Source organism: Rhamphochromis longiceps, linkage group LG23 (genome assembly GCF_057381845.1).
Source record: "Rhamphochromis longiceps isolate RC_006_pf linkage group LG23, R_longiceps_female_GT1.1, whole genome shotgun sequence".
Classification (NCBI taxonomy): domain Eukaryota; kingdom Metazoa; phylum Chordata; class Actinopteri; order Cichliformes; family Cichlidae; genus Rhamphochromis; species Rhamphochromis longiceps.
This window is the reverse complement of record NC_140578.1, coordinates 25,389,466-25,499,222: the sequence shown is the minus strand read 5'-3', so window position 1 is coordinate 25,499,222 and position 109,757 is coordinate 25,389,466. Positions and strand designations below refer to the sequence as shown.

The 109,757-nt window shown below is 40.9% G+C and overlaps 2 protein-coding genes across 3 annotated transcripts in view; both read left to right on the top strand.

Moving 5' to 3' along the window:
* ahr2 (aryl hydrocarbon receptor 2) overlaps positions 1 to 21,019 on the top strand; it is a 96,723-nt gene extending 75,704 nt beyond the window's left edge. The window contains exons 3-12 of one of the 2 annotated variants that reach the window (XM_085397527.1): positions 4,644 to 4,775; positions 6,033 to 6,223; positions 6,304 to 6,393; positions 12,301 to 12,415; positions 12,618 to 12,757; positions 12,858 to 13,060; positions 13,152 to 13,261; positions 13,427 to 13,568; positions 14,983 to 16,534; positions 18,001 to 21,019. In XM_085397527.1, coding sequence (XP_085253653.1) covers positions 4,644 to 4,775; positions 6,033 to 6,223; positions 6,304 to 6,393; positions 12,301 to 12,415; positions 12,618 to 12,757; positions 12,858 to 13,060; positions 13,152 to 13,261; positions 13,427 to 13,568; positions 14,983 to 16,534; positions 18,001 to 18,087 — 2,762 coding nt within the window. In that variant the 3' untranslated portion in view covers positions 18,088 to 21,019. The remainder of the gene's footprint in view (positions 1 to 4,643; positions 4,776 to 6,032; positions 6,224 to 6,303; positions 6,394 to 12,300; positions 12,416 to 12,617; positions 12,758 to 12,857; positions 13,061 to 13,151; positions 13,262 to 13,426; positions 13,569 to 14,982; positions 16,535 to 18,000) is intronic. The other variant, XM_085397528.1, reaches the window with a different exon arrangement.
* Positions 21,020 to 22,441: 1,422 nt separating this feature from the next.
* Positions 22,442 to 91,987, top strand: ahr1b (aryl hydrocarbon receptor 1b). The gene is made up of 12 exons (XM_085398132.1): positions 22,442 to 22,879; positions 24,590 to 24,777; positions 41,921 to 42,036; positions 54,034 to 54,123; positions 57,030 to 57,153; positions 63,744 to 63,880; positions 66,551 to 66,756; positions 66,839 to 66,948; positions 71,241 to 71,382; positions 71,470 to 72,739; positions 77,724 to 82,487; positions 90,544 to 91,987. The coding sequence occupies exons 1-11, from the start codon at positions 22,839 to 22,841 to the stop codon at positions 77,880 to 77,882; spliced, it is 2,583 nt and encodes an 860-aa protein (XP_085254258.1). The 5' UTR covers positions 22,442 to 22,838; the 3' UTR covers positions 77,883 to 82,487; positions 90,544 to 91,987.
* Positions 91,988 to 109,757: the final 17,770 nt, after the last annotated feature.

Below are 109,757 nucleotides of genomic sequence, written 5' to 3'. Positions count from 1 at the left end.
CCACCAAGTACCTGCAGAGGGTCAGGCAAGTCCTGAGGAGTCAGCTGAATGGTAAGAACAAGATCCGGGCCATCAACACCTACCCGTGATCAGGTACCCTGCTGGGGTAATAGGCTGGCCAAAGGAGGAGATAGAAGCCACTGACATAAAGACAAGAAAGCTCCTTACCATGCATGGAGGGTTTCACCCCAAGTCCAGCACCCTGAGGCTGTACGCTAAGCGGAAGGAAGGGGGCCGGGGACTGGTGAGTGTCAGCACCACAGTCCAGGATGAGACAACGAACATCCAAGAATACATTGGGAAGATGGCCCCAACTGACCGAGTGCTCAGTGAATACCTCAGGCAGCAGAAACCCAAGAAAGAGGAGGGAGACGAGGAACCATCATGGAAAGACAGGCCCCTGCACGGTATGTACCACCGGCAGGTAGAGGAGGTGGCTGATATCCAGAAATCCTACCAGTGGCTGGACAAAGCTGGACTGAAAGACAGCACAGAGGCACTAATCATGGCAGCACAAGAACAAGCTCTGAGTACAAGATCTATAGAGGCTGGGGTCTATCACACCAGGCAAGACCCCAGGTGCAGGCTGTGTAAAGATGCCCCAGAGACAATCCAGCACATAACAGCAGGGTGCAAGATGCTAGCAGGCAAGGCATACATGGAACGCCATAACCATATATATATATATATATATATATATATATATATATATATATATATATACGTATATGTGTGTATATATATATATATACGTATATGTGTGTGTGTATATATATATATATATATATATATACGTATACATACGTATACATACATATATATGTATGTGTATATATGTATAGATAGATAGATAGATAGATAGATAGATAGATATATAGATATATAGATAGATAGATATATTCGCTGTCAAAATAAAAGACCCGCAACAGATAAGAAGTTGCAACACGCGTTTGCATACATATAAAAGACACTGGTTTTGTCTGCTAGAGTGGGATTTTCACGGCATATTCTGCACCACATCTCTGTGCGTTCATCATTTGTTTGAAGCCAGCTCACGTTCTGCAACCACTTTTCCGAGAATATGTGCTTCTTTTGTGGTTCGGACTCCTTCTGACATTTCTTTGGAGGTGGAGGAACACCAAAGTAATTGCTTAAAGGAGCTTGCTTCTTCGACATCTTTAAGAGTTCTAAACAAATGTCTGTCCTCCTCCAGAAAATTTTATGTACGCAAACGCACGTTTGCATCTTCTTATCTGGTGCATGTCTTTTATTTTGACAGCAAATGCGCACCTGCGGACCACTTATGTGCACCCCTGCATATATACATATACATATATATATATATTAGTGCTGTCAGCGTTAATCTCATTAAAATGAGATTAACGCCATAACCGCATTAACACGGCAAATCTCTGTCAACGAGTTAGAGCGGTTAGCACGTTAGTGCACTTAGCTCGTTAGTGCGGTTAGCTTGTTAACGCGTTGACGCATTGATATATATTCCCTGCTCCCTGCTGACAAATAAGCTACTTTGGCTACAATAATCCTGTAGCCACAGACTGTAGATGAGGCTTGTGTGGTGTCTGGTGATCGACTGGGTTTTGCTCATTTCAGTTGATTCCCTGAGACAAATGACTTCACAGTCATTTTACAGAGCTGTGGTTTCTTTGCATTTTTCCAGTGTCTCTTTTTGTCTCTGTTTTTACTTCTTGTCTTGTTTTGGTAGTTGGCTTTCTGTGGCACCTTTTGTTGTATTACTTCCTGTCTTTGTCTTTTCCCCCTCCTTAGAAGCTCTATGCATTTTTATAATCCCTGTTTGTCACCAAGCACTCCCCATACTTCCCAACACATTTTGATTCCTGATTTGAATCTTTTTGTTGTTGACTTTAGCTTCTGCGATTGTGTGGCAAACACTTTTTGGAGAGATCTTACGTTTTTAAATCTCCTATCAGTGTAGTGATGTTATGGAAGCGTACAATGCAGTTATTTAAAAGAATTCCATGTTAAACATCAAATGGGTACATGAAATGTGGCATTAAAAATGAAGGAAAAATAATCTATTCTCTATTAAGCCTATGTAACCAAAATATCAAAAACAAATGGAAGAACTTATTTTCTCTTCTTCTTTAAAATAAAATACTGGTGAAATATCTTTGGTGATGGGAACTGATGATGAGATATAGCAGACAACGTCAAATTGGACTCCTGGGAATGTGGCTAATCAGCATTTTTTCACTGCTGAATGACTGAAATCAGCCATGTCAGAAGTTCTTGTACAGTTTTTATTAGCATTACCTATAGCTGTCAACAACTGCCCTCATAGAGTTGCTAAATACCCCAACCTAAATGCCTATGGTTGTGCCGGGACGCTTCCCTGTGGGAATCTAAACCCATTAAGCAGGTAAATATTTCCTAGCTCGATAAACACAGTCAAAATAAAATCATGTCTGTACATAACTCCTCAGACTGATCCTGTAAATGCTGCTGTAGGCCTGCGAGAAAAAAGGATTCAGTATTCAAATTCATGACTTGCGAGAAGGCGTGAAATCGATTGGTGCTGTTATGTTTTCCCATAAATCATGCTAAATGCTGTGCAAAGCGTGCTGTGGGAGCAGTAAAACATTTGGCATGGTACCGGGGGGAAAACTTCCTGAGATGGGGGAGAAAGCAAAGAAGCATGGGATTAAAAATGAGTCTGTTATTGAAGTATGCATGTTGACACACCCACAGTGCTCGATGGGAACTTACTAAAAGAAGCCAATATGCTACCCACAGGTAAACAGTAATCATCTTTGAGCTGAGCTTTAAGCTTCATCCTGCATTTCATCATGCTATCATATAAAAAAAACAAAAACGGAGCATTGTAATGCAACTTTTCGTAATGTGGTTTAGCATGTTGTTATTTGTGCTCTGTGGATTTATACAATGAAGCTTTGTATGGTGAAAATCACACAGAATCAAATGGTCACTGTAAATTTTCCATGAACAGTCTCCAGACTGTTAACTTAGAGATCCTTTTGTTGTTATTTAGAGTCCAGCCATTATCTTATTGTTGTTTGTGCATTTGTTAGTACAGTTGCTTATATAATCTTGTGCTATGTATGAGCAGGTTTGGGCGTGAATTTTGCTGTTAATGTTTGCTTCTTCACCAAAGGTGGTATTTAAATTAAAATCAATGTCATGCTGTATCGTATCTTAACTTATTGTATTGTAAAATATCGTATGATATCACTGTATCATCCAGTATTGTGTCATTATCCTGTTTTCTCTTACCGTGTCAAGATGACTTACCCTTTTATAGCTTATCGTATTTTACGATATCATATCTCACATATCGTACAATATTCTGTCATAATGTATCATGACGTAGCTTGACATATGCGTTATCCACTTGTAGTGACTTTCACATATAAACTCTTTTTGATGTCATTTTTATAGTTTTTTTTAATTAATTACTTTTGTCCCAATTAAATAATACCATATCAGAGCTTGGAAGCACCCCAGCATTTTGTACATTCCAGTGTTAAGTCCATGCAGTACCATTAATTACAACATTTAAAGAAGAAACTGATTTCTATCTTTTACCAAGCTAAAGATGTAGCCGTCTCTGCAGGGTATGTTTCTTTGGCTTTTTGGTGTATTTTAATATTTGTACCAAGCGTTCCATACCTCAGATTATTATGTGTACCAGATCGTTTGTGTGGTCAAGAATGTGTCTTTTGATATAAACTCTGAAATGTAATGCTGCCTCTCTCTCTCAGGAAACTCACGCACTGACGCTGATGTGCCCAGTTTAGCCCACACTGGTACATTTCCTTTCCGTGTGCTTCAGTGTGTTTAACCAACCCATCTGGTTTGCTTTTCCTCCGGCATGTTCCTGTCTTTGTACCAGGCAAATATCAGATTATCTGGCTCTGGTGGTATTTTTATGGCTCCAAGCAAACTGAAGTCTTTCCCTTGGAAGATCCCAGTAGTTGGGAAAATGTTCCTGATATTCTCCGTGCTTGTTTTATTTAACCACATATTTGACTTTAAAGCAACTTAAACCAAACAGAGCATATCAAAACTGAATTATTTAACTTTGTGTCAAAAATTCAATAAAAGATCATCGAGTCGTTCGAATTCTGGCTTGAGTGCTCAAATCTGGTACTTTTGTTGCTTTTTCTGGCCATAGAGCATCACTAATATACCTGTACGTGTTACAGTGAGTTGATAAATTAGGGAGCTGTGTGTCTCCAATGACTATAATCAGAGATATTCACTCTCTATGACATCATTAAGATCCAAGAGTAGAAAAAACCCACCTCTTAAGGACTTCTTGTACTTAAACTGACTTTATTATTCAAAACTTTTCCCATGTTTAATCCACATTGGAGTTGCATTTTTTCCACAGCCTCTAGTTTTGTGCCTTTAATCATTTAGAAGACTTTGCTGAAGGCCCCATTTCAGAGCAAAGTTTGAGCTTGTCAAACATAATCATTGCAGGGAAGAGTTTCTTTCCTAAAAAAGCTCTGTGTGATTTTTGTTTTCAGGCAGTTATAATCCGAGGGTTTTTATCCAGTATCTCTAAATTATACACGAAATGCCTTTATGATTGTTTTGTTGGAGAAGAGGCTGCAACGCAACTCCTCTTGTGCTCTTAGAAAACCAGATCGATCCAAGCCTCTCCGGCAGCTCCCAGGGCCTCCGTCAACCACTTCACATGAGCTCTGTCGTCCAAAATGGCTGCCTCCCCGCTGTGTTTGGTCCATGGGGGGAAACGCCGAGGCCAACGGGTAATTTTGTGGCTCCGTCTGTTATCCTCATTCAGCCTGGACTTTTAACAAGGACGGGGGCTGAGCAAGCCTCCAGGAATTGAATTTCAAAACCCAGCGCTTGGGCTGGGACAGAAGCATTGCCAGTACTCTAAACCAGCAGTCTGCACAGAGTGAAGGCCGCCACTATTATTTTCTGGATTAATCGACTCATTTTTCATCTTTAAATCTGTTTCCCCTCCCCCTAAAACCAAAACAATTTCAATTTGCTATATAAAACTTGAAGAATAACAACAAATCAAGAAGCTGAACCTGTGAGATATTAGTAATTTTTGATGTTTAGAGTAGACATGTTGGAGCTAAGGATGTTTTTATAGTTTCAAGATTTAGTATTTTGGAGTTTTAAAGGCGTTCCAATGCTTGATTCTGTCAAATCACTGTGCTTTTTTAGTGTTGCTCTATATAAAAGCAAATTTGCACAGACCTTTTATGCCCTGTGAGAAAAAAAAAACACAAGAGCATCCTAAAAAAACTTTACAACGAGCTCTACAAGACAAGGAAAAGCAAAATACTGTGACGGTAAAAGACCAAGGCCGAAGAAAAGAAAAAATATCCAGAAGTGTAAAATGCATCTCTCAATATCAGTGCGAGACAAACAGTAAAAACCAACAAACCAACCGAGTGTAGTAAAAACACTCCAGACTCCTTCAGTCCTTCTTTCGCCCTTTAAGACCGGCTTCCATCTTCGAAAACCACCTGCTTCCTCCCTGAGGGGCTGTGCTAAGCTGCTTTGGGGCAGTTATTTTTTTCTCTTGTTTTTCTTTTGGATAATAGCTGATCGATAAGTGCCAGAAAGGGAAGAGGAAGAGAAGGGAGAGCAGAGTTACGGTGTTGTAAGATGACAGGAAGCAGGAGGCAGCTCCACCCTGATGGAAAGAGACAGTGATGTTCCGCTTTTGGTGTTTTTCTCACTTCATATTTCATCAGAGATTCTTGAGAAATTTGACAGTTTTGTAATAAGACAGCCAGCTGTTTCAAGATGAGGTCAGAGTCATGTTTGCATCACTTTTTATTTGTTTAGCACGTCTCAAACTGCATTCGGTTTGGCCCTGTGGGGTCTTCTGTGTTAAAACAAAATCAAAAGTGGAAAATAAATCCAACAACAAAGAAAAATAGTCTTTTTTTTTTACCCCCCCCAAGCAATCCTCGTTGGTGTTTTAAATGTCATACACGTTTTAAAGCTTCAGCAAATTAACTGTTCATCTTCATCACCTGCAGCCACCATGAAGATGGGCCAGAACAACAACTCCAGCTACTCCAGCGAGCGGAGCATCATGTTTGGAGGAAACAGCGCGAGCTCGGCGCTGCAGCCATCCTCCGCAACCTCCACTGCCCCCTCCTCCTTCACGACTTCCACAGTGACCTCCATCGATGGGGTGAACTTCTCTGAGGGAGACCTGCTGCTTCAGGTAACGCCTTTCACATGCTTGTGGCTTATTTCAGACATTCTGATAGAACGAAGATGGTAAAGCTTGTTTTCGATCTCCAGGCGTTGAGCGGCTTCGTGTTGGTGGTGACAGCTGAAGGCTACGTCTTCTACACGTCCCCCACCATTCAGGACTTCCTCGGCTTCCATCAGGTATAAGAGAAACATTATGACCAGTACTTCAGATCCTTGCACCACGTAAAAAGTGGGATAAAAATGTCAAAAATGTTCATTGTTATAGTAATATTTGATTTTTTTTTTGCATGTGAAAAGTGGTAGGATCTATCATGAAGAATTCAAATTATTTCCACCTAGCAGCATTGGAAGAAAAAAGCTTTGAAACAGTCTGAAAAGTGGCAGCAAACCAACAAAACGACCGTTTGGACTAATCTAGCTTGAAATTTTACCTTCCATGACCCATCATCCAAGAATTCAGGTGGAAAAAACACATGATGAACAGATGGTCAGTAACAGTTTAGTAACATAAAACTGTTTATACACAGAGCTCCTCATCAGGAAGTCAAGAATAGAAATCATAGCAGAAGAAAATAGATACCAAGTAAGAACTCCTTTAACCCTCTCAACCCTATCCCTACCCAACGCTGTATGTTGTTGCTGTTCCCTCATTGCCAAAATTTAACAACAACAAACACAAATTTCATGTTCCGATTGCCTAAGATTAGGTTTGGTATCAACCTCAAAGGTTTAATAAACATCTTTAAAAACTCATGCACACAATAATGATAAGAATTTTTAATAAAATGGAATTCTTGCAGTAGATTTTTCACTAGATCTCTCACAATGGCGTCTAATCTGTTTTTTTATTTGAGTAATAACCTGAAATTTTATGTTTTGGATAAACTTCCAGCAACCTTTTTGTCATTTATGGTCCAGTTTCTGATCATCTCGTCAGGCAACACTCAAAATCACAGAACAAAGGAAAAATCAAATATGTTTAATAATTAATCCCCAGCGAAGAAACCATCAACAACAACCAAGTTGCAGCTGGAGAAGCTGTGTAGTCTTGCTTGCTTGAGGCTGGTGGCTGATAAAGGGGAGATCATAGGTACTGTTGTATGACAAACCAAGAAATAAACACGGGCTTTGTTTATTCAAAGAATCGAAGCTAAAATGTGTGTAACTTCAACCAGGAGAGTAAGAAAGGAGCTAACAGGAAGTGGTAGTCTCTCCTATGCCAACCCTAGGCATGCCTCTGTGCACACTTGAGGTGTAGGCAGTTAGCATGCACAGCCCAAAGATTCTTAAATCAATACCACAAAGCCAGTAATGATTGCCAAGAGTATAACGCTGATGTGCCAAGCTAAAATCAAACCGTAGCCCAGGGGTGTCTCGCTCATTTTAGCAGCCTGGGGCACATACGCTCCAATTTGGTCTCAGCTGGCCTCAACCTGTGTAACCCTTCACTGTGCAGGTTTGATTTATTTTTACAAGACAAACATGGAAAAAAAATCAAGCTTTAGAATAAAAAGCTGCACTTTTAAAACTTTAAAGAGACTTTATTTTGAGTTTATTTTGAAATTAAATCTTATTCTAGCAAGAAGAACAAATACATTTGTATTAATGTCTTGATGAATTGATTCTCATCGAGGTAATGAAATCCCAGAAAGGGATATTTGAATTAAATAACAAGTGATATCGAGATGCTCAGGATTGTCCAGTTGTTCTAGTCGTCTCTGTTGAAAGTGTAACTTTTAAACGTTGCCACCTATGTGTTGTTTGCTCGTCCAGCAACAGTTAGTTTAGTGATTACTTAATGGGTCGTTACCTATACAGTGCTCAAGATCAAGGACCTATTTGTCATTTTACAGGCACATTTCCCTTTTCACAAGAATTACCGTTCCTTCCAAAGTATTTCAGTGAAATGAGATCAAATCATCCTTAATATGACAGTTTGCAAGTCTCCTTGGGATTCTCATTGTACTTAAACTGGTCCACCCGAGACCCAAGGAAAAACAGTATCTTTCAATGGGCTGGGGCTCAGGAGGATATAGCCAACCAGTAACCTGTGAACTGCGACTGATTCTGATTCTGAAATTGAAGGTTTTTTTAAACGACCTAAAGGCCTGACAGTGAGGCTATGCCTTTGCACATAACTTGTCTTTGTATTTTAGAGTAAGGATGTACTAAATCCGAAGGCGGGCCGTGTTTTTCCTTTTATGGAGCAACAATGGTCAGTTTCCAGAAATTATCAAATCAGCTGGTAAAAAGAGAAGCCTGCATGCAGAAATAAGTTTTTACTGCACAAGAACCTGTTTCCACTTCAGTGACCTCCTGAACTCTGATGTTCCTCTTAAAAACCTCCTTTAACAGTACACCGCCGCATTTTTTCAGCCTTTCATCTAACAAGCAGTGGGTTTCAGTTCACATTTGTTGTCCATGAAAGTCAGGTCACACAGATTTCAATCTATTGCCTTCTTTTTTTCCTCACAAACACGGACTGCTTGTAAATCTTTTGACTTTTAATAGCTGATCAAAAACACAAAAAAATCTAACAAGGAGTATTTGACTTAGAATTCAAAATCAATCATGGACTCACATTTAGAGATGTTGAAATGTTTCACTTCTACATGACCAATTGATGTAACAGGATCAAAAATAGTATTTTTCCAATTTTCAAAGTAAATCAAACAATTTTGCATTTTGTTCACAGTCACTTGTGATGCTTTGACTTGAATAAATACCTGCAGCCCCACATGGCATGCATGGATTGGTCCAATTCAGTATCAGGACCAGCCAGAGTCTGGCTGTGAATCATGTTTTCTGCTGTTCTTCTACACGTCCTGCAGTTCAGTCGTTGACACAGATCTTAGGCGTAGCGTATACGTTGGACTCGGTTAAATCCTTTTGAATCCATTCAAAGATTACAGCTACTTCAACCTCCATGATCCCACACAGCCTTGACCAGTTTATAATAGATGACTCCACCTTCATAAGTCGGTCTCAAGTCAGTCTTTTTCTCATTTTGACATTTAGGTTGTTTTTGTACTTTGCTTGTTCAGCGAGTGAAATTCAGTTGCGTTAACATCAGCAGCAGCCAGTAAAGACATATTACTGGTGGGTACACCACACTTCTTTAAATAAAGCAGGAGAAATCATGCACTCCACCTAAGATTTGGCCATAAAATCCAGTGACAAGGCTTCAGTGAGTCTTTTTCTCAGCTATAGGTTCCGATTAAATAAAAACATTTACCATTATACGTTTTTTGTCTTTGCTCATATAGATAGTGCGTTTCAATCACACAAACGCTTAATCTAAATTGGGATTTTGGAGAAACCCACAGCTGGTTGTGATTCAGATTCTTTCCTTTGACTTTAATAAATACCTGCAGCTCAATCAAGGTCTCCAAGTTGTAATGTTTTGTGCTCCTTTTCTGCACACCCTACAGGTCAGCTGATATATATGGATTTCATGAGTCTAAAGTGGACTTTTTTTGTAATGAAGCAGCTTTTGTCTGACTAAACCCTGTACTCCACCTAAGCTCTCAGATTTAGAACGGCTCAGGACGGTCAGGCAGGGTATAGTTAGTTAATGTGTGTAAACTGGCCCTATGGTTACCAAGCCTTAGAAACAAGCCACGACTCAGCAGTAGGGACATGACATTGTTGTAGTTAGACAAACAGCACTACAGGTTTTTACCCGAATTGTTTCAGTACATCCTAAAAGTTACATCAGAAGCATTAACATTTAAAATGTGACTTTTGAAAAATAAAAAAGCTGCTTCATCACTTCATAAGAAAGATTTATTTTTTAAAGTTTCGGTATTTCGAATGACTAAGTAGTGGAGTTGTGTGGGACTCATGTGTCTGCGTTTGTTTCTGTGAGTATGTGTGCGTGCATGACAAATGCTTTGTGAGCGGTGAACTCTTGACTTATAAACAAATCCGTTTGACCCGGGTTAAAGATGTAGTCTGTAGTCTGGGAAGAAAAAGCACAAGCAAAAGAAAAAAAAACCCTAAAAAAATGTTGCCCGGAGAGAGTGCACGTGGTAAACAGCCCTCACACACACACACACACACACACATTTGAACACTCGTTCACATGCATAACATGGTCTGAAGTGGGGCTGCAGATCAGGGCAGGAAACGTTTTGTTTTGGAGGCTGCAGTGACTTTTAAAGCCCCAACTCACCAGCTGCTTCAACTGTTTATGACTTTATAAAGTGTATTTATAGAGCAGCTCTGAGCACAGTCATGGAGGAGACAAAAGAGGAAACAGACGTGAAGAAAACGTGGAGATTACTGTAAAAATCAAGGGCCTCAGTATTTCTCTAGAAAAAGCCACAAATCCTCACTTTAGGACTGCTTTGTGCCCAGTGAATCCTCATGAGAAGTTCGAGGCCATTTTTCAGCGTCGCTCACAAAGGAGGGTTTTGTGTTGAGCTTTGTTTGCTGAGGTGTGGCTCTCTCAGCACCTTGCTCCTTTAGCAACAACAACAGCGCCTCTGTTTCCAGCCCCGTCCATCAGCTCTGACTGCTGGGAGCATTATTCGCTCCATGTGTGTTTACACCTGCATCATCGCTCTTGAACGCACCTCGGCAGGACAAACACTGGAAAGGTGGGAAGGCGTAGGACCGAGTCTGTGGAACCATTATTTAATATTTGTCGTTCTCAGAAAGAAAGTGACGTCCTTTACACCTTTTGTTAGTGCAGTTTGTGAGCCTGATGCTCACGAAAACCAGGATGGAGGTCAACATTGTTTACGTTTACTCAAAAAGCTTTAAAATAAAGGCAAGCCCACCTCTGCTTTCTGTCTCACAGTAGCCACAATGGTAATGTAATAAGTCACACTGTACAAAAAGTACAGCATTTGTTTAGTTATGGGAATAAAATGTCAATATCACTATATATAAATTCAAATTAGGTGTATGCATTTAATTTAAAAAGGTTTTAACAAGTTTCAAACTAGCTTTGGGTGTATTTAGTCAGATAAACATGCAAACACATTTACACAGAAGAAGGGTCTAAATTTCCTCCACACTACTGGAGGTACTTTTACGATCTTTTCATAAGTTAATTTTAATGTTATTGTGGTTTTGCATCGCTTGTTATTTCACACCTTTATTTAAGACATGTGAGGGTCATTTTCCTGTGTTGTATTAACAAAACGGGGTTGGGGACTTTTTTTTTTTTTAGGTAACTTTAACTTATGATAACTTCATTCTATGGGAGAAATATTTTCAGTCAAATGTAAATATGTACTGTGCAAAAATATTGCACCACCCTTCGTTTCTTTCTGTTTTGCTTCCAAGGAGCCAGACTGTTTTTTAAGGTGGCCTTGAGCAATAGTTTATTCAGACTTCCTGAAAGCAGAAGTCAGAACAAAAGGCAAAAAACATCCAAATGAAATTCCATCAAGAAGCCTGGAGAACTATTCCTGAAGACTTAAAGAAATTAAGAGTTTTTGATTACCTTTCTGGTGTTTTTTTCCATGGTGATTTTCCCTGCGTTGCATTTGCAATTTAACATATCATAATATTATAGTTTTTGGGTTTTTGTTTTTACAATTTTTTGTTTGTTGTTTAATGAGAGAACAGAAAAACATAAAAATGAACATAAATTCATGCAAAAGAGATAAACAGTTAAAAGACACAAACCAACTACAAAACCAACCAAAGAAGAAGAAAAGAGACTGCAAAGAGATAAAAAAGTAGTAAAACTGTTCTCACAGTGATGTGAAATCATAAAGGAAATGGGTGAAACTAGTAAAGAAGACACAAAGCAACTACAAAAATATCATGAAGCGATGTAAAGTGAGTGGAAAAAATAAACAAAACAAACAAAGTGAAAAAATCAAAGACATAAAAGCACTGTAGGAAAACTAGATGGAACAAGCAAAGGAGAAATAGGACATTGAACCAAGAAGAAAGATGATGGGTTGTAAGTGCAATTGATAAAATGAAGAAATAAGCTTAACTGAAAATATTTTAAAAGGTTAAAAAAGACAAAGCACTAGACGTGAAGAGCAACCGCTTGTGTCAGAGGAAAGTTTTGAGGTTGATTCGTGTCGTTAAAAATATGTTTCTGCTTCCTGCTTCCAGTCGGACGTCGTCCATCAGAGCGTGTTTGAGCTGATCCACACAGACGACCGAGCTTTCTTCAGACAGCAGCTCCACTTCTCTTTCAACCCAAACACAGAGGGCGCCGACAGCCCCAGTAAGTCTGCCCACACTGCACAGTGATCACACCTGTCCAGGTGACCTGCAGAGGAGGAGCCAGAAACATGGTCACGTCTCTTTGCTGCTGCAGTCTACATTTTCCAGTGTGATTTTGTGTATCTGCGGTGCTCGTTTTAATTCTTTTGCATCGTATTGCTTCATGTAATAATCTAAAGATGAATGTTTCCTCATCGCTCCAGGTGACCAGAGCAACCCTGAGATCAGCAGAAACATAGTGAGCTACGACCCGCATGCCGTCCCTCCAGAGAACTCGTCCTTCCTGGAGAGGAACTTCTGCTGCCGCCTGCGCTGCCTACTCGACAACTCGTCTGGCTTCCTGGTAAACACACACACCAACACGCCTCACTGCACCGGGATCCACAAGATGTTCCTGGCCTAAAGGGAGGTCTTTATTCTTAAAACTGTGTGCTTGTCTTTAGGCTTTGAACTTCCACGGCCGCCTCAAGTTTCTCCACAATCAGAACCACGTGTTGGAGGATGGGTCACTGGTTCCTCCGCAGCTTGCTCTGTTTGCCATCGCAACGCCGATGCAGCAGCCGTCCATCCTGGAGATCCGCACCAAGACTCTCATGTTCCAGACCAAACACAAGATGGACTTCACACCCATAGGCGTCGACGCAAGGTAAGGCACAGACAGCTGTTTGAATCTCTCACTGAACGTCTGAATGAAGCTGTGGCGCTCAAGTGAAGTCTGGCGTGTGTTTCGTCCACAGAGCGAAGCTGGTTCTGGGCTACTCCGAGATAGAGATCAGTAGGAAAGGCTCGGGCTACAACTTTATCCATGCTGCCGACATGTTGTACTGCGCAGAAAACCATGTCAGAAGTAAGTCGGAAGCTCTGCTCGGTTTACAAAAGGCGAAAAATGCCAAAATAGGCACGGCCGGTTTTAAATTCTGTGTGCATCACTTGGGTTCCATAACTCAAGAAATCTGTTGCTATCTGCCAGCTGCTGTGCAGCAAAATCTAAAAATGACACGTCTTCTTGCAGTGATGAAAACCGGAGAGAGTGGCATAACCATCTTCAGGCTGCTGACCAAGGCCGGCCGGTGGGTCTGGGTCCAGGCTAACGCCCGGCTCATCATAAAAAACGGGAAACCCGAGTTCATCGTGGCCCAGCAGAGAGCTTTGACGTAAGTCTGCAGACTTGTTTCCTCCAGCAGGAACATGACGAAGAAAAGCCGCAGTCAGATGTTTATCTGCTGCTGCTCAATCAGTTTGCTTTGCTTTCTTTCTTTTCTTTTAGTTCACTTTTATTTTTTGGTTCAACTCTTCCTGTTGGTTCCTTTCCCTTGTTCCTTGTTTCCTTTCCTCTCTGCGTTTTTTCACTTCTCGTTTCATCCCCTCATCGTATACTTTATGCTTTCGCTACTTGGTTCCTTTATTGTTTCCTCCCTTTCCTCTGTTTCTGACCTTTTCTCTTTATTTCTTCCCTTTTTCTTGTGTCCTTAATCTTTCCTCCCCTTGTTTTCTTCATCATTTCTTCTCCTCTTCTTGTTCCCTTAGTTATTTGCTCTCTTGTCCTCGTTTCCAACTTTGTTTCCTCTCCTCTTGTTACTTTCCTAATTTCTCCCACTCCTCTCCTCGTTTCCTTTGTTTTTTCCTATATTTTCTTGTTTGTTCTCCTTGTTTACTGTCTTTGCTTCCCTTGCTTCCTGTCATTTAATCTTTTTTCTAGTGTTTGATTTTCTCTTGTTTCATCTCCTTGTTGCGTACTTCATTTTCTCTCCTCTTCTTAACTCTTAAACTGTTTCCACTCCTTTCCTCATTTCCTTTGTTTTTTCTCCCATTTGCTTGTTACTTATCTTTGTTTACATATTTTTTCCTCTCCTTGTTTACTTTGTTTTCTCTTCTCCATTCTTGTATCTACTGTTTGTTTTTTTTCTTGTTTCATCTTGTGGTTTCTTTCATTGTTTCCTTCCCTCTCTTGGTTTTTCCTCTTATTTCCTGTCATTATGTCTTTTTGACTCCTGCTTCCTGTTTTGTTTCTTTTCCTCTTCCTATTTCCTTCACTGCTTCCACTCCTCTCTTCATTCCCTTTCTTTGCTTTTTTTCCTCACATTTCCTTGTTTCTCATCTTTGTTTACATTGTTTGTTTCCTCTCAATATTTCCTGTCCTTCTTTCCTTGCTACCCCTACTCCTCTCTGGTCTCAACTGTTTTTTTTTCTCTTGTTTCATCTTGTGGTTTCTTTCATTATTTCCTTTGCTCTTTTTGTTTCCTTTTTTATTTATTTTCCTGTACTTGTTACTTTCATTATTTCCTCTCCTTTGTTTCCTCCCCTCTCATCTGATCTCATTTCCCTGTGTCCTTGGTATGTCATTTCTTCTCTTATTTCCTCTCTATGTATTCCCTTTGTTATCTCTCCTCCTTTCCTTAAATTTTCCTCTCCTCTCCTCAGTTTCTCTTCTTCCCTGAGTCCTTCATGTTTCCTCTCCTTATTTCCTGTGCTGTTTCCTCACTCTCATAAAGACAGAGGTGTTTGGCTCAGTAAATGGAAAGCTTGTTTTGGACCCAGTGGAAAACTCACTCATGTGTTCACCTGCAGAAATGAAGAAGGAGAAGAGCAGCTTCACCTCAGACGTCTGCAGGTGCCATTTAACTATGCCACCGGAGAGGCGCTGCTGTATGATGTCACCCCCAACATTGAGCCCCGTGACCCGTGCTCCGCCCCCAAGCAGGGGAAGTTTGACAGTGACGCCATCAGTCGCGACTCCTTGCTGGGCTGCATGCTGAATCAGGACCATACGCTCTATTGCGATCAGAACAGCGCCAACACCCTCAGCAACCTCAACGACATGGTCTTCAAGGATACCAACGCCACACTCAACGTTCCCGGAGACACGGAGCCCAGCCCGGCAGTGGGAAACGTAGTGAAAGCAGAAACCACGGTTCAGGAAATCATGGAGTCCCTGCAGCAGATCTTTGGGGACGGTGAGCTCATCGAAAGCCTGCACGTTGAGCCTGATGAGCTCAAGAGCTGGGAGAGCACGCTGTTGCAGATGAGCTGCCACGGTGGGTTCGGCGACGACCTCAGCGACATTCTCAACAATGACATCCTGTCTTACGTGGAGGAGCAGCTGCAGAAGGATGTCGGACTCAACCTGCCGCAACAGATTGACGGCATCCCAGCCTGCCTCTCTGGTTTGGACCCACTTCAAAACCAGGATCCAGATCAAGGCGGGGAGCTGGACTTTGACTGGGCTCTCGAGACACAGACCCAGCTGATACCCAACGGAGTGCAGATGACAGCGGCCCAGGAGACGATGAAACTGAGCCACATGGACTTTCCTCAGCCTAATTCTTCTGGTCCCAATGGACTGACCTTTAACAACGTCCTGCCAAACAGCTTTCCTCAAACGCAAAGTCAGCTAAAGGCCAGCAGCATGGACAACAACCTCGGAGCCTTCCCGCTCAGGCAGCCTTCAACCAACCCAGTGCTTCTTCAAATGATCCCAGCCAACCAAACATTTGGCCTCCAGGACCAAAACAAGGAAGGACAGTTAAATAATGTCTTTACCTTCCAGGGCACCAAGTGCAGCAAATCAGTGACACACCAAGCAGACAGCTGTGGAGAAACATTTGCCTCCAATATTTCAAACAAGGCTGTTTTCTCTTCATCACTCAGCTGCATGCAGAGCCACTTTCCTGTACAGACCCCAAACGGCAACAGTCAGAGGCAGGCGTGGCCTCAGCAGCAGCAGCTGATCACGGGTCAGCAGATGGGCTCTTTCCAGAGGAACCCCACAGACATCGGCTCTCTCAACAAGTTCATGACTCCAGAGACTTCTAATCCACTTCCTGTTCAGCAGCTCTTGGAGCGGTCGCCGGCTTCTACAAGCTGTATGTACAGAAATGCCGCCCCAGGACTGCCTGTGAACGGCGTGCACCACAGTCAGCCGAGGTTGAACCCGGCCCCCAGTCAGATTCCCTCCAATCCCTCCTGCTTTTACCAGGTTGGAGGAAGAGCCATATCAGGAATGGCTTCGATCCCAAATTTGGATGAGGCCTCACTGTCCTGCCAGATGCCCACTGGTCTGAAACCGAACGGCCTGCTGGGGCAGCAGAAGCAATATCTGAACTTCAGTGAGCAGACGCAGGTAAAGAGCCAGTTCAGCAACATTAATCTTTGTAGAGATGTGAAGTTGAATGGTTTGAGGTTTTAATACAGACACTGATGCCGATATTTGGTTATTAATCTGGCAGTATCTTTTTTGTCTTTTAGACACACGAAACACAAACAGACTTCCCTAACATTTGTTGTGGGGCATTATTTCTGAGTCCTTACTAAGATAATAATTCAGTTTAAATCCATTTAATTCAATTTTATTTATATAGCACCAAATCACATCAACATCATCACTCAGTTGAAGGGTGTTTCTCCCGTCTCTTCTTTAGTCTCTTCTTTGGAACTTTGACAGCTAGTTTTTGGTTTATCTCTGCGTTTTCAGGGTTATGAAGGGGGTTGAGTTCCAGTTAACATGTGCCACCTACTAATCAGTCAACAGATGTGCAGTTCATAGTTGTTTACTGGTGGATCTCATGGCGCGTCCACACCAAGTTCTACCTCATGATACTCGTGTACATGAAGACCTGTAAATATTCACCCCTGGCAACCGACTGATAAGGACATTATAGATTGTATTTTTGCAGTTTACCGTGAAGTCATATCAGTCAGCTCACTTTGCTCCAAATAAAACTTGAAGCATTTAGCTCCAGGAGCCCTCACACAGTGTCAGTGAGCTTAGGCTTCAGGTCTGATTGCCGGTGGTCTCGGGCGAATGTCAGCTGATGGATTTTTGTGAGTCAGAAGTTGAATTATTTTAACTCACGTGAATGTGGTTTCGCCGCTGTTCACATCACCTGGTGTTAGTTTGTGTCAGTTTGTCTTTATCACAAACTCATTGTATGTAATTGCAGCACGAGATGACCTTTCAAACTGTTTTTTAACAACTTAGCCAGTCCCAGCTGTCACAGGGCGGGAGGTGAGGGGCACCAGCTCAGAAAGACACACACAGCTGTTCACACTCATGTTCACACTTACGACCAATTTAAAGTCATCACTTAACTCAGCAAGCACGTCTTTGTGGTGTGTTTCTCAACACAGGGGCAACTACAGTAACACTTTCTGGTAAAACACTGCCCCCTCGTGGGGAAAGCTTTGCAGCCTCTAATTACAATGTCCTATATACTTTTCTCCTTTAGAATCTATAACTGTTGTCTTATGTGATGTATTTTTATACACATGACTTTGGTGTATCTGCTATAGCTTATAATTGCTCACAGAGGGGTCGATCAGATGTGTTCTTGACACAGCTAGAAATTTAATGTCAGTGTTTTTCATCCGCATACAGTGGCACTCCAAGTCCTTTCATGTCTGGGTGATTTTGGTCTAGAAACAGTTGTTTTTTTATGTTTAAAAAACTAAATTCAGCTGAATTTTAAACATGAAAGTCCACTATTAGTCGAACTGTCGGATCAGTTAGTGTTGGTAGGTTGTATTTGCATCCTTTCTGTGGTGTCTGAAGAAATTAGTCCTTCTAACTTGTCGTTTGTCGTCACACAGATGAACAACCGTCCAGTTGTCGGGAACGGAGTTTTCCCCTTCCCTTCCCTGCCCAATGGGAACATGTGCTACTCAGAGAACAAATAGGAATCAGTCGCTGTGACTTCTGGACGGCAGAGGATCTCAACTTGAACTGAAAGGAAAAGACTGAAGAATAAGAAAGTGCCAGAAAATGGACGAGAAGACAATCAAAGACACCCCTCCCTCCCTCCCTCCCTCCCTCTTTTTATTTGTTTTCTTTTCTTTCTCTTATGACGAAACAGTGATGAAAGCTGTTAGAGTTCATGTTTGGTTCAGGGTGGCTCAACAGGACGAAAAATCAGGATAAAAGCTTGGATTCCTCTTTCAGATGTGGTTGGATTGTACCAATGCAAAACGACTGCTTGGCGAGAATATTTGGATGTATGGGAACCAAAATGAGTCCAGTCTGACTGAGTTGATCCCTCTGATGGAAACAAGTTAAAGGGCGCTGCTTTTTATCAGAGGTAGGTGAAGCTGACATGACCAACCAATCAAACCTCAGCCACCAAAACCCAGTTAACCAACTCAAATTGTTTTAATATATTTGAAATGAGTTTTTAAACCAAAAAAAATGCCCCAAATTTTGAAAACAGGTTTTCCAACAGCTGGCAGAAACTCAGCAAAAAAGGAAGAAGGCTCCACCTGGTGGTGCTATCCAGCAATTGCACCTTAAAAACCAATTAATTAAGAGGAAGATCACTATATTAGTAAGGTCATGTATATATTCCGCCACAGATGAGGACTGGCTGGTTGGGTTAGCTTCCCCCTGTTGTAATAAAAAGCAGATGATTTCCCTTCTCCTTTATTTTTTATTCTTTTTAAAAATCCCCTTACTGTGTGGATGGGACGTTTCTGGGTGGGACAGATGGACCTGGAAGTTAAAGGAAACATCACTGAGGCAACTGCCTGTCAATCCTCTGCCGTCTGCAATGTACACAATTTCAACACCTTTGCTAATTTGAACGCTCAGAAGGATAGCATATACCAACTTTTTTTTTAAACATTGCTGTTTTATGTCCCTTTGAACAGGCATCCTGATTCAGTTCATTTCAAGTCTTTACTGTCCCAGTGAGGGAGATTTGCTTTGCAGACAGGGTAGAAAATTATTGTAGTTTAAAACGAAAAGAAATGCACAACCAGACATCGGCATCATCCTACTAACAGACCATACGTAAGATTTAATTCAGTGAAAACAGCTGCTTGTTGATATATTTTAAGAGCTTTGTCACTGAGCCAGTTTTCTTTCCTTCCTTTTCCTTTTGTGTTGTTGCTTTATTTTTATTGTACCAGGAAAAAAATTGCAGATCGTGCCTTAAACTGACAGGAACTTTAAAGGGACAGTCAGTAGAGATTAATTAGAAGACCAAAGTTGCCCTTGCCTTAACTAAGTCACGCAGGCCCAAATAACCTCCAGCCACTAGGGAGAAGCATGCATTCTGCAAACAAGCGGTGCTCGAGGTTGCAATCAATCACAAAAAACTTCTTTGTGGTTGTTTAGATCGTTACCAGATTGCTGCAGTCACCTATTGTTTCCATGAATGACAACTTTTTTTTTACAGTTTCACTACCACTAAAATACTTTGCAGACAAGTGAGCATCAAATGCTTCAATCTGCTAGCAACCAACGCACTTGCAAGGAGATTTTCGGCACAAATGATTCACCCAGCAACTGCAAGCAACCATTGTTTGCCTGTGTGACTGAAGCTTTAGCCATTATTTGAGATTTTTTTTTTGCACTACTCCTTTAAATTGTTTGACTTGCCAAAGCACAGTGAGAAGTCCGAGACTTACTATTGCTAGACAAAAAACTGAGAACAATTTAGACAACTTTAGTACTTAGTTGTTGTTTTTTAATTATGTCATTTAAAGGTTATATCGAAATGTTTTAATGATAAAATCAAACAAATTAAAATAAAACTTAAACTGAGTCAAAGTTCAGATTTTTTAAAAAACTTTTATTGTTATCTTTTTGTAAATCCAAACAACTAAATCTTAAAAAAAAAACTGAAGCTGAGGATTTTTTACAAAACCAGATTTCTTGTTACCCACAACAAACCTCCATCCTTTGTGTCTTTTCTTCTTCTTTTACTCATTTCTTGCTATCGGAGTAACATTGAAACACAGAAGTAAAACACTCAGAGGCAGCTATTGTATATTTTAAATGAGAGAAAAATGGAAAAAAAAAAAAGAATTCACACTTTATAGTGTCTTTTAAATTGACCTCTTTTTGACTGTCTGTTTAAAACAGTTTAGGAAACAAAGCAACCTGTTCTGAGCTGTGAATTTTTGTTCACATGACTAAATCAGTGGCATCAAGGTTAGAAACTAGTGCTGTCAGGGTTAATCTCATTAAAATGGCGTTAACACCATAACCCGCAAATCTCCGTTAGCGAGTTAACGCGGATCGCCCCGCATTAGAGCGTTAACACATTAGCGCCGTCCAGCCCCACGCACTACAATACATGTGTGGAACCCCACAAAACAACAGTTGGTCAGAGAATAAGTGAATAACTACACATAATAATGTTAGGAAAATCTCTTGACGTTTCATGTGTCTGAAAGAAAAAAATCTGCCAGTATATCACAATATTGGATTTTTAGATTACCAATATCGGTATTGGTATCGTTCTTCAAAACCCTATATCGCTCAGGCGCTAGTTATCTGAAAGTGTTTTTTAGTTTTTTACAGCTTGCTCTAAAGCACCAGAATTTGACCTCATGCAGCTCCAAGTTTATGCCTGTGTAAACGTCGTTGTGAACTTTTGCAGCAGTTTCACCAAAAGCCATGAAAGCAAAACTAAATATCAGCACTCACGGGTGGAGATGGAGATTCAGTACAGAAATAGTTCTTCACAGCACTTATGCTTCTCCTCCTCTTCTTTTAATCAGAGCTTTTCTTCATAAAGTATTCTCTAAGTGGAAATATAAATATCTCCTGTTGCTTTATCTACATTATACTGACTTTGTACTTTTACTCTACTTTCATTTTCAATCCGTCGGAGGCCAAGACTCCAAATGCAGTATCTTTGTGTAACTGTATATAAATATATATATTTGTCCTTTTATGCTTTTTTTTTCTCCAAAGTATGTATTGTCATATATTGTGTATTTTAATATTGTATTGCCTTAACATGACCCACACTTATCATTTTTTTGTACATTTTCTGCACATTGCATATGTATGTAACCTCCTGTTATGATGTTTTTTTATTATAGCTTGTGGCTTTGCCGTCAATATTTGGCTTTAATTGTGTATGAGTGTTTGACTCTTTACATGCTCACCATATAAATTAAATGTGATCTGATCACACAATTGCTATATTTTATTTTATTTTTTTGTGAAAACAAAGTTTTTCTAAACCTCCTTTAGGAAAATTTGGGATTAAAAATAAAACAGTGGATTGAAATTCATAAATACATATTAACTAATAATTAATAACGAATAAAGTGATTAATAATACAATATAATATAATATTACTGGTTTGGATTGTTGTGATGGTTTCCACAGTGGCCACTAGATGACAGTGTAACTATTTTGGTAAGTTTGACTTTTTCCTTGAAGTTAAACTTTAAGTTGATGATTTCTGCAAATAGGGCTAGAAAATATATTTATAAAAAAAATAAATACATACGTAGTTGTATGCTTCATGGACAGATAGATGTTTTGACTGTGATATAAAATTAAAATTGTGACAACAAATGTATTTAAAATTGCTCAAAAAGCTAAAGCTTTTCCAGTATATATGCTAACATGAGGCAATCGACCTTTAATGCAGCAATAGCACAAAATAAGTTGCTGGTAAATACATTTTTTTTAAACTTGACATCTTAGAAGCCTAATTTAAGAGTGAATCCTTCTAAAATTGAAGACATTTTTCTGATTTTGAAACATTTAAGATTGCCCTTGAAACACAATTAAAGAACTCATATAGAGTTCGCTGTACAAATCCTTAAGCAAAATAAATTGCAGCTTGCAAGCTTTAAAAAAGTGCTGGTTGGAATTCCGATTAAAACACTGCTATTTTAAATTCAACTGATCGTTATTGTTTTTCTTACAAACAAACAAAACCTTTACTGCAATTTTTAAACATACAAAAAATGTATAAAAATGTATTTAAACAATGTATAATAATAATAATAATAATAATAATAATAATCCAGAAAAACTTTGTGGTTCATACTTTGTTATATTTTGTAAAACAAAAAAACATAAACAAGGAAATGAATTTTAACATCAGAAAACAACAACATGTACATTTATGATGTTGAAAAACGTTGTTTTTTACATTTTAAATGAAAACTCGGCGACGTTTTTTTTTTTCTTCTCTTACGTCACCTCTGACCCGAAGCGCGCTCTCGGCTTCAAATCAGTGCCCAGAAAGGTGCCCGGGAAGCGCGCGCCGGTCAGAGAGCAGAGTAGAGAGAGACAGCAAACAGGGAGGAGCGCTTTGAGTACGACAACTGAAATTTATCGACGATTCTTACAGTTTTTTGATGTGTCAGGATGTGAAGCTCAAACTGTTTGTTTTTAATGCTGGATTTGAGCCGCCATGGACGGGATAAACCGGTGACGGTACCGTTACTACTTTGACATTCCTCACCGGGAGCCTCGGTGCCTCAGCTTCACTGTGAGTTTATCTATGGCGTCTGTTTCAGCCCTTTGAATTAGCGCTGTAGTTGTCGTTATCACGGCTCTGGCTAACGGTGATGGCCCGGGATGTTGCACATTAGTCGGTGAGAACAGGTGTTGGTGATCCGCGGTTTCTGGACCAGTTTGATGGATTTCCTCCAGCTTCACTGTGAATAAATCAGCGAGATGTATGCCGCGCGGAAAAGAAGAAAACCGGCCCAGAAAGGGTACGTTATATTTGTTATCGTGAACGCCATGTAAGTAGTAATGAAATGGGTCTGTTGTAAGCTTTATTTTTATACACAAATATTATATCATTATTTAAATATGAAATATATATTATATTGGTCGTATTTATTGTAATGTTATGAAGACAGGCACAAAAAAAATCTTTTTTAAATGTTTATTTAAAACACTACAAATTTATAGTGTCACTGGCATGTTACAGATCGATGGATACAAATAAAAAGGCAACAATTGTTTAGTAGTAACCAATATTAGCTTTTGATACTGACAGCAATGTTCCATGTTATTTTTGTTATCATTATTATTATTATTATTGTTATTATTTGTAGTAGTAGTAGTAAAAGTGCACTTTTACTAGTGGTGGTCTGTTAATTGCTGTAATAAAAAATGTATTTCTTAGATTATGAGATGACCTGAAAGACTTCCCTTTTTCCTGTATTTGGGAAACTCTTTTTTGCTACAGCAGTTACTATATTAATATTATTGCTAACAGGGGATGGATAATAATAATAATAATAATAATAATAATAATAATAATAATAATAATAATGTTATTATTTTTATTATTATTAAATAACAATTATAATGGATGGATGAATTACTATGCTGATGCCCAAATAGAGGTGTGGTAATACCCCCGTGTCTTGCCCTAAGATAGCTGGGACAGACTCTCATAGGACACCAGTGCCCGGCTCCCTCGACCCTGAATTACAGAAGCAAAAGAAAATAATATCTGACATATGCCTCTCATCCGGACAGATGTATTGTATTTCACATGTGGCTTTGAGCCCCACACCAAAACAAAATCAGTGAAAAATGCAGTGAGTGCCATCTGTAGAATTCACAGATGTCCTTAAGTGCACAACTATATAGGATTTTGGATTTTTAAGACTGATACCAATACCGATATTTGGCCGTTTAAAATTCTGATATGAAAGTTGATATTTTTTTGTCTTTCAAAATCAAAACACAAATAGATTTCTCTTAGTATTTGCTACATGTAGGAATTTATGACTCCTTACTATGATAATGTTAGATGTTAGTTGTTGCAAACAGGGAAGTTGCAGAGCACCCTCTGGTGGACAAACTATGCAACGAAATTCTCGAATCTCTTCTTCGCTTTTTTACTTTTCAGTTATCAGCCGTTATAAATGTTGATACCAATATAGTGGCAAACAACTAATATATATATGATTTTATTTATATATTGGCAATCAGAATTATGATCTGAATGCATTGTTGTGCCAAACACATTTTGCTTTTCCAACGTCAGCTCTATAATTTATCTTGTTCAGGGTTTGTCGGTTCATTGCTTCATTTCTCTTCATGTTATTTAAAGTTGTTACATTATATGTGGTATACAGGGACTAGGGTAAGATGTAATAAAAGGACAGAACAAAATAGAAATGTGTAATGTGTCACCAACTGCCGCACCTGTAAGAAAAACAAACATACAACACCTGTAACTCAAACATTTGAAAATGCACAGGTATATAAATCAGCAATCTTCTTGTGGGATGTGTGTCTGTGTGTGTGAGAGCGAAAGAGAGAGAGTGTAGAGTGTGTGTGTGTGTGTCTATGTTACGAAATGTAAAATGAAAAAGAGCGTGGGAAGCCTCAATAATGCTCCCATAAGCCAGAGAGAGACAGAGATGGATCCAGGAAAACTGTAAAAATGTCTTGATTTCCAGAGTCAAACCGCCCCCCATCGAAGGCGCCAAATCCAACCCATCCAAACGCCACCGTGACCGCCTGAACTCGGAGTTGGACCAGCTCGCCAGCCTCTTGCCCTTCCCCGAAGATGTTATATCGAGCCTGGACAAGCTGTCCATCCTGAGGCTCAGCGTCAGCTACCTGCGCACCAAGAGCTTCTTCTCAGGTAGGAAACACTGCACACCTTTAGGAACACTGAGCTTTACTTTTACCCGTTGACCAAGGGCTGTCTTTAAGTTACCTTTGCTCAAGGTGGACTAAACGGCGGAACATGAACACTGTAAAAGCAAGGGGTGTGCATGATTTATAAGTCCAGAAAGTCAGCTGTGGGATTTCTTTGTGGTCCAAGACATCATCTAGTTTAGGCCTAAGTCCTGTTTCCTTCACAACCACCTCTTTTTCCAATTTTATTTGTTCATTTATTTATTGTTTCTATTATATTTTAAGTTCAAGGAAGTCCAAAACCATACTTTTTAAAGAATTCAATCACTGTGTGGTGTTTGTCAGGTTATTGAATAATCATGTTGAATACATGTGCTTACACTTATTATGGTTTTTGCCATAAAAGAGCATCTCTGCTGTAGCTGCCAGTAGCTCCTCACAGGAAGTTGACTGCATCTTTGCAGGGTGAAGTGATCTCGACTTAAAAAAGTACAAAAGATGCATCTTGAACTTGAGATAGATGCAGAAAGAAAGAGAAGGTGGCAAGTGTCAGCTTTGCCCTTTTCCTTCCTCGCCTCCTGAAGTAGCTTTTCACACCTCACAAAGAACCTGCAGACACTGAGGCAGAAAGCATGCAGACAGAGATGGAGCCGAGAGGGTTTTAAGTACACAGAAAGGAGGTCAGAGAGGCGGTCTGCGGGCCAGCAGATGGGAGAGTCAGGAAGGTTTTTACTGTTGTAAGGCAAAGAAATGATTCATCAGATGGGAGATCAGTCACTTTAACACAGCTGTTTGTGATGGAGCTGAACCAGATTTTATATAAGTGAGGCTCTGATGCAAGGTAGCTGGGACTAAGTTGGGTGATTACAGTTCCTCCTGTGGCCTCCTCTCTCCTTTGTCCTTCAGTTGCATTTTAGGAATTGAAACCTTCAGTGTGTTGTAGTAAGACTAATGTCTAGGTCACAGGTAGGAGGACAGAGGAGACGAGGGGTTTTTTTTGGGGGGGGGGGGTTCCCATGTAGTTTCCATGTTTTGAGTGCAGACTTTGCTGCTTGCCTTTCTGTCCTCTTTGGGACTCTGTCATTGGTTAAATAAAATCCTGCTTCCTCCATTACAACCCACACCTTGCTAAACAGTGCAGACTAGATCTGACCAGATGCAATATATACACTCACCAGACACTTTTTTCAGTCCACCTGTTCAGCTACTCGTTAATCAGCCAATCACATGGCAGCAACTTAGTGGATTTAGCAACGTGATCAAGACCACCTGCTGAAGTTCAAACCGAATATCAGAATAATAAAGAAAGGTGATTTAAGCAAATTTTAACATGCTGTTGTTGTTGTTGGTCTGAGTATTTCACAAACTGCTGATGTAGTGGAATTTTCCCACACAACCATCTCTAGAGTGTACAGCGAATGGTGTGAAAAAGAGCCACAGTTCTCTGGTTGAAAATGCCTCGGTGATGTCAGAGGTCAAAGGAGAATGGTCAGACTGCTGTGAGCTGATAGGAAGGAAACTTAATCAACACTTGTCAAAACCAAGGTATACAGAAGAGCATCTCAACAGTAGCAGAAGACCGCGTCGGTTGCCACTCGTGTCAGCTAAGAACAGGAAACTGAGGCTACAGTTCACACAGGTTCACCAAAACTGAACAAAACACACGTTGGGTCCCTTAGTACTAACTGACGTCATTTAAACACCACAGCCTACCTGAGTATTGTACCACAGTGTACCATCTTCTGATGGCTACTTCCAGCAAGATAACACACCATGTCACAAAGCTCAGATCATCTCAAACTGGTTTCTTTAACATGACAATGAGTTCACTGTACTCAAATGGGCTCCACAGTCACCAGATCTGAGTCCAGATAGCACCTTTGTGATGTGAAGCCAACAAATCTGCAACAACTGTGTGATGCTATCATGTCTATATAGACCAGACTGAGGAATGTTTCCAGCACCTTGTTGAAGTGATTTTCAAAAATGTAATTTGGCTTCTCTGGCAGCTTAAAACAATACAGCTAAGTTCTAACTTTTAGCTATTACCTTTAAAATTGTGACTTAAAAGCATCACTTTTGCCGTTTTAACCTCCCAGGACCTGGCATCCACATATGTGGCCATCACATTTTGGATTGACTAGATCAAAATACTAAATTTTGCTCCACAAGGGTCTGATATCCATTTACGAGGACATTATACAGCCTCTGTTTTATCAAAATTTAAAACAAATGTACAAATCGGGTTAAAAAAAATCTGGTGATTCCTTGTTTTTACATTCATCGGGTCCCAATATGCCCAAATATCAAAGAGAAATTTAAAATGCATGCCATGGAAGAGTTCAGGTCTTAGGAGGTTAAAGCTGTGCAGGAACTCTGTAGCAAGGACACAGAAACATATCCTGTTCTTGTTTAAGGAGTTTATATTTGGGTCCTCACAGAGAGTAACTTAGGAGCTGCCTGCAGTTAATAATTCAACCACGTTGAGCCTGAAGAGTTTATACAACAGAGCGAGGCTCAATGCTTGATTATGAAGGCAATGGTGTTTGTAAGGGTGTCAGTGATTGTGGTTGGTGGTGCTCTTTTTAACTTCAGTGGATATTATACATGGTTATGCTCAGGATATGTCAGCCCATTTCTACTGGAAATGCCTTTTGGTTAAACCTTCAGCAAGGAATTTGCATTTGCACTGTTACGTTTTTATATCACTGTAATGCACATAAAAAAAACCAGCTGCTTGTTTAAGTGAAAATAAATGGATGGGGTTTTTTTGCGCTAGTAATGTTGTGGAGTTGTATTTTGTCTCGCATCAATTATATCGTCAGTTATATCGTTATCGCAAATTTTCAAATATATATCGTGATAAATATTTTTGGCCATATCGCTCTGCTCTAGAAGTAACTATATAATTAATTGCCCAACATTGGTCATTATATACTGTATTTTGCAGACAGAGAGCTACAGACTCTCTCCCAGACCACAGACTCATACTCATAATACAAGTCAGAGCTCTATTTTTTTTTTAAAAGAAAGTTGCGTTTTAAAAATTGGAGTTCATGTTATTTTTACTTCCAATAGTGTTAACATACTACACAAGTCATGAACAAGATTTTTTAAAATTTTAATTGTAAGTGGGCTAAAGCACTTAATTAAAAGTAGTCTAACATAAATGTAAATGCTGTAATTTGATTATTTTAATAAACCATGTAACTTGGATGGATTCGATGCTGGCGTGTCCTCACACGTCTAAAGGACCGCTCAGGGAGTTTGTGTGTTTGCTCAGACACATGAAAACTTAGAGGGAACATTGGTGGTGACCCTTGCGTCTGTGATTCAGACTCTGTTTAAGAAGTGCAAAAGTGCAGAAGGATCAGCTTTGTCGAGGAGTTAGCGGGCTTACAGGCATAGCAGATGGATTTTACTCTGTGTGTGTGTGCGTGCGCGCGTGGGTGTGTGTGTGTGAGGCAGCGCTGAATGTTTTCACAGATTATCCATTAAAAGCAGATTGTACATCTGTCCAAAAACAACAAACAGCCCTCAGAAATCTGCTCAGCCTGAAAAATCCTCCAGCGTCAGTCAGTGTGAGGGAGAACGCGACTTTGCCAGTTTATGCAAGATTATTTTGTGTGTTCATATAAACTGATATAAACTTAATCTAAGTAATGAGACTAACCAAAAAGGATTTACATATGGCCATCAGAGTACACAGACGTAGCTCCTAAAAATAATAACCTTTATTGCTTTATGCTTTATTTTCTGATTTAATTTCATTATTCATTCAACATATTGAGGATGCATTAAATCGTGTGTTGAACCATTAATAGTGGCTTTTTGTTTTCTCACAAATCTGTGTGTTGTAGACTTATTTTGGTTTTTAAAACCTGCATTTTTGTCCATTTTAGAGATATTTAGAGCAACATTTTAAAAGAGTAACGGCCACAAATGAGAAATATAAAGCCACAAAGTGCTTGGATATCCTGGATAATTCTCTTTTCTCACACTTAGAATGAGCCAAATTTACAAAATAATCTTTGAGTTTTTTAGAGCATGACCCAAAATAGAGCGACTGACTGTAAAACAAGGAGTCTGTGTCCATAATTACTTTTAACTGTGAAGGAACCACTCGTCCCAAACTGCGCTGCAAATCTCAGATAACACAGGGAATGACTTGCAGCCTTCTTTAATTTCATCCTTTTTCATTATCACAGTGTTGCATAACAATAGTTTGATGATATGTTGTAGTTTGTGAGTTGTGTGTGTGTGTAGTTATTAGGGACGTGCATTATGACAAAAAAGACACAAAAGTGCTGTTTCAGCGTTTCATACATTCACACATTTCATCGTGGTCTTGCAAAACACACTGTTCACAGCAGGAGTATTCAATTAAAATTTAGGGAGGTCTAGTAAGAGAACATTTCCTCAAACAAAGCTCCAGAATGACGTAAATTTTACCTGCATTATGATTCAGTGCATATATATATTTTGAAGTAGCAGTTGTAAGTTGTAAATATAACAAATACAGATACAATTCAACAGTATTTCAGCCATTTTTGTTTATTACTAACTTTCACAGTGATCTGGGGGATATTCTGAATATAAAATAATAATAAAATTTTCTTTTCTTGTTTCAAGTAAAATGCATTTTTATTCACAGATGAGAACCCCCCCCCCCCCAGCCCTGACTGAAACATTACTTTCACCATTAGATGAGTTACCTGGATTTACTTTGGTAACCTGAAAAGGACTCTGTCTGTGACCTCTGACCTCTGTGCTGGAGTTCTGGATCTGTCTGGGTTACTTACTTCCTTCTCTCTTCGTTTCTTTTGCTCCGTGTTCTGGGACAAAGCTTATGGCCCCCAACCCTGACCTCACAGCCCATTGTTCATTCAGCGGGCTGGTTTCAGTTTCTGTGCAAATGTACTGTTTATAAGGTTGGGGAATCCTGCAGTCGGCTGAGACTGAAGAAGTCACTTGGATGAGTGACGAAACGTTTCTCCCACTGAAAACGTTATGTCCAGATGAACAGAATCAACCTTTTGGGATTTACTTACCTGGATCATTGAGTATGCATCAAAACATTGGTTTGTAGTGTTAGCTAGTTATCAGATAAGTATGAGTTTGGATGATTTAGCTCACCTGATCCACTCTACACAGTGTATTGCTATGCCACTGTCTCCTGGGGAACTTACTGAGTTATTAACTCTTCCACTCAAATCCTCTGTAGAGCTAAAAATGCACAACAGAAGCTTCAAAAACAGCCTGCAGAAGCATCTCCATACAAGTGCGTGAACCCTGAGTGACCCCCCTATCCTCATGCTGTAGCACAGCACAAACGTATTGTAGGTCAGCTCCCCGTGCCTGTGGTCATGAGATGACCCTAACACCTGGGTTTCAGCCACACAATAATGTACGTCTAAGCAAACTGAGCACTACAGTTAACAGAGATGAGATGAAAGCCCCAGAGAATGAAAACACAGCGGGATAATCCACTCATGGATGCTTTACAGAGCCTTTGAAGAGGAAAGGGGGCAGCTGATTGAACAAAGCAGAATCTGCAGTGCTGTGATGTCACAAATTCACTCCTAGGGATGCATCAAGAAATTATCAACTGATTCCGATATGTGACATAAACAGTTTGGGTCACAGTCAATGTTCCTGACATTTTTCCAATTACCTTAGGTTTCATTCATATAACACCAGTTCACAACAGGAGATCCTGCAAATTTTTGCAGATTGGTGAACCCTGCTCAACCTCTGAGAAACCCTGCCTCTGTAAGATGTTTCTTTTATACCCAGTCACGTTACTGCCCTGTTGATAGTTAGCTTAATTAGTTCCAAAATGTGCCTCCAGCTGTTTCTTTTTATGCCGCTTTCTTTGCCCGTCCTTTGTTGCCCATGTTCCAACTTCTTTGAGATGTATTGCTACTACAGAATTAAAAAAGGGCCAACATCATTCTTAGAATAGTCCATTTTTGGAGGTTTAACCATTAGATTTGTTACATTTGAGGGTAGGGCTGTTCGATATAACGATATATATCGGATGAGAATTGTTACGGCCCTAGCCTCTCTCTCTCTCCTGAGGGTGCCTGTGTGGGCGTGTCCCACTACCTCCCCTGCCTGAGATGCCACCTTTCCCTCCTGTACAGCTGACTCCCATCAGCAATTAAGGGTATTTAAGCCCAGAGCAGGGTGAGCTCTGGGCCAGAGTGCCAGTAGAGTGGTTTCCAGCTAGTGAGCTGAGTGTCTTGTGGTGTTTCCAGCTAGTGAGCTGCGCTTTCCTTTTGACTTTTTGCTTTATTTGACCAACGCCTGAGTTTTGTTTGTGTTTTGGTGTTTTATGGTGATAACGGCTTGTCCGTCTCTTTTAGTTGAATTACTTCAATAAAACTGTTTTATTTAACTGTTTCGCCTCCTTGACTCCTTTTTCTGACCCGGTCACTTTTGTTACTTCCCCCTCACCGCCTAGACCCCCCCCAGGGGAACGTAACACAATATAAAAACGTCTATCGTTTCATTTTACGCTATCGTTTGTTTCGTGGTGTCGCAAAATAAACTGTTTACGGCAATATTTTTTCATCATTTTGACGGTCACTGTTGTTGCTATATTAATGTCTTAAAGTTCTCTCTTTCTCTTATATTTTATATAACCACACTACAGACGGACAAGCGCCTGTTTTTATGCGTTGTCGTTAGCAACAACGACGGTAAAACCATCGCGTGTCCGCTTGTTTATTTTCCACCTTTCCACCAATAAAGCTTAAGATCCTGCTGAGACTTTTCAAAATAAACTGAATCACGTGAAAGAGTATGCAGAGTATTTACGGATGAGAAGCAAAAAGAGCCGTCAGGTGCTAAAAAATAAACCGTAGACTCAAACGTTAGAACAGGCTTTTCCCCGCAGCACGCCGTGTAATAAATACTCACAAAGAAAACGGCGGCCGTTACAACTTATGTCTAAAAATGTATAGTTTCATGCATCAGTTAAAACACTCGACTCCAGGTACACGACGCCCAGCTGGAAACACTCCACGTAAGTCGAGCTGCCCGAGATTCACAGAATTTACAGAAAATGTTACATTTTTGTGATTTATATCGTTATCGGACGATAGATGTCTTATATCGGGATATGAGATTTTGGTCATATCGCACAGCCCTATTTGAGGGTTATAAAGTATGAAGATAATTCTTAATAGTTTTACACCAAAGGGGGAAAGCTGTTGTGTGAAGCTTTTCCCCTTTGGGTTCGGTTAGATCCAGACTTAAAGGCTTAAAAACATATATATACATTCACTGAATATACATAAAAGAGAAAACAGTGCCATCACTTTATTAACTTTTCATCAGTGGATTTTACAACCTACTTTGTGCGCAGCTTATTGTGAAGTCTCCATTACACAGATACCAACCAAAAATCTGTAAGCCCATCACAAACACTGAGAACATTTCAAGTGAACTTTCAACTCTCCCTTCAACCTCTGTGATTATGTCTTTGTGCATCAGATTTCATTCCGCCTCATGAAGCAGCAAATGAAGGAGAAGAAAATGTCACATCAGACTTCGATGCTGCGTTCATGACATCTGGCAAAACTCGTGAACTTGAAAGACGCTTGTCAGCAAATTTACTATCAAAGAAGAAAATACAGCTGCTGCACTACACAGCTGTTTCATGTTGATATGATTTTATTCATATTTATTCTCATCAAATTGTTCCACATTCACATCCATGCAGAGCTGTCCTTAAAGTAGGAGTATTTCCTTTGATTTTTACCTGCATGTTCTTAGGACACGAAACTGATGCAGGGGTCCTGCAGGTCATTAAAACAGGTGAAATTGAAATCAAGGACTTCAAGCAACCTTTTCAGGTTGTTTATTTATACCACATGTGATGGACCGAGTTGAAAAACAGGAGGAGCCCAGGAGTTATTAGAAAAATATAGTTTCCATTTATTTAACCCCCAAAAATTATATTTACAAGACTAATAAATGTTGAGCTCATAAAAGAGGTCAAAGAAACAAAACTGAACTGAACTCAGGCACAGACTGCAACCTTAACAAACCAAATGACTGCCCAAACATACATAATTGACCTAAAACATGAAATGACATACAAGGGTATATATAATGGCTGATCAGACCATTGTGACACATGAGGGGTAACAAACAAACACAATCATAAATCACAAACGATGCAGTACAATCTAGTTTGTTAATAAACTAAACACTAAAGAAGAAAATCAAAAACCCCATTAAACCCTAAACTCAAATATTTAATTAAATACAAATACTTTGTTTTTAAAGTAAAGAAAACACACATTCCCCCCTTCAGCAGGAAGTGGTGGTGTGGTCCAATTATCTTCCTTTGTATTTAATGGTTTCAAACCCTGGCTACCATCTTTTGTCCAGCAACTCCCAGGGATGGTGGCAGGTAAGAAATAAAAAGACAAAAGTTAGTCAGAAAGCAAAGAAATGAAGTAGTATGAATACATAAGTAAACTAAATGTGCGCGCTTACAAATAGAACAAATGTATCCAAACCAATCAATGAAGTTATTGGCAACTAAAATGTATTACTATGTTCAAATGAAGAATGAAAATACAAAAGTTACCGACTTTAGAGTGTGACCACGGGTTTGGCCATCACATGTGTGAACAGATTCACACCCCAATTGTGCAAGCTTCACACCAGGGGTGTCAAACTCAATTGCACAGGGGGCCAAAACTCAAGGCACACTTTAGTTCGCGGGCCAAACAAGATAAACATTTATTGAACAAACTAAAACAATGTTTTTTAAACATAAATATGAATTAAAAACAGACAGGAATATTAGTCCAGATTAAATAAACTTAAAAAAAATTAACTTTAACTTTAAATATTTTGCTCTTCATAAAAATATATCCTGTCAAAATTATGCAAGTTAGAAATATGAACATGCTGCCAAAAACCCCAGAAAAAATAAATGAAAGCATACACAAGGTTGGAGCCGCATGTAGACGGAGCTGGGGCATTGCTTCAGGAATGGAACTAATAAACTGTGCGGGCCATTTAGTGTCGTACTTTTCCTCGAGTGTATCATTACACTGCAGCTCCATCTGAATCTGCACAGGTGCAGTTCAGCAAAGTGCGCCGACTTGGTTCAACATTACTTGGCAACAGGGAAAGTGAGGCAAGTTGGACTGGTGCATTTGTGACAGCTTCACTTGAAATGCCTTCACTGCATCATACATGCCATGTCCATGAACTGACAGGTTTCCTTGCTGAGCTCAAAAACTCTATTGAGAATTTTTATCCCAACTCAGCTAACGGACCTCTGTATGATGAGGAATGTCGGCAAACTCTGAATCTATTTCCCACATAAAAGACTGAAATTGACGGTGATTTAAACTTTTAGCTCAGATAAAATGTACGGTTTGCGTTACGGTGATCATTACATGCTCCATTTTTAGGATTTTACCACACAGCCTTTCCTGGTGCGTGATGCAGTGATATGCTGTTAACTCACCGGTTCAGTTCTCCTCCTGCATCTTTACTCGCATCCTGCTGACTAGTCCGCTTTTTTCACTGCACAACACCGGTGCTCCATCTGTTGTCAGTCCAACAAGTTTGTCCCAGGGCAATTTCACGTTGGTTATACTTTGACATACGTTTTAAAAAATATCTTTTCCTGTCGTTGTCCCGTGCATCGATTTGATGTCCAATATTTCCACTCCACGAATGAAGTGCGTTTTGTCTGGACACAAGACGTCGCACACCTTCATCATGCAGCTCTTCATAGTGGTACCGGGCTGATTTGGCTGTCTCCTCTGCTACAATAAAACTTGCTTTCACAACAGCTTCACTTTGTGATTTTGCTCTGGTGAAAAAAAGTCTGCTGAAATGTTAGATTCTTCTTTAGCTCTTCTACCTTCTGTAGTTTCTGCTCTGCATTTAGGTTTTTCAGCTTATCCTGATGTTTTGTCTCGTAGTGTTGTCTTAAATTAAATTCCTTAATTACAGCAACATTAGCTCCATAAATAAGACACACGGATTTACCAGCAATATCTGTAAACATATATTCAGTCACCCACCTGTGCTGAAAGGCTCTGTTTACAGAATCAACTTTTCTCTTCGCCATTGTGAGGGGCTAGCTTCGCAATAACAGAAGTTTGACTTGATTAACGCGGGAATGTTCCCAAGTAGCCTAGCGTTTGGCAAGGAAGCTGCAGCGCTGCGTTATGGGATCTGTTGTTTGTGTGTTATTAGCGCCTCATATCGCCGGGCCATGCATAACAATAATAATAAATCTATATAAAATGATCTCGCGGGACGGATGTGGCCCGCGGGCCTTTAAGTCTGTCTTTAAGTAGTCTTCAGGAATAGTTCTCCAGGCTTCTTGAAGGACATTCAAAGCTCTTCTTTGGATTTTTATGCCTTTTCTTCTTTTCTCTGCCAATCCATGACTGATAGGGTCCCACTTAGGGGTGGGCGGTATAAACGTTGTATAGTAAAAATGATATGAATTTGGCCAACGGTAGAGATTTTGACTATACCGCTCTACCGCGATAGCGCATTTTGATGATGTCATCAAGCTGCACCTGTTTTGGTCGAAAGTATCGCAGCGGCTGCAAGCAATATCCTCTGCAAATTATGCCGGGCGACAGTAATAGCGAAGAGACGAAGCACGTTTTGGAATATGAGAAAAGGCAATAACTAACCTCGTATTGTGGATGGATTACCTCAGTTCTTCTCCTGACTGAAGTTTGATCCGTTTACAACATCCTGCCATGCAATTGCATTTGTCCCTGACCACCAGAAACCCTTGCGTTAACTTTTATCGAGTGGAAAAAGTTTGGCATTCATCCTCCAGCTTCATTGTGTTTATGTTATGCTAGCATAGCTGTGTCGCTAGCGATCACGTAGCACATCATCATATACCAGCTAGTCCAACTTCAGTAACCCTAAAAAAGTCACTGCTGTGTAGTTTTCTGTCTTCATTTATGTTGGAAACGATGGCAGAGCTGTACGTTTTAATTTTTCAGAAATCTCTCAGAACATGCTTTATCATGTTTAGGTGGAAACTAGCTAGCTAACTTTCTGCTAGCTTCTAACTCTGTTAAATTTAATAAATTCTGTTTTCATGGAAGCCTGGATTTTATTAAAGATAAAAAAAAGAATTTAGACTGTTTTCCAGATGGTATTGCATGTTCGATCAAAATCTAACAGTACTTTTCTGAGATCTCCAGCAACAGTGACTGAAATCCAGCTTAAACCATGACAGAGCCTCCACCATGTTTTACAGATGGCTGTAGGCGCTCACTGTTGTACCTCTCTCCTGAACTTCTCTGTACATACTGATGAGAATACTAAGACCAGATCCATCACTCCATCAGACCTGTTTCCACTGATTTTCAGTCCAGTTCTTCTGTAATTTTTATACCTCAGCTTTTTCTCTCTGTTTCCCTTCCTTATGAATGGCCTCTTGACAGCCAGCCTTCCACTGAGACAATTTCTGATGAGGCTCCAGTGAACAGTAGATGATCAGCTGAAGGTCCAGATGGATCTCTTAGGTCCTGTGTCAGGTCTTTAATGGATTTGTTGCTGTTTCTTTAGGACATGACTTTCACATACTGTTTATCTGTTGCCGATAGGTCATGGTCACTGTTAAGTGGCTTAACACCAATGCTTAGTAACATTTTAATAATTTAAACTTTATAATAAAATAATAAAACTTGTTTATAAAATTTATAAAACTGGTGCTTCTGAATGTATGGAACAAGATCTGGTCTTTAGATTGCGACATTTGGGACGAGTGTAAAATTGATTTGGTTGCAGTTTTTAGAGAAGGCAGAGGTCCTTCATAAAAATTTAACACCCACACCCACAAACACATTGTAGTTTGCAGACAGTGCTCTCTGTTTTGCTTCTGTTGTCCCCAGGGAGGTGCTCTCCTCTGCACTCGTCTGAACCTTTGAAAAATTCATTTCCATCGCTCGCTCTGTGAACGTGGGCCTGCAGGAGGATGAGATTAGATGGGGTCACCATTTGCGTCGTCATCCCTCTGTTGTCAGCTGGTCGTCTTAGCTGCAGGTCGACCTCACAGTTGTTGTGTTTGCTTGTTGTTGAGTGCTGGACCTGGAAGCATGATTGCAACTTTGCCTGGATTAAAGTCAGAAACAAATCCACTGACTCTCAGATATTCAGGCTCACATACAGCTTTGTGAACTGATGCCGAAGCTCTGTGCAAGTCTTCTGACAAAGTTTTTCTGGATCAGGTGAAGGAGCTGATGTTCTGATGTCAATAGTAGACTGGTTTATAGCTTACTTTGACAGAAAGCTTTAAAAGTACTGTGTATTTGTCTGTCAGAGCTTAGACCTCCAAGCACATGATTGCTATCATTGAATAAGCGTCCAAGAAGATGGTTGTATGTCCAAAAACCAGCTGTTAAGTCATCATAAATGGTAGAAATAAATTTAGTCATTTATCAATACACTTTAACGTGACAGGTCTTTACAACTGAAAACTATAGGCTGTATGTAAAAGATGGACATGGCCACTGTGATGTCACCCATGGGATTCTTGAATTTTTAAGTTTCAGTGTTACCATTTTATGTCCTGGTTATTTTCTGCCTATAAAAATATCAGGGTTTTTTACTGAACTTTATCGATATTTTGTAAATATCCATAGAAATTAAAACACATGGAAAAACATCCATAAAACATAATGTGGAAAAATCCTTCATTTTCAAACAGTACTTGTTGTACTTTCGGTACTTTTAAAGATGAAAATAAAAGATTAAAACTAAATACAAATAAAAAGTAATTAGCTTGGTAAGCAGCTAAACCAAAACCAGTACCAGTGTGTGGAATTTGGTACTGTTTCCGGTGCTTTGCTTCATTTGAAATAGTAAATTCAAAGTTTTCTCAAACAAAATAAGTCCATACTTCTCTGTGTTTTATTATTTATTTACAACATTTTGCTGTCAGACGATGTAAATGATGTAAGCATCAGTCTCCTGGTGTTTGTGTACTAAAATATTAAATAGTAAAAGTTATAAGAACTAGTCCATTTACCATTTACCTGCTAACATTTCAGACATATTGTCCGACATAACATGTTTGTTTAACATAAATAGCATGCTGATAAGAAATGTCAGCGTAACCATCATAAAACTTATAGAACTGCTTATCCAGCTACCTTACTAGTACCTATAAGTGATTTTCTACTTTATTTTGAGATTTGTTCGTACAAGACTCATTCACACAGACATTCTTTGAAGGGCCTAGTGTTGCCTGCATCGAGTTTTTGTTCAGGTTTGAGTCATCACATGGTCTCACTTTTTCTTCTTCTAACCCAGATGTGCTTGGGTGCCAAAATTGAATTTAGTGCAAATCGGTACTCAGTATTTTAGTTGGTACCGTAAAAGGTACAGAGTACTGCTTTCAACCCTACCGATACCTGATATTATTATAATAAAATACTACAATTTCACACAGTAAAATGCAACATTCTTGGGTGTTTTTCTAGTTTAATAAACATTTTGCCACAGCAAGCCAAATTATTCATCAGATGAGTCAATGATTCGAGCGTTTATTGAACCTTCTGACGAGTTAAACAAAAAACATTAAATCTTAGCTTTCATCATATTTGCTACATAACTTATCTCTACAATTTTGGGGGAGTATTTATTGTTTAACAATGTATTGTGCAATTTATTTAGGTTTTGGGGGGGCATCACACTGACTATAAAGAAATCTTAAAATCTGTATGTATCAGTTATGACACACTAAGCACTAAAGGGATATACTCTTGACATGCCTGGTAGTATGAAACACTCTAATACAATGAGAAGAGTGGGGTAAAGCGGCTACAAAATGTTTTAGAGCCAATATTTAGCAGCACAAGTTGAACTAACTTGCTAACTGACTGAAAGGCATTGGAGCAGTAAAGTGAGTGTAGATGCTACTGTATAAACAGCAGAAACAAGCATTTACTCACTTATGACCCTTGTCTTTTGTAGTCTTGTTTGGAAACTGAGGTGCAGGTAGAGCCAAGTGGACATTGGAGGAACTGCACCCTGGGAGGTTGCTAGACCTTGATGGAAACTGAATATATTTTGGGTTTTCGACAAAATAAGACATCCAAGGGCCTCTTCATGAACTCCCTCAGTTACTGATGTGTTACTATGATAATATCGCATTCCTGTTTACTGTAACGTTTCTGTGCACATACTGCAGTGTCTATTCGAGTGAGGACCTCTTGAGGAAACCTCTGTGAATTTTCATCAACCTCTGTTTGCAAACACGTCACCTCTCCTCTTCCTCATGGTTGCCTCGGGGTGTTTTTTGTCCAATGGCTCCAAGTCATGACGTCAGGGTCCAAAAACCCCCTTCCACCCTGTCTCGCTCTTAATAATTGATGGTCGACAGTAGAGCTGGGCGATAGAACGATAACGATATGTATCGCGATATAAATTTTACTCGATAGAGAAATTAAGCTATCGCGATAGACCTCGCCGCTCTTGTCCTCTTAAAAAAAAAAAAAGGTCAGCCAATCCAAATTAAGTAGCGCAGAGCCGAACCAATCACAGCCGCAGCGTCACGTCGCGTGACTTGTTACGTACAGCACAAGTGCCAAGCCGCACGTGTGTTTGTTTGGGAAGCAGCCAGCGGGTAATGGAGCCAGCGCGTAATGGAGGAAATGAGTGTGCCGACTAGAAAAATCAACCGAGCGTGACCGAAGGTTACCGAAGAGAAAACAGATGATGGTTCCAATGCCGGAGAGATTGTCGAACGGAAGAGCCATAGAAGTTCCGTAGTGTGAAGGTATTTCGGCTATTTCAAGTCTGACAAAAAACAGAGTAGCGTGCACTGTAAATTGTGCCGAAAGCAAGTCTGGAAATACAATAAGCTGGTGCATGCGCTACGTCCACACGTACCCGGGTATTTTTGAAAACTCAGATTTTTCTATGCGTTTGCACCTTTCGTCCACACGTAAACGGCGTTATTGGTCACTGAAAACGGAGATTTTTAAAAACTCCGTTTTTGCATTTACGTGTGGACTAGAAAAACGGAGAAAACGCAGCGTCAAAGGTGTGCGCATTTTTTGACGTCACACTGCGCCACGTTATTGTTTCGGTGAAATGAATTTCTACAATACTGTTACTGTTAATTCTACTCTCTGCAGTGTTTAAATGCTTACATATACACACAGTTACTGTCCGTCCACACATATGACTCGGTTCTGCTTCTATGCCCCAGCTTTGTTTACTTTTTCAGACCGAGGCTTCTAGACTTCTGATTGGCCAACATTTCTGCACGGTTAGGAATCTAGCGCCACCTGCTGCTTTGGCATGTTCATAGCAGCGTTTTCCTTCATTTCTGCCTTTATGTGTGGACGGGATTATTTTTTAAAACGAAAACGGAAAATCTCAGTTTTCAAAAATACCCGTGTACGTGTGGACGTAGCCTCAGTCTCTGAATGGAAGCGCTAATTCGTCATTCGGCTTTTGTCAGACTAAAGTAACTGTTAAAACTGTTTGAAAAGCTCAGCTATACAACAAGGAGAGATTGAGAATTTCCTTTTAGTTCTCAGTTTATTTGATATTGACAAAAGTTAGTCAGTTTTGTCTGTTCTTCTGTAAAACAAACTAAGATTTATTTTTAGAATTAATATTTTGTTTCTAAGTGGAATTGACAATTTAGTCTGTTTCATTTGTTCTATTTTGAAACTTAAACGCTTTAGCGGCTGCCTTTTGTGTAGTTTGCAATATTTGCCTTTATTTATCTGAAAAAGTCTCATGTTCCTTAAGTACATCTACCCTGTTGAACTTATTATGAGAAATAAATATTTAAATCAAAACAAGCTGCTGATTATTTCACATTTTACTTGTGAGCAACGGCACATTTAAATCTTACAAATATAGTTATTTGGCTTATATCGTGATAGATATCGTTATCGCCTGAAATGAAAAAAACATATCGTGATATGAAAAAATCTCATATCGCCCAGCTCTAGTCGACAGGCTTTATTTTGTGTCTGAGTCATCAGCAGACAAAGGTTTGGCTGCAGCTCACTAAGGAGTCACTGTTTGAATTAAAGGCCCAAAGCACAATGTTGTCATGCTAATTTAATCTAAGCAACTCTTTGCTGACAATACTAGAAGTATGTTAAAGGTTTAAAGTGGCTCCTATCCCTGTGAAGTGATTCTGGAAATATAACTCAGATAATAACCAGGAGGACCTCATTCAGCAGAGACTGCTGTTGTTTCCATCCAAAATCATAACTTTCTAATGGCTCTATGCCGAGGTTTGTGTTTGGTCATCATGCTGTGCATTACCACCGAGGGCTGGTCAACATAGCCACTCCATTCGTGATATTAAAGAGGTACGATGGAGCGTTATTAAATCCCGCGGGGCGGGGTGTTACTACCAAGGGTGCCACAACCAGTTATTAGGTTTTTCACCCAGGACCAGGTAAATTAGGATATCCTTTCCCCGAATAAATGAAATCATCATTTAAAAATTGCATTTGTATTCAGTCAGGTTATTTTTTGTCTAATATTAAAAATTTGTTGCAAAAACTAAGAAATCAGCCATCATTGCTTTGGTTTATTCTCTAGCTAAAATTAGGCAACATTCACATACCTCATATGTGTTTTTCACAACAGCAGTCCTGCCTCCTCCACCCTCTATAATGGCAGTTCCTTCATGTAAAGTTCACACACTATTTGCAGTTCTGAGAATGTCTTTGAAGCAGACATTTTCCTGCTCTGTGCTGCATCTGAGGAACTACAACTGTGTTATGACACACTAAGCACTATCCCAGCCTGATTCTCCCAAAATGATCCAAAGTTCATGTGTAAAAACAGTGTTGCTCTCTCCCTCTTCACACCTTCATTTAAGGTGTTACTCCCTCTATGCTGTGTCCTGAAATCCCCCTCTGTCACTCTCTGTCTCTTTCTGTAAAGCTGTTATTCCCACTGGCCTTCCTGTCAAAATATCTTAAAACAAAGCTTCTGAAAACCCTCCGGCTTCTTCACTACGGGATGCAGCTGCAAAGGATAAATTCAAACGCAAAACATTTTTTTCCATTTTTGTTCCTGAATTACTCGGAGCTGGTTTACCCGGACCTTTGCTGGTCATCACTAACTTGTCCCCTTTGGTTCTGCAGTGGCATTGAAGAACCGGCTATCCAGTGGCACGAACAGGAGCAGTGATCACAACAATGCCAGCAAGACGACGGGAGCTACAGAGATCCAGATACCCGAGGGGGAGCTGCTTCTTCAGGTGGGTGAGAGCCAGACATGTTTTACCTGCTGACATCCATCTATTTTATTGCACTTTGCTCCAATAAAGCCCAGTTCAGGTTGTGGTATTTTCTTGAGAACGTGAAGACAATAACTCCCAATTTTACCAGTCTTGTAATGTTATAGAATTCTTCCAAAAAAAAATCCAGAAGCCTGGATTGTTGGGTTTTTCTCTGTATGTATTATTGTAGGGTCTACAATATAAAGTGCCTTGAGGCGACTGTTGTTGTGATTTGGCGCTATATAAATAAAATTGAATTGAATTGAATTGAAACCTGCACTCAGACTTCAGGTTTAAGCCTGAGTTCTCAGGCACACTTCTGAAGCTGCAGACCTAACCTGCTCTAGAGAAGATTATTTTAAAGATAAGATATCAAAATAGACAAAATAGCGTCACCATTCCCGGAAAACGCCTCAGACTTGGGTGCTCAGATGGCCTGAAGTTTTTAGAGATCATGTGAAGTTTATGTCTTTACAACATAGATTCTCCTTCATCGCGCAATTAAAAGCAAAACCAGTGTTATGGCCAACCTATCAGATGGAAAACAGCTGTTCCAAACTTTAGGAGCTACTGCCTAAAAGTTGGTCTGTGGATATGAAATTTAAAGGTGTAGAACAGCTAAATAGCCCCAGTCACATGGAGTAAGTTCTCAGCAAATCAGCTACTTAAGCAGCTACTTAAGCAGGAGCCATGCAGAGTTCACAATGAATTCAAAATTTCAGTGGAATCAAATAAAAGAAAGAAAGAAAAGCATGATTGATGATAAGGGAACTTTTAAGGGTCACTTTTAAGTTGAGCCAAACCCTCTTGTGGTAAAATTTACACCTAAATTTATTCATAACCTTATCGATTCAGTACCAATACCATCGTTGGTATTGATATTTGGATCAATCCGGCCAACCTCTAAAACCATCTAATAACTGTAGAAGAAACAGATGTGTTTCTCAACATGGTTTTTAAAGCTCGACTAGTCTTTTTCACCGGTGTCACTGCTAACTGTGTGCCTCTGAGGCTCTCAGTTTGTGGCTTTTTTCGCTGCATCATGCAGAGAGTGTCCACACTTAGTGGTTTATAAGGTCAGTGGAAACCTTGTGATGGAGGAGAGGCTGCTCTGCACAGCAGGACGCGGAGACAAATGGCTTGTTTTCCTTGACTTACAGCGGTGACATCTCCCCTTTGAATGTGCACTCGAGAGTTTCACTTTGCCACAGTGAGCTGTTGTTTAACCGAACATGACTTCCATCTCACACTTTTGCTGTTATTACTCCCTACACTTGGTAAAGTTATTTAAAAAAATATATGTATATAAAAAATAGGGGGCTCAGGATACTTAAGGTGAACACAGACACTGAAAATTAATAATACTGCTCCATAACATCAACTTACCTCAGTGTTTCGGGAAAATTCGTAAATATTTCCAGGTCCAAAGGTTCCTTCACTTCCCAAAAGTAAACAAACACTCAGACACCACTAATAGCTAAAAATGGTCCAGGTATTTTTACCTCCAATAAAATGGTCAGTGTTAAAGTTTGACCAGAAGATTAACATCCAGACATCAATGAAAGAGAAGACGTACGAGATAGAACTTAGCACTAAAACAAAACAGCATTTCTATAATGTTGGGTGTAAACAAAGACAGAAAACTAAATAACAGCGACTTTTGGAAAGTTAGTGAAGTTGGGCTAGTTTATATATAGTAGTGTGCTAGCTAGTGGCTAGCTACAGTGCTATGGTTAGGCTAACACAAGCACATTACCACAGGAAAGATGGAGGATGAGGGTTAAATTATTCTCAATAAAGGCTTTTGTTGAATGGCAGAATGGGCAGAGACAAATGCCCATTGCCACTATTGGGCGGGAAGAAGATGCCGAAAACAAACCGACCCGGTTAAATAAACACTGACTCACTGCACTGTCTTCTGGTCAAATTTGGTATTGCATGACAGCACAGTCCAGGCCTAGTGTGACTTGAACAGGATATCTTGTAAACACAACAAAGGATATAAAGTCATAGAAGTTGTTTCTTTACAATCTCTTTATAGATTTAGTTCATTTTGGGAAGTTTTACATTATTTTAAATAATTAATGATAAAATTAAAATACAGGAAAACATGTCTGGATGCTTTCAGTCATCCAGATCCTGGTGGTCTAAAGTGCTGGAGTCGAAGGCACCTGGACTTCGTTAAGTTTTAAAGATGTTTCTTTTTAGTTCACGTGACATGTGCGCCTTGCATTGTAGGTACGAGCGGCAGCAAAATCAAAACACTGCATCAAGCGCTAGCATTTCCAGCACCGGTAACCATTCATTGTGCTGTTTTAATCCCTACTTGCATTTTATTTGCCCCCAAAACAATCGTGGGGCGATCGTGGCTCAAGAGTTGGAAGTTCGCCTTGTAATCGGAAGGTTGCCGGTTGCTCGGTCGTTGTGTCCTTGGGCAAGACACTTCACCCGTTGCCTACTGGTGGTGGTCAGAGGGCCCGGTGGCACCAGTGTCCGGCAGCCTTGCCTCTGTCAGTGCGCCCCAGGGTGGCTGTGGCTACAATGTAGCTTGCCATCACCAGTGTGTGAATGTGTGTGTGAATGGGTGGATGACTGGATATGTAAAGCGCTTTGGGGTCCTTAGGGACTAGTAAAGCGCTATATAAATACAGGCCATTTACCATTTACCAAAACAGTTATGTACAAAACTAAGGAGAACACGGCAGGTCTGTACAAAGACAGACTTGACGAAAGGCAAAAAAAAAAGGTACGAGGAAAAAAATCAAAGGAGTGAAAAGGTTAGACCCATACGAGCAGTGGCGTCAGCCACACATTAAAATCCACTAAAATCGGAGCGGAGCAAAGAAAACCCGGCGGCGTCCCCGGACGTCCTGTCTGTCTCTTCGCTCCGGAGTACTGGAAGAGAGAGGGGGCAGTAACAGTCATTGTTCTTTCCAGTGAAAGAGATTTGTTGTAGCACGGTGTGGCTCGGGACTTACCCCGCAATCCAGGCCATCCATCGCCTCTTCGGGACTTCAGAAACATGACTTGAACATATTTCTTCCACGAAGGAATCCGACAAAAAACGATCTCTTTACCCGTCGGCTTCCCATGGCTATCATGCAGCCGGCTATGGCAGTTAATAATACAACAGCTTCTTGCCATTCTTTGTGTCTGTTTATCTCTGTGTGACTGTTGTCTTGTAATAGCCCGTGCACGCTAGCCTCTTTTACCTACAATCCTTTGTGGTTGTATCCCGGAAATAAGGTCACATTTTCGAACTCAATTCCCTATCCCAAGGACTGTCGCCTTGACGGGGGCCCAGACACTCTAGGACATGTCAGGGGATGTTTGTGAGTTGTTGCCCCACCCTGTAATCCCATGAATCATTAAGGTTACTGAGATTGAGGTGTGAATGTTAGTTAAATGGTCTTTTTTGGACTCTCAGGACTGTGTTACAGGTGGCTGATAGCTGGCTGATAGTTGTGGACTATAACCTGTGGTCATTCCAGATGACTTCCTGTACTCTTTCCTCAAACCATCCACTTTCTTGTTCCAAAAAGCGTTATTCCGAGTGTTTGTCATAGTGACAATCCTGCTTTATGATCGCAAAGACTAAACTGTTGTTAGACACTTGTTAGTCCATCATGCCTGTCTTTTTGAATGCAAAAACAATTGATAAGATTATTGCAGAGAAGAGATAAAATGCACATTTAGCTGTTTTTCCTAATCCAAAGACATTTGATTGACTTCTCATTTATTGCATGCCAATCTTGACCATCCGGGACGGTGTCGCCTTATAAACCTATGAACTGTATTACAGTACCTTTATGTGGCTCCATAGAGTTGTGGTTAACATATTCACCTAAAAATATAATCAGTTTTAGAGCAGGAGGAGACACAAATTACTGTGAAAGCTGTGTAATTCCATCTGTTGTGGCGATTCTTTGCAAATAAGCAACTGAAAGGTGTTTAATGGTAAATACAGTAGTAGTAGGTGTAGGGGTGGGCGGTATAAATGGTATACGGTAGAAACGATATGAATTTGGCCAACGGTAGAGATTTTGACTATACCGCATGTTGATGATGTCATCAAGCTGTGCCTGTTTTGGTCTAAAGCATTGCAGCGGCTGCAAGCAATATCATCTGGAAATTATGCCGGGCAACAGTAATAGCAAAGAGATGAAGTACGTTTTGAAATATGAGGAAAGCCAAAAACTGAGCTTCTTCCACTTCCATACCATTGATTCATTAATGTCAAATTCTCTCGCAGCTGCTCTATTCCCTTGTTGTTGCAGTTATTAATGACTAACCTCGTATTGTGGATGGATTATCTCAGTTGTTCTCCTGACTGAAGTTTGATCCATTTACAGCATCCTGCCATGCGATTTGTCCCTAACCATCAGGAACCCTTGCGTTAACTTTTATCGAGTGGAAAAAAGTTTGGCATTCATCCTCCAGCTTCACTGCGTTAATGTTATGCTAACATAGCTGTGTCGCTAGCGATCACATAGCACATCATTATATACCAGCTAGTCCAACTTCAGCAACTCTATAAAAGTCACTGCTGTGTAGTTTTCTGTCTTCATTTATGTTGGAAGCGATGGCAGAGCTGTACGTTTAAATTTTTCAGAAATCTCTCAGTCAGAACATGCTTTATGATGTTTGGGTGGAAACTAGCAAGCTAACTTCCTGCTAGCTTCTAAATTCTGTTTTCATGGATAAATTCTGTTTTCACGGAAGCCTGATGTTAAACTTGATTGTTACACCTGATAAAGCAGGACGCTGATCATTTTATTAAAGATGAAAGTATTTAGACAGTTTTTAACTCTCAGTGATGGCGCAGTGTTCGTTTGACTTTGGGAGTGTTGTGGACAGAGTTTTGGACCCAGATTACTCTGCGAGGCTCCTGACTACAGTAGCCATAATGCTCCGACAATCTATCAAGCGGTGTGGCTTTGTAGCTTACGAAAGTCGTACTTAAACATTTTTTGACAGATTTTTGAGCACTGTGTACCACATAAAATCAGTTCGAGGTCAGTAAGCACAACCAGAATTCATACATAAGGCGCACCAGATTATAGGATTTGAAGTGCGCCTTATAGTGCAGAAGATACGGTATACAGAAGAAAAGAATATATCGCGATATATATCGTTACCCAGGGCTCTAGACTAACTTTTTGCCATGGGCGTACCGGTACGTCTAACTTTAAAAAGTTAGGCGTACCGGCACAAAAGTTAGGTGCACACAAATTTTATAATAATTTATATAATATAATGTGTTTTTCTGGATACACTGTGCTTTTTCAGCATTCAAAGATTGATGACACCGTGTCAGAGCACTGGCTATGAATTTCAGAAGGATCAGGCCTTAACTTAACAGAAAAGTTAGCAATAGTTCTTTTCCTATTACAGCTACATCCACTTCTGTCGTGCCTAGGCTGCTCACTAGGGCTGGGTATCATCACTGATTTCTATAATCCATTCGATTCCGGTTTTCAAAGTCCCGATTCAATTCAACTTAGCCTCAGACAGTCAGAAATATTATAATTCTGATCATTTATCAATACTGACTTCATCAGAATTGTGAACATCACAGCAGATGCCTTTGAGTGAAAGTAACTGAGAATAAAACAGAAAAACATGAAGGAGATTTTCCTGGTCTGGCTTTTTATAGCAGATAACCTTAAAAATATTCTACAATGTTCTGCATATAAAGTTTAAATTTCTTCAGTATTGAACAACAGAAAAAATAGGCTTTCTTGTCCGAGGTCATTTAAGTGAAAAAAAGAAAAAGACAGCAGCCGACAGCGCTGTAAACAACGGTAGACTGGTGGGTAATAAGCGAATGAATAATACAGAAAACAGAGATTGGAGACGGGAAACTGTTCTTGAAGTACAGAGAGAGATAGAGAGAGAGCTGTACATGAAGTGTGATTTTAATAGTCATGGAAGCAAAACAGCAAAATTCATGACGACATTGATCAAATGTGAAGCGCAGTTTGCTGCTTCTTTTGCTGCTGGCTCGGTGAATTTTGGTTGGAGAGAGACAAAACCTGCAGCTCAGAATCAGCGCAAAAAGACGTAAACACAGCGCGGACCGGACGCATCAGGATCGTTAAGCTCCGACAGCGTGTCCGTCTACGGGCCGTCGGGTGAGAAAGCCGAGAAAGACAAAGTTGATTCTGATGCGTCGGTCCGTTCTGTGTTTACGTCTTTGTGTGGAATCCGTGTACCTGCTCTCATTTGCTGTTTGGTTGTTGTTGAAATGGTTTTGTGAGCTTTAATCTGAGAATCTGGCGTTTCTGGCAAAACACAGTTATATTTAAAAGTCGATTCAGGATTTAATTAATTGATATCGCTTTATTCAAGCTACTCACCTCCCACTTCCACCTGCACTTTCAACTGGACCACGGCCAATCAGAGAGGTCCCGCCCCTGACTATCTCTGATTGGTTTAGTCCACGACAGGGGCATAATGTGTGTCTGTTGTTGACCACAGAGAAGGTTGCAGATTTTTTTTTTTTTTTTTTTTTTTGCTACCCGAACATTTGGTCGCACAGGTGCAACCAAATTTTTTTTTTTAGTCGCACCACTGAAAAATGTGGTCGCATTTGCGACCAAATTGGTCGCACTCTAGAGCCCTGTTACCGCACATGCTTCAAATTTAACCGCGATATGGAATTTAGGCCATATCGGCCAGCCCTTGGTAGGTGGCATCATGGCTCTTCTTTCCATTTTGTTTGTTTCATTTTCCAGTCGATTAAAGGATGATGTGAAACATAAACCTTCTTCTGCTAGCAAGTTCGGCAATGTAGTCCACACATTATATAACAGGACATACCTGAAATGTACCTCTTCAGTGTCAGCAAAACTTTTGATTCAGCAAAACAGCCGAAACTAGACCTCAAGAAAAGACAATGTTTGGAGGTCATTCTGGTAGATGGCTGACATTTTTATTCAGTGTCTTTGGTACTGGTATATAGCCCATAGAGGGCGCTCAGAATAAAAGTCTGAATTGACCAGTTATAAAATGCAGATAATTTTAGAGACAGACTTTAACACAGAGTTCACCGACCTCAATCTGTTTATTGATAAATGCATTGATCCCAAGGGCTCGGTGAGCAGCAGGAATGAAGAGGAAGGCTGAACCCTCCTGCCTTCAACTGCTCTCTTTTACAGACAGCAGTCCATGAATTATACAGATCCGGTGAGGGCATCTATTATTGAAGTGAAGACGAACAAAGTGTGTTGGTGGAAATAAACTAAAAGCATTTAAAGTATTCTTGGATGTTTCACAGTATAGCCCTGAATCTAACACACACACAGCCCAGTGCTGATTGTGTGTGCGGGAGCAGAGATAAAGAGGACTGACAGCCGACTCAGAGCACTCTGCACAGAACAGGAAGAGGAGAGGGTCGGATTAGACAAGGTGAAGCTTTAAATTCGTCTTTGAGGCTGGAGTAGACACACACACACACACACACACACACACACAGTTCTCCTGTGTTTTGTTGGCACTGCTTGCTGCCACTGGGTTGTCGTCTTTCAGGGAACGCACAAACATTTATAACACGAACACACATGCAAACACACTCTGTCTCAGTCTCTGGAGACAGAGCCCGACCTGCAGACAGAAGAAGCTACTGTAAATATTTATACACAGAACATGTGTGCCACTCCACTGTGTACTGTGCGTGTGTGTGTGTTTGCACATTTTGCACAGATACAGATTTTATTCTGTTTAATATTTTAACATCTGTTTTTTTAACAGGTGTATTCTCCTCATTTCTCCTCATTCACAGCTCAAAATGATCCTTATTATTCGGAGCCTTTCAGTTCCTCTTCTGAAGCGAGCTTTTTTAGCTCCTCCCCTTTAAGCAAGTTTTCTTCTGATTGGCTGTCCCTCACAAACAGGCCCATTTGAACAGCAGGTGCATGGGACTTCTGTACCTGAGATGACGATATTAGGGATATCATATTAGGGACATGATCAAAAGTGGGTCAACGACCTTCTTGACTCCCACCAGGCCTCAGATACCTGATTAAAGAAGTCCAGTCACTTTTCTTTCCAAGCTCCTTAGATCACCATGACCTGGATGACTGAGAACCTCCACAGCCAGTAAGGAAATCTGCTCCCTATGACATCATAAAGAACCAAGATTAGAAAAACTAGGGGAGACTACGGCTGCTCAATTAATCGAATTTTAATCACGATTACGATCTGGGCTTTCAACGATCATTAAAAATGACTGAGCCGATTATTAGCCCCTCCTTCATTTATCCGCGACACATTAAAGGCCGGTCCGTGAAAATATTGTCGGGCATAAACCGGTCCGTGGCGCAAAAAAGGTTGGAGACCGCTGATTAAGAGGACCCGAGGGAAGCTCGGAAAGCTAAGCAGAAGTTATTTGGAGAGGAGAGTGACTGCTGTTGGTTGAAAAGAGAGGTAAAAAAAACTTCAGTGGTGTTGCACACTATTTTATATTATTTTTTAAAGTCATTGTTAACCCTTTAAAGCCGGTCAGAGCAGCACGCTCCGTTTTGTGTAACTATTTTTAAATCCCTGTAGAACCTGAACCGCGTAAGCTAGCGCAATAATTTGTTTGCATATGAAACCGGAGGAGTTGTACTTACAACTTATGCCATCAGCTTGTCCTCGGTCACGGTTTCCTTCCACATAAAGCTTTGCAAAAATTGCATAAAAAGCGCTTGCAGGAACAAAAACATAATATTCCAGAAACACGCTTTGCCGATCCGATCAGCTGTTCGTAACACTTCCCACATTGAAAAAGTCGTCAGCCCGAACTATCACATGTCCGCCATTTCCTGGCCGAAACCGGAAGTGATGTCATTTTTGCGGAAATGTAGTTTTCTACTTGTAGGCCTTAAAAACCTATACTGGTCATGTTTGACTTTTCTGAATAGTTTCTGGGATGCTTAGAACTCGAATTGCACAGCTGGAAATAGTTTATTTTGATGCACCTGCTGTTTTCTTTGAAAATTTGCATCATAGGATTGTTTTTTTGTTTTTCCTGCAGTGTATATAAAAATTGGTGTATCTCCAAAATAAAACTATGAAGACACTCAAAATAAGTTTCCTGTTATTGTAAACTATTTTTTGCAACTTTTTGGTATTTAAAGTTTTGAGGGATAAACCTCTTAAATTTCTCTAAGTAGAAATGTATGTAAAAAAACAAAAACGATTTTCAATTTTCTTGTAGTTTATTGCACTTTTTTGCAATTAATGTAGTTACTATGGCCTTAATGCATACATATTATTAAAATATGGGCTATAACAGTTATATAGCAACTTGAAATGCTCCCACAAATGGCACTACAGCATGTAAAAATATAATATAAGCTCTGGCTTTAAAGGGTTAAATAAATATCGTCAAATAATCGAGATCTCAATTTCAGTGAAAATAATCGTGATTATCATTTTTGCCATAATCGAGCAGCCCTAGGGGAGACTGAGGGTTTAGAGCATTCTGAATCCCGAGTTTTTGTCTTAGGGGGATTATTTGTGCATATACTGACCTCATCATTTGAATTCTGAGCAGCTCTGGAACATGTGATACATGACAGAAAATAAGTAAAAAACTGTACATCCATATGATAAAAGTGAATAGTTAAAACTACACTTACTGGTTTCCCACACTTAAGCTGGACTCAAGTTTGTAATCCAATTATGTTTGGCAGCTGCTGTACTATTATTATTATTATTATTATTATTATTATTTATTACTCGTGGGAAATATCTTTGCTCTTAGTTTGAAAGGGGAATTTTTACACATTCCTGGTAAAAATTGCAGCCGTCCCTCTTTATCTGTCGCTAATATACCTGCAGCTGATCGTTGTGAGTCTAAACTGTAGACCAGTGCATTTATTTTAAACCTGTAGTTAGCAATACATTCACAGTTTGTATAATACAATGTAATGTATTCTACAAATGTAGAATACATTTTTTAAAAGGATTAGGGCACTCGGTAGTTGTAAAAATGACAAGGGGGCAGTATAATTAAAAGGACAGTCTTTAAAGCAAAAATAATGATCAACTGTGAGCTGATTACAGGGAAGCAGAACTGACAGTTGGGTGGATGAAGGTTTTATTAGAAGAAATCAGAGTTTGGGTTGCTGGCAGCCCCCTCCTCAAGTGAGACCCCCCACTTCCCACTTGCCTCCACAGTGTGAATTATTCAGCAGCTGAGAGACCCTGTCTCGTTCCGGGCCTGATGCTAATGCATTTTTGACATCTTGCAATGGATTTTCAAAGAGGTTTCAAAAGCAAACATTGAGTTTTGGCCCAGCAGCAGTGATCCGAGTCTTAGAAACCCGGGGACGTCTGCTGCATGCGTGTCCGTTCATATAAAGACTTTGCGTCTACGGAGGTCGCAAGCATCTTGGTCCTCATCGGAGAGGTGCGGGCGGATGCTGGCAGCATGCCGCTGTGACTCTCGGCAGCGTCGGGACACCGTGTCATCACCTCCTCACGGTGCCCTGGGGCTCTGAGGAGGGAGAGGAGGAGCAATGATGGAGGTGTTAGTCATTCAGTAGTGACCTCCTTCTCCTCCAACCTCCTCCTCCGCCACATGACTTCTCTTTGAACTGACATCCTCTCCAGCCTCTCTCTAGGCCCCGGGGAGAAGTCTCATCCCTGCTTGTTTCCTCTCTGCTCGCTCTTGTTTTGCAGCCTTTACTCTTCTTGGTCCTCTATGAACTAATCAGAGCTGGAGTTTGAGATTCAGAAGTCTTAATTTGCTCTGTCTTTTACCTCCAGCTAAATGACATTGTAAATGTAATTTATGAAATTTCTAGAAAGCAGCTTTTCTGCTGAGATTATTCCATATAATTACAGAACAAAAGGGAGGTCGTTCTTAGTCTCAGAGTGCAAAATGAAGCAGTTTTGTAAAAGCTATTGGAGTGTCTCAGTTCCACACACGGTGTCCTTGGGCGATGGTGGGTTAGGCCATGAGCGAGACGAGTGTGGGACTCTCAGGTAATCTTTTTTACACTAAGGGTAGCACATGTGAAGGCGAAAGATTTAAATAAGCTGCAGTGTCTGTACCTAAAACTGCCTTTCTTCTAGTGGCCACTAGAGGCTGCCTACAAAAGTGACTCTGTCGCATTTAAAATGTCCAACTTTGAACTCTGTAGATAGACTGCACTACATGGTAGCTGTATGGAGTCGGGGTGGTGGGGTTGTTGTTTGTAACTGTTGGGTCTGTGTTTCCACAAACCCCGCTAATTCTAGAGACTTATTCATCATGAAGAAAACAAGACAGTCGATCGATCCATTACTTGCGCAAGGGAGGCCTCGTCTGTGTCCAGCACGACAATGACCCCAATGGTGGCCTCCTCTCGCTGCCTTTTATTGACAATCTTCAAACAATAGTTTACAAAGCACCTCCCCTTGCAACCCCCCTTTGGTTACATAGACAAGGCACTGTATGTAAGTGTGTGTGTGTGTGTGTTAAGTGTGTGTGTGTGTGTGTGTGTGTGTGTGTGTGTGTGTGTGTGTGTGTGTGTGTGTGTGTTACCTCCTGCTGACCAAAGGGTCATAAACCCAGGAAGTTTACATCAAAAGAAACAGATCTTTCAGATAGGATGTATCTACAATAAAACCTCCCCCAGCACAGAGTGGCTGGAAAGGTGGTCAGGATCAAAGGAATGGCTTTGATCCTACTGCTTAAACTAAGACTGTACAAATTTAAGAAACACAATGGCAACATTCAACAATTAGACTTAACAGTAACTCATTCATATATTTAGTTATACTGTTGAACACTGTTGGCTGAGATCATGTTGGAATATCAGATGCTGGATGAAAGTTGTTTTTTACAATATTTTTCGGTGGCTTCATAAGAATGTCAGCATCTTGAGTATGTTAAACTTATCCAAAACTTACCTCGCTGACCCATTCCTGTTTTATCAGGTCACATCACAAACGTGATCACCATCAGTGAGATGATACAATCGTCAGGTTTTCTCTCCACAGGCCCTTAACGGCTTCGTTCTGGTGGTCACGGCTGAGGGGATCATCTTCTTCTGCTCTCACACCATCCAGGATTACCTCGGCTTCCATCAGGTAACGAATTCCTACAACTGATGATTAAACCGAGGTCAGACTTTGGATTACATGATGTTGTTATGGTTACAGCAAGAAGACAGAGTGTTGTGTCTCCTTGTTTCTAGCTAATGGTATCAGTCAACAAATCTGTTAACTCTTAAGAATGTGATGGCAAAGTACAAAAAAGTATACCTCAAGAGGTTTCTATGTCTTTATTTTGCTTTTTATGTGGACGCTGGGTTTATCAGCATTGTATACAAAGATACTACAGAACCTTATAAAACACATCCTCAAATTCAAAAAACTGAATTTTATTTATCAAAGCACAGATTTGAAGAATGAACCATTTGGAGCTTCGACTCAGATAAAGGTACACAGCAAAGCAGAATCCCTGCAAGAAGTAGGACAGGCCCTGGAGTGAAGATGCTGGAGTTTGGTGGAAATTTGGATGAGGATCTGAGTGACCCTTGTTGTCCACTCGTTTGGTCATTCCTGCTCTTTTTGCCTTTGGTTATTTTCTTGAGATGAAGTAGATTGCGAGAGCAGCAAGAGGATTGAAGGAAGCGCACATATGGAATGGGAGGTTTAATCCAATTGGCTTCACGACGAGGCGACACTGCGTCCAGTCTAATCTCATTCTGGACAACGCGATTATCAAATTACCCAAAGTCTTTCTATCTGCGTCTAAATCTGGCCTGCAGGTTTAGATATTCACACAGTGTATGTGAGCATACTGTAAACAAACACACACGGATCGGGGTGTGAACGTGACCTTTCACCCCTCACTTCCCCATCCACCTGAGGCCCGTCACTTTGCGTTTACCAAACAAGCTCAAATCCGGGGTGAAGCTGCCGTTCCTGCTCACGTGCAGTGTTTGGAAACAAGCCAACGTAGGGTGACACCCAGGAGACCCCAATCGCACGATTAAGCAACACAGCTGAGGGACACGAGGAGGATTTGTTTTCCTACATAACATGCACAACACAATGTGACAGGACAACCATTGGGCTTAATAAAACCAGCGACACAAGTTATGAAGGAGTGCAGACAATTGAGGTTTAATTAGCAGAGAGAATGAAATATCTCGCTCCAGGGCCTGCCAAAGTTAACCCCCATGTGCTCAGGAGCAGTCTTAGGTTCAGGTTACTTTATTTGTACTTATAAGTAGATTTGGTTCACAGACGGTGAGTCATCAACAGATAAGCATGATACAACATAATAGAGAAGTAAATCCATACCCCATCCTGTGAGATATAAAACCACAAAGCTACAGGACTGTACTCCCACGTCCTGAAGGAAGAAATCGAAGCTCACTTCACAGAGGGTGTTAGACAAGTTTCTGCTCTTATAAAATAAAAGCAAAATAAAAAGAGGATCCTCTGACTTATCAGATAGAATCAGTCCTGGGGTTTTTATCATGTGTTTGTGAAGTTTTGTTTTGTTTTTTTGTTTTTTAAATTTTGGTTTCTAATTTTGTTCTGGTGCTGTTAATATTCTTGTGCCTGATCTCCTCACTGTTTGTTTCTACTTTCTTTTTATCAGTTTAATCCCTGGTACTGGTTCCCTATTTTGTCTCTAGTTTAAATCACTTTAGGTTGATTAGCTCTTGTTTAGTTGTGTCAAATTGTATATCCGATCTTATCTGGATGTATAGTTATTTGCTATTTTATTTTGGTAGTCTCTCGACTCATGTGCCCTGTATTGAGTTCAACTTCCTTTGTTTCATTCCCGACCGGTTTTCCCCGGGCTTCGTTCCCCTGTGTGTTTATTGTCCGAGTCTCCACTTGACCTTTGTTCTTGTTCTTCCTGGTTTCAGCCCTGCAGAGGTTTTGGTCTTTTTTTGTTGTTCCTGTGAACAATCAGCATTAAAGCTGGATTTTGAGTTTTTGTCTGCTGAGTCCATCTCTTACCTCCCATGCAGCCATACCCTGACACATGATGCGTGAAAGGCCGGAAGCAGAAAGTCTGGCTTATCAGAGAAAGTCGATAAACACCACCATGATACCCGTTATCTCCAACTGACAGGCTAACGCAAAGAAATACAATAACCGTCATCTTCATATCCTCTCAGTTTATTCCAGAAAGATCAGTTCCTCCCACCTGACTCCTTCTGAATTATCACTTGCTTTGTTTTTTATAACTTCACTCATTTTTAATGATGCTATGCAGAATTTTATCCTCATACTCTAAATATTTTTGCACGCAGGCATGTTATTCCTCGTGACTTCCAAAGACAAAATTTAGTTTCTGTAGCTAACTATCATGGGAAGTGTCATAATTACACTCTAGCTGGGAAATCTTTGGGTCAAAGTAATTATATTTTGAATGTGAATGTAGTTCATTGCTATAAACTAGAGAAACAACGTTGGTTTTTCTCTGGTTTTATTATTTCTTTTAGCCGCTTTCTCACATATTTGTATACAGGATAAATAATAAGAGTGAAGGTAACATCCATTCATCAGCTGCAGTATTGGCTGTATGATATGAACTCCTTCTCTTGGTTTGATGTTTGAAACGCATTTCATGTCACACTTCAACCTGTCAACATTCCTCTCTGTGACCCCGCGCTGACCCCTCCCACAGTGGGAGGAGGGTGGAGTGTTGTTTCACTGGGGTCCAAAGCCAGGTCGTGGCATGTCTGGACAGCAGATATGGGAGTCGCAGCAGGTCTCTGGCTCAGATTCAGCTCTTTGAAGCAAAGTCGCAGTGACACTTGATTTCTCTTGGCTCCACTTCAAGGCAAACGGAATCAAGCGCACCTCAGGGTACCTCCTGATAGTGCCTGCTCCACCAAAACATCCACCTTTACTCATGGGGTCTTTGGTCTGCATTACTGTATAAAATAAAAAAGTTAATTAGGCTTAAAATTTGACTTGTGTTCCACCTTGACTGACCTTTAAATTCTTCTTCTCTGTCCTTTTAGACTGATGTGATGCACCAGAGTGTGTTTGAGCTGATCCACACTGATGACCAGCAGGAATTCAAGAGAAACCTGCACTGGGCCCTCAACCCCCCTGTGAGCCTCGAACCCCCAACAGATCCTCCAGGTCTGCTTCACGGAGACAGTCTGGTTCACTAAACTAGAGTAGAGAGGGTAAAATAAAACCGAAGTCTAGGCCAGAGTAATGAGAGTGTTCTTGTTAGCAAGGCAGTAAACCTGATCCGGAAGGACTTCTCTGAGCAGCCGTCACAAGATAAGAGATAAGAGAAACTTTATTTATTAAGTTTTGAAATTCTTGTGTGACCCAAATTATAACAGCAGGGATTAAATAAACAACAACTTTTATTTATATAGCACACTTAAAGACCATGGGTACACCAAAGTGCTTCACAATAGTACAGCAGATTAAAACATCAATAATAAAAGACCATTAACAATGTCCCGAATATGCTAGCAGGTCAATAGCATTAATTACGCAAGAATAAAAGTTAAATAAGGTATAAATATCAAATCATAACCAATAGAAACACATGGATATTAAGTGAAGGGATAAATACAATGGTAACTAAGTAAAATGAAGATAGTATTGGAGTGAGGTATAGGATACATGCATTAACTAACCGGAAAAGCAAGGTTAAATGAGTGAGTTTTTAGTCGTGATTTAAATGTTTGGATGAAGTCGGATGTGCAAATAGCAATGGGAAGGTTGTTCCACAAATTCGATGCAACCAAGGAAAATGCATGGTCACCTATGGTCTTACGGCGAGATTTAGGCTGTACGAAGAGTAATTGGGCTGATGATCTGAGGGCTCTCCCAGGTGTGTATGGTCTAAGGAGTTCAACCAGATAGCTAGGCGCAGTATTGTTTAGGATTTTAAAGGTAAGTAGCAATATTTTAAATTCAATACGGTATTTGATAGGGGGCCAGTGCAAATCAGCAATGACAGGGGTGATAGAGGCAAACCTTCTGGTTCCAGTCAAAAGGCGTGCCGCAGCATTTTAGACAAGCTGCAATCTATGGAGAAGGGCAGATTGGAGACCGAAGCAGAGGGAATTACAGTAGTCCAATCTAGAGGTCACAAAGGCATGAATAATCTTTTAAGATCCTTGTGCGGTATATAATGCTTAGCCTTAGAAATAAGACACAGTTGGTAAAAGCTAGATTTGACTACAGAGGACAGGTTGTTTATTGAATTTGAAAGAGCTATCCATCAGAACACCTAGATTGCTAACAGTGTCAGAGAAGAAAGTGGCAAGGGATCCAGCTAGTTGGCCCCGGGGGGATATGACTGTCAAACACCACAATCTCCGTTTTCTTTTCGTTTAGGATAAGGGAGTTGCCCAAAAGCCATTCTTTGACTTCTCTCATACACTCTAGGAAGCAGTGCAGTGACAGTGCGACATCATCAGTTAGCCGGAAGTAAATTTGTATATCATCAGCATAACAATGAAATGAGATGTTGTATTTTTCAAAGATAGAGCCTAGAGGTAGTATATACAGTGAGAACAATATGGGGCCCAACACAGAGCCTTGAGCACACCACAGCAGGAAGATGCAACAGAAGAAGAACAGGTACCCAGAGTCACAGAGAAGGACCTGTTTGAAAGGTACGATTTAAACCAGTTAAGGGCGTTACCTCTAATGCCCACTGTATGTTCTAGCTTCGTTGGTAGAATATTATGGTCCACCATGTCAAAGGCTGAGGACAAGTCCAATAAAACTAAGACCGCGGAGCGTCCTGAGCCGGCAATTAGGGAGAAGATCATTAAGGACTCTCAGCAGAGCTGTTTCAGTGCTATGACGTGGTTGAAAGACAAACAGAGTTTGGAAATTGGCCTATAATTCGCAGGGTCATTATGATCAAGACTCCTTTTTTTTGCGGACAGGCTGCACTACAGCATGTTTAAAGGCTGATGGGACACAGCCCGAAAACAATGATGAATTCATTAAAGATAGAATACTAGGCCCAATTGCATTAAAACCATCCTTGCTAATGTGAGATGGGAGGATATCGTGTACAGAATTGGTATTTTTCAGTTGTTCAACTATAGACCCTGTGCACGAGAAAAACTCTAACTTCCGGATTTAGGGTTGTATATTTCCGGTAGCTTTACTTTGCGGTCAATCGCTACTGCGAAGATGTACTCCAAAATAATGTCCAAAACACGAAAACAGAAAGATCGCGTTAAGTTACAAAGATAAGAAGGTGGGAACGCTCACCATTACTGTGTCATAAAAAAAATCAAATGATCAATTTTGATGCTTAAAGAGTTTAGATCGATCGGTTGTTTACATCACTCAACACAAGCAGAACTGCATTACAAACTGCAAAAGAAGACACATCGTTCGCATTAAGAAGCACATCTCTCTAAAGTGACAGTTCTTATGATTTAAAAAGGCAAATGTTCAGCATTCAAACTACAGGTGAACAATAGTCAAAGCCAGATGTTTCCCCTGTTATGTCGATATCAGCTAGTCAAGTACACACCTACACAGCATGTCAACAAACCGTGAAAAAAAGCCACAAAAAAAATAAATGAATGATTGCTGGTAGGGCTGCACGATTTTGCATAAAATGAGAATCACGATTTTTTGGCTTAGAATTGAGATCACGATTCTCTCACGATTCTCTTTTCCAGTATAAATATTTATTGCGCTTATTAACTGCACATCAACTTCGTAACAGTTGAGACTGAACATGAAAACAATAAATAAACATAAAAACAACAAATGTCTCACGTTTTGCCGTTGCCGCAAAATGTTGTACTGCTTGAAATTCCGTCTCCACCGTTGCTCGACACTGCGTGTATAGAGCAGGTAGTGCAACAATAGAAAAATAGTTGCGGGACGGCACTGTGTAGCGTTTGTCTAGGGTGTTGATCATTTTCCTAAATCCCTGGTTTTGCACAGTGTTGATGGGAGCCATATCTTTGGTCAGTTGATAAGTAATAGCCTCCGTAATTTCTTTGTGCCTGCGGGAGTTCGACGTGTATAGGGAAGCGCTGTATAAGGTTCCCGTTATTGATGTTTGGGTGGTTGACCGGGACGGATTTTCTCCTGTCACTTTCTCGTCATCCCTGACGTGCTCTCCGTTGTTTTTTCCCTGCTAATTTTAGCATCACATGGCACAGCTTCTGTATCACGTGGTATAAGTGAGCGCTTGTTTTCATGCAGATTACGTCCCGGATCAAAATGCGGTACAATCGTCGTCGTCTTTTTTTTTTTTTTTTTTTTAAATCATTGTAATTTGGAAATGAGATCGCACATAAGTATGAATCGAGATTGCTGGTAAGGGTTTCTATACGTTAGTATTTACGAAGGTTATGTTGTCACTTACCTTCAAAATTACAGTGGTCCCTCGCAGGTTCACTATCGCGGCCTCGCTTTTTTACAGTTTTTTTTGAGCAAGTTTTCATGCTTTGTTTTTTTGGGGTTTTTTTTTCTACACATCGCATTCTGTTCTGCGTCCTGATCGGCTGCAGACCATTGTCGATCTCCTCCGTGCCGTCTCTCCTGTACAGTACAGAATCGCTGCATCTATCGCTAGCAGTGTGACTCTAAAGTGCTGTACTGTATGTTTTTTCCCCAACAAACAACAATGTCGACGAAACGTCTTACACCGTCAAAGGCACCTGCGGTAGCACCCAAAAGGCAGAGGAAGCTAACCATCGCACAAAAAAATTGGACTTCTGATTCACTGATTCATTAATGATTCATTAATGTTGAAGTCTCTCACAGCTGCTCTATTCCCATGCTCTGGACCTGAAAACAGGGTTTGACCTTTGGTTTCATTCTATAATACTGGACTTATTTTTCTACAAAGGTTTGAACTTTGAGAGTGTTTAAACAAGAAAGAAAAGTGTGAAACTGTTCATGCCTGTATGAGAAAAGTGTATAAAGTGTGTAGTGAGGGGTTTTACAGCTTTAAAATATCTATAATAATTGTAAAAAATAAAGCTGGCTACTTCGCGGATTTCATCTATCGCGGGTTATTTTTAGAACATAACACCCGCGATAAACGAGGGACCGCTGTTTACAAATACTGAGAAATATAGAACTTGAATCCTTTCTCTCTGTTGCTCTGAGGCATGGGGGAACAATATCGACAGGTGGATAAAAATCATCTACAGATATATTCCGTAAATGCCCAAGACATCTCGAGAAATGTAAATCGCAGCTTGATTCATCTATTTGGTTGACTTGTTTTGGAAAAAACGGCCGTAAACAAGGAACGAGTATCACACTGGAAACGAAGCGCCCTACAGGAGTTTCCCCACCGGAAGTAGCATATGCCAAGGTGCACAGAGTCTATTTGCTTAAGGGTAGGGAGTGATGGCTCAAACTGATTAAAAGTTGATAAACATCCTGAGATGGAAACAGGGCTCACCACTGAAGAGTGTGGAGACTTAAGAGATGAAATTTTATCTGTGAAATAATTTAAGAATTGTGTGCAGAGAGCCGGGGAGGACACCCTCGGTATTTCAGGACAGGGACTGACCACTGAGTTAAAGATTTTAAATAGCGTTCAAGGGTTATGTCCATTAGTCACAATAATGTCTGACAAGAAAGCTGCTTTAGCCATTTTAGCAGCGTATTGAAATTTCAGACGGCTCATACGTAGAATGTCAAAAGATACCTGGAGCTTATCTTTTTTCCACCTCCTCTCAGCTCGGCAACACGCACGTCGTAGGGCACGTGTAAAGTCGTTTAACCAAAGTTGAGGTGCCACAACGTCAAGGATAGAGGAGCATGTGGATAACAAAGAATTTGCAAAGACATCAGCCATAGGAGGTATGGAACAGTCAGTAACAGAGGGTGCAGAATTAAAGAAGGCCACAGAAAAATTTGCCACAGTTTTAGGATTGATTGAAATAAAGCAGAATAGCTCAACACATAAAACACAATATGAAAAAAAAGGAAAGGTAAAGTGAAAGCCCAAACATCAACAAATGTATCCTTTACTAGAGCCAGCATAGGATTTTTAACACCAATACTGATATTTGGTGATTTTAAAATATAGGCCAATATTCTTTTCCCTAATATTTGTCACATGTAAGTTTTTTAATTATTTTGTTTATTATTTACTAAGATAATACGACTATATATGATGCATAAGATAGTTACAGGGTTTTTACCCATCGCTTTTAAATTTTTTAAATTTTTATTTATCAGCCGTTGTAAATGCTGATACTATCTGACATATCAGCTGACATATCAGCAAATAGCTAATATCGTCCGATGTATAAGTTGGGCTGTAATGTACACATCTTTCTTTTTTTCCCTCTGTCTAACAGAAACCAACATTAGCCTAACAAATTTCCAAACAAGTTGTGCCAACCCAACCAGGGTTCTTTGTGTATTTAGAAAGAATGCACAGTGATGAGATTGAATGCAAGAGGTGGGAACTCAGAAATTTCATCGACTGACCCTGTTGAATGCATTTGTAGGGAGGAGAATATTTAAATCAGACATGCAGACCGATTTACTGATGTTTATGACACACAGTTTACTAATTGTTTTATTTTTTGCACTTGCTAATGAAATTAACTGACTGCGCCTGTGTTTAGAAAACAGCGTAACTTTTGTTAATCACCCATAAAACTAACCACACCTATCAGCATTATTTGAGTATTGTGCTCACACGATATTTTTCTCAGTTTACTATATATGGCTCATAATATCAGGACTCTCACTTAACATTAAGTCAGATCAAATGAGGGATTTCTGATTGGGATATTTCAAATTAAAGACTCATAAAACAACTTACAACATAGTCCCTTTTTCTTAGTTTCGTTAATTAAAGTATGACAAAAGCTTGGCATTGAGCATAGATCATAGCTCATAATCAGGCCAAGTTAGTGGCAACAGAAACGCATAACACACTCCAAATGCGGCTTCTTCAGTTATATATCTATTGGCTTAACACTGGATTACAAATGGCTCCAATTACATTTGGTAATTGTGGTCCAATTAGAATTACAAATCTCCCGGCAAGCATAAATAACATATATATAGAAAGACTTTCGTGTAAATGTTATTACAGCTGTGGATGTACTGGCTAAGTATGGTGTTGTTATGAAGCACTGAAAGGCCGAAGATGGTTTATTTCTGTAAAAACTGTAGAGCTGAAAGATCAAATCCAGTCGAGAGAGAGAGGAGATGTGCTGGTTTCTGCTGAACCAAGGTCACGGAGAGGCCAGAAGAGGTGACCTTTGACTAAACCCTCTCGAGAGTTGGTCTAAATGTTATAGTGCATGCACACAAAAGAAAACACACAGGAGACTGCACATCAGCCACTAAACCACAACTCACAGTTGATTTCACAGCACACATCCATGGAGGTACATCAGTCTTAGTTGAACAGTCACTCAGTGTAGATTGATGGACTTGAAATCGCTTGGAAACGACAGTACACAGTGGTGGTGGGGTGATGATTTGGGCTTGCTGCACAGTTAAGAGCTGTGCATAAACAAAAGCCTGCAAAACTCAATGAACTCAAGTGCTGAATGGAGACTGGGCCATAATGGATCCACTGAGAGACTGATAAAGTCATACGGAAAAGATTATTTGATTATGTCCTGATAAAAACCTTAGAACAGACAGAGGGTGTACGTTCTTGTTACAGTGACTGTATATATATATATATATATATACACCCACACGGTAAAAATATCATTTAAAAATATCGTTCTCAGATGGGAAATCGGTGTCGACCTCTTCCTGCCTGGTGAGCTACAATCCCGAACAGCTGCCCCCTGAAAACTCATCCTTCCTGGAGCGAAGTTTCGTCTGCCGCTTCCGCTGTTTGTTGGACAATTCCTTCGGCTTCCTGGTGAGACGCTTTTTGCGTTATTCTTTAGATTTTAACAATTTAACAAGGAAACAGATAAAAGTTAACATCTTCGATTTTATTTTCCCTCATTCCAGTGTTAGATGTTTATATTCAATGTGAACAAAAGTCTGTTTCAGATAACTGGAAAACACTCACTTTCAGGCATTTTTTTCTATTCATGGATAAGTGTGACCTCATAGAGTGCTCCACCCTCCTGCTGCAGAAAGGATTTTTAAATAAATATGTTAAAAATGTGTTTTGAGGCCTGTTACTTAAGGGTGTACATAAAAACAGTTTTTGTGCTTTAATTGTTAATTTCGTCATGCGAATGATGCAGATTTGTCTTTGCAGAGTTTTCCTTTTATTTTTTTCTATAACTGCAAGCAGACAGCCCACAGAGTCTTATTATGCAGTATTCTGCATCTTCACAGAAATAATTATGGACAGTTTTGGGGGTTTTTCTGCTGGTTCTTAAAAACAAGCTGTGAGGTTTACACCGAGCTGTGACTTTTGCACACCGCTACACCCTACTGTACTGCCGGCGGTATGGCGTGCCACCTCGGCGATCACCATCGGCGATCAGAAGCTACCATTTACTCCCATAATCCTCCTTAGGAGAACCTCGGGGTCGTGGGGAAAAAAAATGCCCTTAATCCTCGCCACCACCCACAGCAGGTGAGAGCAGCTCTGGGGGAAAACTTGCTCAGTCAGAATGGACGCTTCAGACAGGCCACTGCCGCTCCCACCAAGAAAAGCATAATGTGGTTGAGTGGTGGAGATTTTTAGGGCTTTTAAGTTAAAAGTTACAAAAATAATATTTTAATAAATAAATAAAAAATATAGATTGGAGCGGAGGTGAGGGCAGCTTCTTCTATTTGATTAAAAATGTATTATTGTTCTATGAAACACCTGAAGGCTTGCACATGTAGGAGAGAGTTAAAGGTGTTGGTTGTCTTGCTCCAAGGTACTTCAGCAGGACTTGTGGTGGGTTTTGAACCAGCTTCTCTCAGTCTTCCCTCTCACACGTGCATTTGCGTGAGCAGTAAGCCAGGTTTCTGCCGCGGTCTACCGGTTGCTATGGCTTTGTTTTCTGTAATCCCTCCTGCTATTCGGGGCTAGATTCCTGACATCACGGCCGCAGGCTCTGAAACCCACCAAGGTCAATTAACCAGAGCTAACAGAGGAGGAGGAGGAGGACAGGGAGGAGGGGTCTTCACATGAGATGCAGCAGGGTGAGAAAAGGACAGCAGACAGGAGAAAGTGTTTTTAGGTTTTTGTGAGGCTGTAAAAACCTCCCTGCGGGCTGCTGATCCAACCATTCTGCTCTGTTACAGCCTCCCTGAGGCTTCTGTGATATTTACTGAACTTCCATTATCAGAAACCTTTAGCTATGAAGGATGGAGGTGGATTCAGGTGACAACAAAACATGTTAACAACACGTTAAAGTTTACATCATCAACTTATTGCTGGGTGTTGCTTTAAAAACATCATCCTTTAGGGCTTGTTCCTAATATTTTGATATTAGGGATTAGCTCTAAGGTGCCCCCACCCACCTGCTGTTCAAACCTTCTGTTTGCTAGGCATAACCAATGAGAAGACACTAAAGAGCTAAATCCTCTCCATATCTCACCAACACATTTGACACTGACCACAGTTGCTGTTGTTATCTCTGCAAGCTGCTTTGCAACCCTTTTTCACTCCAGCTCCACCCCTTTATGTTGTTTTTATCGTATCTGTTATTCTTTTAAGTTAGGGAGTCTTTCTGCTGCTCTTTCCATTTCTCAATTGCAAAGTTGAGACAGTTTACAGTTGCATTGTGAACTGACAGATATTTGTCCCGATGGCTAACTGAGAAATGGGGGCAGGGCAGTATACGGATAGTGTGGAGATTGCATAAGGCCAATGGTTCCTCATGTTTTTGAGAAGAAAGTCAGCACGTACATTTCATGAATTCAACCATAATTTTGCGTGGGAACTAATTTTGGGAACATTCATTGCTCCTGGGTTTGATTGCTTCCCGTGTTTCCTCCCCAGCTCACAGAGCTCTCTAATCACCTGACACCCCTGTTTGTGGATACACGCCTGTCTTTCCTTTTCCTTTGTCTCTTACCCTATGTTGTTCCTCATGTTCCTAGTTTGTTTACCTTTCTGACATTGTGTTTCAGTGCCTTTTTAACCAGCCAATAAAGGATTATTTTGTGGTCTACCTCTGCAATAACCCCCGTTACACATGGATGGGCCTTTAAATAACTTCAGATCAAAAGTCCTGGCTGAAGTTTAATATTACAGAACATGTCACTTCTGTTTTCTACTGGTTAGTTTAAGAGTCCTGCTGTTCTGCTGAAAGAATGACAATAAGGAGTCTTATTTTCTCAACAAGACCTCTAAAAACTGTAACATTCACTTCAATACTGCTCAGAATCATGTTACTGTGTTTACAGTGTATCCTGAAGTGGTTTCTACTCTCTATATCACCCAGCAGTGTAAATAAGACTGATGTTGCTTGACAGGGAGAGAGGAAGCAGCACTTATGTGTCTGCTGAGAAGCTCGATCTGAGCAGGAACCACTCTGGGCTCTCTCATTTGTCTCACTGTCTTCACGGAGATGAAGTTAATGCCTCGGATTTAATGACTTAACACCGCGATTTTAACGCTGTCAAACCTTCTCAGGCGCTCAACATCCAGGGTCGGCTGAAGTTCCTTCACGGCCAGAGCCGGCAGCAGTGCGATAGCGACCGAACCACGCCGCCCCAGCTGGCGCTCTTTGCCATCGCCACGCCCCTCCAGCCTCCAGCCATCCTGGAAATCAGGACGCGGAACATGATCTTCAGGACCAAACACAAGCTGGACTTCACGCCCATGGCGTGCGATGCAAAGTATATCATAGCACTGGCAAACATGATTATTTATTCTGATTATTTAATAATTTTGTTTACACTTGTTTTGGGGTTTTTTTAGGGGTAAGATAGTTCTGGGATACACCGAGGCGGAGCTGAGAGTGCGAGGTTCAGGATACCAGTTCATCCACGCTGCTGACATGCTGTACTGCGCCGAAAATCACGTCCGTAGTAAGTCACAACTGTTCTACATTCTGTACGCTTCTCTGCAGCATTCAGCCTGAAAGGTTACTGGTGCAAATGACTGGAAGTACTGGAATTAAATATAGATAGAGGCCTGACTTAAAGTAAGCAAAAAACCACAACTACATTGGAAGGTGTAGGTCAAGACTGTAAAAATACACATGTCTGACTGAACAATGATACACAGGGGAGAGCAGAGCTCTGCAGCAGTGAGGACGGGGCTGACGATCTGAAAGGAGGGAAAAGATCAGGAAGTAAAACCAAAATAAATGCAAAACAGGAAATAATTAAAAGAAGAGTATCGGTGAAACATGGAAAGAAAACAAAGACATTACAGCGAAGAGATAGAAGGAGGCAAAAACTTGAACAAAAACTCAGTAAAAACACAAGAATCCAAAACTCAACTCAGCACAAAAACCCCGGGAACATAACACCAGCCTTCATGGCAACAAGAAAGTACAAAAACTAAACCAAAATGCAGAAACTATGTGAAAAGCTGAGTACACCCCATGGTTCAGCAGCTTGTAGAACCACCTTTAGCAGCAATAAGTTGAAGTAATTGTTTCTGTATGACTTTATTAGTTTCTCACAATTATGTGGAGGAATATTAGCCCACTCTTCTTTACAGTGTTACTTCAGTTCATTGAGGTTCATGTACAGCTCTTTTAAGGTCCCACCACAGCATTTCAGTTAGGTTGAGGTTTGGACCATTTCATCACCTTCATTCTTTTCTTTTTCGGTCCTTCTGTTGTAGATTTGCTGCTGTGCTTGCATGACCCAGTTTGGTCCAAGCTTTGGTCCAAGCTTTAGCTGTCAGACAGATGTCCTCAGACTTAGACTCTAGAATACTTTGCTACACAGAGAAGTTCATGCTCGACTCAGTGACTGCAAGCTGTCCAGGTCCTGTGGCTGCAAGGCAAGCCCGAATCAACACCCCACTGCTCTGACAGATGGTATGAGGTGTTTGTACTGATAAGCTGAGTTTGGTTTTGTCTGTTATGCTCAAACATCTTCACTGGGCTGGTATAATCTGTCCAAAGGAGATTGTTCCAGAAGTCTTGTGGTTTGTTCAGATGCAGCTTTGCAGACTTAAGCCGTGCTGCCGTGTTCTTTTTAGAAAGAAGAGGCTCTCCTGGGTAATAATGGAACCATCATGAACTTCAACATTTAACATGCTAACTGAGGCCTGTGGAGTCTGAGATGTAGCTCTTGGGTTTTTTGAAACATTGCACGGTCTGACTGTGGAGTGAATTTACTGGTACATCCACTGCTCAGAGAATTGTCACTCACTATGTTAACACACCTGAATGCTCCAGACAGCACACATCCCCAACTTCTTCTATAGAGGTGCACATATGTGAAGATTTGATTAGCAGTACCTGGCTAGCACTTAATTGTTATGGAGGGACTAAGGGTGCACTTAGTGAGGAGGCAGCTGATCTTTGATCTGTTATGTGTTATCACACAGAAGATATATATATATAATGTTTAATGAATGTATACAAGAACGTGACAGATTAGAGAGTTTCTTTCTGGTACAAACTGGGTCTTTGGAGGAGGACTGAGTTCATTTCAAGATTAATTTTAAGATTAAGAAGTTCTGACCTTCCACTAAAGGAAGGTCAGAACTTCTTTTGTGGGCACTCAGGTCTTTTGTATGCAGGAAAATCCCTAGTTTTGTTTTTGTTTTTACAGATGTTGTAGGTCGGGTTGAGATTTGTCCTATGGTGAAATAGTTGCCCATATGTGACTCAGAGGACGAGAGTATTCTTGTGATTATTTTCCAACCTATAAATAACCTTTTAAATTGCTGCAGGTCAAGTTTGATGCACATCACATCTGGCCATTTCTGAGGAATCCGTTGTAGGCACACAGGAAACATATAGGACAGAAAATGTCCCATTAGAGTCAGTGCATAATCTCCTCTATGATCTATAATCTGTAATCTGAGTCAGAGTTTACTGACCTCACGTGTGGCTCATCATTACATGTCAAACACATATAGCTCACAAACAGGCGCTCATGGATGAGGAGCCAGAGTCAAGTGTCCTACTTACCTCGTGTACCGAATGACCCGGTTATGTGTAACCATGGCGCCGAGCAACGCCCGCACCACCACCACCAGGCACATCTCACACACGTACATACACATACATGCTGTGTGCATTTACTCATGCATACAGAATGGAAGATGTATGCATAGAAACGCAGAGATGCACATTCAGCATGCTCGGATGAACACAGATGGGAGGCGAGGTAAATCACTTCTATATCATAGACCCTGTGTAATAAAACCAGAACACAAAAATTCCCTCATAATGACAATAAGAGCAGATAAACTGTGTAGGATGATTTCACGTTTTTGGTGATTTGGAGGAAGAAAGCAGATGATTCATTTTGTTTACTTTTTTTTTAAACACAAACGTGTTTTAAACCAAGACTGCTAATCCGGTTCAGGATTTCTTAAAACATCTGTAGATCTGCGAAGTTCAGGGTTTCTGTTGGTATAGTACAAACTGATCTCCACTAAATCTGTGCGTCTTTTTATTTACCATGAACAAAAAATGACGTTACATTAGCTTATGTATCTTATTAGCCCTAAGTGAAGACAGATGATGTTGGCTCTGTTATTTGATATCACAAAGTAGAAATAGTATCATGTATTCTGTCTGTGTGTCCTTTCATGTGACACAAAAACTGACGTTTCTCTGAGGAGTAAAAAACAAGAGCTGATGCCTGACCGATACAGTGGTTTTAAGACCAAAACCAGTACAGATACCATCACCGATATTTGGTGATTTAAAACTATGATATATGAGTTGATATTTTTCTTTCAGATGCACAAAACATAAACAGATTTCCCCAACTTTTTACGTGCAGTTTTTTTATTTGCTTGTTTACCATCTGCCCGACTCTGCTCAGATCAGATGGTTGCTTGCAGCGTTCCAGTTGGAACGCTGACACTCATAATATACTTAAAGGCTGTTTCTCCTGTCTCTTCTTTACTTTTTTGTTTATCACACCTTCAAAATGTCAATACCAATATATCAGCCAGTGTCTTATATCGATATATCGGCGGGGCAGATTGTAATCATCCTAGGTCTGATTGTGGGTTTTTGAACATTTGAGCACTGATGAATTCTTTGTTTGGTGTTTTAGTTTTGTTTATTCATTTTTATGTTTTCTGGAGTGTTTGGGGGTTTTTTGGTTTCTATTATAATTTACTTGTAATTTTCGAGTGTGAATGTTAATTTTTGAGTGTTCCCTCTGTTTCCTGTCTTGTCATCTTTTGTGTGCAGTTCCCTAATCAGTTATAGCTCTGACTTCCTGTTTTATTTTGATAGCTTCTCATCTCTAGCATCTAGTGTTTAATTTTACTTCCTCCCCAGACACATTGTCTTTCATTAGCTTCACCTGTGTCTCATAATCCAGCTGTGTCCACTCCCCCTGATACTTTTTTTAAAAAACCAGAGCAATCAGATGTTCAGGGATCTATAAACCTAACAGCTGTATCTCTTTCCTATTGTCACATTTTACCTGTAAGTATTTGAGGACAACAAAGGGACAAAGAGGGGCATGTATTACTTTAGTTGAAGTTTCATAGATATCACCCTTGAATTTATCCAACCAGCACTGTGTGAGCAATACAGGGGATAATTATTTCTTTTTTCCCCAAGTAATATTTTTTTTATTTTTCTTTCTTTTCCACAGTGTATGTTTGAGTGGTGATCCTTTTCTCTGTACCCTCGGGAAAATGCCAGTGTTTACATCACATATATCCATGTTGGTATTTGTGCAGCAAGTCTGCTTTGAAGAAAATTTACAGTTCAATCTTAAATGTTACTTTACAGATCCATCCCTTTGTTATTTAATTAAAATAAATTATCCATCTCTCTCTTCTGTTTATTGACTTTCTGAAGCTTCTCTGTGTGGGTTCAAGCTTAAAAATATTTTTCAGAAACAGCAATTGTTTCAGAGCAAGTTTTTAAAAAAATAATTTAAAAAAACTCTTGTGCTGGTTTTGTAGTCTCGCCCTTGTTTTTGACATTAGAAAGCTCAGAAACACGAGCTGCACCTCGATTACACGAGCACAGGCCGTGGAAGATGAGGAACTCATGAAAATGAAGCTTTGGCGTCGCATCGCTGTGTGCAAACAGCACGTGTAACATGTACATGTAGCCAAAGCCAGCATCGGCAGCATGTCCTGCTAAGCTAAGGGAGCATTAGTGAGTGAGTGTGTGCAGACAGCAGAGGCTCTAACGTGTCCTCTGTCTTTCCAGTGATAAAGACGGGTGAGAGCGGCCTCACCGTCTTTAGGCTGCTCACCAAGGACAACAGGTGGAAGTGGGTCCAGGCCAACGCCCGGCTCATTTACAAGAACGGCAAGCCAGACTACATCATCGCCACTCAGAGGCCTTTGGCGTGAGTGTTTCTTGATTCCAGTGTGATTTTTTTTTTTTTCTTCTTCTTCTTTATTTTATTTCTCCTCTCTAATGGATTCATTCACAGGGACGAAGAAGGAGGGGAACACCTGAGGAAGAGATCTATGCATCTCCCCTTCACCTTTGCCACCGGTGAGGCTTTGCTCTACCAAACTGGGTATCCGCTGCACGGCTTCTCCGACCCGCTCCAGGGCAAAGCCAGAGGCAGCAAGTCCAAGAAAAGCAAAGGAGAGAAGGGCTCTTCAGATGAGCTGGACCCAAAGTCCCTACTGGGGGCGCTGATGAGTCAGGATGAGTCCGTATACGTATGCCAGCCAGATACGGAGCCTAAAGTGTCCTACCACAGCACTCTTTCCAGTGAGCAGCAGAGCAGGGCTGATGGTCTGGGTGCTTTGTTCAGTGGTGACAGCTGGTATGTCGTCTCTAGCGAGGAGTCGCCAGGGGAATGCAACGGCAAAACCTCCAGTTTTGACCCCCTTCTGACCACATTGGACTCTCTGTCTCTCGATGGAGAGGAAACATGCTCCAACAGCGAACTGTTCAGCGCCCTAGAGAATCTGGGCCTAAATGCCGAGGACCTGGAGCGGCTGCTGCTGGACGAGAGGATGATGCATGTGGAACTGGACCCAGATCACATCCCAACTCTCAGTGACCTTCTCACCAACAACGAAATCCTCTCCTACATTCACGACTCTCTGGAGGGTGCGAGCGAGAGGCAGGAACAGGTGAACACAGGCAGATTTGGGTCCTCAAACCACCAGTCAAACTCAGATTCTGCCCAAAGTGTCTCCCAGCAGGTGTGCTTGACTGCTGGACCAGTGACGGGGGGACCTGACAGTCACTGGGTGGTACGGACGGGGAATCACCACAACCGTCATCACACCAACCATAACAAAGCCACGGAGCTGGACAGCAAACATGCGAACGCTCCACAGTGGCAGCTGCAACAGGAACAGCTCTCTGCCCCCCTCCAGTACCTGCAGGTAAGCAGTGAGAGCACTCTGTTGTCTGGCTTCCAGAATAATCTGCTCGGACCGACTTTAAACGGGTCCTGCATCCCAAATGGACTCTCAGCTTTTCCCCCAAGCGTGGTTGCTGGACACCAACATTACAGCGTCAGTGGCACAGACGGCGCAGTGTTAAATGACTCTACGTTACAGGAGGTCTGTCAAAGTTTGGTGAGCACTGTGCAGCCCTACCAGCTGCTGGGACACCATAAGCATGAACAGACTGAGGAGCTGGAGCAGTTACTGGTCCTGACACAGCCACCGCACAGTGTACCATCCTTAGAGACCTACGGTGTGTTTGCTGCCACCCAAGACTCCACTCACAGCAAGGTGAGAGACTGTGGAAATATAGGTTCAACCTGAAACTGAATTAGCCAGAAGGTTAATCGCATGACCCAAATAGGTCATAATCATAGATGTGTGTGTAGTATACGTAGTGTGTAGTATATATATATATGTATATATATATATATTTTAGGGGTGCAACGATATTCGTATCGATATCGAACCGTTCGGTACGCATATGTATCGAACAATACAAAATTTGTAATTTATTTTATCAACTTTCCTTCTGACGATAGCGCTGTCTGTGTTGAGCGCTCAGTGAATCTGCGTTTGACTACTCCGCCTAGGCTGCACTGTCGAACGCAGATTCACTGAGCGCTCAACACAGACAGCGCTATCGTCAGAAGGAAGAGCGCAGGGCAAGCTAGCGAGACAGAAGTTAAGCTCTCCTTGCAACATGGCAAATTGAACCTCCCCCACCCTCATTCAGATCTGGCATTTGGAATTATTTTGGTTTTCATGTGAAGTATGACCCTGAAGGTAAGCGCGTCATGGACTAAAGTAAAACAGTATGTTGGATGTGCCACGCAATGCTCAATTACATGGGTGGGAACTAGTGTGTTAGCGCAGTTAGCTCGTTAACGTTTTATTTTGGAAAGAGCCATTTCTCTGTAATAAACTCTCTTTTCCAAAGATGAGTGATTCCTCAATCAGATACAGGGCTCACAAAATCGCTAGCCCGACGTCCCGGGGCTAGCGATTTTTCCAGTCGGGCTACCAAAATCTATCTCTGCCCTGCCTGTCGGGCTATTGTAGGAAGGAAAAATATATGTCAATGCTTTTGCATTCTTTCAGAAATGTAGCTGGGTAATTATGTCATTGGCATCGGTGAGCCGCTGTCAATATGTGACATATTGAAATCGCGTTTGAATTTGCGCTTGTTTTTTGCTTTCACTTTGCAATCGCGCGAACTGTGTATAGAGAGCGACAGCACTGATCTGTGAGTGATGATAATTTGTGCACCAATTCCTCTGACATCGTCTTATCAATCGCTAGCTTACTATGCAAACATGACAAGTGAAATCTCCCGCAGCTTAAACATGTGAGAGGTTGATCGCGCAGAGAATCGCTGAGCTTATGTGAGTCCGTGTGTAAAAGCAGCAGGATATATATTTTAGTTCTGCTGAGCCAAATAAGACAGGTCAGGGTGAAGAAGTGACAGCCAAAGAAAAGCTTACCACAAAACGGAAAAGTTATGACAAATCAGACTATAAGGCAAAAAGAAAGTGCAGCTTTATGGTTTCATGGACAAAATAATTTCTGTGGCTGCAATATGACGAGCTAAAAAACCAGGGCTGCACATAAGTGGTCCACAGGTGCGCATTCGCTGTCAAAATAAAAAACACGCACAATGGTTAGGGTTAAATTTAAAAACTGTACTTTTGAGTTAAAATATATATTTATAATTTTAATAAATGACAAATTAAAAAGGCATGAACATTTTTTTTGTATCGAAAAAATATCGAACCGTGACACCAAAGAACCGAACCGAACCGTGAATTTTGTGTATCGTTGCACCCCTAATAAATAAATATATAGATATATATATATATAGATATATATATATATATATATATATATATATATATATATATATTTGAGAGAGAGAGATTTGCATGGCTCTCTGAGCCAGAAGTGGCCGTAGTGGACGAGACAACTATGTACTGAGTTATCAGCTAACACTAGCTAGCTTGGTTAGCATCCAAAATTAGAAAAAAAACAGACGGGATAAAAACGGATATCTGCTAGTTAATGCCAAGTAACAGACTAATAAACTACAAGGCTTACACTCAGCCTAACTGGAGCATCGACATCTTGGATGGTCTGTTAGTACAATTAAGCCATATTTGTCAGATAATGAAAATACTGTGAAAGATAGCTAGTAGGTACCTTTCATTAGTTAACCTCAGATGTCCATAGTGGCTACTTCTCCTCAGACCTGTTTGCTGTGGGAGTTAGGTTTGTGACTACAGCCAGCTCACAAGGCCTGAAGATGCCCTCAAATATCATTGACCATCAACAAATCCAGGGCCGCAGAATCTAGAAACTCCAACCCTTTAGCCTTGTGCTGCTCTCTTTCACTGTCATGACCATGGATTTTTTTTTCCAAGCCAACGCACAAAGGCTGCGGGCTGGCATGGAGCTCAGAGTACACTGTGATGATGTGATCAGACATCCCATGTAAATAAGACAAGGGATAGATGGGTCAGAGCAGCACTGCCTAAGAAAACAGTCAATGGGAGTTGGGATAAGTGAAAGGTTAGAGTCAGGGCTAGTTTACTAGGAAGGTTATTTTTATTTGTGATGAATGTGTTTGAAGGGCTTGGTGTTAACGCTGGATTACAGTGTGTGCTTTTACTGCAGGCACTATTGAGACCTGAAGGATAAACCCTTTGTCTGTCTGACTTTGTACAGATCTTAATTTGTTGGTGGGATTTTGATGATTCCAACACAAACAGGAAACAAAGCTAGCTAAGGTTAGCCAGCTAGTTGTTCCAGATCAAACGTAAATTTATTTTCAGAACCAGTTTCTGGTCCTGGTTTCTGGTTCTGTTTCCTTCACACAGTCCCCATTTATAAAGTACCTTACAAACTCTAACATTACGGGTAACATGTGGATTTTCCTGTTTTAGTGCAACTAGCCAAGCAAACCGCTTACTGCTTAAGACACAGAGAGTGAAAGATCTTTCCCGAAAGTCTTTGGTTTTTAACGTAAAACTCATTGTTGCAGCCAGAGGAAGTACAAAAGTGTGTCTGCCAAGACTTAATTTTAGACTCTTTGTTTTCCACAAGGAGTTCGGTCACTAGTTAACCAACACTGACTCTGAAGACAGTCTTGTCTGAAAACATGAGCACATTTGCCATCAAAGTAAAGTTGTGTTGCTCTAATTGTGTTGCTTAAGGCACAATTAAGATGGTAAGACACAACTTTTACTGAAGGGTTGCAGTCAAAGTTTGGTAACCTGTTAGCAACCAAAGTAATCACAATTGACCTCTTTCTTGCTAGTGACTGTTAGAAACCACTAGCGAAAGGTGGTTACCAAGCAGTCTTTAGGCCTGTGTGAACGGGGCTTTAGCAATCAATTTCACAGGGACTGCCAGCAACCACGCGCAACAAGTTGAGGGATATATATTTTTCCAGTGCAACTGGTGGTTGCCAGATGGTTGCCAACGTGCCTCAAGGCCTGTGTGTCTGAGGCCTGAGCAACTGGCCATTTTTAAACTACTTTATCAACTAATGATATGAACTGGCTGTCACCAGATTCACTCAGAGTGGCCACGCTGGTCTCTCAGGTATTTTAGCTGATGCTACATGAGAGTTAGGGTTAATGAAAGTTTGAGTCTTACATCTTTCCATAGTTAAATCTTGAAATGTAAGTGTGTTGTTAAGAGCTTAGTAAGAGTTCACCACTTTCACCTATGGTGTTAAATAATGAATGCTACTCCACGAATGAAGGTAGGAACATGACACTTTACTGTCACGTGTTGCAGAGAAAAGCCTTAAACTGAGTTTCAAGACTGTTTTTACTGTTCACGAGTTAGATACCCAGCTAGTAGTTATAAAAGCCTGAATAAAATCCATTATTTTGAGGTGTTTTATTTGAGACGTTGGTATTTAAAACAGTGCAGGCATTCTGATGTTTGGATCCTGTTAGACTCACAACAGCCAATTCTAAACTCAACTCCCCATAACATCATTTAAATTGCCTAATGAGACCCAAAAATGTTCAGGAGAAACGGGAACTTGTCTTTAAAGTCCAACCAAACCCTTTTCCAGTAATAACTAAGCAGAGCAGAGAAAGGTCCTAAAAACACTGATCTATTGGAGTACAAGTTGGAGGTCTAGAGAAATTCCCATTGTAAAACATAATGAGGGAATGAGACCTCGCCAGTTGGCGCTGCCAGATTTAGGCTTGAAGGTTTATAACAAGTCTGCATTGTTAACTTGGCAATAAAAGCCCAACGTGAAGCTTGTGTGACAGAAAAAGGGCTCACGTAGCATGTTGCTCCAGTGCTAATGATTTTGTGACATACTGCATTGTTGAAATTTGGTCAGTAGTTGTCATAGTAGCTTTTTGCTGGTGTTTGGAGCCAAAAAACAAACTGAGACATGACAAAAGAGATGTGATGAAACAGGAGCACAGAGCAGCAAAGCGACGGCAGTGAGAAGGAGTACAATAATGAATAGAATAAGGTCGGGATGCCCCAGAGATGGACGACCCCAGCAGGCATCCATTCATCCCCTCCCCATTCAGCCTCTGCTGTTATTCTTCAGGGTCAGTGGCTGTCGCTGAAAGAAAAATACTGGCAGGCTGACCAGTCAAGCATGAGCGGCACTGACCTACAATTTGACTGTCATCATTACCTAATGCTGCGAATGCAGTGAGGAGGGGGGAGGGAGGGCGAGGCAGCCAGAGAGAGGCACAGCTCTGCTGTGAACAGATTACACGGTTTTACAGCACGTTTGGACCACTGAAGAAAAGAAATAATTAACATGAACAATAATGAATGAGGTTAAAGCCTTCTACAACTCATAAGAAAAGTGAGTAGAACACCACCAACACTTCTTTTCATTCATGTGAGTAAAGCAGACAACAAATTTGTTTTCATCAGAACGACTCATCCTTCCAGCACGGGTTTCTATATGTAGCTAGCTGTGTAATTCACTAAACTGCAGCACTTTCACACAGACATCTGCTATTGTCCATTTTTACTTACATTTCTTTTCAACTTAACCTTGAAAAGTGAATCGATATCTTTCCGTTATGGAGTTCTTTTCTTGGAGACAGTTTTTTCTTGGACACCTGCCAGTTCTAGAAATTACTTCATTTTTTTGGACATTTGACAGTTTTTCTAGTTTTGTTATTGGTTGTTTGGGGAGAGATACATTTTTTCTAAAACTGTGCCCTTTTTTCTCAGAAATTAGTGTGTTTTTCTTACAGTGTGACCCTGTTGTGTTGTTTCTCAGCTGGAGAATGGCTGCCTCCTTGGAGCCGCAAGCACGGCGTACGTCAGGACGTGTGTGATGTCCAATGGGAACGCAGTGGCCACAGGCGACATCCCAGTCCCATGCCCAGATGAACTTCCTGCCCTTCAGGACTCCCAGAAATCTGGATTTTTCCTCTGAGAAGGTAGAACAGAAAAGAGAAGAGGAAAAACAGACTGTGTCTGCATTTGACAATCATGATTTTATAAGGATGCAAACTAAAAAGACTTCAGATCAGCTTCTCTTTAATAGCATTTGTTTCATCTCACCTGTGCTGCTCAGAAAACCTCAGATCTCCTCTGGTAGAGGAAGAGGACGAGCTCTCTCTGAAAGTGTCCACATCTGGTTCAAACATGTGGTCCTGACGATCTGACCGCAACTGGGTTTTTGCTGTCAAGCCAAAACTCATCACTTTGTGGCCGGTGTGTAAACAGTTAATCGAACAGAAAATAAGTGGAAGACGCAATTACACTCAATTACTGCACTTTTTTTATCTTTATTATCTCTCTTTGGTGCTCAAAATAAGAAACAAAAAGGCCGGTTTTAGTGGCACATAATGTGAAAACTGAACTATTCAAGTACTGCCGGCTATTTTTTTTAACTGTATGCACACCCAGCTGTTGGTTTAGGTTCAGCCTGAAATGATCTTCAAGTTTAAAAGACTTTAACTCTCAAACCACTGAGCTGTTTTTCCTGATTAAAATGACTTGGGGGGTTTATTAATTACACTCATTTCAGTTCATTTTTTTATGTTAAGAACTCTGTTATAATATGTCGGAGCTTCAGTTACACTAATTAGAGATGCTTTAGAAGCATAACAGCTAATTATACACACACGTTTATAGTTGTAATAATTTACTGTACCCATTAACCTAACTTCCATTAACTTGAGTGTGATAGAATCTATCCTGCTTGTTCCTATGAAAACCTTTTTGATCACCACTTTATATTCATGCAAATATCTTGAAAAATATAGAAATTAATACAAATATTCAAGTAATAAAATAAATACAGGCAAACACTTTGAGCATGAGCTTTGAGAAGTGATCGCTATGGTAGTTGAGAAGGACCAAAACTTACACGCTGAGCATTAATAAAAATAAAATATCACATATGCTGCATCAAGCAACAGCAATCAGTCAGCGAATCTTTATTTGTATAGCATCTTTCATGCAGCTCAGTGCAGTTTAATGTACTTGATTGATGAATGACGAGATGGTAATAAGAATTTGGTTGCAATGTTAGCCAATTTTAAAATAAAATAAAAAGGCAGCAGATGAAGTAAAACAGAAATTTTAAATGGTCTTTGGACATGATGAAAGTAAAACAGATGAAATAATAAATAAAGATATATAAAATAAGGTCAGATAAAATACAATAAAAAGCAAAAAATAAATAGAATAAAATGTTTATTAATGAAAAAGGTCTAAGGAGTAAGTAAAATTAAAATAATTTAATTCAGTAACAATCCTGAAGAACTTTTTATCAATGATTTGCAGATTGCATGTAATTGACAACTTAACCCCATTCAGTTGCAGACTGATTGCAGACTGTCTTATTGCAACAAAGTTGCTTTTAAGTCAGTGTATTTTGTGGAGAGACACTCTCATGACTGAATAATGGTTTTCAAAACAGAGAAGATCAGATCAAATCAGAGCATCAAATTCAAACATAGAACAAATCATGCTTTCCATTATCTTTGCCACACTAGTGAATAATTCCTGTCAAAACTATGAAACTTTGTAGGAAAATAGGCTGATGAATCCAGGAAACATTTTTGTGGTGTTGGGTAACGTGAAGGTTAAAGTCTTTAAATCCTCTGAGAGCTAATTCACCACAACTGATGATGATGTGTTGACCAAAAAAAACCCAAAAAACAAATCTCCTGTAAAGCCTTGAGTCTGCAGCTCGACTTAAACTGCATTTTCTCAGCAAACTCAAACCAACAGCTGCCTTTAAAGTAGGAAACATTTTAGCTTAAAGCTCATGGTGTGGTGTGCTTAGAAAATTGGTCACAAGAAGTCATCTGAAACATTTAAAACCACTGGTGAAGACTTTAATCATATACAATCTGCAGTATATTTTAATGCAAACATTTTGAGCCATTCATTTATGGAAAACGCTGTGACGTCAGATCAGAGAAACAAACAGATTATTTAAACATCAGTGTTCGTTTTGTCACCTAGATGTAGATCAACTATATTTTGACCTACGAAAGCTGCCATTAGTTTACATGTGCAATGCATTCAGCTCAAAATTACACAAAGGATGAACTACTGTGATATCATTTACGGTGCTTTGGTCCAAATAAAGTTGATTCAATTTAATGGCACCAAATCTCAACAGCAGTTGCCTCAAGGTGCTTTATATTGTAAGGTAGAGACCCTACAATAATACACAGAAAACTCAACAGTCAGACGAGCCTCTATGAGCAAGCACTTGATGACAGTGGGAAGGAAAAACTCCCTTTTAGCAGGAAGAAATGTCCAGCAGAGTCGGGCTCAGCCATGATCAGTAAGGGGAGAGGGGTTTAGACACATGGACGTGATATAAGAAACGTAGAGGATTATTACAGTGGTCATCTTCATGTTGTACAGCTCGAGTACAGCCGACCAGAAAAAGTGTCTGTCTTGCTGTAGGGACCATTAGATGTCTCTACCCAGAGTGCACTGCAACTTTAAACAACATGGCAGCCTATTAGTGAAAGGACTTTTCCACTTTTCATAAAATGAAGGCACAAGATGACATCACAAGCTCTACACGATTTCATAATCTGGGTTCCTTTTAAGATTAGAGAGGACTAGCAGACGGTTTTTATCGGTTCACCCTAATGCTGCATTTTCGCCTTTTTGAAGTTTACACCAATGTCGTGCACCGGCTTGGGCGGTCTGATTTGTCGATCAGCGGTGCTGAAATCAAACATCAAAGAGCGTTTTTTGGTTTGTTTCCTGACCGGAGAGTGTGAAAATCTCCCGTTAATGCCTTTCAGCCTGTCAGACTCCCGACCGTTTATTCCTTCAAAGTGTGAATAACTAAAAAAAATATTTTATTCTCATATCTAAAGTGAGAACTTGTAGCTGGTTTAGCACTGACTGACTTCCACACTTTAAACCCTGGTGCACATTAATTAGCAGTACTAGAGCTCACCTGGCTGGGCTTTCTTCACGTGAAGCCCCTGTTGACCCTGCTGGTTGTGTAATGTTTGAAAATGTCTCGCTCACTGAGACTGCGATCCAGCTGTTCTGAAGGCAGTTTACGTCAAAGCTTACAGCCCACTGCGTTCATGTCATGTCAGATTAACTGGAACTGAAGAAGTTATTAAAGTGATAGTAATCAATATGTCTGCATGATCAGAGGGTTAAACTGGGGCTGTATGTGTTTTATGTTAAACAACACACAGTAATAAAAAAACAAAATGTTCTTGCATCACAAAAATATTGTTATTGGAAATTGTGACAGCCCTAGTTTAAATCCAGAAACTTCACAGACAGTAGCATTTTTTTTTTTACCGTTCCTCTCATCCCTGTTTGCAAAATTTGCAAAGCATGAATTTTGAAGTGTGATTTCAAATCATGAAGCAAAAGGAAAATGAAAACTAAAGCCAAAGTTTTTGTCTCACACGATATAAAGTGTCTGTGAAACCATCAGGATTTTTGGTTGGTGCCTCAGCGTTTTATCACAGGGCTGATATTAGCTGGTATCAGTATTTAAGACAACCTGTAAATGAAAATTAAATAAGAAACACCCTTCAACCATGCTATGAGTGTTAAGCTTGCACAGTTTGTCCACTAGAGGGCACTCTGCAACATTCTTGTTTGTAATTCAAGTTCGGAAGACCCTAAAACTGAATTTTTACATCTACAAAACTGATTTTGGCTGTTTGAAAAATGGCCTGAACTTAAAATAAGTCTATTTTAAGTTTAGGCCAATTAAAACATACTTTAAAAAAAGATTTTTGTGTGGTGGTAGGACAAAACACCCTTGGTGGGCACTCAATATGGACAATGCACAATACAAATATTGCAGCATAGCTAAAAACTTATTTTTATCTGTAACAGTGTAAGAATAAAAACCTCAATTCAGTTGTAAGAAATGTAATTGTGACATGCCAATTTCATGCTTCTGATACGAGGGTAAAATTAACTCATTCACTGCCATTGACGTCTATAGCCGTCAATTGCAGTGAATGAGTCAATGGGTTTAACTCATTCACTGCCAATGGCTGGCAGTGAATGAGTTAATACACAATTAATACAAGCTATGATTATGTTTTAGTACTCTGCATGTGAGTAGCTGTTGTATTATAATGTAAAGAAGTCACAAAAAACTCTTGGGTAGAGCCTAACACTCACTATTTGATGATGAAATTAACCCAAGTGGACTCTACAGGAATCACGAGCACGTAAAGTGTAGCGCCTGACTTAAACATTGCTTTCCCAGATTTGTAAAATTAAAATATAAATGTACTGAATCGGTGAAATGTTAAAAACAACAAGATAAATACAATCAATAAAAAAATTGTCCTGGAGTCACTCACCTGTTTCAGCTGCCTTAGTTTCCTTTCAGCTCAGTGTGAGAGTCTTTGCCGCTGTTAATCAGCACCTCTATAGTTTCTCCTTTCTTCACTCACTCACTGTGAGTGAACCTCCTCACCCACGCAGTGGAGTACAACGTTAACACGTTATGTTACTGTAAGTGTAATAAAAGCTTCCCCAGAAATGTTAAATCAAGCATAAAGTGGAGGAGGTGTTGGGTCTGTGTTTCCACAAACCCCGCTAATTCTAGAGACTTATTCATCATGAAGAAAACAAGACAGTCGATCGATCCATTACTTGCACAAGGGAGGCCTCGTCTGTGTCCAGCACGACAAAGAACCCCAAAATGGTGGCCTCCTCTCGCTGCCTTTTATTGACAAACTTCAAACAATAGTTTACAAAGCACCTCCCCTTGCAACCCCCCTTTGGTTACAAAGACAAGGCACTGTATGTAAATGTATACACTGTGTGTGTGTGTGTGTGTGTGTGTGTGTGTGTGTGTGTGTGTGTGTGTGTGTGTGTGTGTGTGTGTGTGTGTGTGTGTGACCTCCTGCTGACCAAAGGGTCATAAACCCAGGAAGCTTACATCAAAAGAAACAGATCTTTCAGATAGGATGTATCTACAATAAAACCTCCCCCAGCACAGAGTGGCTGGAGAGGTGGTCAGAATCAAAGGAATGGCTTTGATCCTACTGCTTAAACTAAGACTGTACAAATTTAAGAAACACAATGGCAACATTCAACAATTAGACTTAACATTTCCCTCCTTTTTGTCATTGTTCTTAAATTTCAACTTATGCACCCTTTGTTCAGACAGTGTCAGTGTAGATTTCATTCATGCACAGTAAACTACATCCTGTACATAAGCAAATCAATGTCAACAGTTCAAAAACAGGAATTAATATTTTCAAAAGAAGATGCCACCAAGGACCAGACGGTAACCAAGCTATCCAGCCTTGTGGCGGATCTACTCCTGTCGTGCAATTCATTATGTATTTCTTCAAGTAAACAACTGAATGTCAAAGGTCAAACAAGAAGAATCATCATTCTCAAAAATCATGTGTCACTACAATCCAACTGTATATAGACATAGGTATTTAAATGCATCAGTTGACTTTATTGTTTGTCCATGTGGCTCTCAGCTAACTTCAAAGCTGCAGCAAGTCAACACCCTTCTTTATGACTCCTATCAACCCCCCAAATCTTCTCACTGTAGGCATCCTGTGGGGGTTAGAGTCAACTTGTGAATTATCTGCATTTACAACTCTTCTCCTGTCCTGTTGTCACCGCAGAAAAAGCTTTGTAAAGGAAATTGGATCAAGCTGTTTTGATCTTCTTGGCTCAAAACCTCAAGTGTTCATGATGTAAATGTAGACAAAAGGCTTCTCTGTTTACATCCTTCTTGCAGAAGACAAAAGAATAGGTGATGTTGCCATGTTCCATGGTTAATCTCCAACTTGGGCTAATCCATTGTCCTTCATACACATAGGCATTTGGCCTGTTTCCAGTTCGTTTAACTGTATAATGTCCTGCAACAAGTCATATTCTTTGAGTCAGACGAGCAGGTCTGTCCTACCAGAGCAGTTCACCTTCCCAGCTACTGGTGAATCAACCTTCCATTCAGGTTCAGAGCAGTTGAAAAGTTGGCAGTGTTCCTGGATGTGTTGCTAAAGCAACCAAACAAACTGTCTCGCTCTCAGTGATGCTACAGGGCCACAGTCCAGAAGAATGTGTAGCCAGTGGCATCACAAGCATAACCATTGGTCTCGTTGTTTATGTGAGCGGTTGTGTTCTTAAACTGCCACCAGTAGTTGTTGAAAACCCATGCGGGTACCTGGTGTGGTTCGCTCTGTCCCAGTGCGCTCCCTGTCATCCCACTCAGGGTCCACAGGCACAAGAAGATGCACAGCACATTCCCAGCCATTCTGATGAGTACCTGTGGCTCAGTTGGTTTCTTCACCGGATTGAGACGAGGGGCCCTGGAGGCTTTCCCCCCCCTTTGTTCCCGGTCTTCCTGCCACTTACTCCGAGCTGGCCTGGATGTGTGTCACCTTCTTGCAGTGCGCTTGATATATCCAAGTGTTCCTTCCAGCAATCTTCACTGCTGTGGTCGTCGTCAGCAGCATCCGATATGGACCTTCCCACCATGGACTGGACCAGCACTTCCTCTCCATGGCCTTATCATCATCCAATCTCCAGACTTCAGGCTCTGCTCCTGCGAAGAAACAGAATCATCTGGCAGATCATTTGTTCTCATGACTACTTTACTTTTAAACATTTTCAAGCATCTAATCTGCTAATATGCTCTCTCTTCTGCTTTTCTATCATCACTACAGAAGACTGGAACTCTAACTCTAACTCCTCTAACATGTGTAATCTCAAAGAGTCAGACCATTCTCTGTTGGAGTAATCCTCGTGTACTTATTCTATACAGTCTAACCATGTCCTGCCTGTCTTCCTAAATCTTAACTTTACTGTTCCATTAGTTCTCTCTGCAAAAAAGTTTTTTTTTAAAAGTATTTAATAATCCTAGAGTGAGTATAACGACTGCTCATCTCCCTCCTGTTTGAGACATGGTATAGCCAATGGCTCAAAATAGCAGCAGTCTTATACAAATTATTAGGCAGTACTGGTTTATCACACAGATAAAAAATCATCCTGCAAGCTTGCTCCCTCTGTAAGTCACAACTATTGTCCTGCAGTAGGTGAGTGGCCCTATATGTCTGCTGATGCTGTACTGATAAAAGGCTAACACCATGTTTAACTAAAGCTGCCTCTTTTGCGATCTTATCTGCAAAAACTTCCCCAATGCAACCGGATCTTTCCCTCACATGTGTGCTGCACATTTACAAACGGCAATTCCACTGGTTAATAACGCTGCCTCCAGCAGAATTTGCAAGAGTTTGGTGTGTCCTGCAGGTTTCCCTGTAGAGGTTGTCACCCCTCGTCTCACTCACTGCACTACAAAGAAATGTACAGTAGCAAATGTATACTGCCTATCAGTGTATATTGTCTCTCTACAGCTTTACACGCTTCCGTTAAAGCTAGCATCTCTGCTGCTCAAGCAAACATGAAACATGCTAGTTGTCCTACATAGATAACTCTCTCTCACTGTCAGCTACAGTAAAACGTGTTCTAGTCTGTCCCTCTGCTGTTGTAAAACTCAAATCATCAACAAACCAAACCTTTCCCTCAACGAGTGGCACATCTATTAAGTCATCCCTCAGCTTACACTTCTTCTCCTCGCGCTCTCTACTCTCATGAGAAGTGCCCTCCTCCGTTGGCAAAAAGGGTTTGGCAGATTCAGAATTCTGCACCACTTTATGGTAATATGTGTGGTTGTGAGAGTAACAGTAACATTAAAGACAAGTGTCTTGTAGGTGACAGAAATGTAAGTTTAGTCTGCAATAGTAAACATCTACCTCGTGTGGAACTAACAGTGTCAAAGGGTGAAATAAACTATTGAAACATTGTACAGCTTAAGCTGCTGCACATACTGGTCTCACGCATGGAGGTAAAGCACGAGCAACTAGAGCTAATCTTTTAGGATAGTAAGTTACTGGCTTCACTTGTGGAAAAAGTGCTGTTAGTTATTTTACAGTCACCTGGCATTTGTGCTGTTCACAGAACCACAAGTCCATCGCTGGACCTCCTCTGCGCTGTCACTTTTTGGAGCTTGGCACGCTCCCTCAGGTTCCATTTTGTGGGCAATCCTCTCAGTCACTCCTTCTCATCATGGCACCTCATGACATCTACAAATTGAAAAAATGACACTCCTCTCGCCACACGGCTTTCGCCATGTGTCAACTCCCCAATGAGACATGTACAAGAGTGTTGCACAGTCTCCCTAAAACAATCTCCAAGGTTTGTCCCTTGGAGCAGCTTCACTCCAAGCTGTAACCCTGTGTAAGAACATTAATCAGCACTTAAATGTTCAGCTTGTTTAACTCCCAGCTCCTGTATCACAGAAGACAAAGTCTTAAATTTAAACAACTTCACATTTGCAACCAACTGTAGATCATAAGAGTAATAAAGTATTCAGCATCACAGAGACAAGTATCATTGCGGGTTTATTCTAAACTCATTAAACTTCTACTTTTTCCCATAATTTGTTCCAAATTATTTAACATCTCAACGTCATTCCACATTATAATCAGTGAACTTCACTTATAGGCCATCAAAGCCTCATCTGAACATGGATGCACCACTTGCATAGGTTTAATACTTGTAAATAAACAGCTAATCACACAAATCACTGCAACAATAATAGTAAACATTGTTTAATATTAATTCTGGACCCCACCTCTTGACGCATGGACACTTCTCATGCGTCAACTCACCAAACCTGGATCCCTGTCTTAAAAACTGGCTCCACCAGGAGCCTGCATACACAAAATCTGGAATAAAATCAAACTTCACACGTATAAACAATTATATCAAAAAAGTAATACGCATTCAGCACGGGCGAGACAAGTGTCATGTGCAGGTTTTCTCAAATCATTAAATCACTATCATTACCATAATTCGCCTCAAACATGGATCATCCCATGTGCTCAGTTAACATTAATGTAATCGGTGACTTCTCTTAAGCAAAGTCACTCCACTCATATATTTATTATGGGTCCAAAAGTGGCCAGCAAATGAGCCCATAATAAACTATTCCATAAACACCGTAATCTCTTATTTGTTTTACTCATGTCACTTGTCCGTTTCAGCTGAATCTTCCACAGCATTCTCAGAGAAACAAACATTAGCAATACCCATTGACTGTGGTCAGACGGAGGTCAGACACAGGTCAACAGGTTCCAGAGGTGCCATAAAAACACCATAAAGTTAGCTAACCCTAGCCGTGGAAAGAATGTCATTCACATATAAACCCAGAAATCCTGTAGTGGAAAAGAACATCAACCAGTTGTCCTGGTATAAATCGCATCATCAATTCACATGAAGAACTGGCATGCTGTAAGAAAAGAAAATGCAAATATTAGCGCTGCGCAGGTGTGTGCATACTTTGTCACAGTTATCTCTGTGAGCAACACAAGCCTATGAATAACACACACATGGTAAATTCACAGACACAGAAAAATATAAACTAAAAGGTTAAATTTTCAGAGTTCACATAGTCATGTGACCCAAGTTTCCTCCTGTGGTCTCCTTCTGCTCCTGCAACAGAGACACACACAGAGATACATCCACACCTTTGTCAGGTGGGGGTTAACTTCACACAATGGTGTTAAGTCAGTCTTGTCAGCTTTTGTCAGTCAGTCAGTTCCCCATTTATTTTAAAATTCTTACTCATTCACTCAGTGATTCCTTCTTTTGCTAATTGTGGAAATTATCGTCGCATTCGTTTCCACGCTCAGCAAAACAACGTCATTTCAAAAAGAAAAATAATTTAGACTGGATTTCCTCGTTGAATCCTTTTGGACAGGAATTTGTTTCCTGATTGTCCCAAATAAGAGCCCATTTTAATTTTGGAGAAGCTCACTTTGCAACAGTTTTCTTGACGACGCTTCGATTCTAATCGTGCAGATCTGCTCAAACAGAGATCATCAAACAAAACTTTCAGTGCACCATGAAAGTAACAAAATAAAAGAAAGAAAATAAAAGAAATCAAAGAAAATAAAGGAAAGATAGGCCTTGTTTAAATCATGACACGTGTTCTTCATGCCAGGGGGATAAATCGTAACAACCCAATTGGCAGGTTCAACTTTAGTAATAAAAGACAAATCAAACAGCCAGTTTAATCTCAAACATTCATCCAATCAGCCATACACACAACATACAGCATAACCCTGTTGTCTTAGCACATAATAAGTTTTAGTTCTCATGTAACTAAATGTGTGCCATGGTAAAACTTCTTCACACACCAGAAACTCACAATCAGCTCACTCAACTCACTCATTTAAGACCTCTCATCAGCATTCTGTTTCCTCCTCTATGATGCAACCATCTGTCCTCCTATAATATTCAGTCCACTAGTCTATGTATCACTTTCATCTTACTAGTGACTTGGACAAGATGACAAACAGAATCTCATGCTTAAGATGCTGTCTGGTCTCATGAGTATCATTGTATGTGTATATGCATGTGGGGTTAGTATAGTTAATGCATTTTCAGTATGTTTTTGTGTTAGTCTCTCATCACACTTTCATTATTCTCATCACTGCTTAAAACAACACACATCTCTCTCTGTTTTTTTTCTTTAACTGTACTTTTCTCCAAAACAGAAAATAGCATTACAGCTGTTTCAGACTGAGAAACACCAAACACTCTTCGTGCCATCATTCATCCACACAACTATTTTATTTCTTTTTGTCCACTGGGCAGGTGACCTGCAGAATCACGTCTGCCCCAGCTGGATACCTTTCACACACACCATGACGTCAGACACTCTCACACTCGAGGAATTGATCAGGAGAAAAACTTTCTTCATCTTCACACTCTGTTACAGAAACACCATATGGTTTTTTTTTGTTTTTTTTTGTGTGTTGTGTCAGGGATGGATATGTAGTTGTAACGTTTGTGTTCACTTTCTTTCCTTTCTGTCTCCTCTCTTGCCTAGTCTGTCTTCGACTCAATGCTGCTCCTAATATGCCTCTAATCTCTCCTCCACTTCTACCTCTGCTCTCTCACGCTCTTCTCTGACTCTACTTTCTGCTAACATTCTTGCTCTTCCTAATGCTTTTCTACGGTGTTGTTCTAGAGTAGTTGCAGTGGATTGAGCTGTAGTTTCATCCTCAGGTTTCACAACTACTTCTTGCAATATTGCTCTTTTAACATTCTGTGCTTCTCTCCTCTTCTGAGCCTGCTCCAGCCACAACTTAGCAACTGCTAACTGCAATTCCTTCCTCTGCTTCGCTTTACCTGTTTTACCTGCTACACTTACAGATATTCTTTCTACCAGCATTTTACACTTAACTTCCACTAATGTCCCTTCAAATCCACATTTCTTATACCAACAACCTACATACTGCGTGCTGCCTGGTAAAACTTTCTGCATAAATTTTACATCTCCTTCTAAGGCAGACTTACACATTTTATTCTCCATTACAAGACAACAATCAGCCACACTCACGCAGACCACGTCTGGCCCGCACACACACACAACATAGGCCTATCGCTTGCGTCTGCACGCACAGCTAGCGCTCTCTGTTGAAAACTCTCAAACGCCCCATATGGCGGAGAATTCAACCTTCGGACACTCTCCAACGCCCCAAATGGCGGAGATTCCGGACTCTGAACCTAGGTTCTCTCCACGCCCCAAATGGCGGAGAACTCTCTACGCCCCAAACGGCGGAGAAGCCTGCGTCTCTCTCACGCGGCTAGCGCGCTCCCGGACTCACGTTTAACGCACAGCCCGTAGCCGCTCTCTATTGTTTTGGGTCCACGTGCGCTCTCGTGACCAGCGCTCCCCGGGACTCAAACGTTTCACGCAGAATCACGGTGACGCGTTTCTAGGATCCCACATTCATTCACACGGTTATAGAGACGCTCTCTAAGGCCTTCTGTACTCACTGTTTGTTTACGTTCATGGGAAGAGTCTCTGGATCCCGTCAATCGTCATCCATCCCGAGGGGAGGTCAGGCGCAAACTTCCCGGCCTGGTGGCAAGCCAAAAACACCAGGGCTTTACGTCAATCATCCCAGACGTTGCGGTGGCGTCCTCTCCCTCTCCTCGGTGGATGCAATGTGTTAGGATCCGGCTCGAAGGACCAAATAAATGTTGGGTCTGTGTTTCCACAAACCCCGCTAATTCTAGAGACTTATTCATCATGAAGAAAACAAGACAGTCGATCGATCCATTACTTGCACAAGGGAGGCCTCGTCTGTGTCCAGCACGACAAAGAACCCCAAAATGGTGGCCTCCTCTCGCTGCCTTTTATTGACAAACTTCAAACAATAGTTTACAAAGCACCTCCCCTTGCAACCCCCCTTTGGTTACAAAGACAAGGCACTGTATGTAAATGTATACACTGTGTGTGTGTGTGTGTGTGTGTGTGTGTGTGTGTGTGTGTGTGTGTGTGTGTGTGTGTGTGTGTGTGTGTGTGACCTCCTGCTGACCAAAGGGTCATAAACCCAGGAAGCTTACATCAAAAGAAACAGATCTTTCAGATAGGATGTATCTACAATAAAACCTCCCCCAGCACAGAGTGGCTGGAGAGGTGGTCAGAATCAAAGGAATGGCTTTGATCCTACTGCTTAAACTAAGACTGTACAAATTTAAGAAACACAATGGCAACATTCAACAATTAGACTTAACAGGAGGCAACAAGGAAAGCTTTCCTGTCGTGTTGACTCACGTCGACGAAAGTTTGTCATGAAATAAAAATGTGGAAAAGTTGTGGAAAAAATGAATCTTTGACCTCATAAACACAACGTACGAATGCAACTGAAATATATAAAATAAAAGGTTTATTTGCTTCATTGAGGAGTGTGCTTGGTATAAACTGAATGTATACTAATCACATAAATTTCTTTTGAGTAGATTCCATTGAATTGAACATTTTACGTCGTATTATTTAACAAAATTACAGAACCTTTACTTAAAGTCAGCATTTTGCTGTTTGTTTTCTCCATGTAGTTTTAGCATTCTTTGTGCAGCTTTTTAAATCAAGATCAGTCTACATATTTAATTATGTATAATTATAAAACCTTTCGACATCAGTTGAACTGGTTTTGGCTTCACTTGAGGCTGTGGACTTCCTTTGGCTGCTCACTAACTAGCTGAAAGGCATTGTTGCACCTTAAGAGAGCCGTTTCAAGACACACTGACAGGTTTTGTCTCGGTGCGTATAATGTGGCAGGGCACAACATCATTATTTTAGCTTTGTGTTTTGACATATATTAGCTCAGCGGTGACATGACATGAACGGAGATATTAAGAGCAGCTGGAGGGCAGACGGGACAGCATTTAGCATTTAGCACTGACTCAGAAACCAAAAGAGGCGCTCTGTTGCTGAATGTCTCGTGTGAATCACGAAGCTTTGAACTCGCCACAGAAAGTTGCTTAGAAGCGATTTTTTGCTCACGTCAGCCGACGACAATCGAAACGCATTTATAGATTTTCCTCTTTGTTTTTGTTTTTTTCCTTTTCTTACTGACTTTTTCTTACGATCAGATTTTTCTTAAAGCAGATCATTTAAAATCAGTAGTCAGATCACACACTGACACGCTGTATGGAAGAAAAAAAAACTTTGAGATCTCAAGGCTATTTACAACCTGAAAAACTAATTGTGTGTGTGTATAAGATGTGTTTATAATGGTGTTGTTCAATCACTGCTTTGTAATCACAGCTCTGACAAGCTCTTGCACTGAAAGTAGTTTTTAAGAAAAGCATTTTATGATTCCTTGTCATATGAATATTGTCCCTAAGAGTCTCAGTGTGTTTTATCTATATGTCATGTTTGAAGACACGTTAGCTCAAAGCAGTATGGTGCCATAACGATGAGCAAAGACCTGCTCTGCTCTCAGCATTTGGAGACTTTAAAATCACTCGTTTCACTTGCTAAAACCCACTTTGTCCACAGATTTAATCTTTCTTTTTTAAAAATCTGAGTTTAAATTAAACCAAACTCTCCCTGTGCTGTTTTTTAATGCACGCAGACTTTATTTTGTTGTTTGTTTGTTTTTTTTTAAATCACTGGAAGTTGTAGTTGTGCGCTAACATGTGTTTAAAAAAACAAAAAAATGCAGTCTGCCATGTGTTGAAATGTGCTCTTGGATCCTTGAAATAAAGGATTTTGTGTAATCACACTGTAGCGGGGCCTCCTTTGTCGTGTTGTTTATGCTATTTGATTGGTTGTGCTAACTGCTGTCTTTTGCCCACCGGGTGTCAGTGTAGTCCCCAATTCTGATGTCCTCAGATTTTTACAAGACAGTGTACAAATAGCCACTCCAGATGCATGACATCATTAAAGGAAAGTCGGGTAAGAAGTAAAGAAGAGTTAAGGATTTAAAAAGCACCATAACGCCCACTAAGAGTCCATGTTATATCAGAATTAATAATCAGCTGCCGACATATCCCAGCGCAGCACTGCCACCATGTGTCAGGACTCAAAACATCCAAGATAGTCAAAATTATCTATGGAATATTTGAAGTGACTTTGAACGCAGCATGGTTTTTGATGCCAGACTGGCTGATGTGAATTTTCACAAGCTGCCAATCTACCGAAGAGCACCTCGGCAGCAGCAGAAGACCACACCAGGTGCAACTTCTGCCAACTTTGTATTGTAGCCTCAATGTTAATTGATGGTGGTATAACATTTTGTTACATAATGTTACACATGCTGATACTATGAGTTTATATTGGCCTTGTTGATTTTGCTGTTAATTCTTGATCAACATAACTACCGTATTTCCCGGACTACAAAGCGCACCTAAATATTAGCCGCACAAGCTAAAATCAGGGGAAAATCCTGTTTTGTACATACATTAGCCGCACCTGACCAAAAGCCGCAGGTGTTTCAATGTTGACTTATCATATGTAAGAGAATATGCACAAAGGGAATTGTCAGGAAAGAGATGGCTGTTTGGAGACATCACTTTTATTAATATTTTGAAAAACAAGTTATGGGTACATATTTGCACATGTAGTACATAACAATAACCTACAGCACACCAGAACAATAGATTCGGACTACCTTTTAGGCTCAGGTGCAGTGACACAGCTTTAACAAGAAGAAAAGTCAGTCATTCACCACCATCTTTCTCTTCTTCCTACGCACTAAAACCACCAAAGTCCTCTTCTCCAGTGTCGGATACAAACAGGCTCAGGATGGCTTCGTCATCCACTCTTCTTCTCTCCTTCGTTGTCACTTTCAAAACCAAAGAAATCCTCATTGTCAGTGTCAGAGTCGAACAGCCTCAGAAGGGCCGTGGCGGTGTCCTCCTCTCCATCATGCAGCAGTCCAGCCCTTCAAAATCCGTTGGTGATCGTGGATGTTTTCACACTTTTCCACGCTGTCAGAATCCACCGGTGGAGTTGGGCATAACTTGCTTTTTGGGCATAACTTGCAAGTTTATCGCCGCTCATCATCCACGACTCCCGCTGAACGCGTAGCGCTACTTTGAAGTTTGTTTTTCGCGCTACTTCGTACGGCACTACGTTGCCTGGCGGACGGACATGTGACTAACATACCACTCTTGAACCCCGATCCTTCCGCCAGGCAACGTAGTGCCGTACAACAGCGGAACACACAAAACAAATCGTCTTACGATATGACAAAAATCACGGACAATCCATAGAAAAGCCGCACCTGACTAAAAGCCGCAGGGTTCAAAGCTTGTGCAAAAAGTAGCGGCTTATAGCCCGACATTTACGGTATATTTATTTCTCCAGGAATACCTAAACCAGTGGCAACAGAAAGCACCAGAAGGGCAGAAAGTGGCATGTGTGAAACTTAGACACACTCCTTACAGTTGCATTAGAAACCTCTCAGAGTTTAAATGCTGAAGTGAAACACGGCACCAACAAGAGGTTGAGGAGGCTTTTAGCTGCACATGTCCTTACTCGCGCTTTTTACACCAACAGACGTGTGAACTCCTGCCCAAAAGAAAGCAAACAAACACACAATGATACCAGGGAGTGTAAAGTGACCAACAGCAAAGACTTACAGATATAGCTGGACTGGCCATCGGGCCTACCGGGCATATGCCTGGTGGGCCCGATGGTGATTTTTTGTTTTTGTGGGCCGATGATTTTTTTTTTTTTTGTAACGGTATAAACAATGAAAAGTGGTGGATTGGCCAGATACTAGTCGATGTGTAAAAATAACTCAGTTGTTTGGTGGTGGCTGTGGCGGAGCTTCCACAGAGGCCAGCAGGTGGATGAGGGAAAGAGAGGCAGGAGGAGGAGAGACCTGAGGCGGCCGCAGGTCCGAGTGTCAGGTGAACTGAACTTCAGGTAAGAAGAAGGTAAGAAGACCTGCAGTCTATCTGGGTCAGATATAAACCAAGTTTAGGTGGAGTTTATTTTCGTTGTGCTCACTTTTTCGTACTGGGTAGTAGTTAGCATGACGGAGTTTCTATACAGCTGGGTGGGTGCTTTGATGTTATTGATAGTGAACTTTATTTTATTCATAAGGTTAGTTAGTAGAGTTGCCAATCGTCCCGTAAAAAACGGAATCGTCTGTATTCAGAGAAAATATTTTGCGTTTCGTATTGAGGTGAAAAGGAACACAGTTTGTCCCGGACTTCAGCTACAATGAAAAAAAGACACAAAGCTGGAGTTATTCTGTGTCTTTACGCTGTCAGCTGCCTCTTCTTCTCTCATTCTCTCCCCTCCCTCTCCTGTGGCTACTTCAATCATGAAACTGATCAATGATCAGCTGATCGGCTCTCTTGCTTGTTTATCGCCCACTTTGCGCCAGAAAGAAGAAACCAGGGGATGTCGCGCTAAACAACAGCAGCACGTTTAAGCTTGATCAGCTGTTGTTAGAATTTATTTAATATTAATTTCTAGTATCAGCTGATGTTTGCTGGAGCCACAGCTGTAAAAGCTGCTGGTCATGATATCGGTTTGGATTAGGGATGCACCAATACCACTTTTTTGGAAACGAGTACGAGTACTTGCATTTCAGTACTCGCCGATACCGAGTACTTAATAAAAACATGATTTAAATTTGCAGGTAACAGCTTTAGTCCTATAATTTAACAAAAAATAAACAAACAAGGGTATAGTTTGGAATTAAGAACATTTATTTAAAATGAAAAGCATGTTGTATGCAACATATTACAGAATAAATAATTATAAAAAAAACAAAATTTTATTTTAAATTTGTTCGTCTGTTTCCCTGTTTAGAAGTCTCACTAGCACAGTCACAGCTGGGATGACATCAGAGGCTAGTGCGTCGTAGCTGCTCACTTTTTTAGTTCCTCAAAGGGGGCGAGGATGGCAACAGTTGTCTCCATAAGAGCCCATTGGTGAGCGGTGAGATAGTCAGGGAGTTCGTGCACTCGCTTTTGCTCAATGAGGGACTGGACCATGTAATACGTGCTGTTCCAGCGCGTCTGTACGTCCTGCTGCAGTCTCTTTATTGGCTGGTTGAGCTGTCCCTGAATGTCCTCGAGGCGGGAGTAGGCTAAGGCGGAATGTTTAAAATGCCCAACTATTTTCCGTCCCACTGCTATAGCATCAGCTATGCTCCTCTGTGCTAATAAGCGTGGGTAAATAAGCATTGGTAAACTCTTTGTACTCGTTGTTGTGTTGGGATTTTAGGTGCTTGATTAAATTGCTTGTGTTAAATGCGCTACCTTTAGAGCCTCCTCTGGACAATTTCGCTGAGCATAATTTGTAGTCCGCCTTTGTTTTCGCGTCTTCGTTCACTTTGAAATAGTTCCACACAGCTGATATGTCTCGCCTTGCTTTCTCCCCGCTCTGAGCTGCAGCCGGGGCCTGGGGGCGGGCACTCGGGGCCTGGGGGCGGGCACTCGGCGCTTGTGGTTAACCCCTTACATGCCGCTCAAACATAGACAGGGCTCAGACCGTGGTATCGGTCCTCGATATCGGGGGACTTTTAACGAGTACGAGTACTTTAGAAAATGTGGTATCGAGGCCGATATCGGTATCGGTGCATCCCTAGTTTGGATATGTGGTGAGAGGGAAACATGAAGATGAAACCAGGAGATCTCCTTACCGAATCTTCATAGCTGAACAGGTTTACCTTTTAGGTGACATGAATTAGTTGAAGGGAAGTTATGAACTGTTTCTGAGAGGCAAATAACACCAGGATCCTTTTCTAAGTAGCTCAAAGTTTTGCCAGGGGGGCAGGTAGGGCATTAACAGGGAGAGGGGGGGCACAAAGAAATACTTTTTTTTTCTTATTCTCTTTTAAAAATATCTGGCTTTTATTAAATAATTATGTGGATCTTACAACCAAAGTTTTTATCTGACGTAAAATGTATAGAAATCATACATATACCAACAAGACAGTGTACATCACTGTCACAACTAGAGATGGCACGATACCACTTTTTTGTCCCCGATACCGATATCATAAATTTGGATATCGGCCGATACCGATATGAATCCAATACAATGTGTTTTTTAATCAATAAAACTTTTTTTTAATATCTTGCTGCTTTTTGTATAAGTTCATACTCAAGTTAAAAAAAACAAAAAAAAAACAAAATACTAAAGCTATTCTGTTATACCTGTATGCAAAAAATGCACTGGACCCAAAATATTTCATAGTTCAGCAAAACCCATCAATCTAATAAACTTAAACCTACTCCATCCTCCCTATTCTGGTATTTTAAAGAGTAAGCAACCTAACTAATAGGGCTCTAAAACTCCCAGCAAAAAAAAAAAAAAAATAGGGAACCACCCCCACCCTCCACCTCGTGATGCTTAATCGACGTAATCAACTTTAATTTGATGCAGTGTGAAAAAAAATGCCCAGAAATAAATTATTTTTCAAGAATAATTAAATAGATTCAACATCTTTCTTCAACAGAACTGCCGACTGCACAGATGGTACCTTCCCAAAGGAAAAAGTACTATAGCTTACTAGGATATATTAGACTTAATAGTTACTATATACAGTAATGGACTTCTATTCATTTTACATCAGATTAAAACTTTGGGTGTAAGATTCAGATAATTATTTATTAAAAGCTCGACATTTTAAATGAGAATAAGAAAGAAAAGTATGTCTTTGTGCCCCCTTTTCCCCCGTTAATGCCCTATCGGCCCCCCTGGCTAAACTTTGCTAGATCCGCCCCTGCACAGTTACCAGCCGTCAGCTACGTAGAAAAAGATCCTGGTGTAGAAAGTAATATTAAATAAATTCTAACAACAGATTATCAAGCTTAAACGTGCTGCTGTTGTTCAGCCGCTGGTTTCCTCTTTCTGGTGCAAAGTGGGAGATAAACAAACAAGAGAGACGGACTCGCGACAGAAAAGCCGATCAGCTGATCACTGATCAGTTTCATGATTGAAGTAGCAGCCGGAGAGGGAGGGAGAGAGAAGAGGCATCCGCTCCATATATCGGTTGTTAAGCTTAACATTCAGAGATAAACTTACACACTTGCTTTACTTCTCTATGGGATAACTTCCTCGGAGATGAAATGCTGGTTTGGTAGCGAGGCTACAAATACACGCAGCCGCTCTATCACGTGAGCACACTGCTCCGACGTGCTACGGTTATGAGGAGAGTTACGCCGTGTCGCAAGTTTTATGAGGTGCTTTTTTGATATTTAATGGATCGGATTACATTTTTTATTTCTCTCCGATATCCGATCCAGTAATTTTCGCCAGTATCGGACCGATACCGATGCGTAATATCGGATCGGTCCATTTCTAGTCACAACAGCATCTGTTCTCATTCAAAGCCTTTATGGCTTTTCCTATAATACCTGGTGGGCCAGTCTCTAGTCAAAATGCCCGGGCTGATTTTTTTGTCCCAGTCCAGCCCTGCTTACAGACTAAAATACTGAATATTTGTCTTAGCTTATTTGAGCTATTTGTCTTAGCTCTGCACCCACATCTCAATCACCACATTGGATAATTCACAGTGCAACCAGAAACTCTGGGATGTACCATGTTATGAATCAAGCCTGCCTTAGTTAGTATTGTGGACTGGGAGCAAAAAGAGGTCTGACAACTTTATGTTTGTTTTACTCATGCTTTGAGCTCTTTTTCATCATTAAGATTACTTCATTCAAAAAAATGCAAACAGAAGCCTGACTGTGAAGTTAAAACAAACTAACTGACTGAAAAATAAAGACATGACTAAAAGAAGGTAGCTAAAAGGAGGCTTCCTCATAAGGCTTCCTCTCCAAGTGCAGAACGCTGTCTGCTGCTGACTTTACATCTTTAATTCATGAGAGTTTTCCTTCTCCTGCAGCCTGCTGACAGTTAACTTTGCCTGCTTGTGACGTGATCAATCATCCAAGCAAGATGTTTTGTGTCCCACTTCAACCTCCTCAGACCGATGCCTCGCACAGCCCGTTGCCACAGGCCACCCAGCGAGGCAGCGGGGAGAGCTCAAATATTACAGAACAGCCGCCCAGAGCAAATATGCTACTGGTGCTGTTTTTGTTCTTTTCCCACTGAGATAATTCACCACAGTGCAAACACTAGAAACCACATGAAAAACATCCAACCAAAAGAAAATGATAAAAGCGTCTCCAACAATGATGCCTGCTGCTGAGGCTTTGATTTCACACCAAAACTGAATGTTTTTTTATTATTACAGGTGATAATGACTGGATTAATTTCAACACAACTGTATTCATTTTTTTTGTTACACTTTATGTAAATTCTCAAAGTTACAGTGTGCAAAATTGTCACCACAGATTGTAGACTGCATTTAGTCTACTACTGTTTATGTAAAAATATTTTGTACGCACTATATTTTAAAACACATGAATATCAACACTTAGCAATAAGTACAGAAATAAGTTGCTATCTTTTATATACAATGTATAAGGGCATCGTTGATGATGGTGTTTTGGTGTGATGGGTAAAAAAACTGAAACATACCATTAGTCATGGCAGTTCTGCAAATCTCTGTGCCAGCCCACATCAGCCTTTCCTCACGCCATGTTTCAAATCTTGTACAGGGCATCCTATTACACTGCTTTAGCACACCTAAAGTTGCTACTCAATACATTTCATTGTGGAGCCTTGATAGGATGCCACTTGTCTGTGCAATAAGTCCATCGCAATCCAATGGATGAGTCTGTGTTTGGCGGTTGCCATGAGAACGGTACCTGTCTGACTGCATTGTGCCAAGTGTAAATTTTGGTGGAGGGTGATAGTTTGATATATAGACATAAGATATATAGATATTTTGGAAAAACTCATGCTCATAAAGCAAGGTCTATAGTTCAGTGAGTTTGCTGTGGAAGAACTTGACTGGCCTGCACAGAGTCCTAACGTCAGCCCAACAGAGCACTTTTGGGATGAATTAGAGACTGCAAGCCAGGATTTCTCCTCCAACATCAGTGCCTTACCTCACAAATGTGATTCTGAATGAATGATCAAAAATTCCCAGAAACACTCCTAAACCTTGTGGAAAGCCTTCTAGGAGGAATTGAAGCTGTTATGGTTGCAAAGGGTCAGTTGACAACATATTAAACTGTGGATTAAGAATGGTATTTCACTCGAGTTTATGGTGTGTTTGAAGGCAGATGAGTAAGTACTTTTGGCATTATAATGTAATTCAGGAAAAAAGCCTGTGCAAAATCAAGGGTTAAACCTCTCTGGAGTTCAAAGGAAAAAACACCCTTAACTGTCTTATGCAACAGACTTGGGTAGCCAAAGGTTGCTTAAGGTAACGATGAAGGCTGTGTTCATACTGACGTGTCCAGTATTTTATCCTCTCCGGTCTGTGAGTTGTTCCTGCTGCACAGAAGACAGATGAAATATTTAAGGAGCGTCTATAACCACTCAGGCCTGCTCAGAGGACACCGTGCTGTTCCTGTCTGCAGAGCCGTTGACCTGCTTTCAAACCACGCTCAAAAACTTTACATCAAACTGCTTTGTATTGTGCATTTGCTCACAAAACAGGCAGGTGTACATTTAAGTGAAAAATCTACAAAACAAACAACGAAACCCCCCCCCCAGAACTTTTCAGTTATAGAAGTGTTTCTATCGATGTTTTCCCTGATGCTGCGATTGATCGCTGGCAGATTGATTTTTGTCCTCCTGCTATTATTGGTCCTGCTGCTGTCCATATTCAGAGCTGCAGCAGGAAACACTGATCTCTCTCTCTCTGCATGCCCTGTCTCCACCCGTTGGGCTGTCAGAGTGTATTAGCTCTACCCCAACACACACACACACACTCCTGCATTGAGTTAAAATAAAAATGCCTGTGAGAGAATGATGGCTAATCAGGAGCAACTTTATGGGGTACAATCACAAAATGAAGATGTTCTAGACATAATAATCCACTAAAATCTTTACAGCTATTTTAGTCAAGCTGTAGCTCGACTAAAATAGCCGTCTGATTCCTGATAATTTAACGACACCGTATCCGAGCGTCCCTGAGTGACACATACATGTCTGGACAGCCAAGCAAAGCGAAGCGTGAGCTGTCATGAAGCTTCAAACAAAGGGCTAATGGCCAGTGTTCACCGTCAGAGAGGCTTTTAGGGAGGAGACCACCTATCATCAGTGTAACCCATATCTGGGGCTTTATTTGTAAAGAGGTTCTTAGCTTTGGCTACTTCTCATTTCTTTATATTTTTTTCCTAAGAGCCAGACTTTATGCAAATTTTTAAATAAGTCTGGAGCAATAGTTCTGCAGGCTTTCTGACGGTACAATGGAGGTCAGAACACAGGTACAGCCATCTGTGAAACACACTGGAGGCTCTGTCATGGTTTGGGGCTGCATTTCAGTTGGTGTTGGAGATCTTATCAAAACTGACTTGGGCTCTTCATTGACCTTCAGTAAACACTGAAGCAATTTGCAGCCTGAAATTGTCCAGGATGATAGTCCACACCTCCAAGTTTGAGGTATGACCAGTATGATGGCAGTAATGTGACCATCATACCGGTCTATGGTGCTAAAGAGAGAGTTTAGCTTGAAGGTTTTTCATTTGCCAGTTTACCTACATTCTAATGACATGTGGGTAATGAAGAAAAGACTGAAGTTGCAAATACAGAAATTAGTTTCCTTCGTAGGTGCTCAGAGCCACTAATCCTTTATGCCCAAAGGAGCCAGTTGAAGTGCTTTGGGCATCTGGTTATGAGAACCCACTGAAGAGATTATACATGTCATGAAATGGCAGTGGCAGGCAGGATGTAGGACCCAAAACACAGAACACTCAGAGGAGGCTGCTTTATTGCAGTGACAAAACGTAAACAAAAAAAATACTTGCAAAATCAAACCAAAAACTAAAATCTGGGAACTGAAAACAAAACACTGCGAAACCAGGAAACTAGGGACGGAGATCTCAGGGAGCACAGAAGGAGAAACACACACACAGCATGAGGGGACGACACTGACAGAGACAAACACAGGGCTAAAATACACTGAGGGAAACGAGGAGATGAGACACATGAGGGGAGCACAGAGCAATCAACATGACGAGACCAGGGTAAAGAAAAACTCAAGACCCTCCAGTGGGAGCAGAAGATGGCTGGCACGGTTCTCCAGAACCCCCAGCAGGAACAGAAGACGGCTGGACGGGCTCCTCGGACCCTCCAACAGAAGCAGCTACAGGTTCAGCAGGTACAGAGGCCCCTGGCTGAACAGATAACTGAGCTGCGGGCAGAGCTGACAGCTGAAGGTTGTAGTGGACGTAGAGTAGGTGTTGGTTCTCCTGAGCCTCCGGACGGGCTCACTTGAGCCATCATCAAAGACAGACACGGGTGCAGATACCTTCTGGACCCCTGCCACTCCCACCCAAGGAGTAGGTACGGGCGCGGAGGTCTGCTGCATCCAGGCGGGCCTCACCTCAAGAGTTGGCACAGGTCTCGGTAGAGACTGGGCAGCTGCTGCCCCCACCCGAGGAGCTGATATGGGTGCAGGGACCAGCAGGGCCTCAGCTGACCTGGAAACTGGAGCAGGGATCAACTGGGCCCCAGCCCCCCTCTCCTTGGAAATAGAGACAGATGCAGTGAAATGCTGGGCCGCAGCTGTCCTGAGAACAGGAGCACAAGGAGTCAGAATGGCAGGCTCAGAGAAAACAGTCTTTGTGAGATTAATGCTCTGCTCTGAGTGGGCAGATAAAAAAAACAGTCCTTTGCAGGCTGGCTGAGTTTGCCTGAGCTCTCAGTGGAAACAAAAGGCTGAGCTGGCCGATGTCTTCACAGACATTTTCAACTCATCGCTGAGAAAGATGATCGTCCCAGTGTGCTTCAAGTCCACCACCATCATCCCGGTGCCAAAGAAATCCTCAGTATCCTGCCTGAATGTCTACCGTCCCGTCGCCCTGACCCCCATCATCATGAAGTTCTTCGAGAGACTTGTCATGTCACATTTGAAAAGCAACCTCCCCTGCTCTGGATCCAGTGCAGTTTGCATACCAGCTGAACAGGTCGACTGAAGATGCTATTTCCACTGCACTTCACCTCTCCCTCTCCCACCTAGACAAGAAAGACACGTATGTCAGAATGCTGTTCATAGACTTTAGCTCAGCATTCAAAACCATTATCCCCCAAAAACTGTTTGACAAACTCAGCAAGTTGGGACTGAGCACCTCTCTCTGCAACTGGATACTAGATTTCCTGTCAGAGAGGCCTCAGTCCATCCAAATCGGCGACAACATCTCCAGCACCATCAGGCTGAGCACAGGAGCTCCTCAGGGCCGTGTTCTCAGCCCACTGTTGTTCACCCTCCTGACACACGACTGCACCACCCTACACAGCTCTAACCACATCATCAAGTTCGCTGATGACACAACCGTGGTTGGATTCATCAGCAGCAATGACAAGTCAGCCTAAAGAGATGAGGTTCAGTAGCTGGCGTTCTGGTGCAGTAAAAACAACCTGTCACTGAATGTGGACAAAACCAAGGAGATCGTTGACTTCAGGAAGACTCGCTCCACCCACACACCACTCAGCATCCACGGATGCTTTCGCAGCATTCGGGCCCGATCCTCCAGACTGCGAGACAGCTTTTTCCCGCAAGCCATCAGACTCCTGAACTCACAACCAGCTCCCCCACTCCCCCCACAACACACACCCACACAAACCATTGACTGACTCTATTGCACTCCACATACTACTGCCTTTGTAAATACAGATGCTGCTCTATGGAAAATCCTACTCTCAGGAAACTGCTCATGTTGATCACTTTATTATCACATTGTAATCTGAAAAGCTGCTATGTTGGTCATTTTAAACCACGTCAAGGTCACTTTAAATCCCAATTGTAAATTGTAAATTTTACACTGTTATTAACTCTTTTTACCTCAAGTGTATATTTACTCCCCTTACCTTAGTATTATAGTGTATATTTATTCTTACTCTTCCTATATTTATTGTTGTTCTTTTGCACTGAATGGAACTGGAGCCTCGTCGTCTCGTCTCTCTGTATACTGTACTGTATATAGCAGAGATGACAATAAAGTTTACTTTGACTTTGAGCTGCCACGGATGGTAGAGCGGGCTGCACTAGCTCTATAGCCTCCAAAGGTCCAGAGTCAGCTGAGGTCTCTCCAGGGCCTCTGGGGAAGCCCTGGAGAGAGAGTCAGTCTCTAGAAACGCTACCTTAGCAGCTACATGCACAGTTTCTGAATCTTCAGTCTCTGAGTTAGCCTTCAGTTTTTTTGTTGTTATAGTCCCCGGCTCAAATGGAGCATGAAAAAAGTCTTTATAATCGACAGAGGCAGAAAATGTGGTCTCGGAGAAAACAGTCTTACGATTTTAAACTCGACATAACCTGAGTTAGCTGTCATGGTGTTTGTAGACTCAGGGATGACTGACATAGAGTGTGTAAGTCCAGGCTTGGAAAGAGCAGAATGAACAAAGTCTGTTGTATTACTATGCCCAGGAGGAACACAAAAAACATTTCTTTAAGCATGAGTGGGAAATTAGCCTCAGAAAAAACAGCCTCAGAAATTGTAATTCCTGGCTTCGACTGAGGGAGATGAAATGAGTCTTTTACCTCCATAGTTCCTAAATAAATGGCCTCAGAATATACAGTCTCTATTTCACCAGGCTTGGATGGAGTAATACATAAGTCTTTGTGACTCACCGCATCTACTGATGACCGCCGGTGGCACGGAAGTTTCTTCCTCCTAGAAGAGGGAGCGGTAGCAGCAGGGAAAGCTGATGGCGATGTGGAACAGCTCTGACATGGCTTCCCCTGCTGTGGTGTGGAAAAGTTGGGTGGAGCGAAAATTATTCCCAATGCTTTGCAGAAAGCCTGTGCTGGCATGAGCTGACCGCCCACGGGTAGAGTGTGCTTAAAACAGTCACTTCCACTGACCACTGGAGCTCTCTCGGTGAGCGAAGGATGACGGCGGCGTGAACGCCGCTTTCTCTGGGAAAAAGGAGGAACCGACATTTCGGGTGGCGTTACGTCCGGTGGCTTGTGCTGGGAGTCCTCTGCCAGGTCGAACTGCGAATTTTCCGGTAGTCCGGGCAGGTGAGCGGTTGGAGTTGGGCAATGAAGGTGCAATGTATTGAGAAGAAAATCCTGTATTAGCAGGTGAAGAGAATTCAGTAGCCAGGGGTAACCAGAAACTAATCGCTGTAGCCGGTTAGCTGCAGCGTGATGTTACTCCTCCTCAGGAAAATCCAGCCACTGGTTACCATATTTTTCGGAAAGGCACACCGGATTATAAGGCGCATTAGGCGAAACAAAATCAGATCAAACTTTACTCAACTCATTCTTCTAGCTTCCTCCACTTCCGTACCATTGATTCATTAATGACAGAATTTAGATGGTTTTTAACTCTCAGTGATGCCGCAGTGTTCGTTTGACTTTGGGACCTGAGCAGACGGAGTTTTGGACCCAGATTCCATTACGGCTCCTGACTATGGTAGCGGTAATGCTCCAGCTGCGGCTTTGTAGCTTACCAAAGTCGTATTAAAACATTTTTTGAGTGCCGTGTACCACATAAAATTGGTTCGAGGTCTGTAAGCACAACCAGAATTCATACATAAGGCGCACTGAATTATAAGGCCTACTGACGATTTTTGAGAAAATTAAAAGGATTTTAAGTGCACCTTATAGTGCGGAAAATACAGTAGATAGCTGGTCCACAGAGTGAATGATATCCTGCCGGAGTTCTTCTGAGGGGGCGAGTGCTGCTGGATCCATTGTGTGGTCGCGTCATTCTGTCATGAAACAGCTGTGGCAGGCAGGATGTAGGACCCAAAACACAGAACACTCAGACGGAGGAATGAACTCAAAGAGGCTGCTTTATTATAACATGGAGCACAGAGACAGGAGTGACATAAGACACGACTGACTGGGGAACAAGAATAGCAATAATAATAATAATACAAAAATCAAAACACTGGGTCACTGATCCAGGACCGTGACAATCAGACCTGGGAATGCCTGAGGATCCCCCAGGAGGAGATAGAAAATGTTGCTGGAATACCTGCTTAGTCTGCTGGCACTGTGGCCCAACTTTGGATAAATGGTCAGACGGACTGTTTCAACACCTTCAAAATAATAGCAGCAATCACAAAGCCTTTTATTGAGAAAAGCAGGAAAAGGAGGTAGCCAGGAAGCGATTGCTCCAATCAGAATATAAATGTTTCCTCTTAAGGTACGGGGATAAACCGCAACCCTTTCCTCACAAGAACAGAGTTCTTCCTGTAGAGGTCAAACCATCAGCTGTCTGATGAACCAGCAGATGGACCACAGGGCTAATTTTCTCACAGCAGGACAGTCGGGCCATTGCTCACTCTGCTTCCTAAAAACCTGGTTCACTTAGAGTCCACATGTAGCGAGCTGAAAGGTCACCAACCCTCCAGAGCCCTGTGCTCCACTGTCCTGACCTTTACTGTGAGTGTCAGCGTTCAGCGTGCAGGTTTCGACCTCAGCGTGATGCTTGGGTCAAATCTCCACAGATGTCCTGTAGGGTCCGATATTTGACTGACAGCTGGCAGCTAGGACCCGCCAAATGGTAAATCTCCTCATTAATCACACACATTAATCACACACATTATAACAGCAATTTGGAGTTGCAAAATTTTAAGTTACAGACAACACTGAACACTGAACTCACCAAGCACCAAGCCCCCAGGTGATTTTCACCTGATGCTTATGTAAGTGCAAAATTTGCCTCATCAAGGTGATTTAAGCATGAAGCATGGGTCCAAAAGGCTTGTCTTCCCACAGTAAGGTTATATGTGGAGCAATGTTGGTGACAAAGAATGACAATAGGGACCAAAACATAAAAAGAAATATCTAAATTTCATTTCAGCATTGCACATCTGAAAACATCAAACCTGTTGGGAAAACACTGCCCCCTAATGGTAAAAAATAGAGTTAAGTCCCACAGAGGGTAATTACAAAAAGATGTGTAGATGTGTTTTATAAACTTAACTGCAGTTTAGTGAAAAACTAATTACACCTTTAATGTTTCCTAAGGAATTAAAATTAATAATCAGCAAAGGTGAGAACCTGTATAAAAGAAGAAGTATTTGTATTATGCTGGTCTGGAGAATTCAGACCTGGAGATGTGGAGCATGCTCAGAAAAACTGACAGGAGAAAGCCTCTACTCCAGAGGCGGAGCCAGACATTTGAAACACCCGGGGCTTAGCCCTAAAGGGTAGTATGCATGTGGGATTTTTTTTTTTTTTTTGGGGGGGGGAGAGAAATGACTGAAAGATTAATAGGCTCTGTTTTGAGTTTTGTTCAAAAAAGAATGACTTCATATAGGGAAAAATATATATCACATGTGCAGGACACCTTAAACTAGTTTTTTAATTAAGCAGCAAGGCAGAACAAGGTCGGGGCTGTATCAAGACACAGGGACTAAACCCCAATTCAACCAGACCCAGAACTGATCCAGAATTAAAACAGGACTACAACAGTTCAAAATCAGGACTACTGAGGACTTAACCAAGACAGAACCAGAATCAGAACTAGATGATAGCAGCACTAAAAATCATCATAGACCTGCACTACACTTATTTTTTTAATTTTACCAAAGTACAGATTCAGAAAAGTTTATATAATTATTTAGCCTTGTTGTGCAAACAAGCCTGCATAACTTAATAAATATATAACTTGAAAAATAACAAACCTAAAAAGAAACACTCGGTACGAGATACATGAGGACCTATGATACGGTGATACTTTTGGTAAACAACCATTTGACTAACATGTGTGTCTCACCTGCTCTTGTTCATCTCTGTTCTGTTCCTCTCTCTCCCTCTTTGTGCTGACAATCATCAAATATACAGTTGAAACCAGATATTTACAAACTCTTCAGATCAAAACACAAACACTTTTTTGATTGTAACATCAAATCAGACTAAATGTTTATTTTTTTAGATTGATAAATATAAAAAACATATTTGTTAACTTTAAGAGTAAAGAGAGAAACTATCTGTGTTTCTTAATTGCAAATGGCACCAAATTGTATTCAAACTGAGCCACACTTATGGAGCTCCACAGTTCTGTTCCTGGTGTTTTGGTTGACATCTCTTGATGTTCCCATTTCACAGAAACAGGCTCTGTGTTTTGCCTTATATGCATCCACAGCTGTGCCACCAATTTACTCACATGGACTCTACGAACCTATCAGAAGCTTCTTCAGCTCAGAATGGAATTGTCTGGAGTTTTCTTATTAATTACCAATAAACTTAGTGTACACGTACTCCTAAATTTGATGAAAGTGATAAAAAAATAGACAGCTCTGTCTCTCTTTATTCTGACATTTAACTAATTCAAAATATATTTCAATATTTATCCAAAACAAAACAAGTTTACTCTAAATTGATGTTGTACAGCAAAAAAATGTTCTTGTGTTTTCCATAAAGTGTAAATATCTGGTTTCAACTGTGAATATACTGCTGTGTATTGAAGTTCCTCTTGTTTTGCATAGAAATATACTGAACAACATACAAAGCATAATATATAAAATACTACCAGAGTTTTTTCTTTGAAAGAAGCCCCTTATGTCCATTCTTGTATATCAGTGCATTACTGAAACCGATTTATTTAGCCGTGGAGGGTAACAACTGAAAATATGAAATAAACACACATGTAAGCTAAGACTCTCTAAAGAAACAGCATTGTTGTTGTTCGGCTTTTCATTTCGCCATTTGTTGATTCCCTTGAAGAGCGAGTAATGTAATATGGGTCAAGTGATCAGTTTGACATCAATCTTTCGTGATGCACCGTCATATTTACATTATTTGTACAGTACGAATGATTTGCTTTGGTACCTGGTCGAACTTCAGTTCTCCTCTGTCTGCCTGGCTCCGTTTCTCCAACAGCGCACTCGCAGGCAGCAGCTGCCCCGCCCCGCTTAGTGCCTGAGCTCGGATCATACCAATATCAGGGGGGATTTACGCACAGTCGTAAATTCCCACAGTGTGCACTATGTGCTTCGAATATTGTGTGTAGTTTTTTGCTTTATACAGTTGTCAGCCAGGCATCTAACTATGAAAAAATTACACTCCAAAAGACCCCGGGCTTCTGAAAAAACAACCCGAGCTTAAGCCCAGTAAGCCACCCCCCCGCTCCGCCACTGCTCTACTCTCTACAAAAAACAAGACAAACAACAACACAAAAACATGGCAGCACAGCTTAGGTTTGAAAAGCTGCATCTGAACAAACCAGAGGACTTTACAAAACATTATCCTTTGGACAGATAAGACCAAAGTGGAGACGTATGGTCGTAATGCACAAAACCACACACAGCGTGTCAGCTCTAATGTAAGGCCATCTGTCTGATATCCCAGGCACAGCAGCAAATCTGCAACAGAATGACTGAAAAAGAAAAGAATCAAAGAGTTGCAAAGTCCAGACGTCAACCTGATTGAAATGCTGAGGTGGGACCTTAAGAGAGCTGTGCTGTGCATGAACCACAAGGAGCTGAAACAATGCTGTAAAGACAAAAATTCATCCACAACAATGTGAGCGACTGAAAAATTCATACAGAAAATTATTAGTTTAAGTTATTGCTGTTGATGGTGTTTCACTCTCAACCAGTCACAGATGATGGCTAACCCTCTCTGAGCCTGGTTCTGCCTTAGGTTCCTGTTGAGTTTTTCATTCCCACTGTCACCAAGTGCTTGCTCCTATTGGCTCACTTGATTGTTGGTGTTTTCTCTGTATTATTGTAGGGTTTGTACCTTACAATATAAACCATCTTGAAGCGATTGTTATTGTGATTAGGTGCTATATACTGTAAAAAAAACAAAAAAAAACAGAGTTCAGTGGAGGTGTTTCTACAAGCTATTAAATCATTGATGTACTTTTTTTTCTGAAAAAAAAACTTGTAAAAAAAACCTTTAAAAACCCCAAAACAAAACACTGTAAAAAATGTTGTGCCTCAAGAAATGGAGTTTGTGCTAGCTTGTGTATTTTGAGTGTGCTGTACATAAACCTAACAATACACCAAAGTAAAAAGGCTCTAAAATGTTATATTTTTATACAATTATAATATCAATATCCTAGAGCTTTTTTTTTAGAAGAGTACTTATACTGAATAAAAATTTATCCTTAATGTGCTACAAAACAGAGATCTGAGTTTTTGTCAGATTTCTGTGGTACATAGAGCGCACTGTTACAGAAACTCTGTTTCTGAGTTACCTGACCAACAATCCATGGAAAGCTTCACTATACATCCAAGTCTAAGAACAGCATTACTAAATGTAGGCTTGGAAGGTAAACATTCCCATCACTCTTTGGAGCTCTTAGTGCAGAAATATTCTTTACCTACTAAAATCAAGTCGAAATTATTGACTGAAGCAAATATGCCCATCAAGACTTTTCTGTATGTGGAAAAAAAAAAGCACAGATAATTCAATATAGATAAGTCATTTTCAAACAGTAGTCTAAATTAAAGGCAGGACATCATTTGCTTTCAGAGTGAATGAAGAGTCACTAA

What these genes read in the sequence shown, in the direction of transcription:
- ahr1b (XM_085398132.1), top strand. Translation starts at nt 22,839, where the DNA reads ATGTATGCCGCGCGGAAAAGAAGAAAACCGGCCCAGAAAGG. An exon ending in AGAAAACCGGCCCAGAAAGG is followed by an intron (nt 22,880 to 24,589) that starts GTACGTTATATT and finishes CTTGATTTCCAG; the next exon opens with AGTCAAACCGCCCCCCATCG. An exon ending in ACCCCCAACAGATCCTCCAG is followed by an intron (nt 57,154 to 63,743) that starts GTCTGCTTCACG and finishes TATCGTTCTCAG; the next exon opens with ATGGGAAATCGGTGTCGACC.